We start from the raw sequence: 144,179 nt of genomic DNA, 5'->3' as shown, positions 1-144,179 counted from the left end.
CCTTCGCCTATAAGACCTGGGGGTTTGGAGCAATTTTTGAGGAAGAAAAAGGGGGTCTTATATGGCACCAAATATGGTACCTACTTCAATCTTATCTTTCATTATTTTATATATTTCCATAAGATCCCCTTATTCTTCTGAATTCCAGCGAATAGCATCCCAGATGATGCAATCTCTCCTCATAGGCTAACCCACTCATGTCTGGAATCAGCCTGGTGAACCTCCTCTCCATCATCTCCAAGGCCAATAAATCCTTCCTCAAGTAAGGAGACCAGAACTGCACACAGTGCTCCAGATAGTGCCTCATCAGTACGGTGTACAGTTGCTGCATAACCTCCCTGCTCCTAAATTCAACCCCTCTAGCAATTTGCCTTCTTGATATCCTGTTGCCCCTGTAAACCAATCTTTTGTAATTATGCACAAGCACTCCCAAGTCCTTTGCCAGCAGCATGCTGCAATCACTTACCATTCAAATAATAATCTGATCTTCCATTTTCCTTTCAAAGTGGATAATCTCACATTTACCAACATTATACTTCCATCTGCCTAATCCTGGCCCACTCATTTATATCTTTCAGAAGACTTTCTCTATCCTCTGCACAATTTGCTTTTCCATTCGATTTAGTGTCGTCAGCAAACTTAGACACTCTGTCCCCTCTTCCAAATCATTAATGTATATCGTAAACAGTTGCGGGCCCAGCACCTTGCTCACCACCCAGACAAACACCCATGTATCTCAGTTCTCTGCTTTCTATTGGTTAACTAATCCTCTATCCATGCTAATACATCAACCCCAATTCAAGGCATCCTTATCTTATGGATAAGTCTTTCATGTGGCACCTTATAAAATGTCTTCTGAAAATCTAAGTAAACAACATCCATCTGTTCCCCTCTATCAGTATCATTATATCCTTAAAGAACTCCAGTAAGTTTGTCAAACATGACCTGCTTTTGCTGAATTCATGCTGCGACTGCCTGATGGATCCAATTTGTTCCAGGTGGCTCACCATTTCTTTAATAATAGCTTCAAGCATGTTCTCAACCATAGATGTTAAACTAACTGGCCTATAGTTCCCTGCCCTTTGCTTACCTTCTTTTTTTGAACAGAGGCATGACATTCACTGTCCTCCAATCTGCCATTAGGAACAAGGTGCAACGATACAGTTTGTTTTGCAAGCAGTTCAGTTCAACATCCCACAATACCACAAGTAATATGGAGTTCAGAAACGTAGAGTTGGTGCAGAGCAAAGGCTGCATGGTTTTACCAGTGTGAGACTCAGGAGTCTGATGATGGGAGGAAAGAATCTATCCTTGAATCTGGTGGTGCATGATCTCACACACGAATTCCTGAAAGGAGGAGGGAGGTGGCCAGGATGGGAGGAGTTCTTTAATATGTTAATTGCTTTTCCAAGGCAGTGGGAAGTGTGAATGGAATCAATGGAGGTGTGGGTAAAGTTTGTACTCCAGAAGATTAAGTTACTAATCCCAGCCTTCTCTCAATCATGTTTCTGTCATCGCAATAAGAATTATTTCCAAGTGCTGATTCATGTTCTAAACTCATCTTATTTACCTCTGAAGGTCCTTGCATTAAAGTAAATCCAGTTGATCATGCCAGCCATCCTATGCTCCATAACTACCTCTCTCCACTGGTCTTCCCTGATGGAATCAGATCCTCCCACCTGTTGCACTGCTATTATGTTTTCCTCCACTTCTGCCAGATTAGTTTAAACTCTCCAGGATACCTTGAGCAAACCACCCTGCAAGTATATTGGCCCCTCTTCAGTTTAAGTACAGCCTGTCTCTCTTATATAGGTTCCACTTTCCCCACAAACTGATCTCAATGATCTGAGGAGTCAAAGGTCTCCCTTGTGCACCATCTTTTTGGCTAGACATTCATCTGTTCAGTCTCTATTTCTACTCCCACAAGCATGTGTCATAGGGTGTAATTCTACATTACAGCTCCAGAGGTGCTCAATTCTAACCTTCTCCAAGCTCCCTGAATTCACTTTGTAGGCCTTCATCCCGCTTTCTACTCAATGTTCTATTAGTGCAGAGCAGGGTTTCACTCAATATTATCTTCCTGTAATCTTCAATTCATTAATAAATACAATGATCCATGACAATTGATTAGATAGGATTGGTACATTAAAAACCATGATTATTAGATAATGGAGCACAATTGATCAGTCATAAGCTATGATAAATCTAGTTAAGCTATACTTAGCCAGAGATAAGTAACACTGAGTTTAAGCAATTAATTAATGCACATTGATTACTAATGGATAATCTTTGTGTGACCCTGTTGTTTCTTACCCCTGTTATTGATGAGAATGTTGGCTCCTAAAACAATACGGTTCCTCCAAGACAGGAAACATTGACTTTAGATTCTCCATAATCTGAGCCCAGAAGATGGCATAGTCTGCCAGAGCTCCTGCCATGTCACTGACCAGATCTGCTGATGACCCCCCATCAACACCACCTGACACTGACCGAGAACACAGGGCAGCAGGTAGAAATGTAGCCATGCACCTGATCCAGCAGGATATTGACTCCAATTTACTTCCTAATTTTCAGGTGGCTGGGCAGCAGTCATGCTTTCTGTTCATCAATCTGAAACACAAAATTTTAACCCTTTCATGGAAAGGGTTAAAAGCTGGCATCCTTTATCAGAGTGTGGAGCTCGAACTTTTGATACCAATGATGGGCAACTAGCTTTCTTCCAGGACTACCATGAATTTGATGTGGGATTGTCATACCTAGGTAAAGATTTACAGTTATAAGGCACCCACTGTGTACCAAAATACTCTGCAGCCAACAAAGTGTGTTGAAGTAAAAAAATAATACTGGAAAAATGCAGCAGGTCAAAAAGTGTACATTATATTTTCAGAATTGAGCCCTTCATCAAGGTATGAGCAAAATGTAGACAGGTGCCTATGATGTTTTGTTTATTACAATAAAGAAATGGTTTTTTTTTTAAAACAACTAGATTTATTGACTGAGTAAGCAGCACTAAAAACAGAACATGCACATGGGAAGGCATCCATCTTGAATCAACTAAAGATGCAACAACATTAGCAAGATGCAACATTTCCCCAGATGCTACACACTCCATCTCTGGCTCATCCCGGTGGTAGCACTCTATCACTACATCCCCTTTCCTTGAGATGTTTAATCAAACATGATACATGAATAGAGTATTCTTGGAGATGGGACATGGTGTTAATCCATCTCTGAAAGTACATCAAATGAATGTTTGTAACTCTGTGAAGTGCAGTTGATTCACATGGGGCCATGATTAAGGCCTCAAAAGAAAATCAGAGGATATTTACTGTAACAAAGGAGACCATTCAACCCATTGATTCAATGCTGTTCACAAATGGAGCCATTCAGGTTAGTCTCATGTTATGGCCCTCTGTCTATATACTTGCATGTTCCGAGGCTTCCTGTGACCTTTATTCATCAGCGGCCACTGGCACCGATCCTGACACTGCAGTTAAGTACCCGACCACAACAATCTTGATGGCAAGGGAGTTGGTGGGAAAGCAAAGTTGAGGTTAAAATCAGCAATTCATCTTATTAAAATGGTAGAACAGGCTCAAGCAGCCAAATGTCCTAACTCCTTCTCCTGCTGGATTTTGTTGGTATATTCACATGGACTGTTCACTAAAAGAAGGACAAATCCAGCCTGGCTAATTACCAACCAACCAATCCATTCTTAATCAGCAAGTTGACGGAAGATGTCATTGACAAGTGCGAGAAGACAATACTAATCCATGAATGGGTTTACAGATGTCTAGTTTGCATTTTTCCAAAACCAGTCAGGTTCAGATCCTGTCGAACCTTGGTCCAAGTCTGGAAGTGTTGTGTTCTTCAGATGAGGTGGGAGTGACTGCCCTTGATATGAAGGCAGCACTTGTCCAAATGTGGCTTCATAAACATTAGTAACCTCAAGTCAGTGGGAATGAAAGGAAACTCTCCAGTGGTTGGAGATGTATGTTGCCTAGAAATTATTGTAGTTGTGGAGGTTAATCCTCTGACCCACGAGGCCCAACCATCTTCAATCGCTTCACCAATGGCCTTCCTTTTTAGAAACCAAGCAAGTGTCTTCATAGATGGGATGGTGGTGGAGAGAATTAGTATCTTCGAGTTTCTGGGTGTCCACATGACAAAGGACTTCTGCCTGAGGCAACACATCAAAGCCACCGTGAAGAAGGCACACAGGTGCTTCTACTTACTGAGATGCTTGATGAGGTTTGGCATGTCATCGGATACTCTATCGAACTTCTACAGTGGAAAGTATACTGACTGAGATACTGCCTTTCCATAACCTCCTCTTTCTCTGCCAAATAACTGGGACCATCTGCTCAAGATCCCACAGGATCTATCGAGTCCTTGTCCTGAAGTGTCTGCAGGATGTTCTGTGCCAAACACCTCCTGATGGACTGATGGCCCAAGGTGTGTCCCTGGAAGAAATCTTCCATGAAGTGACAATGTCAAGCTGACTGGGACACTGCATGGCAGCAGGTCCATCTATCACAACACCAGGGGCAGGTAGAACTTCAACACTTAGCAGCACATGGTGCTCACATACTTTGGTGACAAACATAGTGTGGTACAGTCACACATGAGGGTAGCACTCAGGATGAGAATAATGTTGGGCACTCTTTTGCCCTGTTGATGAGGGTTTGAGCAGTGCGGCTCAAGATTCAAAATTATTTTGTCATCTAATAAAGCAGAAAATATGATATTACACAAAATTTCCTTTAATCTACCGTAAGGCAGGCAAAGATTTGCCATCAGCAGAAATTGCCCAGCTCCCCTTACAGCCATAGAAAGAGAAGCAAAAGAGAGACCCCCAGAGTCACTGTACATCCTTGGCTTTGAATCACTGAACGTCCGTGGCTTTGCCTCCAGTGCTCCCGCAGCCTCTGCAGTCCACACAGCCTTCAGTCCAAACCATCAGCAACCTGAACTTCAGAGGTGAACCTCTGACATGAACAGGAAGCCACCAGCACCTTTGGCACTTTCTCGCATCTCGGTTCCGATACCTGGTACCCCTTTCAGCCAATCTCATGCTGGTCTCCAGCAGTTTGTGGCCTGGTGTGAATCCTTTGACCCCAGTTTCCCCCAGCCTCTCCTTCAGTCGCAGAGAGCCCCTCACCATCCTGTGGGTTGTCTCCTTTGCTTCTCCTTCTCAAGCAGTGGGTGGGGATTGGAGCCCATATTTGGATTATTCCAATTTGAAAATTTGAGACTGGTCATGGATGCAGCTGGACCTCCGCATCGTAGAGTGAACAAATGATTTAAATTATTCTCCTTATCTCTTCCTTTCTTTCTTATTTTCTTTTTCTTATGGGAGTGGGGGGGGGGGTAGGATTTGGTTTAGGGGAGGGGTAGATAGAGGGGTGGGATGATTAGATTTTTTTTAGGATTCTTTGTAGTTCTTGTTAGATTTTTTTCTATGTAACCATGAAATTGTCTTTGATAATTTGTTAATTTTTAAATTTTTTAAATTCTGTAATTGTGGTTATTATTTTGTTTTCTAATAAATAAAATATTTAAAAAAAAACAGCAGGTGGGGGTGGTCTCCCCATTATCTCCATCATGTTCGTGTGTGATATTTCACATCAAAGGCCTTTTCCTGGTCCAAGGTGACCAGGCAAACTTCCACCAGTCTGTCGTGCTCATCAACAACAGTATCCCTCAACAGCACAAGGGGCTGTCAGAGATCTTCCTGGCAGGCGCTACTGAGCATAGATTTGGCCCCGTTAACAATAGGTCTGGACACAATCTTATAATCCACAACTAGAGATAAATAGTGATGCAACAAACTGCAAATGCTGGATGTTGGAGGCAAAAGAAAAATCTGCAGCAGATGCTCAGCAGGTCATTGAGGGAAATGGAAAGTCAAAGCCTTGCTTCAGGTCTTATCTGATAATAGTGGAGGCCATGCTGCCCACTGGTTCCATCATAGCCCTCAGGGTACAATCTCATATATCCCATTCTCCCTCTTCTCATTTCCCTATATCCTAGTAAGATATTCTCTCTCACTCATGGCCATCAACATCTGATTCCTTTGGTCATCAACTCATCCCAAGGGGTCATTAACCTACATCGTGGGAAGAAACTGGAGCACCCAGCAGAAACCCACCTGGTCACAGGGAGAACACTTAATCTCCGCCCAATACTGGAGCCCAGGATTGAACTCAACCCACTAAATAGAAGTAGCCGAAGACTATGAACCCAACTAAGTGATTGCATGCCAGTAGATTGGATTAAAGTTTGCAATCCTGCCAATTCCTGGTGCAACATTTCATAATTTTACACCTCGCCCCCTTGTGTTCTCTTCCATGTCCTAATGGAACAAGGGTGACTTGTGGGTGAGGTTACACTGAGGGTTACACTGGGCTGAAGCATCTTCGATCAAATCCCCTTGCTCTTGCTTTCTCCCACCAGATGATGTAATTTAGCCATCTCTCCCTTCCTTTTCATGCTTTGATTAACAGCAGATGGTCTCCCATATTTTCAAAACTCACAAACGTAAACCAACTTCCTGCAGCCACCAACCCTACAAGTGATGTTGTACCTCCTTCGGGATCCTGACCTAGGTTGACCAAATTCCGAATGGGCTCCGGAGAAGGTTCTGCACAATGAAAGCATCCCCTGTTCCTCTTACTACCTGGCTTAACGATTCCTCTCTGATTGCCCCTTGCATCCTGTTGATCAGCTTTGGGCCTCTCTTTTCTTCCACAACCCCTGTCTTCTCTACCTTTAACAGATGCTTGCGTTTATCTTTCTTACGTCCAAAGCAGGAATCTATTTATTCTTATGTGCACAAAATATACAAAAAAGTTCCTCTTTGTTTTCCCTGTAAACACATTCACACCTGCCACATATTTACACACTCATTCACTGAAAACTGTTAACAAGAGAGACTCACATTTCTGAGGCCCATACTTCATTCAGTGTGCCTGATTGAAGAGGCATCCTGAGGAAACTATATGTTGCTGAACAGGAAACGTCGACACCAGAAAGCAGATGCAAGGGATCTGATTAGCAAAGCAACTGGTAATCACTCATAAGATTTCATTAGCAAAGTGCAAGCAAATAATGCTGCAGGTGACAACTGAGCTGCAAGAGGTTCATGACATCTCCATCTGTGACTGGAAACTGGTTCCAAAAATAGAAATCTGGGGGTAATCCTTTCATAGCCATTGAAGATTTTCTGGACAGAAAGGCCAGCAGAAATTCTTGTTATGACATTTGCATCAGGAGGATTGCTATGAATTATGATGTGGAATGGGAGGCAGGATCTTTTGTGCACAACTCAGTGAGATGGAACTGAATGAACTGCAGATCATTCGGGAGGCAGAGACAGTGATGGACATGAGCTTCAGGGAGGCAGTCAGCCCCCAGAAGTCAGGAGGCAGGGAACTGCGTGATGGTTAGGTGAGGGAAGCACAATAGGCGAAGAGTGGAGAGCAAACACGGTGGCAATACGAACATCATTTTGGATACTACTGAGGGAGACGATCTATAAGGGACGAATTGTAGTGGTCACATCTCTAGCTCAGAGTCTGGCCCTTTGTCTCAGTAGAGAACGGGGAAGAAGAGGAAAGATATGGTGATTGGGGATTCTTTAGTTAGGCGAACAGATAGCGGGCTCTATGAACAAGAGCAGGACTCCTGCATAGAATGCTGCCTCCCAGGTGCCAGGGTTAGGGACATCCCTGATCGAATTCACAGCATTCTGAAGGGGGGGAGGTGAGCACCCAGATGTCGTGGTTTACGTGGGGACCAATGACATAGATAGGAATAGGGTTGAGGTCCTGAAGAGGGAATATAGGGAGTTTGGAAAGAGGTTGGAAAGCAGGACCTCAAGGGTGGTAATCTCGGGATTGCTGCCTGTGCCACATGCCAGAGAGGGTGGGAATAGGAAGGTGTGGCAGATGAATGCATGGCTGAAGAGTTGGTGTAAGGGGCAGGGGTTCAGATTTCTGGATCATTGGGATCTCTTCTGAGGAAAGTCTGACCTGTACAAAAAGGATGGGCTGCACCTAAACTGGAAAGGGACCAATATCCTGGTAGGAAGGTTTGCTAGAGCTGTTGGGGAGGGTTTAAACTAATATGCCAGAGAGGTGGTAACCAGAATGTGAATGCAGAAAATAGGATCAAAAACTTGATGCAATGTGTTCAGAGTTCATGAGAAAGGACAGGCGGAGGACGAAACATAAATGTAGTCAGTTAGAGGGCTTGAAATGTGTCCATTTCAACACTAGGAGAATTAGGAGATGAACTTAGAGCATGGATCAGTACGTGGAGCTATGATGTTGCAGCCATTACAGATTTGGCTGGAGGAAGGACAGGATTGGCTGATGCAAGTACCGGGGTTTAGATGTTTTAAAAGGAATAGGATGGGACACAATAGAGGGGGTGTGCAGCATTACTGGTCAGGGAAAGTATCACAGCTATGGAAAGGGAGGATGCTGCCGAGGGAGTCACTGTGAGTGGAAGTCAGAAATAGAAAGGGAGCAATCACTGTTCTGGGAGTTATCTATAGACCCCCAAATAGCCCTTGTGAGCTTAAGAAAGGATTTAGGAGAGCTTGAAGGGGGCATGAGAAAACCTTGGCATGTAGGATTAAGGAGAAGCCCAAGGCATTCTATGCATATATGAAAAACAGAAGGATGACTAGAATGAAGGTGGGGCCACTAAAGGATAAAGAAGCCAACATGTGCCTGGAGGTGGAGGAGGTCAGGGAGGTCCTAAATTAATACTTTGCTTCAGTATTCACAAGGGAAAAGGACCTTGATCAGAGTGAGGTCAGAATAGACTGGGCCAGCATGGTTGCCGTAGCGGTTAGTGTAACACCTTTACAGTGCCAGCAATCGGGACCTGAGTTTGAATCCCATGCTGTCTATAAGGAGTTTGTACATCCTCCCCTTGTCAGCATTGGATTTCCCTGGGGGCTTCAGTTTCCTTCCACCATTCAAAACGTACTGGGGGTGTAGGTTAAGAGGGTGTAAACTGGGCAGCAGGGACTCATGGGCCGAAATGGCCTGTTGCTATGCTGTATGTCAAGATTTAAAAATTAAAAAAAAAAATTGTGATGTTGGACAATGTTGAGATTGAGGAAGAAGAAGTGTTGAATTTTCTTAAAAACATTAAGATTGATAAGTCTCCAGGGCTGGATGAGATAGATCCCAAATTGCTGTGGGGAGTGAGGGAAGAGATAGCTGGTCTTATGATCTTTGAGTCCTCTTCGGCCACAGGAGAGAAGCCAGATTGGAGAATGTGGTACCCTTGTTTCTACCCTCACAAGCTTGCACCATAGGGTGTAACTCAAATAGACTTTTCAACTGAGGAAAGATGTAATATACCAGCCTGGTCAACGTGAAAATCCTCTTGCAGTGCAGCTGGTATTACAGAGCCCTTCCACTAGAGGGCAAGATGGACAAATGGCCACTACACATCGGAAATGGTTTGCACTCCAAAGTCCTGGAAGGTCCTAAAACATTTCAGTGCCAATGAACTTTGCATCTGAATCTTTCCAATGACACAAGGTCAGTAAATTTGTGCTTGGGAAGGTCCAATATATAGCAAGTGTCCTCGCTATCTGGAGTGTCAATTTAGATTATGCTCTCAAAGTTTCAGGTGATGTGTGGATAGGGATCTCCAGTGCCATGGTCCATAACTCTGGATGAAATGTAAGTGTGGGATTAATTTGATCGGATGAAATGCTACCACATTCCGGGTTCAGGACTTAACCCTTTCAGTCTGTTATTTTCTTTCTTTATGCCTATCTTTTAATGTTTTTCTTCATTCTGATTGAATAATATCCATCTGATGGTTAAAAAGAAATGAGACAGGTATTTTATGAATTATGTACGGCAATTCTTCAACAGAACTGGTGATAGTTCCCAGAGGCAGAAAATTAGCTTGTGGATCGAGAAAACTGCAAGCCCTTCCACTTGGCATCCATTATTGGGAAGATTCCACAACAAATCTTGCAGAGGAAGAGAATGGCCATTAGAAATTCACAAGAGCTGCTAAAATATACCATATATGTCAATGTCTAAGACGACTAAAATAACCCCTGATTTTCCTCCTAAAATGTAGGTTTTGAGCTATACACCCCACAGACTACCCCAAGTCTTACTGCCCCAATAGTCCTTTACCAACCATCCCATATTTAAATATTTAAATTCTATAAGCATATTTTAAAATAAACCGCCATCAGCTCCTTTAACAGGCCGTTTAACAGAGCCAACAGCAATCGGCTCTCCTCGCAGGCGAGCACTGAGACTTTGCTGTTAAGTCTTCAGATTTTATACATGACATATGAGACAATCCCTGGTTTTGGGGTGACACTTTTAAAGTTTAAGACCCATCTTATATGCTAGAATATATGGTAACTCAAGCAGAGATTTTTTAGGAATTTTTACAATGGCCCAGAAGCTTGGAACATCAACAACAATAATCCCAAGCTCGTGAACCACCCAAAAGACAGTACCTATTAAACTTATAGAAAACTTTTGGGAACATTCCTTCTGTTAGGTAATGTCAGGAAATTGAAACACAGGTAACAATAGAAATTTGGAACACAAATCAGTAATACTTTGCGGTTCCACTGTCAAGATGTTGCAGTTATAATTTTCCTAAGTATTCTGCATTTCAAACATTTCTTTCCAATGGATAGTGCACTGTTTAAGAAAACCGAGAGAGGAACTGGGAATAATGGACAACTCACATTAATACCTCCAGCTGAGAAATAGCTGGCTTTTAATTAATAATGGAGAGACTGAGTGTGGGAGGAGCTCGTCCCCATGGGGTAATCTCTGACCTGCAGAGAGGTGTGCTGCCAAGGAAAGTAAGGAATGGACAGTGTATTCCATCACATCCAAAAGGAGGCAATGAGAGAATCCATCAGATCCAGGCATTATCAATGCATGGAGCTTGCCAGTCTCCTCAAATAGACCTATACCCACCAGCATGAAGTTCAAGCTCCACATTTCAATGCTGAGTAGCCTCACCGCCTGTCACTGTTCGCCCAACACCAGTCCTCATAGGAGCTGCCACGTGGAATACAAGGACAGGAGCGGGAGTCGATCATCAGGCCTGCTCCCCTATTTAATAAGATCATGACTGATCCAGCTGTTCCTGAGTTCCATTTACCTACCCACTCCCCATAAAGCCTAATTCTCCCACTATTCAAAAATCTATCTGTCTGTGTCTTAAATGCAATTAACGAGGTAGCATCCACTGCTTCAAATTAACAATTTGGTTTTCTGGGATCACATCCTGAGCACAAAGGGGAAGCTAGACTTCAAAGTAGCAGTCCATTCAGCCCAACACATTCATGCCTACTAAACTGGAATGGTGCACTAAGGCAGTAAATCGGGAAAAGCCTCCACAGGGTCCAAAGAGCCTTTCTGGACCTGCATCCAATTATTGTCAGTGAATAAACCAATATTCTGTTGGATGATAACAAGAAAAAGAAGATTAGCCACAGTTACAGAGTCTTAGAGATATATTGTCTTAAGCCTCTTTCAGGTGGCCAGAATACCCGATTGTTAAGCCGCCTAGTCTACCCAATGCAGCTGTTGGGTGGCCAACTGAAAGTGGAGAACTCGGCCAGGAGGAGCACTTACCTAACCCTCCTCCTGTAGGTATATTCTCCGGCGTGGAAAATCCCCCGTTATACCTGAAAGCAGCAGTGGGACTACTGCCACAGTCCACGGGAGCGGCTCTCCTTCAGCCAGCATGTTCAGGTGACAGAAAGGTGTCTTTTTTGCGGCCACCTGAACGTCCCAGCTGCACTCCCCCAGCCGTGTCTGCCGGTGCATTATCTGCGTCCGAGCACCTGAAAGCGGCTATAGAGATATACAGTCATAGAGGTGTACAGAGTCATAGAGATATACAGCACGGAAGCAGGTCCTTCGACCCAGAGATTAAACGGTGTAACGTTCCCCTGGAGAAAATATATGACACATTTGTTAAAGTGTGGCAACCATGCCTGAGGCACATAGGTGTGGAGATATAATTCACACTCACATCCCTCCCCACCTCTGAATAAGAGAACAGAAACAATCTGTCCCAGCAAGTAAAGGATTAAGAGTATGAAATGAGGAATGTTGCGCAGACGAGGTACTTTTGCTCCTACCTGTTTTTATTTAATATTCGAGGTCCTCTAGCTTCGAGGAGGATCGTGTCTTTCTCGGTATTTAGATGGGTTTTGTAGGTCTGTATTTTTATACTTTTTTGATTTGGTATTTGTATAATTTAAGGGATAGGGAAGGAAGGGTGTAAGGAGAGGGAAATCATATTATGTGGAAAGAGAGTGTAAAATTCTGTTTATTAGATTTGCATGAGTTTTTGGAAAATCAAGCATAAAATATTCAAAAAGAGTTTATAGAAATGGAAAAAAGATTTGGGAAGATATTTTCATGCAGGTGTTAATTATGAAAACAGTGGGTGGAGGATGGAGAGAGTGAATGGAAGAAAATTTGATCATTAATTTAAAAAGGGCATTAAATAATTAATTGATTTGGAAATAATTTTCAGGGATATGGGTAAAGAATTGGAGAAAGGGTCTAGTTGGATATACTCGCCACGATTGTCTGGATGAGTTTTGATGCCAGGTGATTCTGGGATTCACCCTCGACTTGAAACTAGTTGCCAAATCTGTGCCATTATCCCAAGAGCTTTCTTTTATGTAAAGTCAACTTTTAAAAAATTCTGTGAAGAACAAGGGATGACTGCAATTTTTTAAATGCTTGGTAGCAATATTCTTCTTGAGAACTGAGCTTTACAGCTGACCACACAGGTTTCAGCGTTCTTTATTTTCTGCAAAAACACATGCTCAATGGATATGTCGATATTTCAGACAGGGAACAAGTAACTTCAGTTCATTCAAGGCGGTTGGGAGTGTCCTTTTGCTGGGAGCCTGGTTTAAAGGAAAAGAGAAGCTTCAGCTTGATTTTAATTCATTAGGCGCAAAAGATGCTTTCTTGTCTTTATAAAATCAGTGTAATTATCCCTTTTCATCCTCCTCTGCAGGCAAATGGGACTAGCCCAGAATACCAATTTGGTCAGTATTGATGAGTTAGACCAAAGGGCCTGCACAGCATCTTAAGATTTTATTTCTCCCTCTCCCTCTCTCTCACTCTGTTTCTCTCTCGTGCTCAGTTGGTCTCTTCCTTTCCTGTGACTTTTATCCCCCCTTCTCTGCTTAGGTTTCTATTACACATCCTATTTCTCTCCTGGACCTTGATTACTCTTCTTTGATAAATAAATTAAAGCTTAAGAAATAGAAGCAGGAGTTAGACATTCAGCCCATCTAGTCTGCTCTACCATTCAATAACACCATGGCTGATCTGGCAGTAGACTCAGCTTCACCTACTTGGCTTTTCCCCCATAACCCTCAATACCCCTACTCTGTTAAAATCTTTCTATCTGCCTTTTAAATAATTTTAAAGAGGTGCCCTCCACTGCTTCCAGGGGCAGAGAATTCCACAGATTGACTACTCTTTGGGCAAAGTAGTTCCTTCACACCTCCATCCTAAATCTTCTCCCCCTGAATCTTGCAGTTATTTCCCCCAGTTCTAGTCTCACCTCCCAGTGGAAACAACTTTCCAGTACACCTTACTAGCCATCCCATAATTTATGTGACAAGGTCCTCTCTCATTCTTCTGAATTCCAATGTGTACAGTCCCAGGCGGCTCGATCTCTCACCATAGGTTAACTCCTCATCTCTGTAGTTAATTATATTCCTCTGTGATTCTTCAGGTATCACTTTGTTCATTCCCCCTTCTTCCTTTATAATAATGATAATGTGTTTATTGTCGCACACATTACACAATCTACCTACGCACCAAAATTCTTCCTTGTAATGTGCAAGTGACCTGGGTTCGAATCCGATGCTGTCTGTCAGGTGTTTGCATGTTGTCTCAATGTCTGCTTGGGTTTTCCCTGGCTGCTCTGGTTTCCTTGCACCCTACAAAATGTACCGAGGTGTTATTGAACAGCATGGGTTTCCATGGCCGGAATCAGGTTCTACCATGCTGTAAATAAAATTTAAAATTTAAATTTAAAAAGGAATTTCCCTCAGTCTCAGCCCCTCAATCCTGGTAACGAAAGGGCTCCTAGTCTTACCCCACAGTGCCCCCGCAGTGACTGTGCCAAGCCCCAGCGGGTCCTTCAGCACCTATTCCTGTAGCCTGGAATGCACCAGTTGGCAGCATTACTACACTGTCATCTCCAGGTGCTGAAAGGTTTTGGGCAGACCAAAGGGCGTCTTTGACCGAGTTGATGGTCTTCCAGCATTTCTGAATGTCAGACTCTGTGTACGTGCTGGGAATAACCTGTAAATAACACTGCTGCTGGGGATGTGCCATAACAAGGACCATTCTCCACATACACTTATTTAATCTGCATTCTGCAAAGAGGTGGGCGCCTGTCTCCACTCCACTGCAAACATCTCAGGGAAATGTGCGCTGTGTGTGTGATATTTCAATGGTGCAGGAAGTATCTGAGGAGGACTCCTCTCACAGCCAGCCAGGTCAAATACTAGTGCTCATTTGGGAACAGTGGCGATGAGGTTTTCTCCGAGAAGACATGGATGGTTTCCTCAGGGAGCCACCCCATGGTGTCCATCTGTTGTGAGTGAGGAAACAGGTTTGGTAGATCTCAAAGGCAAGGACTCTGAACACAGTTTTGATGTAGAGAAGGATTTTATTTACAGAAGGCAACTGATGCAGAGCACACACACACACACACACACACACACACACACACACACACACACACACACACACACACACACACACACCATGAACTAGTACATGCAATGATCAGTGCTGGAGGGACAAGCCCACATCATTTACTGGAGGCCAATAGCTCAGAGGCAGGAGGGTTAATCTAATTACACCAGCCAATGGCCCAAGGCCAAGTCCAGGCAGGCTGTAGAGTGCAGTCCAGGTAATTTACATGTGACCAACAGCAAGGTGTGCACTAATGGGTGTGGTGGAACTAAACCTTAATTGGCAGCTAGTGTGTCTTCCGACTAGGCAGGGGGCAGTGCTATCACATGACAGCCACAACCCTTCCCAATACACCATTGAGTCCTCATCTCTCAGCATCTGCAGGATTTCCATGCTGACCACTGCCTGATGGACTTGTGGTCAAAGGTGTTTGTCTGGTAAACTGTCTAGAATTTAGACAGTTTACCAGAAGAACACAATGTATAGCTTTGTGGCTTAGTGGTAGTAACTGGGTCAGTGGTTGGATATCACAAGAAACTCCGCTAATGCTTTGATCCATTTACATTAATGGAAAGACTCCATGTGGTTTATAGCCTCTCAGAAAAATTGAATGAATAGAGGACAAATAGCCATGTGAAACAAACAGCCCCACACATGTCAGAATGGCAGCCAGCCATTCTCAATGGGGGCTATATGCCCCACTTCCCCCCAACTCCAGGGGCCTCAGAACAGTTAAGGGGAGCCATGGACTAAAATCATAAATTTTTTGTAGATTTTTTGTGTCATTGGTATAAGAGAAGTATGGAAGAAACCAACTTCACCCGACTGCTTCATAGGGAAAGGAGCCCATAATTTTGAGCAGAATCCTAAGGGGGCCTCAGCTCCTGCCCACCAAAAAAAAGAGTTGAGAATGGCTGATCTGAAATTTGTAAGACTGTACTTGGTTCAAGTTGTTTACAGTGTGAATCATGAACACTAGAAGCTAAGGAATGGGAGCAGGAGTCAGCCTTGTGTCCTGTTGAGCCACTTCTGCCATTCAATAAGATCATGGCTGATCTGGCTGTGGACTCAGCTCTGCCTTTTCCCCATGCCCCTTAATTTCCATACGATGCAAAACTCTATTTCACTGTGACTTAAATATCTTTAGTGAGACAGATCCACTGCTTTGTTGGGCGGAGAATTTCACAGATTTGCTACCCTCTGTGAAAAGCAGTTCTTCTTTACCTCCATTGTAAATCTACTCCTACGTATCTTGAGGCTGTGTCCCCTAGTTCTAATCACACCTTCCAGTGGAAGCAACTTTCCTACCTCTATCTTATGAGCTTTCACCCTATGATCACTTGGACTATTTGGATAAAGCTCTTCCTTAGGTGATCATCTTATCGAGCCGTTTGATCAGTGAATGTTTTTACTAAATAATACAGAACAGTTATTTCTGTCTAGGAGACCCCCCAGTGGGATAACTAATTGCTGCTGTGTCCATCTGTTCCCATAATATAGCAAGCAGAAAATATGTAACAAAATCTCTTAAAGAACCTGAAAAATAAAGAAGCAGACAAGTAAAAGAGTTCAGGTGAACCAGCTTGAGTTCATCCTTTAATGAAATGTATTTAATGTATTTAATTTTGCGCTGTTCATTCTACAACCACCAGAGTGTGCCTCACATATACGTGATTCCAACAACGCAATGCCGGCCACATTTAAAGAGGTCTTGGTTGCCTGCAAAATTCTTTGAGTGAGCTGCTTTTAGCATGCAAGTCTTCCCTTCTCACCCCATCCCTTCTCTCCCATTCCCTTCCCTACCCTTCCCATCCTTTCACTCCTCTCCCCTCTGGTTCCCCTCCCCTCCCCACCTCTCCCCTTCCCTTCCCTATTCTTCCCATTCTTTCACTCCCATCCCTTCCACTTCCCCTCCCCTTCCCATCCATATCCTTCCCATTCTTTCATTCCCTTCCCCTCCCTTCCCCTTCCCAATCGTTACCATCCTTTTGCTCCCTTCCATTTCCTTCCCATCTTTTTCTTTCCCATCATTTCTTTTCCTTCCCTAGTCACATCCCTTTCCATCCCATCCTTTGGCTTCCCTTCCCTTCCATTCCTATCCCTTCCTACTCATTCCCTTCCCTATCCTTCACATTCCTTTCCATCTCTTCCCTTCCCATCACTTTCTCTTCCCCTTCCACAGTAGTCCATTTCATCCTGTTCCTTACCTCTGCCTACAATTGATGTCTTTCCATCATTCCACTGTCCTTTCTTGCATTCAGGGAACTGTAGGAGATATATGAATTAATCCACAGGTGATGTTCTGATACTCTCCACAGCTCATCACTGACCTGTTTTTTTTTAATTTAAAGATTTATGCTTTCTAACACCATCTGTTCTTTTCATTTTACAAAGCATGGACAGGGCTACCATATTTAAAATTGTGCAAACATGACTCACATGAGTGCTTAACGTTTGCAAATAAAAATTAAATATTTTAAGTTAAATTGTGTGTTATAGTGAAGCAAAGGTTAAATGTTTCTCCATCAGTGCTGTCTAAGTACATTGTTTTGTGGCTGAAAACTCAATTTTAAGTGAAATGCCAAGGTGCCCTAGTACTGACCAGTGTTAGTGAAATAAAATACACAGATCAGATCTGCTTTACTGGTTATTTGAGCTGATAGCACAGAGCTTCTGAAGTGGATCTCCCTCTCTATTACTTAGTCTCAGTCGCATATGCCACGTGCCAATGTGTTCATACAGATAGATATGAAATTGTGAACAAAACAGATCATGCTGGAAAAGCTCAGCTGGTCAGGACGCATTTATGGAAAGAGGAACACTCAGCATTTTGGGTCTGAACCGGGAAAGAAAAAACTCCAAGTTAATTTGAGGGATGAGTGACGGGATGAGTGGTGGGATTGTCGAGGAGGTTAGCACAATGCCTTTAAAATGCCAGCGATCGGGACCAGACCGGGGTTCAAGTCACACGCTGTCTGTAAGGAGTTGTGTGTACTCCCTATGATAGAGTTGATATGGATAGCCTTTCTCCATTGAGAGCAGGAGAAATTGAAACAAGAGGTTAAGAGTTAAGGGGCAAAAGTTTAGAAGTAACATGAGGGGGAATTCTTCACTCAGGGAGTGGTGGCCATGGGAGAAGTTGTGGCGGCAGGGTCAATTTTGCCATTTAAGGAAAAATTCGATAGGTATATAGACGGGAGGGGAATGAAGGGTTGTGGGCAGGGTGCAAGTAGGTGGGACTAGAGGAGGGTTCTTAGTTTGGTGTGGACTAGAATGAACAAAATGGCCTGTTTCTGTGCTGTAATTGTTATATGGTTCTATAGTCTGCCTGGGCTCCGGTTTCCTCCCACCATTCAAAAATGTACCGGGGGTGTAGGTTAATGGGGTATAAATTGGGTGGCACGGACTTGTAGGCCAAAATGGCCTGTTTTTTAAAAAAAAATTAAATATAAATTTAATAAAAGTCAATAATTCCCAATGTATTAAGCTTGGTCCAAGCAATGAATTGTTAGATGGTGAGACGTGCCTGGCCAGATAGACTGAGAAAAGTAAAAGGGGAAAGCAAAACCAAAATGATATAAAAACAGGAAAAATAAAATGCCGGAAAATGAAATATGTCGCTCAGTACCTGTGGAAAGGGGAATAGTTGGCATTTCACCTGAGGGAAATGGCTCTGACAGAGGAAGATATCGAAGGTTGGATAAGGTTTAGATATGTAAGTTGTTGCTGATGAGGTTCTGACATTCTGGGACATGTTTAGCAGGCCAAACAGAAAGAGAAAGGAGAAAGGTTGGCTGTAAGAAATTATTCCTGTACTAAGAGCAAGAAGGAAGCTGGTATCTGTAGTGAGAGAATTTGATCTTAATCTCTATCCAGGCAGAAGACGAGGAGAATTGTGACATTGGATGGAAACAGGAGGGCAGGCTCTGGGTATGAAATGCATGTACACACAAATACACATGTGCTGATGTACACATTCGGACAGAGACTTGCATACATGCATACACTCTCACAAGCATCCTGACTTTGAAATATATCGTGTTCCACCACCGTCGTTCGGTTAGAATCCTGAAATTCCCTGCCAAGCATCCGATGGGAGCGCCTTCACCAAACAGATTTCAATGGTTCAAGAAGGCAGCTCACCATCAAGCAATCAGGACTGGCAGCTGGATTTGTTTAATGTCATGAGAGAAAATGAATGCTTTGTTGTCCATGCACACTGGTGAGTTAAACAAGTAAATCTGCAGATGTTGTGATTATAGTTTACACAGAAATGCTGGAGAAACTCAGCAAGACACAGTGTTTTTTTATGTAGCAAAAATAAGGATCTATAAGCAGCGTCTTGGGCCTGAGCCCTCCGTTAATGTATGAGCAGGCAAGCACCTAAATAAAATGGTAACTGGGAGGGAGAGTGCGAGGAGCCCAGCATCACAGGTAAGAAGCTAAACTTGCTTAACATAAGAGCCACTTACGATAAACTTCAGACGTTTGAGAGCCATAAGACATGGAAGGAATATTTCATGCACATTTTTACTCTTCCATGCACATTTTGTGTCAAAAATTGTAATTAATATCAATAAATACATGTACGTAATAATATTTATTCATGTATGTAGTTTGTAAACTGCTCATTTGTATTAGTGCCAATAATCAAAACGTACGCATGTACATACCAAATATTTTCAAAATCCTGACTGATTTCCTGTGGATACCTCTGCCCCAGGAAGCAGTAGAAGCAGCCTCATTAAATATATTTAAGATAGAGTAAGGTAGATTTTTGCATTTTAGGGGAATTAAGGGTTAATGGAAAAAGGAGAAGCTGGGAACACGGTCAGATCAGCTGTGATCTCACTGAATGTGGGAGAAGGCTCTGTAGGCTGGATGGACAACTCCTGCTCCTGTTTCTGATGTGTTTTCTTTGGAAACACTGTGGCCACTGGTCTCTGCCGATAACTTGCACCATTGCAGTATCCACAGCTGAGTGCATGATGCAGGAAACGACCCGATGTAAAGCTGCCTCCTGCCATAGGGTGAGGCTGGGACCACAGCACAGAACCAGAATCAGAATTTATTGTCATGAACAAGTCATGAAACTCGGTGTTTTGTGGCAGCGTCACAGTCCAAACATACATATTATAACCATCTTATGACATTACTATAATAAAATAAAATAATAATGCATGAAAAGTAAAGCAGTGTCTGGTTCAATGATTTTTCAGGAATCTGATGGCAGCAGGGAAGAAGCTGTCCTTGTGCCACTGAGTGCTTTTCTTTAGGCTCCTGTACCTTTTCCCCAATGGTAGCAGAGTGAAGAGGGCATGGCAGGGGTGGTGGGGGTCTTCGAGGACAGGGGCTGCTTTTTTAAGACGCCACCTCATGTAGATGTCCTCGATGGAGTGAAATCTGGTACCTGTGATGTCGCAGGCTCAGTTAACAACCCTCTGGAGTTTTATTGTCCTGAGAGTTAATGCTTCAATACTAGACAGTGATGTAACCAGCCAGAATGCTCTCCACGGTACATCTGTAGAAGTTTACGAGATTCTTCTGTGACATACCAAACTGCCTCAGGCATCTGACAAAGTATAGCTGCTGGTGAGCCTTCTTTGTCATTGCATCAACATGGACAGATCCTCAGAGATGTTGACACCCAGGGATTTGAAGTTCTTGACCCTCTCAATTACTGAGCCCTCGACGAGGACAGGGTGGTGTTCCCCTGATTTCCTTCTGAAGTCCACATCATCTCCTTGGTTTTGCTGATGTTGAGTGCAAGGTTGTTATTTTTTTAATTAAACCATTCAATGAGCCGATCTATCTCCCTCCTGTTCGCTTCCTCATCGCCATTTACAATTCTCTGGACAACTGTGATGTCATCAGCAAACTTGTAGATGGCATTGGAATTGTGTCTGGCCGCACAGTCATGGGTGTAAAACGAGTAGAGCAGTGGGTTAAGCACTCATCCTTGGGGCGCGCCTGTGTTGATGAACAGTGAGGAGGAGACATTGTTTCCAATTCATACTGACAGTGGTCTTCCGATGAGAAAGTCAAAGATCCAGTTATTGGGCGGGGGGGCGGGGGCACAGAGGCCTAGAGTTTGTAGTTTCTTGACCAGCACTGAGGGAATAATGGTATTGAAGGCCAAGCTGTAGTCTATAAGAGCAGCTGTATGTATGATTTGCTGTTTTCAAGGTGATCCAGAGCTGATATTGCTGTGGAGCAATTGTGACGATAGGCAAATTACATTGGGTCCAGATCTTAGCTTAGGTATGTGTTAATTCTAGCCATGACCAGCCTCTCAAATCACAGTAGACGTTAATCCTACTGGGCAGTAGTCGTTGAGGCAGCCGACACTACTCTTCTTGGGTACCAGGATGATTGATGCCCTTTTGAACATCTGACTGCCACAATGAGAGGTTAAAAGTATCTGTGAACACTCCGGCTAGTCGGTTGGTGCAGATTTTCAGTGCCCTGCCAGGTACGCTGTCTGGGCTCCATTCCTCCTTGTCCCACCCTCCACTCCTTTCTTCCTGGTTGCCAGCATGATGGGGAAAGTGGCTGCTGGGATTGAGGCTGGGGTATAGAGCAGTCTAATCTCTGGACTGCCTGGCAATGTCTCTCGATATTGTGGGCCCAGGCTTGCTCATGGCCACTGACAGGACCTTTGCTGCTGCTAGCTCTCACTCTGTCCTGACCTGGTATCAGGATGTTACTCACCCTCTCCTCACCATCTCCATCATCTTGCTTCCACTCCCTGTCAGACTGTCTGTGCAGACACCCTGCATCTGGGGCTGGCCATGCCTCATTGGAGCTCTCCTGGCCCGGCTCCAGCTTCCTGATCTCTGTGACTGTTCTCTGCAGAGGACACTCAGCTTTGCCCGACCTTCCTACTGCACACCTCACATTGGAGGTCTCTGCTATGGCCTGCCCTGGTCCAAGCGAGGAGAACTCAACTCTGCCATGCGCTGCTCCTCTGCAAGGTCCAAGGATCCCGTGGTCTGGCAGCAGGAATTCAGAGTGTCCTGGGGCAGCTTCAGGAGCTCTGGTATCTCCTCCACCCAACACATTTCCTTGAGCCACATGACATAGAGCTGCATGTGGCTCATGAGTTGTGGTTTGGCTACCCCCGTCATAGGTGGATACGAGTGGGAGGGCTCAAGAAAAAAAGCTGAGAAGTGATAGGGGGAACGAGATAGCATCTCTGAATGGAGAGGAAAGGGGGTGGAGATCTGGAGTAGACAGGGGAGTGACCTAATGGAAACTGGAGAACACAATGTTATATATTGACTATGACTCTGAAGGCCCATCACGTCTGTGTTGGCCTGTGCTATACCTTCCGTCCTCTTCCTTCTCATTTCATTCCAGTCCTTCTACTTTTCCCTCTCATTTCCCTACTAACTCCATTTTATTCCTGGGTACAGTAAGGAGTTAATTTACATTGAGCAGCCAACCTCTGCTTATCTCTGGGATGTTGGTGGAAAGCAGAGCACCTAGCGGAAACCTAGGTCATCACAGGGAGAATGAACAGAGTCTGCACTGGCACACAAACAGAGCTTAGTTTCTAAATTAAAGGAAACATTGGACACGGGATAGTAGAATTTCATGATTTTACTCCTTAACTCCACAAAATCCGGAAGAAATTATGCAGGTCTCCATCACCCACTGAGCTGAGCTGGCCATGGATCTTCCAGGAGACACTATCCTAAAGATTGTGTTCCTTTAATTCAAGCGCTGCATCTCTTCCCCTAAGGTCAAGAGGTTGTACAATTGGTTATCACAGCTGGAGTCTACGTGTGCAAACTTAGCCAATACTCCAAGGTCATTGAACAAAGTGTACATGATGAACCAAAGCTGTCTGCCTCCATGGGTGGTGTGGGGTGGATGTGGGCCTTCTTCAAAGAAGAACAAGGAGTTCTCCTAATATTCTGTCCAACATTCTTTAAATAAAGCAGCAAGCCCAGATCATTTCAACCCTCATCCTACTACATCCTGTCAGATTTGCACATGCGGAATGCATGGCACATTTCATATTTTTCATTTCCCAGCTGTGAGGATAGGTATCAGCCCAGTCTCCAGAGATGATGCTGAGCTGCTTTAGACTGGGGTAACTGTTTCATACAGTGAATACATGCCTCACTAAACCACGTTAACTGAAGGTTTAAGCGGGCTTGCTTGGGGAAGGTTGAGAGGTTTCTTTGCCAAACGATTTTACTGAACGTTTGGATTCAAGGACAATCCTGCAGCAGGTGTAGTTACTTCCACTATTTACCAACTGAATGTGCAGGTTTCATTTTTAAATTGGATTTAAATTGTCAAAGTTAGTTCAGTCTGCTGACCTGCACTCGTTCCTAAGTAACAGCAGTTACTATTCTTTGAAATCAATCAGAGTGACGTGAATATGTGGATTGTGTGGAAACTTATTTTTACTATATTCATTTAGTCATGTGTACTGAGATACAGTGCAAAGCTTTGTTTTGCGTGGTATCGAACCAAGTGAACCCATCCTTGAGGACAGCAGGTAGTGCGATAATAAAACAAAAAAGAAATGGTGTAGTGTTACAGTAAATCATAGAGTTCTCAGAGTACAGTAGAAGTCCAAAAATCTGGGCAACGCGATAATCTGGACTTTTCGAAAACTCTCCAAACTTTTACCACGCTTAAGACAGGTAACCTTATCACATAGAAATTTATTTATTTTTCTTTAGCAGTGTTCATTTTTAAACATCATTTCAAGCATTACACACTTTTTTTTGTAGTGAAAACATTTTATGTTTACATTCTTTTCAAATGTTGACTTTATTTTTCTTTAAAACTGCTTTTAAAAAAAAATGTATTTGCTAATGAATAAACTATCAAAATTTACCAGCTTAACCCTTCTTTATTCCTCCTTAAACCTGAATTTTAAAAGTACTGCCTGACTCAATCCCCGAGCAGTCCAGATTTAGGGTTTTTACTGCCGCAAAGACCAAAGGGCGAGAGAAGTATGGTTAAACAGCGCAGGGGTGTAATCCTTTATCTTTTGCAGAATGGAGTTGTAAAAATCACCATTTTCTGATCACAAAATGCCTAGAGCTACTGTGCCTATTACTTGCCACAGGATTAAATATTTGAGTTAATAAAGTTAACTTGGAACTGAAAAGGCAGGGAACATTTGGCCAATTATTTGGTAATTAATTTGCCAAAATGCTCAGGTACAATAATCTGAATCGTATATTTAAATATACTCCAACCAGTGGCAGTTGTTCACCGAAGAAAAGAGGTGTGAACATGGTGGTAAGAATAACGTCGGGATATCAGCAAGTGCAGCAGGAATAGGATATCTGGCCCGTATACCTGCTCCGTCAAGAAAATCACTGGGCTCTCTGCACTGCCTCCACCCTTTAACCTCGGTTTTTTTGAATATTTTACTTTGTTTCCTTCCATAAATATACATATCAAAATTTCCATTTTCAAGAAATCTTTTTCCTTCAAAATGAAAGAAAAAGTCACGTGATGGAGTAGTGGCCGGTCGGGGAATTCCAGCCCTCTCCAGAAAAGTTTAAAAAAAATACACAAAACACAAAGGCACAAACATAAAAATTAAAATAAAGTGAAAGTAAAGGTGGGAAGAAAATGGCAGAAAAGAAAGAAAAGTTGAAAGCAACAGGAAGAAGAGAAGAAGAAAGGACGTCGGAAGAAGAAGGTGAAGGCCTTACCTGTCCGAGGAGGCCCGCCGCGGAGAGAGAAGCCCGCTCCCTAAGGTCAGTTGAAGTCCCGAGCTCGGGACTACAAAAATGGCTCGCGGAGCCAAGTAAAAGTGCTCAACTGCGCATGCGCGAGGAGTCGTGCATGCGCGATGCGCATGACAAAAAAAACACTGACGGGAGGGGGGACCAGCTGAGGAGTCGATCTCCACAGCTGAGAATGACAGCTACAACACAACAACAGGAAGAGAACATAGAAAACAACGAGAACAAGAAAGAAGAGAGTAAAAAGAAAACAAGGAAACAACAGATGACCAACCCAGAGGAAGAAGAAGAAGAAGAAGACAGAGAAATGGAAGAAGAAGGGAAAGGCAAGACAATGGATATATTTTTTTTTAAAGAATATATGGAATCAGTAAAAGAATGGCAATCACAAGAATTTAGTGAAATAAAAAGAAGAATTAAAAGTACAGAAGAAAAAATGAATAGATTAGAGATGGTCATGTCAGATATAGGAAAAAGAGTGGACAAGGTGGAAGAACGAGAAACAGCCGTAGAAATGGAAGTAGAGGACTTAAAAAATGAAAGAAAACACAACAACCCCTTCCCTCCTTCCCCATGCTCCCCCAACACTGTATAAATCTGTACGCCATCAGGGCTTACAGTTGAGTTTAAAAAAAAGGTCTTCATTGGGGAGATGACATTTTTATAATAGTAGCTCCTGTTTTAAAATTTATATTTGGGCCCCTATATAATCCAAATATAGTTGGCATATTTTTATGAATATGTTATATTTGTTCTTTAGATTATATGTGGTTTTTTTCCCCCCATAGGTATATACCTATTCATCTCTGTTTTCCATCGTGCTATCTGTAGAGGAGATTTCTAAGCAATCACAATACATTTCTTAGCCACAGTTAAAGCTATTTTAACAAATTAAATTTGGAATTTCATTAGCCTGTTACTTATTTCAATAAAATTGCCTAGAAGATAAAGCTCCAGGATGTCCGTGAAGGCCACCTCTGTTATCCTTGTTAGTATTTCAGTTTTGTCCTGCCAGAAAGGTCTCACCTTCACATACGACCATGCAGCCAGCACACACTTCAATCTCTTGTGTCCTTGTGCTTTTGGAAAGGGCTATAACCACAATATGCCTTGAGAGAGGCAAAGGTGTTCCAGACCAGCTCAGAGACTTGAGCTGAAGGCTGTCCTACCAAGTTAAGGCAGGCAGCCTGGTCATACACACATTGGTTATTTACCCTTCAACCAACTATTCTAAATCAACTCACAAGTCATTGCTAATCAGTCAAACAGAGCAAAATTAGTTATCGTGGGGCTGGGACTGATGTATTCCAAAGGATTTTTCTCCAGTGGATCCTCTATGAATGTTGTTCATTTTGGTGCTGAGGCCCCATTTGACAGCACCGCCATCAAGTGAGTTTTGCATTGTTAAAAGTGCCACTATGCGTTTGATAAGCGCACATATAATGGTCAAAGAACTGCTCTCAAAAATCCACATTGTGATATGGCCTCATCAAACTGGAAGCAATCCAATTTTAAAATTCAAAATTCAGACATACACCACAGTAATAGGCCCTTTTGACCCATGAGGACGTGCCACCCAATCACACCCGATTGACCTACACCAGCGGTACGTTTTAAATGGTGGGAGGAAACCAGAGCACCTGGAGGAAACACACGCAGACACAGGGAGAACGTTCAAACTCCAAACCGACAACGCTGGATTCAAACCCTGGTTGCAGGCACTGTAACAGCGTTGACAGCGTTGCGTTAACCACTACGCTAAACGTGCCACCCCTCAGCAGCAAATTAAGTATCCACAGTGGCAAAAACAACCTGAGCTTTGTAGCCAAAGGGTCTCCTTAATCTTATGATAGGGAGTAATTCATTTCTAAAGTATTCATTCTTGGGATCTGGGCATCAGGGCAGATGTGTTGTCTATCCCTAAACGTTCTTGAGGATGTCACTGACGTTTCTTTACAGCTACCCATGGTCTGCTAATGAGGGAGTTCCCTTGCACATGATTTGCTTGATCTCTGAGAGAGACTCTATGGGCTGAAGGGCTGCGCTGAATGCCTCTCTATGAATTTTGAGGCTTAGGGTAAATAGAGGTTGGAGGGCCACCTGAAACCAGGTGTGCAGTCCCAACTGGAAAAGCATTTTTTTGAATATCAGTGGCCAGAGGCTCCTGCAGATTCACAAATGAATGCAATAGGTACAGGGTTGGGAAGGGCGCGGAGGACTATGACCAGCTGCAGGTTGATGGGACGAGGCGGAATAATAAGTGCGGCATGGTCCGGAGGGATGAAAGGTCTGTTTCTGTGTTGTGGTGTCCTACAGTTCTCACAATAAGTGCACTGAAGACAGATTTTACTAAAAGCTGACACTTACACTGAGTCAGGAAAGTCAAAGAGCAGGCAAATGCTGAATAAAGGATGCTATTGTAAAATGCAGTGAGTCACCACACTTTCCGGGCTGACAGTGGGTTGAAAATAAACTAAGATCAATGAGTTTCAACCCTTTTGCTGATTGCAGAGAGGATTCATTTGGCCTGTCCCCAGACAATTCTGAGTGTCATAATGCTTCTGATTTAACACAAGTGTAAAGATTAATTATCACAGGAGCCTGAAGACATACACTCAACTTCACAAAAACAGCTTCTTCCCCTCCACCATCAGGTTTCTGAACAGACAATGAACCTATGGACACTACCTCACCTTTTCTCTTTTTCGTCCTCATTATTTTCTTTAAAATCTTGTATTTACAGAATTGCAATTTATAATAAAAGCAATTATTGTAATTTTGTACCTTGTACTGCAAATTAGTGTTGCTGCTAAACCACAAATTTCGTGATCAATGTTCATGACAATAAACATGATTCTGATACTGATCCATATTTGCACAATTATCACCTGAAGTGAATCACTGGGGCCCAACGTACTTTGAACTTGTGGAATAGAAAGCAGCGATTTCAAAGGACAAATTAGAGCGGCCAGTAATTTCTGCCTTAAGCTCTCTGCTGTGTGATTAATGCTCTCCATATGAAGTGCCCACCATTACAACAGACCGCAGGTTGTGATTCAAGCTCAGCAATCACTCTCGATGCACTCTGGTCATATATCAGGAATTCAAACCGGCGACCTCCAACCAAAGTAACAACACAATGCTGGAGAAACTCGGCAGGTCAAACAGTGTCTTTTAGATAGCAGAGATAAAAATACATAACCAATGTACCTGAGGAAGAAGTAAAGTGTGACCAAAGCCTTGGACCTGGGCCCTTCGTCAGGAATATGATCAAAAACGCCCACATCTTAAAAAACAATGGCAGCCTTCACAGTGATAAAATATATTTGAATGGGGAATCTGGAGCTATTTGCCAAAATACATGGCCTGCTGCTCTCGGGAATAGAACTAGATGAGACTGTGGCTCAATTTACTTGTAACACATAATATAAGGTAATTTGAGTGGGCAAAGATCTGGAAAGTGTTGTGTGGTAAAATATGATATGGTTCAAAATGGCTGGAAAAAAATGTTATCTAAATGGTGAAAGGTGCAGAGCTCTGAGGTGTAAAGGAATGGAGTTTCCTATGCATATTTTGCAAAAGGTTAGTATATAAGTATTGAAACTAATTAGAAAAGCTAAGAAAAGGTTATCATTTATTGCTGGGGAGACACCATATCTGATGTACAATGTTGGTTGTATTTAATGGAAGAGTCTAAAAGTATCAGAAGCAGTTCCAGAAAAAAGACTTTGCTGGACTAACACTTGGAATTTGGTTATCTCATGAGGAAAATAGAGACATGCTAGACTTGAATCTGCTGGAGATCGGAGTGAGGTAACTTAACTGAAACAAGATCCCACAGGGTGTGGAAAGATTTATTCCCATAGAACAACCTATAACCAGGATTAACTTTATATTTAAAAAATATAATTCAAAGACGAGGCGGGTTTTTCTTTCCTCTGTCGTGGTTGACTCTTTAAAATCTCTTCATCTAAAGGCAACAGAATCTGAGTCGTTAACATTTTTTAAAATTAATATTTTACTTATGATTTTTCAAATCTCAGACAGCTCCAATAATTTGCAGTACAATCATGTCCATCATTGATATCTCAATTTCTTCTACTGAGTCTGGTTGTATCCCCCACTCCCTCCCCACCACAACACAAAATAACAAAAAAAACACATTAACCATTTAAATAAAGAAACTTAACTTACATGAAAAGGCAAAAATGCTTATTTAACATTAAAAAAAAACAAGGTGCCACTGACCGATGACAAATCAAACATTTTCTTTAGAAGAGACACATAAGTAGTTGATGAGAAGCAAGGAGGTGAGAGGAATGCAACCTAATGATAGAGCAGACTCAAAAGGCCTTTTAAAAGGAAAGGTTGTTTCTCAAACAAAGCTACTTGCTCTTTTTCTCCACCTGTTCCCTTTTCAGGCATGAGACTACTTCCATTTCGAAAACTATTTTTGAACATACTTCCCCCATCCTTCACAACCCCATGCACCAACAGAACAGTGAGCGAAACAGTTAGAGCAACGCTATCACAGTGCCAGCAACCAATGTTCGAACCCTGCGCTGTCTGTAAGGAATGTACACGTTCTCCCTGTGTCTACATGGGTTTCCTCTGGGTGTGTAATGATAGTGATCATGTTTGCAATGCAACTAGCAATGCCTTAAGGATTATAGCTCCTGTTTGATTAGAGCTGGCTGCCAGCAGGGGGCTGGCACAGAACAAGAGACAGAGTATGCAAAATCTGTAATGGAGGCTCACAGCCTCATTGCATGCCTCATAGTGCTGTTTATATCAATTTTAAAGTAAAGAACCTTTTCATAACATAACAATTACAGCACGGAAACAGGCCATTAGGCCCTTCTAGTTCGCACCGAACCAAACACCCCTTTCTAATCCCACCTCCCTGCACAATGCCCATAACCCTCCATCTTCTTCTCATCCATATACCTGTCCAACCTTTTCTTAAATAATACAATTGACTCTGCCGCCACTATTTCTCCCGGAAGATCATTCCACACAGCTACCACTCTCTGAGTAAAGAAGTTCCCCCTCATGTTACCTCTAAACCTCTGCCCCTTAATTCTTAACTCATGTCCTCTTGTTTTAAACTTTCCTCCTCTTAACGGAAATAGTCTATCCACATCCATTCTGTCTATCCCTTTCATAATCTTAAATACTTCTATCAAATCCCCTCTCAACTTTCTACGCTCCAAAGAATAAAGACCCAATCTGTCCAATCTCTCCCCATACTCCAGATGCTTAAACCCAGGCAACATTCTGGTAAACCTTCTCTGCACTCTCTCCACTCTGTTTATATCCTTCCTATAATTAGGCGACCAGAACTGCACACAGAACTCCAAATTAGGCCGCACCAATGTCTTATACAATCTCAACATCACCTCCCAACTCCTATATTCCATGCAATGATTGATAAAGGCCAGCATACTAAAAGCCTTCTTCACCACCCTATTCACGTGAGTTTCTACCTTCAGGGATCGATGTACCGTCACTCCTAAATCTTTCTGCTCTTCTGTATTCCTCAATGCTCTCCCATTTACCACATATGTCCTATTCTGATTCTTCTTACCAAAATGAAGCACCTCACACTTATCAGCATTAAATTCCATCTGCCATTTTTCAGCCCACTTTTCTAAGCAGCCCAAATCCCTCTGCAATCCTTGAAAACCTTCTTCATTATCCACTATTCCACCTATCTTAGTATCGTCTGCATATTTACTAATCCAATTCACCACCCCATCATCTAGATCATTAATGTATATAACGAACAACAATGGGCCCAATACAGATCCTTGAGGCACACCACTGGTCACCGGCCTCCAACCTGACAGACAATTATCCACTACCACTCTCTGGCCTCTCCCTTTCAGCCAATATTCAATCCATTTGACTATCTCAAAATTTATACCTAAAGACTGCACCTTCCTAACTAACCTTCCATGTGGTACCTTATCGAAGGCCTTACTGAAGTCCATATAGACAACATCCACTGCGCTACCCTCATCCACATTCCTAGTCACCTCTTCAAAAAATTCAATCAGATTGGTCAAACATGACCTTCCTCCCACAAATCCATGTTGAGTGCTCCTGATCAGACCCTGTCTATCCAGATGTTTATAAGTACTATCTCTAATACAAGAATACAAGATGAAACATGGTGTCAGAAGTGGGATGAAGGAAATTAAAAGAAAATACTTTAAAAGGTAAAATCTAAAGTCAGCAACTGATCAGTGAAGAGAGGCTAACAAAGAGAAAAATGGAAGGATTACACCCACCAGCGAAACTTCAGCTGACAGGTAATGTAGCTGACAAGTGGAACAGATTTAAACAGCATTTTGGATTGTATTTAGTGGCAGTTGGAGCTGATGAGAAAAGTGATAAAGTGATAGCGTCAGTTTTCTTACATGTCGTGGGTGATGAAGCCCTGGAGGTGTATAATAACTTCACATTTGCTGCTGAAGGAGACAAAATGAAACTGGAAAAAAAATAATGGAACAGCTTGAGGCATACTGCATACCTAAACGTAATGTGATGTTTGAAAGACAGAGATTTTACACGTGTACAGAAAATGGAAGAACGTATTGATCAGTATGTGACTGAATTGAAAAACAGAAGCAAAATGTCTGAATTTGGTGGATGGATCGACTCGCTGATAAAAGACAGATTTGTGTGTGGTATTCCAGATAATAGTCTAAGGGAAAGACTGATAAGAGAGCAAAATCTAGACCTGGAAAAAGCCATAGTACTCTGTTGGGCTACAGAAACTGTAAAAGCTCAGGCAAAAGAGCTGTTCAGTGAAACTAGCTGCAACGAGGATACAGTGAGCAAGAACAGACATAAAGCATTTAACAAAAAGCGCGCCAAAGTGGAAAGAGAGGCGTGGCCAGTGAACAAAATGAAAGGGACAATTGAAAGCCATGTCGTCGATGCGGTACAAAACACCTATCAAAAAGGTGTCCAGCATATGGTAAAACATGCTATATGTGCAACAAAAGCAATCATTATGCCTATTGCTGTAGGATCTAAGTGCAACAAAGCAAGGTTCATGCAGTAGATGAAAGGGAGATAAAGGAATTCTATGTAGATGTTGTGACTGAAAACAAGAAAGAAAACAGAGACTGGATATTGTGATTAAAAGTGAATGACATACATTTCAGTTAAAATGGATATTGGAGCACAGATTAATGTAATATCAGAGGCTGATTTTAAAAAGATTACACCGAGACCAAAGATGTATGGATCATAAGTGAAGGTGACAGGATATTCACATACTGAGATACCAGTGCAAGGAGAATGCATGGCCAAAGTGAAACACAAGGACAAATAGCACATACTAGCATTCATCGTGGTACCAAAGGATGTACAGGCCATACTAGATTTAACAGCCTGTGAGAAACTGAACCTGGTAAAAAGAGTCCTCGTTGTTGAAAGCGAAGGAGAGACAGTCTATGATGAACTCATGAAAGAGTACAATGACCTATTTCAGGGTCTAGGCTGCCTTCAAGGAGAACACCCGATCAGAGTGGATAAAAGTGTGCCACCAGTAATATATCCATGTAGAAAAGTTCCATTTGCACTTCAAAAGCAACTAAAAGCAGAGATGGACAGGATGGAAAGCCTGAACATGATTCAGAAGATAGATGAGCCAATGGAGTGAGTGAGTTCACTTGTTGTTCTGGACAGAAAGAATGGAAAGCTTAGAATTTGCTTGGATCCAAGAGATCTAAACAGAGCAATAAAGAGAGAACACTTTAAACTTCCGACGCGTGAAGAAATCATATCACAGTTTGCAAATGTAAAGTTATTCAGCAAGTTAGATGCATCATCAGGATTTTGGCAATTAAAATAGAACGAAGCAGGTTCAAGACTGTGCATGTTCAATAGTCCAATTGGCAGGTACAGATTCCTAAGGTTACCATTTGGAATTGCCTCCGCTCCTGAAGTGCATCACAAAACTATCCATACGATCTATGAGCACCTGGACAGAGTTGATTCCTCAGTGGATGACATCATAGTCTGGGGAACCATGAGAATAGAACATGATAGGAGACTAAGGAAAGTCCTGGAAGCAACAAGGAAAGCAAACCTGAAGCTGAATAAAGAGAAATGCTAGCTCGGGGGGTGACAGGAGATATTATTGGCAGTGAGAGCATCAGACCAGATCCCAGAAAGGTGTTCACCATTGGGAACATGCCAAGGTCACAATGCAAAAAGGATGTACAGAGGTTTAAGGGAATGGTCAACTATAAGGGTAAATTCATATCCAACTTCTCAGCAAAGATGGCTCCATTGAGAAGACTAACAGAAAAGAACATTGAATGGGAGTGGAATCAGGAGCACGAAAAATCATGGAACGAACTAAAGAAACTGCTCACAGAGCAACCAGTTCTGAGGTTTAATGACCCAGTGAGACCCATCAAGATATCATGAGACGCATCACATAGTGGGCTTGGTGCAGTTCTTCTGCAAAAATATGATGACTGGCAACCCATTGCATATGCATTACGCTGAATGACAGACACGGAGACACGATACGCTCAAATTGAAAAGGAGCTGCTCAGCATCACATGCTTGTGAAAGATTTCATCGGTTTGTGTCAGGACAAACAATCAGTGTAGAGACTGACCATAAGCCCTTGATTGCATTGTTCCAAAAGCCATTAAATGAACATCTACTTAGAATACAAAGAATGATGATTAGGCTGCAACATTGTCACTAAATGTGGGGTAGGATCGGGTAAGCTAATGTACACAGTGGACATTTGTCTAGATCTGTTGACACAAGCGAGCCCCCAAACACTAAAATAGATGAAGACGTGAATGCCTTCGTGGACATGATCACAAGTGCACTGCCCATATCAGATGCAAAATTAGAGCTCATAAAGTCAGAGACATACAAAGATGAAACACTGAGACAACTGAGAAAAACATCCTGGATGGATGGCCCAACATGAATCAGGACTGCTCATTTGATGTTTCAGAATACTGGAACTCCAGGGCGGGACTATCAGTGGTTGAAGACATCATCTACAAAGGAAGTAAAATCCTTATCCCAAAGAGTCTGAGAAAAAAGATGCTAAAAAGGATCCATGGAGGACATCTTGGAATCAAAAAGTGTAAGAAAAGAGCACGAAAGGTGATGTACTGGCCAAGAATCAACAATGAAATAATGAACGAAGCATCAAACTGTTCAATATGCCAGAAATATTGAGCAAGCAATCCTGAAGAACCACTAAAGCCTCACCCAGCACCATACAGACCTTACCAGAAGGTAGGCACTGACCTATTCAAATGTCAAGGGAAGGACTATCTTATAGTCACAGCCTATTACTCCCTGATTCCAGAGGTGTGTAAACTGAACACCATCACTGTAGATGCTGTAATAACAGGTATGAAAGCCATATTCTCCAGACATGGCATGGCAAGCGAAGACTTCACAGGCAATGGACCCCAGTTTTGCAATTTAAAGTTCCAACAGTTTGCCAAAGAGTGGGACTTTGTACACACCACGTCAAGTCCTCATTTTCCACAGTCCAATGGTCTTGTGGAATAATCGGTACAGATGGTGAAAAGACTGATGAACAAGGCAAAAGACAGTGGAACGGACCTACCAGAGCTGACAAGGTAACTGACAATTTCCTTCAGGCTTGAGCTGGAGATGGCAATCCACAATGGAGTTTGCATCAGGATGTGACTTCTGCTCTGTTCAGAGACCTGACCATTATTAAGTAGGTAAGTGAGTTGCACATACAAATGACACAATGTCATTAAAGGTGATGTGAGTTTGTGTGCTTATTTGAAAAGGAGAAGCAAGGGAGGCAACCCTACAGAGAATGTGACCACGGTAGCAGACCAGCGAGGGTTCTGCAGTTGACAACCCATACATGCTGCGGGTGGATGGCCACTTGCAGTTGAAGGATTCGTGCAGGCTGTGGGGGCGGTTGGCAACTTGCAGTCGAAAGGCCCAGACAGTCTGCAGGCCTTCGTGGGAACCAGGTATCGGCACTGGGATTCAAGCGAGTGCTGTGGGAAAGAAAGGCTCCCGAGGGGCCTTGGACGCTGAAAGCTTCCTGATCACATCATGTTCGGAGCTGGACCCAAGGCTGATTCAGGTTTGAACAGGAGTCTGTGCAGCTGCAGGAGGACTGGAAGCGAATCCACGGACTCTCAGTGACTCTGAAGGGACTCTTAGTTGCTTCTCTTTCTCCCAGGGTTATGGGTCCCAGACATGACGACTCTTTGTTTGCCTTCCAGTAGATAAGAGTTTAAGTAATATTATCTATATTACATTTTTATCTATTATTAGTTGACCCTTGAACCTTATTTGCTGATGACTGTTGTCGACCACCAACAATGTTTTGAAGCTCTTTGGGTCTCCTCGCAATAATATAGATCATACTTAGCAACATTAAAAGGCTGGCCTGAAAACTCCAAGTAGTCCACAAAAGTTTTGTTTAAGTTTCACACAACTTTGACAAAGAGCAGCTTAGCAACCACTTGTTTTCCCATGACACCAAGTCCCGTATCTGTGTGGTGCTGAGATCTTCAGCACCCTGTGAGCATTAAATAAAAATCTGCTTTTTTAAACCACCAAGTGGTTAGCGCAACACAGACCCAGCGACCCGGCTTCGAATCTGGCACTATCTGTAAGAAGTTTGCACATTCTTCTGTGACTAATGTGACAGAGTATATAGATATGTACTTCCCTGGTTTAATCATTCAGATCCTCAGCTGAGTTCTTGAACACAGCCCAATCCACTGATTAAAGATAGACAGAAAGAAAGAAATAAAAGGAAATTGCTGTCAGGGAATGGCATGTGAAATATTATTATGTGAATTATATTAAAATGTGAATTAGGGGTGCAGGGACAGAATTGGGTGATGGGTTTGATGAGATCTCTCAGAGGCCCAGTGGTGGGATGGCCTTCTGCCACATGAGAAATGAAACCTGTCATACTAACCCAGTCTTTACATGCTTAGACAGAGTACAGTGAAGAGTCTACAGCTTTGAATGGCACCTCTGATGTGAGACTACATTCTGTGCAAGGCGCATTCCATAAAACCTTCTCTGGTATGGGAGAAGTCTGGTAATCACTGTGGTCAGGTATCCTCATCTAATGTCCTGCTAATGAAACCAATCTCCTCTCAGTCATGATATTTTAAACATTAACAACCAATATTCCTCAGCCCTCCTTTAGCCCAAATGCTCCTGGGCTGGAAGTTGTATCAGCAGTCTGTTTTTAAAGCATTCAGAGATGTTGGCGAGACCACACCTGGAGTATTGTGTGCAGTTCTAGCCACCCAGAAATAGGAAATAAATCACTCAACAGCAAAAGGCGCAGAAAAGATTCACATGCTTGTTATCATAACCTGTGGACTTGAATTGTAAAGAGAGGCTGGAGAGGGTACTGTTTTCACGCTGGAAGTGTGCAAGGCAGATTGGGGACCTAATAGAGGTATAAAAATTATGAAGGTCATAGATAAGGTAAATAGTTATCATCTTTTTCCCAAGGTAGGGGAGCCTAAAACTTGAGAGCATAGATTTAAGGTGAGAGGGGAAAGATTTAAAAGGGACCTGAGGGGCACCTGTTTGCACACAGAGGGCAATGGGTGTACGGAACGAGCAAAAGTGAGAGAGGCAGGCATAAATGTAATGTTTGAAAGACATGTTGGCAGACACAAGGAAAGGAAAGGTTTAGTGGGGTGGTTCTGAACGCAGGAAAATAGGACTCTAGACCCAATTGTTTCTGAAATATTTTGCTTGAGAAAAGTTATTATTGGCCCATTTCCTTTGGAGTTAGGAAACCGTGCACATAACGAGTCAATTAGGGATAATTAAAACAGTGGTTTTCAAACATTTTCTTTCCCTTCACAACCACCTTAAGCAATCCCTTACTAATCACAGAGCACTGATGGCTTAAGGCATAATGTGAGTTTGTGGGGGTGGGGCAAGTTTGAAAACCACTGATGTAGATCTACACAAGATCATTATAATTAAAAGAACACAGTGCTTCCAATGAAGACAATTGTCATTGCTGTCTTTGTAGGTCCAGATTGAGTTTTGAGGGTCAGTATGTCATCTTTCTGATTATATTTTAAAAGTTCAAACAACACTGAGATTCTTTTTCCTGCAGGCCAGGCGGAACGTCTACTTAAATTTCTGTAAATTTCACCAAGAAATTCTTAAACTATTCAGAACAATTGAATTTGGATTTCAGATTTAAAGGGGTTAATTAGATTTTGGGCAGACGGGTGGAGGGGAATGAATGGATGCCTTTGCTGAGGACTGATTTGTTTGGGATCAGAGGGGAAGGTCAGAAGGGCATGTCGAGGCAAGGAGCCGGACTGGGGATCAGGGAGAGCCAAGGACAGAGGAAAGCAAAGGGGGAGGAAGTTCAGGAGGGGCATTAGAATCCAAGAGGTGTTGTCATTTACCCTGACATCTGAGAGAAAAAATATGTTGCTGCAGCAGAGATCAGAGTCGATCTGTGGATCACAGCAGCTTTGAGATGGAGTGAATCTGCGTTGCTGCATAGAGATATCACGAGCTGATGAATGGTCTAGAGCAGCCACTCTCAAACTTTTGTTTGGCTGTGGCCCCCTTAGGGTTCTGCTTAAAGTTTATGGGCCCCCTTCCCTATGAAGCCGTCAAGTTTTGGTTTCTTCCGTACTTTTCTCTTACAAATTATATGAAAAAAAGCCTAAGACATATTTATGCCACATGAGGTGAAAAGAAGACAAGGCATTTTAAAAAAAAAAGGTGCATATGGCCCTTGTTGAGAATGCTTGGTCTAAAGCATGGATCGTGGGATGTTTTTCAGGGTTCCGATAAAGGTTCTCAGTAAATATGAATTCATTTAAAAAAATCTATCTACAAATGCCTCCCAATTTGCTGCAAGTTTCCAACATTTTCTGTTTTTATTTCATATTCCCAATATTGGGATTGTTTTTATTAATTTTAATAGAACACTTGTTTGATGTTGCCAGAAACAGTGATGATTAACTGCCTGTTAAACTTCCTGTAAGGCTGCTTGGAATGTATTGTTACATTAAAGGCATTATATTAATGTTATTTTCTTCAGTTTGCCAACTCTCTCTCTTCCCCTCACCCAGCCCCCCCCAAGTAGATCTCAATTCTGGGTGGTTCCCAGGGAGGTGTACTGAGGCAAACATGGACCCCTTCTTGAAGATCATCAGCTCTTTGAAAGGTGCACTTTGGTTTTCCTGAAACAGCGAACTGTCCACCAGTCATGTCCAAGGTAGTAGGAGTACATGCTGAGGAATTTACTGAAGCTTGGTGCAGCCACTACGGAGGTTCTGTGGAGAGGGACCACATTCAAGAGGCCTACTGCCACTGGACACAGAGGGACTGATTGCTGATTTAATAAGCTGCCAAGTTAGATCTTATTGAATTATTGTGGTTGCACCCTCATTGGCCAGCAGCCAAACCATAGCCAGTTAAAAACTAAGATAATAGGTTCTTCTATTTTCCCCCAGTCCATTCTGCAATCAAAACAGAGGTAACCACAGCACATATAGGGAAATGATTTGATGGAAATATGTTGCAATAATACTTGCTACAGTTTTCAGTACAAAACAATCTTTTTATTAAGAAACCTACACAGTACTTAGCATGCATTATAAACGGAAGTTCCTCAGACATTTTACCACACAGCTCCTCCTTGGATCTCCAAACAGTGGGGAAAACTTTTTACAAGTACAGTCGAAAGGGGCACAGTGAAAATTGGCGCAGCCACGGCTAAAGCTCTGTGGTGAAAACCATAGTCTAAGCTCCTGCCATTACAGGACACTGAGGTAATGGGTCCCTCAGGGAAGGAGATGAATACAAAACTGCGAGAAAGATTAGGATCACGATGAAGCAATTCATCAGTTGATTAAGAAGTTTTTTTTGTGAAGACTGACCTTCTATCATGGAATGAGCGATACAAGGAAAAGACTGTTCACCTGAATAAGAAGTTTGTTGCTTTACTCTGGGCAAGCTCAACGTGAGACTGAATTCTTGGCAAGGCTTTTGCAGGAAGCTACACCATTAACTACAGAATGTCATGACATGCTTGTTTGACCACTCAGATGGACTAATATCAAAAGCCAGGATACGGATTAGAACATTTATTTGTGCTCAATTCTGGAATGCTCAGAATTAGGAAAAATATTTTCACTCAGGATGATAAAGATCTACCATAGCTTCCTGGGGAGATGGCGAATAACATGGTACTTGTAGAGACCTCCAGCTTTAAAATCATTTTGTTCCTCCTTGTTGGCAGAAAGTAGATCCTTGTGCTTGTGAAATAGTCACTGTCCTGTGGCGTGTTGCTGGGATGCAATTTGTGGTCTGCTTGGATGCCAAGTGTTCCATTCATCAGACCCACACATTTCCCCTCACACAGCTTCTCTTGGCTTTTTCTCTTCAGGCGAATCCTCATCCATTTCCTTCAGTACAACACTCTCTTTCTCCCTGGGAGATTTGCCATTTCGTCCCTACAAAACGAACAAAGGGTCAGAAGAAGTTAAGGAGATTTTTTTTTAAATCAGGCAGATTCTTGACTAACATGTCTGTCCATGGCCTTGTGTACCACCAAAATTAAACCACCAGCAAATTGAAGGAACATCATCTCATATTTCATCTTGGCTGTCTCCAACTAGACTGGTATCAATATCAAATTCTCCAATTTCTATTTACACCCCTCTCCCAAACTCTCGCCTTCCCTCACCCCTCTGTCTTTCTTTCTTCAGCTCCCCACCCCTTCTCCTATCAGAGACCTATCCTTCTTTAGCCCTTTCTCCCTATCACTTGTCCACTTCTTTCTCTTCCACCTTCCCACCTGTATCCACCTATTATTTGTTGGTCTGTGCTCCTTCCCCTTCCCCCTCCCCCTGGCCCCCCGCCCCCTTTCTTCCACCCGGATCTTTTTAATTCAGTCATCTACCTGATTTTTGACACTCCTGAAGAAGGGCTTAGGCCCGAAACATTGGTTACTCTTTACTTCCTATAGAGATTGTGTGACCCGTTGAGTTTCTCCTGCACTTTTGTGTACTGCACTAGACCTCAGCATGTTCAAGTTTTCTTGTTGATCTCAGCACCTGTCCGCAAACACCGACAGGGAGTAAACGTTATTTATAATTGGTCAGTTCGTTTTGAAAGAAACTTGGTATTCTCACATAAAAGTAATTACCTAATGTTAGTTGACACACTGTTTTGTACATGATCAATGTGCATCTTGAATGGAATAGTGGCCAGGGGGAAAATTTATGCCTGCATTTTGCAGATATGGGGCCAGGTTAGAGGAGAAATCAAAAGTTCAATGTGCAAGTTCTTAGGGAGAAGAAAGAGGATAGGTACACTCCTTGGAATGGGCTGAAATGACGAAGGTTGATGGGAGTAGGAAAGCTATGCGGATGGTGTAGAGGCTGGATACATGTATCCTAGGGGGAATGTTTGAAATAAAATAATCAGATAACAATAATAGCTAACAATGAGAAGCTGGTGGGACTCAACAGGTCAGACAGCACCCATGGAGAGAAATGCTCAGTTAATGTCTTGGGGCAGGATGAGTTTTTGAGGCCATAGAACAGTACAGCACAGAAACGAGCCCTTGGACCCTTTTAGTCTGTGACGAACTATTTTTCTGCCTCATCCCATGACCCGCACCATATTCCACCATACCCTTCCCATCCATGTAGCTAACAAATTTCTTAAATGTCAAAAATTGAGCCTGCAGTTTCCAATTCAGTTGCCAATTTGTTCCACACTCCCACCATTCTCTGTGTGAAGACATTTCCCCTAATGTTCCCTTTGAATTTCTCCCCTTTCACCCATAACCCATGCCCTCTAGTTTTTATCTCTCCTAACCTCAGTGGAAAAACCCTGCATGCATTTACTTTATCAATACCCATCATTATTTTGTATACCTCTATCAAATCTCCCTTCATTCTTCTGTGCTCCAGGGAATAAAGTTCTAACATTTAAACTTTCCCTGTAACTCAGTTCTTCAAGTCGTGGAAACATTCTCATAAATCTCCTCTGCAATTTTTCAATCTTATTGCCATCCTTCCTATAGTTAGGTGACCAAAACTGCACACAATACTCCAAATTTGGCCTCACTGATGTCTTATATAATCTTTCACCATTCTTCCTCCCCTTGTTTGCTGCTGTCCCCTCCCTCCCTTCTCCACCTATCACCTCCTGTCTTTATGACAATATCTCCCCTGCCCTTACTCTTTTGCTTGGATGCCTGTTGATGTTTTTCCATACCTTGATGAAGGGCTCAACCTGAAATGTCGGCTATGTATTTTTACCTTTGCTATATAAAATACACTGTTTTATCTGCTGTTTCTCCAGCATTTTGTGTTTTTACTTCAACGTTACATCCCAACTCCTATTGATTAATGAAGCTCAATGTGCCAAAACCTCTCTTTACAACCCTATTGACCAGTGATTGCCACTTTCAAGGAATTATGTATTTGTATATCCAGATACCCCTGTCCTACCACACTTCTCAATGCTCCACCATTTACAGTTTGTTCTTCCAAAGTGCACACCTCACACTTGCATAAATTTCCATCTGCCATTTTGCAACCCATTTTTCCAGCTGGTCCAGATCCCTCTACCAGCTTTGAAAACCTTCCTCACTGTCCACTGCTCCTTCAATCTGTGTGTCATCTACAAACCTGCTGATCCTATTTAATCATATGATCATGATTCTAGATCATTGATATAGATGATAAACAACAATGGACCCAGCATTGATCCTTGAGGCCCACCACTAGTCACAGGCCTCCAGCCAGAGAGGCAATCATCCACAAACACTCTCTGGCTTCTCCTGTAAAACTAATGTCTAATCCAATTTACAACCTCACCATGAACACCAAGCAATGGAACCTTCCTGACTTAACCTTCCATTGCAGGACCTTGTCAAAGGTCTAATTAAGGTCCATGTAGACAACGTTCTCGGTCTTCCCTTCATTAACTTTTTTGGCAATGTCCACAAAAATCTCCAAGCTTGATGAAGACTAAATTGAAAATTGGAGGCTGTAAGCATCAAAATTTTGCGGGGGAGAGGGGGGTGGGTGGGTGGAGGAGCAAGGGAGAGGTCCAGACATGATCATCTACTGGATAAATTAAGATATGTGGTGGAGAGACAGGGGTGGAGACCTGGTTATGGGGAGGGGTGGTTGTGGGTGAAGGATTGAGAGGAAACTGAAAGCGGAAGCAGATAAAGGACAGATGAAAACAGTCATTCCATCTCTCTCATCTTCATTTATCTAGTCTCCTGTCATCTCTTGTCCCTCCCTCACCCTGCAAACTCCTGTCCATTTATGGATGCAATACACCCTCACCTTGAAAAAGGGTCCCAACCTAAAATTTGAAACAACCATTTCTCCTTGTGGATGCTGCCTCGCCCATCGAGTCCTACCTCATTGTTTACTCAGTATTCCAGCCTCTGCAGATTTGTGTTCATCAGAACTCTCAAACCCTGCAGCATAGAAGGAGGTAAGTCAGCCCTCTGTCTCTCTTCCCTGCTGCTTGCTTCACATATTTACCTATTCTTCCTTTTGAACCATGGGATGATCTCCATCTCAATCACTTAACATTTATCCCCAAGAGAAAAAAAATCTTGCATTTCTACAGTTGGGTTTAAGTCCTCAGGATATCCCACAATATTTCACAACTGATGAAGTACTGTTTGGGCACTGTGTAGTATCAGGAATAAGATTGAGGCAGATGCTCGGTTTTTGTGGCATTAATTGAAGTAGAATTGTAGACTCATCTTCAAGTATTATTGTAGGTCCTTAATGAAGGAAAATAGAGGAATATTCAAATACATCCTCCCTCAGTGCTCCATTGAAGTATTTTCCAGATTGCATGTTCAAATCTCCAGCGCTAGGACATAATCTGGCAGTACGGTCATGCAGCAGTTAGTCCTGCTGCCTCACAACTCCTGCGGCCAGATTCAAACCTGACCTTCAGAGCCTTCAGTGTAGTTTCCTTCCTGTCTCTGCATGGATTTCCCAGGAAGCTCCGGCTTTCTCCTAATCATACAACTCTGCTGAAGAAGTCTCCGCCCAGAAAGTAGTTACCGCAAATTTCTCAAGGTTTGGATAGGCAGAAGGAGAATAAAAGGAGATTTGATAGGCATGTGGGAGAGGATAGGTTGCAAGTAGAATACATGGAAACACCCCACAAAAGATGTAAGGGTCTACCAGCTTTTTCTAAGCAGTCACCAAGCCTTGACCTTTGAGAAAATAAAGTCACCATCACAATTGGACACATTCATAATAATGAAGACATGGGAGACTTCAGACGCTGGATACTAGAGCAGCTAACAATTTGCTGGAGAAACTCAGTGGGTTGAGCAGCATCAATGGGAGAAAAAGAATGGTCATCATTTTGGACTCAGTGATGAAAAGTTCCAACCCAAAACCTTGGCCTTTCTCTTTTCTCCCATTGATGCTGTTCAACCCTCTGAGTTCCTCCAGCATCTGTGGTTCAAATGGTGTCAACAATAGCAAGGTAATCAACACTGCATTAACCCCACATTTACAGGAAGGATGACAAGAATCCAAAAATCCAGCCCACTTGAGACTCCAGACTTTTTGCAAACCCTCAAACATTTTAAATTTAGTGGCTGTTTGTGTCTGGGCATGCGTGCTGCACAGCAGTGACAAGCGACCCAGTGTAAATACAAGTAATCTTAACACAAAGAAATTCATTTACCGGGGGATATACTGCATTTTTTTTTTAAATACAATTTTCATTTTTAAACAGAATTTCAAGCTTTACATGCTTTTTTTTGTAGCGAAGAAAATTCTGTTTGACATTTTTGTCAAGTGTTGACTATTTTTTTTTAAAAACTGCTAGCTTCAATAAATGAAGCATGCTGTACTTGCTATTAAATAGATGATCAAAATGTATCTGCTCACCTCTTCTTTATTCCTTCTTAAATTTGAATTTTTAAAAGTACTGCCCGAGAATCGGGATAATCCAAAAATCCGGACCGACGAGCAGTCCGGATGTTAGGACTTCTACTTTAATAGACTGTAAACTGCTCTGAGAAGTTATGAAGAATAACTCCATGTCTTTCTTCCTTTGTCCCCATTTCACACACCTTTAAGTCCCTGTCTGCAAACTTTTGGAACATATTTGCATAGATTTTCTTGTTCCTCTCATGGTGCTCCTTCATCCTCTTCTCGCACAGGACCATCTGAGTCTTTGCAGCCTTGTTTTCAGGGTTGACCTGAAGTACCTTCTGGAAGTCCGTCTTCGCCAGATCAAACTCATTAATGCAGAGTCTTGCCTCTCCACGTCTGTACAGTGCTTTCTCATTCATGCCGTCAAACTCTAATGCCTACACGTACATAGAAATGATGGTACAGTTTTAAACCCTGCTGTATACTTGTAGTGCTTTATTATCACTGAGGTTATGAGCTGATTGCATCTCAGGGAGATCAGACACTCGCCATCTAGGATTGTGGGGAATGTTGAAATAGGCTTGTGGGGCTGAATGATCTGCACCAATCTTACGTCCTATACAAAGCAGCCCCAACGCATTTTTGTTTTTCTTCATTAGCACAGAACTAAACTGGTGGAACTTCCCATCCATTAGGTACCAATGAAGTATTCAAGAAGAGAAACCATTGCAACTTTCTGAAGGCTAATTAGGAGTACACAATCACTACCAGTCATGTTAATTTTGAGATACAGCATAATAACAGGCCTTTCGGCCCTCAAGCCCACACCACCCCAATACACACACGTGACCCAGTAACCCACCAACCCCATATGTCTTTAGAAGGTGAGAGAAAATGAAACCACCTGCAGGAAACCCACGCAGACATGACGGGAATCTGCAACTCTTTACAGAGATCGGAGGATGAGAACCTAGGTCGATGTAATAACATTTTGCTAACAATGCTATCCAAAGTTCTGAAACAAAGGGTTTTTTTCTTGTACTTTGGCTATCAATGTGACACAGTGGATAGGAGAGAGTCTCCAGACTTTGGAGCAGATTTTAAGCCCTGGATGGAATTCAATGGAATAGCATCCTAGGAATTTTTGAAAGACAGCATGTTAGGAATGTACCTTTGGACATTTTCTTCAATTTTCTTTTGGTTTCAGATTAAAATTATTCATGGTTTCTCCCTTGACCTGTCTCTTCATAATTCACACCTTCCATCCTCTAACCACGGGGTCCCCCCAATAAAAACCCTGACTCACAACTTCTATCCACGGAGGCTGTCTGACCTGCTGAGTTCCTCCAGCAATTCTTTGCCCAGGATTCTAACAGCTGACACTTTTGTTTCTTCGACTCTTCTCTCTCATTCTATATTCCTATAACCACCAGGATAAAATTCTTGCTACTGACAAGTCTAAATCCAAAACCAAAAATAGAAGGGGGTTGAACTCGCCTTGTGAAATAAGAGGCAGGGATGAAAAATCTTCACACATCAAAAAAAAAGTTGTTTGCAATCGGACAGACTGGATAAAATCCTACAGCATTTGGAGTGGATTTGAGCTATGATAGCAGATAAGTGGCATCGTGAAGAAAGCACGTCAGTGCCTCTACTTTCTCAGGAGTTTGCAGAGGTTTGGTGTGAGATCAGAAACCCTTGCAAATTTCTACAGATGTGTGGTGGAAAGTGTGCTGACCGGCTGCATCACGGTCTGATATGGGAACACCAATGCCCCCGAGTGTAAAGCCCTGCAAAAGGTAGTGGACACAGCCCAGAACAACACAGGCAAAACCCTCCCCACCATTGAGGACATCTATAGGGAATTCCGCTGTTCGAGAGCAGCAGCCACTATCAAGGATCCACACCACCCAGCACCCACTCTGTTCTCGCTGCTACAATTAGGTAAGAAGTGTAGACTCGTACCACCAGGTTCAGGAACAGCTGTTCCCCCTCCACCATCAGACTCCTCAACAACAAACTCAATCAGGGACTCATTTAAGGGGTCTTACCATCACATTTTATTGATTTTTTTCTCTCTGTATTGCACAGACAGTTTGTTTACATTTCTTTTTTTTTGCATGTGTACCTTGAGTACAGTTTTTTTGGCACTACTAATAAGTGGTAATTCTGCCTTGCCGGCGGGAGAAACAATCTCAGGGTTGTATGTAATGTCATGAATGCACACTGACATTAAATCTGAAATGTGAAATCTGATCGAAAGTAGCACTGCAAGTTGTGCAGCTAAAGAGTGCAAGACAGGAGTGCACAGCTTCCTTTTTATCAACTATGCACTGCACACAAGGGGATCTGATGTGGGAGCTCACAGAGTTATTTCAGAACCAATAGAAGTAAATTGCACTTTTTCGGAAAACACTTCTGGTACAGAATACTGTACCAAAAATCTGCCCCATCAAACCCTCCCAGCATAGGTTAGCAATCACTCTACTATCTCATCCATGGGTCATTCAGCATTGGATAGATGAAGAAAGATTCACTGTTCCATTCTTAATGGTATTAGGATCAAACATGGTTGATAAATGGACATTGTGGACTTGCAAGACACATGATTTTAAAAAAACTGGGCAAAAGCTGGGATATTTTTGACTCACTTAGGGTGAATCATCTCCAATAATTAGAAAAGATGGAACAACAGAAGGGTAACCTGTTAACAAACTGCCTATCATCATCTATCCATGGAAAATCATTACCTAGGTCCAAGGAACTCCCACGTCACACGAGCTCACCATAGGTTTAGAACATATGAAGGTGCTTCAGATGGCAACTGGATGAGTGGGATGAACATTTGACCACACAACCAATCTGCCTAAAGTCTAACCAACACACTTCGCTTATTTAAAAAAAAACACTCAATATTGGCTGTTATTTTTTTCTGGTGATGTGCCACATTCTGCAGAAATTTTTCATCAAAACTGCCCTTTTCATTCCACCTTGCAAGGATTAATAATTCGAGAATATGGTTACATTTTGAGAATTTTGCTGCTTGAACTCTGCCCATGCCAGTGTTTGTCAGCAGATAATGGGTCACCTCTTTGAAAATGCTGCAGTTTAGTGGTGGGTGAACATCATTGCAAACCAATATGGCTCATTAGGCCACCCTGCTGCATTTAGCTTATACATACATTCTCCATCTGTCAGCTTTTAAAATTATCATAATTAAAATAATAGGATGGAAAAAAGGTTTTATTTAGTTCAAATGGAGTCATAGATAGTGTGGAAATAGGCCTTCAGCCCATCAAATCCAAGCTGACTATCAACCACCCATTTACAGGAATCCAATTGAGTTGTCTGGGATTGTACTCAAGAATGAGAGGGGATCCTATAGAAACATATAAAATTATGAAAGGCATAGATAAGATAGAGGTAGGTAAGTTGTTTCCATTGGTGGTAGAACTAGGGGATGGAGCCTCAAGGCTCAGGGTAATAGATTTAGAACAGAGATGAGGAGGAACTGCTTTTCCCAGAGGGTGGTGAATCTGTGGAATTCACTGCCCATTGAAATTGCGGAGGTGACCTCAGTAAATATACTTAAGACAAGGTTAGATTTAATTTTACAAAGTAGAGGAATTAAGGGATAAGGGGAAAAGGCAGGTAGGTGGAAATGAGCCTATCATCAGATCAGCCATGATCTCATTGAATGGTGGAGCAGGCTCGATGGGCCGGATGGCCGACTCCTGCACCTATTTCTTATGTTCCACATATTTTAATTCTCCCCACAATCTGATCAACTTCCCACTTAACTATCCTTTGGGGATTATTACGTTAACCCATCAATCCCCATTTCTTTAGAATGTGGAAGGAAACTGGAGCATTCCAGGGACACCCCCAAGGTCCCAGGCAGAAGGTGCAAAGTCCATGTGAACAGCAGTCGAGGTCAGGATCAGTCCTGGGTCACTGAAACTATGAGGCAGTGGCTCCACAGGCTGAAGCACGGTGCTGCCGTAGCTTCAAGCGAAGTGGTCTGTTTCAGTCATGTAAGCCCCAGAACCTGCCTCCTGCCGTAAAAAGGCACCACCTTACCGAACATTGATTTGAGTTGCCAAATCATGTGCAGGAGCTTCCCAACACTCCTTATGCACTCCTTACCTTGTCACAGCTCTCCACTGCCTTCAGGTACTCTTCCAACTTCAGGTGGCACATTGCCACATTGAGGTGCGCTGCAAGAACAAGGGCCTTGGCACTCTGACTCTCCTCTTGAGTCATACAGTACTTTTGACTTAGCCACACCACAATCTTCTTGTACTGGATCTGAGCGGCCTTATATTTGCCATGCTGAGAGAAAGAAAAAATAATAATTTGGGAATGGGGCACAATGTAGAATTATACACAGCTGCAGGGAAACTTAAATCACTGCATGATGTCACGACCTAGAACCAATATCAACAGCAGAAGAGAATTCCAGGGGAATGTTTGCGGATTTTAGTAATTTTCAAAGTAGTTTGAATTTTTTTTTGCTTATTTCAGGAAATGACAAGGTTTTAGTTGATAGAAGTACAGCACCCTGTGTCCAAAATGCTTGGGACCAGATGATTTTTGGGTTTTTCCCAGTTTTCAGAAGAGTGGAACTAAGCAACACAGTAGCGTCCGCAGAATACCTGTATTAGAGGTTAAGCACCAACAAGCAACGCCAGACTTTTCGCATGCCGACATGACACCAGAAGTGGAAAATTCACGTGAAATAATAATGTTTCGTGATTACCAAAAGAAAAAAACTTGACCTCTGCTTACAGAAGAAGATAAATGCCTCATCAAACGCTAGAAGCTCTCCTGGGTGGCTTTTTCGAATGTTTCCTCTGGTGCCATCTCCCTCATTAACACTAGCTTTTGTCTAGGAAGTCTCGCTTTAATTTTATAAACTGACATGATTTCTTCTTCTGCTCCTAGCACTTCAATCCATCACACATTTTCACCATGTCATCCATCAACACTTTTTTCTGCAGTGTTAACTAAGTCATCTTCATCGCAATCACCTTAGTGCAGAACAATTTCAGCTATTTCACCATCGGTCAGTGAATGAACGACTGGAGCTTCATCACTGATGTTAAAAACTTCTTCATTATCCACTTCTTCCAGCTTACTGACAGACTCTGAACATATACATTTTGCATATGTAAGGAGGTCACACAACATTCTTTTTCTCACCTGACATACAGAATCCTCCAAAATCACACCATCCTCATTATCATCACTGAACATAGTTCCAAGCCACAGGTTGTGCCAGGCACGTACAACTGTGTCTTTAGACACTTTGCTCCAAGTGTTGGCAACAGCCATATACGGCATCCTTTCTGCTGAACTCCTTTTAAAACACACCACACCCAAGCCTCTGTTCACCTTCGACAGCATGTTGTTCAAGAAAGTGTTTTTATATTCGCTCTTCATTATCTATGGCTACCTATGGATATCTATGGTCACATGGCTGAATTAATGAAGTCACATTTGGGGGAAAGAACATGACATGAACATTATCTTTTCAGCTGGTGGATGAGCAGAACAGTTGTCGAGGAATAACAAAATCTTGGCAGTCGTCATCCAGTCCAACCTCCCTGCAGTGAGCAGGTACAAAATGTTTGTTAAACCAATTGGAAAACATATCCCTGGTGATCCATGCCTTTTTGTTTGCATAATAATGGACTGGTAAGAAATTCACTCCTTTAAAACAACGAGGATGCAAGTTTTTGCCTATCACAGCAAGTTTACGCTTGTGCGTGCCTGCTGCATTTACACATCCCAGCACAGTTATTCTATCCTTGACATCCTTAATTCCTGTATTTCTATTTTTCATGAACTTCTGTTCATTACTTTCAGTATAGAATTTCAACAGTTTATTCTTCTGTTTCTTCAGGTCATAGACTGTGGTCATTGCAACACCATACTCTTCTGTAAGACGTTGTGCACACACCACTGTCCAGTTCACCAACAGCTTGAATTTCTGTTCTATAGATAAACATAAACACTTCCTCTTTTTCTTCTCGCTGTCATCCATAGTAGTATCTGCAGGCCTTTTTGCCTTTTTCAACTAATCTTTGTACACCAGAGCTCTGTTGTTATCAAATTCCCACCATCAGAGCCGCACATGGGCAAGTCAGGTGCTGGATTTTTTGTCACCTTGTGACGACATAAAAAAAAAGGTTTTTGGATCTTTACGGTTTTTGGGTCTTTGGATACGGGGTACTTGACCTGTATATTTTTAACGTGACGTGGGCTTTGCTGTTATATGGGATGGACAAACTGGATGGGAGTGTCTCCCTCGCAGTGCCTACATTAACAGAATCATGAGGTTCACCAGGACATATCCTTATTTTGCACTGGCTGCTTCAGATACATGCAATTAATGAAATGTTTAATCCAATTTAAACATGATCACCCCTGCTTATTTGATTTTTCGTTATTTTCATTTGTTGAAATTTAATATTCTGTTCAATGTTTAATTGTCAGGATATCAAGAAATGTTCCCTTGGTTCATGTCCATCATCTCAACTGAAATGTTATAATTCATGCACAGCAACATCCGGTTATCCTGAATTCAAGTAACTGGCAGCCTCAAGTAATCAGCCAAAAAAAAAATTGTGGAAAATAAATACCGTAGGTAAAAAAAAAGGAAAGTTTAAAATTGGTTCCCCCCTCGCCATTAGTTTGCCAATCACACCACACAAAATTTCAATCGACCAGAAAATTCACCCTAACAATCCCCATAGGTGCTGGATACTGGCATTTTACTGTACTAATTTGTCAACATCTGTTAAAAAAAACAGCTTAGAAATTGGATTGGTTCGCCCCTGCTTTTCATTTACCAGTCAAGCAATAATGAATTTAAGCTGGAGTAGATCATATGGCTCCTTGGAAAATTAGATTGGGCTCGCTCAAAAGGGTTCACACCAGCATTTTAGCTGCATCAATTGCAATACTAAAAAGTAATAACCCAGGTTCATCTTTGCACCTTTCACCCGTCTGTTGACCAAAATTGGACTTTCCCCATCGAGAGAGCAGCTGTTGCATGACGTTGACTGCAACATCAGAGCAAGAGTGAGTACGGCAGCTACCTTGCAGTTTCTGTAACCTCCGGTGTTATCTGTGTGGAGTTTGCAAGTTTTGTGACTGTAGGTTTCCTCTGGGAGCTCCAGTTTCCTTTCAAAGCTCAACAACATGCAGGTTGGCAGGTTAATTGGTCACCCTGAGTGTTGAGGTGAAGGGTGGGAGTTGATGGGAAATGGGAGGGAGAATAAAATGGGGTTGAGGGCATGATTAGTGTAAATGGGGCTTGTTCTCAGTGGGCTGAGGTTCTGTTTCTGTGCTGTAACCCTCTATGACTAGGAATAAATCAGGAGCAAGGCCAGTGAAACTTGGCAATGTTACATGAATTGGAACTTCCTTCTGACTTTGATATATTGCCATGGTTGAGATGCCAATAAAGACATGTGGTCCGTTGGTGATGACAGCATTTACATGTTACTCGCCTTGGTGTAGAATGCTGCCAATTCTGCTTCAACCGATTAATATGGAGGATAACCTTTAGGATACGAGGAGGAGCTTCAGCCCTGTGGGATCTGGCAATGCTATCCCAGTTAGATGCTAGAAATTGAGAGTACACTGAGGAAGCTGGACATCTGCATTTTTCCTTCAATTCAACCATCACTCAGATTTCCTTAGAGATGGACCTATAGACCATGTTTCATAAATACCTTAAAGTAGGATGTTCCCTTCTCCTTGGCAATAGCTGCTTTCTCCAGCTTCTCGTGGTTATCCATTTCCCAGGATTCTTTAGCCTGTTTGATACAATTGAGCAGTCTAGTATCCACATGGTCAAAACAACTTAAATACAACAGCTACTGGACTCTTGAACATACCTCTATCGCCTACATGTGCACATTGGTTTGACAATGATAATGAGGAGGTACATCATAATTCTACCACCCATTTACCTCCCACCATTTACAGAAGCATCAGAGACCTCCAAGAAAGATGCTATAGATCAGAGTCTGTGGTAGGATGAGGTTTTCCTGAGGGGCCGAGCCTGCCATTCTAGAGAAACAATCAAACCTGTGTAGCTCAAGTGATACACCAAAGAATGTCCCAGGCAATACCAGTGGACTGTAGTACAGGATTATGTCGATACAGTCGTGGTTAAACATTTTTTTAATTTTCATTTTTGGGATCTCAGCATTTATACTATGTTTGTCAGTTGAGCAACCCTTGATCCCACAAGAAGGTGGTGGTGAACTCCACCCTGTTGTTGTTCATCTTCGCTCGCGAAGGGATGGGCCATGATGATTATTTTAAATGTTGGGGTACTGGTACAACTGAATGCAATAAGGAAGGAGGTACCCACCACCGAAAACATCTACATCGGAGACCAGCAGCATTCATCAAGGATCCACATCACCCAGCACTGTTCTCGTTACTTCCATTAAGAAAGAGGTATAGGTACCACAAGTCTCGCACCACTAGGTTCAGGAACAGCTGCTCCCCCTCCACCATCAGACTCCTCAACAACAAACTCAATCAGGGACTCATTTAAGGACTCGTACTTTTGCGCTTTATGGATATTTTTTTCTCTCTGTTTGGCACAGTCAGTTTCTTTACATTTCTTTATTTGTTTACATATCCTGTGCACAGTTTTTTTTTGCACTACAAATAAGTGGCAATTCTCCCTGGCCTGTAGGAAAAAGAATCTCAGGGTGTATGTGATGACTTGGACAACAAATCTGAACTTTGAACTTTGAGGTGTCATAGGACGCATATCTCCAGGTTCAGGGAGAGTTCCAACTCTGCAACAATCAAACACCTGAACATCAGACTCATTCAGAGACTCATATAACTCACACTTTCCTCATTATTTATGACTGAATATTTTCTGTATTTAAATAAGTTAGTTATACTTTATATAGCAAGGATTTATGACTGAATATTTTCTGTATTACAGTCAGTCAGTTATACTTTATATAGCAAGGATTTATGACTGAATATTTTCTATATGACAGTCAGTTAGTCAGTTATACTTTATATAGCAAAAATAAAGATACATAACCAACATTTCAGGCTTGAGCTTGAGTCCAAAACGTTGATTGTGTATCTTTATATTTGCTATATAAAATACATTGTTTGACCTACTGAGTTTCTCCACCATTGTGGGTTTTTTTTTTAACCATAACTAGTTAAAGATGACAATTTCCTTCCGTGAAGCAGGCAGCTTTTATTACAATGATCTGAGACTGTTACATGGTCATCACTACTGAGATTTGTTGGAGCTTTCTCCCTCACTTCCAGATTCTAAATGGTGGGGCTCGAACTCTGGATTGTTAGTCCAGATCTGAATTACCAGTACTCTATCTTAGTCAACCACCCTGTTCAGAACATCCATTGTCCTTTTTGTACTGATCGTAGACAAACTACAACCAAAAGGGCTCATGGAACATTGGCCTCCTCTTGGGATCAGAATGGCAAAAGAATGTGTTTATTGTCAACGGTTCATTGTTCTTTGAAGGTGGATTCTCATGTAGATAGGGTGGTGAAGAAGACTTTTGGTATGCTGGCCTTTATAAATCATAGCATAGCATATAGGAGCTGGGAGGTGATGTTGAGACTCTTCAAGGCATTGGTGAGGCCAAGTTTGGAATATTGTGTGCAGTTCTGGTCTCCAAATTTTAGGAAGCATATCAATAAGGTAAAGAGGGTGCAGAGGAGATTTACTAAAATGTTGCCTGGATTGCAGTATCTAGAATACAGAGAAAGATTGAGTAGACTGGGTCTTTATTCATTGGAGCGTAGAAGGTTGAGGGGGGATTTGATAAAGGTGTATAAAATTATGAGGGAACAGTTAGAGTAGATGTGAATAGACTCTTTCCCTTGAGGGTAGGTGAGATTGGAACAAGGGGTCATAAGTTAAAGGTTAGGGGGCAAAACTTTAGAAGTAACATGAGAGGAAGGTTCTTCGCTTAAAGAGGGGTGGCTGAGTGGAATGACCTTCCGAAGAGGTGGTTGCAGCAGGGTCAATTTTCTCATTTAAGAGGTGGTTGGATGAGTATGTGGATGTGAGGGGGTTGGAGGGTTATGGGCAGGGAGCTAGTGGAGTTCACTTAAATCGGTGCAGACTAGAAGGGTCAATATGGCTTGTTTCCGTACTGTAATTGTTATATGGTTATAGGAGTGTGCAGGTGCAATGAAAGTCTTGCTTGCTGCAGCTTCCTGTTACTGTACATAAAACACTACCATAATTTATAATTCAGATGCTAAGAAAAAAGATAATAAATATTTAAACAAATTTTAAAAATCAGTAAGACTTGATTGACCAATCGAGCAATATAATGTGTCATTTGGACAAACAGATCTTTGGTGGTCTTGCAGTAAAGTTAAGGTTTAGGTAATAAAGGAGGTTCAAGGGTGATAGCTATGGGAAAGAAACGGTTCGAGAATTTAGGTGCTGGGACCTTGAGGGAAGTAAGTGATTGAGAGTTGCACAAGACCTTTTTGCTCAGATCCCAGCTGGTGTATTACATTCAACTTTGAGGAAGAGGAACAAAGCAGAATGATACTTGGTTTTTAACATTAAATGTGGCAGACCAGTTCCACAGACTTGTCTGGTATTTCCCGGAACTGTGTCTTCTGGATGATCTAACTGACACAGTTAAAGTAGTAAGGGATTGGGCCATAACTGGAAAAATCAAGCTCCATAATGTTTTTGTCTGATAATGTTCCTGTGAAGCACCTTGTGATGTTCCTGCTGCAGGCTTTATGCATAAATAAATCCAGTAATAATCAGCAATAATGGATGTCCTCTCAAGCAGAACACCCCATTGATTCAGCATTCAGTGAAACCCCAAATTTACTTGCCCCAATTTAATGTGAATTCAGATATAATGCGATGAGTCATTGGACTTGGCATCGGGATGCCGGCGGGAGCGGGACCTCAGTCTGCCGGCGGGAGCGGGACCTCAGTCTGCCGGCGGGAGCGGGGACCTCAGTCTGCCGGCGGGAGCGGGGACCTCAGTCTGCCGGCGGGAGCGGGGACCTCAGTCTGCCGGCGGGAGCGGGGACCTCAGTCTGCCGGCGGGAGCGGGGACCTCAGTCTGCCGGCGGGAGCGGGGACCTCAGTCTGCCGGCGGGAGCGGGGACCTCAGTCTGCCGGCGGGAGCGGGGACCTCAGTCTGCCGGCGGGAGCGGGGACCTCAGTCTGCCGGCGGGAGCGGGGACCTCAGTCTGCCGGCGGGAGCGGGGACCTCAGTCTGCCGGCGGGAGCGGGGACCTCAGTCTGCCGGCGGGAGCGGGGACCTCAGTCTGCCGGCGGGAGCGGGGACCTCAGTCTGCCGGCGGGAGCGGGGACCTCAGTCTGCCGGCGGGAGCGGGGACCTCAGTCTGCCGGCGGGAGCGGGGACCTCAGTCTGCCGGCGGGAGCGGGGACCTCAGTCTGCCGGCGGGAGCGGGGACCTCAGTCTGCCGGCGGGAGCGGGGACCTCAGTCTGCCGGCGGGAGCGGGGACCTCAGTCTGCCGGCGGGAGCGGGGACCTCAGTCTGCCGGCGGGAGCGGGGACCTCAGTCTGCCGGCGGGAGCGGGGACCTCAGTCTGCCGGCGGGAGCGGGGACCTCAGTCTGCCGGCGGGAGCGGGGACCTCAGTCTGCCGGCGGGAGCGGGGACCTCAGTCTGCCGGCGGGAGCGGGGACCTCAGTCTGCCGGCGGGAGCGGGGACCTCAGTCTGCCGGCGGGAGCGGGGACCTCAGTCTGCCGGCGGGAGCGGGGACCTCAGTCTGCCGGCGGGAGCGGGGACCTCAGTCTGCCGGCGGGAGCGGGGACCTCAGTCTGCCGGCGGGAGCGGGGACCTCAGTCTGCCGGCGGGAGCGGGGACCTCAGTCTGCCGGCGGGAGCGGGGACCTCAGTCTGCCGGCGGGAGCGGGGACCTCAGTCTGCCGGCGGGAGCGGGGACCTCAGTCTGCCGGCGGGAGCGGGGACCTCAGTCTGCCGGCGGGAGCGGGGACCTCAGTCTGCCGGCGGGAGCGGGGACCTCAGTCTGCCGGCGGGAGCGGGGACCTCAGTCTGCCGGCGGGAGCGGGGACCTCAGTCTGCCGGCGGGAGCGGGGACCTCAGTCTGCCGGCGGGAGCGGGGACCTCAGTCTGCCGGCGGGAGCGGGGACCTCAGTCTGCCGGCGGGAGCGGGGACCTCAGTCTGCCGGCGGGAGCGGGGACCTCAGTCTGCCGGCGGGAGCGGGGACCTCAGTCTGCCGGCGGGAGCGGGGACCTCAGTCTGCCGGCGGGAGCGGGGACCTCGGGCTCCTGGATTGATTTAAAATGCACACAGAATAACTGGGACGTTCCAAGTAAAGGAGAAATGGAAATGACGTAGGCATGAAAATTAAACAGGGAAACTCCGATTTAGCACGGCCCCGCTTTTCTCACGATGAGATTTTATGCACCCCAACAATCGCGTTATAACAGGGTTTCACTGTACCACCAGGCTAGGAGTAAATCACTCGAGTCTCTTGCTCTCAGCTCACAATGATCAGATTGCTTGACTCACCTTTTTGAAGTTCTTCAGCAAGACTTCGTAGTCTAGTTCTGTGTTTGGTGGAATGTTTAAGCTTGGTTTTCCAAGGTCTCCAAATCCATAACTAGAACAAAAGATTTGAGCCATTTTTAAAGTCTAATAAATAATGCAATAATATTAATTCCTTCCCATCTCTTGCCTTGATGCTAAGAGTCTCACATTTGAGCATTCCTCCAATTTTGGTGGATGTTATGCAGACTGTTTTCACACTATTGCAGCATTTGGATGTGCATGTAAGTAGCTGGGTTAGAGATTAAGCTCTTGCAGGGTCCAGTATGTTGAGCGCTCACCCTCATTTTTCTAAACAAATATTGCTCCAAACGTAATAAATAATTGCCTGCAGCTGGTGAAGTTTAGACTCTGATCAGTTACCTGATAAGAAATGATGAAAGAAATAACAAAAACCACATACACAAGTGAGGTTAAGCAGTTAAACCTGCTGGTAATTAACTCCCTTGTGCAGAATGATCAAGGGGGAGTCTCGGGAACCAAACCTTCTCCTGGGACCATTTGCAAGTCGGAGACGTGAACAAATTTAAGTTCTTGGGTGTTGCCATTTCGAAGGGTCTTTCCTAGACCCAATACACTAATGCCAACGTGAATAAAGCACGTCAGCACCTCTACTTCCTCAGGAGTTTGCAGAGGTTTGTTATGACATTGAAAACCCTGGCAAATTTCTATAGATGTGTGCTGACCAGCTGTATCACGGTCTGTTATGGGGACACCAATACCCCTGAGTGGAAAGTCCTGCAAAAGATAGTGGACACAGCCCAGGACATCACAGGCAAAACCCTCCCCACCATCGAGAACATCTACAGGAAACTCCACTGTTGGAGAGCAGCAGCAATCATCAAGGATCCACACCACCCAGCACACACTCTGTTCTCGCTGCTGGCATCAGGAAAGTGGTCTAGGTGCCACAAGACCCGCACCACCAGTTCAGGGACAGCTGCTACCCCTCCACCATCAGACTCCTCAACAAAAAAAAACTCAATCAGGGACTTATTTAAGGACTCTTGCTTATGCACTTTTCATCGATTTTTTTCTCTCTCTGTATTGCACAGTCAGTTTGTTTACATTTCTTTATTTATTTACATGTACATTGTGTACACTTTTTTGCACCACCAATAAGTGGTGATTCTGCCTCACCTGCAGGAAAGAGAATCTCAGGGTTGTATGTGATGTCATGCATGGACTCTGACAATTAATCTTAAATCTGAAATTTGGTCAAGGATTGGGGTGCTTGCTGAATAGTACTGTGGGTGAGGATAGTTGGAGGGAAGGCACAAAATTAAGTGATCATGAAAAAAGGTAAAGGTTCCATTATTGCCACATACTACTACAATTTGAATGTAATGCACATACCGTAAGGAAAATAGAGAGTCGCCACTTTGTCCCTCACAGAAATGAGGCCTCAGCAAGGAACAAACTCGCAACCCCTGATTTACAAGGCCAATGCTCTAACCATTGAGCTATCGAAGCTTCTATGATATCATATTTTGGATGGATAATCGTGGTTTGGAATTATCTATAGGCGCTAAACAGCTCTCATTTATAGAGCAGCTTCCATTGGATTCGAGAGGGTGCTGAGGCCAAGAAGGGGACATAAAGGTATTGGAGGTTTGGATCTGGAGCTCAAGTTGCCGATGTTTGAACTGAAGTTTGTGTAGGTGCAGAGACTGTGGGAGCACTGGAGGAAAATCCATAGTATCTATGAAGGGACTCTCTCTCTTGCTTCTCTTTCTCTTATTATTAGGAGTGCTGGGCAATCCTCATGATAATCTTTTGCCTTATAGCAGGCAATAGTTAATGTATATCATGTATATTGCATTTTTTGTATTAATATGTGACAATAAAAGGAATCTTGAACCCTGAACATCCCAAGGTGCTACCACAAAGCCAGATGCTGTAAGGTATTATTAGGACAGAGGTGAGTCATTGAAGTATGACAAGGAGAGTATTAAAAAGAAGTGGAGAAATAGGAGGATTTGGGAAGGGGATTCAAATCTTCAGTCATGATTGTCAGCATGAGTACCATATATACATGTGTACAGTCAACCCTATATAAAAGTTGACACCCCACAAATTTTCCATTTATCCCATATAAAAATAGACACCCCCGACCGCCCCCCATCGGAACCCCTGCCCACAAACCCTCGCCTCGGTCGCCTGTCCGTCAGAGCTCCCGACACCCCGACTGCGGATCCTCACCCCACCCATCCGCCCACCAATGCTCCAATTGCCCCAGTACTTACCGCGGTCAAAAGTAGTATCCAGATAAAAGTTGACCCCTTCTCAAATTTAACCCAAATATTGGTCCCCAAAACTCAACTATTACATGATCCTGATGGGATAACCATGAACCAATGAAAATAAAGTCAATTTGAAGTTTGGGCCACTGCCTAACAGGAAGCCAATGTTGGTCAATAAGTAAAGGGGAGATGGACAAGTAGTTTTAGATGAACAGCTACTTTTTAACGCTGTTTCTTCAGGTTGTACTTGTACAATCAGATGACAATAAACTTGACTTGAGAGGCATGACAGGATGAAGGGCCTTGAATGGTTTCTACATTACGAGCAATAGAAAATATGGGACCATAGAGTCAAGATAGTCATGACTTAAATTTGGCCAGTGCATGAATGAGGATTTCAGCAGTAGTTTGGCTGAGGTTGGGGCAAAGGCTATATTGTGGAAGGAAATAGGTTCTCCCATTGATGTCATAGGTATGTGGTGTAAATCTCAATTCAGAACATTGAATTGTTTCTCTCTGCTCTGGTTTTGTGTGTCTTTTAAATCACTCGTTAAAACCCAAGCTTTTAGTGCTAGAATCTCTATTGATAGTTGACAATTGGAGAGCGTTCAGGGACATTGTGCTCTGTTCAAAGTATTGTGTGGTTGCTATTGTGGACATTATCACTATGTTCCATTCAATATTGCTCCCTCTCTCTGAACCAGCCCTTCAGAAACTTGACTGATGCAGTCCTGGCTTTGGCATGAGATTGTGATCTTTGATTCACATATTTATTCAGATGCATGTTTGGTGCAGACAATTCTGATTCGTCAGTCAAATCCACCTGAACTAAAGTGTCATTCAACTCATGGCTTTTTGTGGGATCTTGCTGGTAATTACTATTCACTGCATTAACAACCATGGTGCTTTCCCAAGGTGCAGATTTCCAGATATTTCGAAGGTTTTAAAGCCACTAGATACATGCCAATCTGCCCTTCTGCTAGGAGCTCAACACCCAGACATCTCAAGGAAGGGAAACCCCTGCTTTTCAAAAGAAATAGACACTGAGAGACTGAGCTACCATCCAGTGCCTCCTTCCAATGGTAGCACAGTTAATAGAGTCAGTGGCTCTGAACTCCAGAGACTTAGGTTCAATTCTGGCCTCGAACACTGTCTGTATAGAATTTGCTCCTTCCGCCTGTGACTGCGCTGCTTTCCTCCCACAACCCGATGAGATTGAGCTTGATAAGTTAAAATTGGCCACTGTGTAGAGATGATGAGAATTTGGGGGAGAATGAGGGAAATGGATAGTTGATGGTCAGCACAGACCAGGTGGGTAGAAGTGACTATGACATTGCTCCGGGTTCCAAAGAGTTAATCTCATGTTTACTTGGGTTTCAGATGGATAATGCAATGCTCTCCTTTCTGCATCTTCTCCACAGCTTTATCGACCCCAATGGGAACATTTTGATCGTCCCCTTCTCCGACCACAAATGTAACTTCACGCTGGTCAAACAATGCACCATTGCACTGTCCTTCCAAGTAAACTGCAGGTTGCAAAAAGAAAAGTTTAGAAAAATAACTTTGTGTATGTTCCTTCTCCTGAATGAAAAATAAAACTTTGTTTTTACAACCATCCAGATTGTTAGGTAATATATTTTAAACCCACAGAGAGGTTATGAATTAGTCAGTATGCCACCATTTAAGATCAAAACAGACTGGAAGGATAAAGGAAAATACTTAAGCCCCAGTGAATGGTTATTAACACAAAACATTAAAACACTTTCTCTTTCTCTATTCTTGCATTACTGAGTGTTTCCAGCATTTTTCACATTGGGCAATCGAGTTCAACAGTTGAAGGCAGAGTTACAGTTGATTGGCCAATTGAGTTCAAGTTCAAAACAAAAGGGTTGAAAAAGGAGAGACTCAGCAGATAGCAGTTGATTGGGCAATCGAGTTCAACAGTTGAAGGGCAATCGAGGTCACAAGACCCAAACATCACTATAAAAGTGAGGGACTGTGTTGCAGAGCAGTCATCGTTGAAGTGGACTGAGTCAGAGAGGAAAGGCTTTGGCAAATACGGGTTGAGGTGGTGGTGCAGGAGTTGAAGTAAGAAAGGGCCACCCTATTTGAGGAACAAAAAGGATTCAGTAGGTAGATACAGGTCCTAACTTTCTGAACCAACCTCTCATGTGGAACCTTGTCAAAGGCCATATAGACAACATTCACAGCCTTTCTCTCATCAACCTTCTTGGTAACTTCCTCAAAAAACTTTACAAGATTTGCTAAATATGACCCACCATGCATAAATCCATGCTGTCTGTCCTTAATCAGCTGATGACAGTCCAATTTTCTATATATCCTATCTCTCAGAAATCCTTCAGATAATTTATATACTACTGACATTAGCCTCACTGGTCTATAATTGCCTGGCTTACTTTTGGAGCCCTTCTGAACCAGCAGGACAACATGAGCTACTCTCCAATCCTCCAGCACCTCCCCATGACTAAGGACATTTTGAATATATCTGCCAGGGGCCTTGCAATTTCAGCACTCGTCTCCCTCAAGGTGCGGGGGAATATCATATCCGGGCCGAGGATTTGTCTATCAGGTGCTGGGTAATATCATATCCAGTCCAGAAGTATGCATAGGGGAACATTTTGGGTCCAGTGATCATAATGCCATTAATTTCAAGTTAATTATGGAGAAGGAGAAGTCTGATCTTCAGGTTGAGATTCTAAATTGGAGAAAGGCCAATTTTGAGGAAATGAGAGAATCTAGAATGCATGGATTGGGATAGGTTGTTTTCGGGCAAGGATGTGCGAGGCAAGTGAAGTTTTGAGAGTATAGAGTTTGTTTGTTCCTGTCAGGATTAAAGGCAAGGATAGCAGGCATAGGAAACCTTAGTTTTTGATGGATATTGGGGATCTGGTTTGGAAAAAGAGAGAGATGTATAACAGGTATAGGCAATGAAACAAATGAGGTACTTGAGGAGTATAAAAAATGTAAGAAAAACCTCACGAAAGAAATCAGGAGGCTAAAAGAAGACAGTGGCAGACGATGTGAAGGAAAATTAAGAGCACTAAGGTATATTAAGAGCAAAAGGACAAAATTGGTCCCCTTGAAGATAAGAGTGGTTGGTTATGTGTGGAGCCAAAAGAGATGGGGGAGATCATTCTTTTTCAATCTTTTTATTGATTATAATTATAAAATATATTAACATGGTGTATATAGAATACATAATAAGTGCAGAAAGTATCACATCACTTTAAACAAAGCTATTATAATCAGTACCCCATATCACTAATCACTTCTAAACACTAAAGCATGATATGAAATATTTTACTATCATATATAATATCTATCCCCACTACCTAGACCAGAGTTGTAGGCGAAAAGATTAGTACTCTGCTTCAGGAAAATAAAACAAGAGCCTAAAATTGTTATTGATCTAGAAATTCTGAAAATAGTTCTCAAATGGTCCCCACATATTTTGAAAATTCATATTCATTATCAGTAACAGAGCATCGGATTTTTTCTAAATTAGGCCAAGACGTAATTTCACTTAACCATTGAGTAGGAGTGGACAGAGCAACATCCGTCCAGCTAAATAGTATTGCATGACTTGCCAAAGGGAAGTAAAAGATGTTATTTAATGTTTTGTTGGCATTAAAGTCATGCTATTCTCTCCAGTGTTGCTGAAAAGAGCAACTAAAGGATTAGGCACTAAGTTTAAGTCAAGAATTATTGATAAAGTCTGAAAAACCTCCGTCCAGTATCTTCTAAGGTTTGAACAAGTCCAAAACATATAGATTAATGTAGCATCCCCATTGTTACATCTGTCCCAACAAGGACCCATATTTGGACAAATATAAAAAAGTTTATCTTTAGACATGTGAGCTCTATGGATTACTTTCAATTGTAAGAAAGAATGACAAGCACATAATAATGAGGTGTTAACCAGTTTAAAGATCAAATCCCAACTCTCTTCAGCTATTTAAAAATGTAAGTCCTCTTCCCATGGGGAGATCTAAAATGTTTATTTTTCATCAGTATTCTCTCACGAAATGGGCACAGAGGCGTGGGAAGAAAGAAAAAACGAACAGTGAGGTCATGGAACCAATAGAGATTAAAAAGGAGGACATGTTTGCTGTCTTAAAGCATATAAGAGTTGATAATTCCCACGGCCTGACAAGAAATTCCCTCGGACCTTGAGGGAAGCTAGCGTAGAAATTGCAGGGGCTCTGGCAGAAATATTTAAAATGTCCTTTGCCACTGCTGTGGTGCCAGAGAATTGCTTAAAAAAGGCTCCAAACATAGCCCTGGAAATTATAGGATAATGAGCCTGACATCAGTAGTAGGTAAATAATTGGAAGGTGTTCTAAGAGATTGGATAGACCTGTACACTTGTTTGGATAGCAGAAACTGATTACTGATATTCAACATGGCTTTGTGCATGGTAGGTTGTGTTTAACCAAACTTATAGAGTTTTTTGAGGAGGTTAACAGGAAAGTTGACATAGAAAAGATTGTGAATGTTGTCTACATGGACTTTGACAAGGTCCCACATGAGAGGTTAGTCAGGAAGGTTCAGATGCTAGCAATATTCCCTCTAATTTTAGTAGTCAGTGTGTGCAAAAATCTTACGTTGTGCAAATGTTTTTCCCGTAACAAAAGTACGTTCACTGAAGTCTTCTTCTTTGACCTCCATCGGTCATGGTCGACCATGGGTACTGTGACTCTAATAGTCACTGTGGAGTGGCCTCTCCAGGGCGCAAGCCAGGGCAGAGTTGAATTGGAAATCCGACTGTGGCCCATGCAGTGGGACCCGCCTCTCCATGCTAAGGAACGACGTGGGTCGACACAGTTTGGTGCTAGCACCATTGCAAGGGTTGCCAAGCCAGTGCTGAGTACAGTAGTCAGCCACCTTCGGGACTCCCACTCTGGATTGATCCCTCAGGGTTTACTCCCAAAGCTTTTCCCATGAGTGCGTACAGCCACAAGGCAGCGGAGGTTTGAAATAGGATTTTTCCCTCTCCTTGATGAGTTACCATCCGTGGTTAATGAGCCGCACCTGCCTGGAGTAACTGGTTTCAAGGTGCCAGTGACCCACCTTTGCCCCTTCTCCTGTCAGTAAAAACAGCCCTGCTGGGCATTAGAACTCTGCCACACATGAAGGCCAGGAGTTGGACTTGGTTGTCAGAGCCTGTTTGAGTCACATGCAAAGAAGAGCATTTGTGCAGCAGTGGGAACTCATCCCCACTACTAGCCTTCTGCTATGACTACCTTTAGAGCTACTAAATGCTTATAAGTATAATTATTAATTGCAGTACAAATCCAATTATCTGAAATTGGAATCTTTGAAATCTTCATTTATCTGAAATTATTTTGGAACTGAACTGACTGGTGATGTCCGGGCTCCGGTGGCGGCAGCAGTGGTCCTTGGGCCCCCAGAGCCTGCAGCAGCGGACCCCGGGCCCCCAACAGCAGCACCAGTGGACCTCAGGCCCCCGGCGGCAGAAGCAGCGAATCTCGGGCTCCTGGCACCGGCAGCAGTGGACTTCGCGCTCCCGCGGCAGTGGGGACCTTATGCTCCCAGGCAGGAGCGGGACCCTCGGGCTCCCTGCACAAGCAGGGCCTCGGTGGGGAAGTGCTAGTGATGAGCAGTGGCCAGCATTTTTTTGGTGAAAATTAAACTTTATTTTAATGTTTAAAAAGCCTTCCCTTGTTGTTTAAACACTGTTACAAGTGATTTGCTGTTGCTACTGGGCTGTTTTTAAAAAATGGCCAGTTCTCCGAAAAAAAATTTTTTTTATCCTAAATGGGCATGGTTCCGACCATTTGGATAATTGGAGTTGTACATCATTTTAGGTAACTAACCTTTTGTGTACACATTCATTTCCTTTGTACGCTGGTTGCAAAACGTGTGTGTGTGCGCGTGCATGCACACACACGCACACACCTTAGAGGGAAGAGTGGATCCAGGTAGTCATGGTGTAGAGTGAACTGGATTCTACAATGGCTGGACAGGAGAAGCCAGAGAGTAATGGTGGATGACTATTTCTCAGACTGGAGGCCTGTGACATCTATATCAATGATCTGGATGATAATGTGGTAAATTGGATCAGCAAGTTTGCAGATGACACAAAGACTGGAGGTGCTGTGGACAGCGAAGAAGGTTTTCAAAGCTTGCAGAGAGATCTGGACCAGCTAGAAAAAATGGGCTGAAATATAGTGGATGGAATTTAAGACAGACAAGTGTGAGGTGTTGCATTGTAGAAGGACAATCCAAGAAAGGACATACATCATAAATGGTAGGGCACTGAGGAGTATGGTAAATCAGAGGGATCTGGGAATACAGATTCATAATTCCCTGGATAGGGTTGTAAAGAGAGCGTTTGGCATAATGGCTTTCATAAATTAAAGTATTGAGTATAGGAGTTAGGATGTTATGTTTAAAATTGTATTAGACATTAGTGAGGCCAAATTTGGAGCATTATGTGCAGGTTTGGTTACCTACCTACAGGAAAGATATCAATAAGATAGAAAGAGTACAGAGAATATTTACTATGATGTTGCCTGGACCTCTGGAACTGAGTTGCAGGAAAAGGTTAAACAGGTTCGGACTTTATTCCCTGAAGCGTAAAAGAATGAGGGGAGATTTCGAGAGAAGTATTTAAAATTATGAGGGGACAGACAGAGTAAATGTAGGTAGGCTTTTTCCACTGAGGGTAGATGAGATACAAACCAGAGGACATGGGTTAAAAGTAAAAGAGGAAAAGTTTAGGGGAACCTTCGCAGAGAGTGGTGGGAGTGTGGGATGACCTGTCAGCTGAAGTGGTGAACATGGATTCAATTTTAATATTTAAGAAGAATTTGGACAGGATGGAAGAGGTATGGTGGGCTATGGACAGGGTGCAGGTCAGTGGGACTAGGTTAAAGAAAAAGGTTTGGCACAGAATAGAAGGGCTGAAGGGTCTGTTTCTGTGCTGTAATGTTCTATTGTTCTACATTCCCTGTATTTTGCCTATGCTTTGGAAGGGTATCTTGACAATTTTTAAAAACATGTTTTGTGGAACTTCTCTGGTCTCTACATAGGGGAATATGTGAGCTGTAATTTATTTAAAACAACTAGCTAGAGATGCAATCAAAAGAAGTGTTTGAGAGCGATTTGAAAGCAACAAGTAGATTGCCCTCCAAGTCACACACCATGCTGATTTTGGAAAAACATTGGCGTTCCCACATCATTGTCTGGTTTCAATCCAGGATCTCTTTCCCCAATAGCAGCAGTTCCAGAGGTTGGCTCATACCTACCTTCTCAAGAGTAATTCGGGATGGATTGCTAGCACATCCTCCAAAAGCTAAACAGACCATTGTAAATCAACCATGAGTATAAATACCAATTGCATTAAATGTCAATCAATAAAGTCACATATAAGCTAATTCAGGTATTAGTACAAAGCCACACAAGCTCCGTTACGTGCAGCAACAAGAGTGCATAGACACACACAACAGATGCATGAAGAAACCCTCATGCACTGAGGTCCAAACTGATCCATCCAGAGATACAAATCCTTCTTGTGCTCTCCTTCAAGATCAATGATTTTATCAGTTCTAAGTTAGCTAATGAAATAAATATGGGAACCTCTGTAGGTTTGCAGGCTACTTTGGTAATGCTCAATTAGAATTTGTCATGTTGCTTCTGCCCAGGTCAATTTCTGCAGAGATTCCCAGCCAGAATTTGCCAGTTTTATGAAATGCATTAATTTTGCTGCCTGCCTTCAGATGTCCCTCGATAGAAGGGCTCGTCTGTCTAGGTCTCTGAGATGAGATGAGAGAGGAGCTGGCGATGGTGCGTGCAATTGGGTGGTTTCCAAAGTGACATGTTCCTTGTAGTACCTCTGGCCTTCCTGTGTAGTCCCAGTGCATAGACTTCATGTTTTTAATACCAGGCCTAATGTTGCTTCTGTACGTTGACTGGCCATGAACCAGAGATCCCTGGGAGTGTTTGAGCATGTATGTACAACTTTGGATACTCCTGAAATCAGACTCACTCACAGCTATGCACTCAAAATAGCGCCCACTTCCAGCTCCTGTATTTTAATCCCCGAGCTGAACGTGCTAACTCAGACTGGTGGAGCTTTTCTTCTGATAGTATAGGTGCAGGTATTAACTGGAAACACAAGTTAAATTTAACGATGTTAACACTACAGAGAATTTAAGCATAACCTCCACTAATCATGGTAACTAGATCCCATGCTACCTAATTTAAAATGTATTGACTGGAAACATTCAAGGTCTTAAAGTCACAGCCCATAGTCTTTGAGATGTACTGAATAAAGTCTTTAAGTCACTGTACATAGTCTTTTAAATGTACTGAAGGGTGTGCTTTTCTCTTGGATCTTCTTGAGGGATGAAGAACACCGAACCGGAGTATGACTTTTCAACTTTTTTGGACATTTGTTGAGGAGGTTTAATTGCCAAAGATTCATCCTATTCACCTCGATCCTCTATCGATCCTTCTCGTCTGTGTGGTGAATTACAAATGGTTATCTCCAACTTGTGTTCTTGAAGCTCTCCTTCCTCCAGTGAGTCTCATTAGATCCCCTGTCATCCAGGTTTTTCAAGTATTTCCCATCAGCCTTTTCCTCCTGTTCTCACTGTTTCTGCCTTTCCCGTTCTCTACGTGCCTCATCTTGATCTTCTTGCTGACATTTCCTTCACTCATGTACCCTCTCTTTTTCCTTATCTTTATCTTTCCCTCTCATGGATGTTTTCCATTTCTTCTTGCTCATTTCCCTGAAGATTTTAAAGTTCATCTCACCATGCACAAAATGATTTTTTTCTTCATTTCTACAAACTCAGCCCTTCTGCGCTCCTTTTCTTCATTAAGTGAACCAATGAGCTGACGAAATGCATCCAGCTGTTCAACACTGGGGACAGCATCATAATCAATGAAATAGCCTGTTGTACATAATAAATTACAAAGCTCTTCATCTTCCTTCTTGAGTCACTTTAATTTTGTCATCCTCTCTTTCTTCTCCTTCAAAAGAACCTCAAAACGTGTCTGCAAATCTTTTTTCCATCTGCAACATTGTGGAATCTTCTTCTGGCAGACGTGCATCCAAACCAAGTTGCTGACACACACTGCATGGAGCTCTGGGACACAGGAATGCTTTGTTTCAGCCACTGCCTTAAATCTTCCTCTGCAATCATCATATCCAAACGGCCCTTAATATGCCTTTTAGTAACTTCTGTTCTTTGTAGTCTTTGATCTTTTGGAATTCCAATCTCTTCCCAGATATTCCAGAGATAGGAAAGTGCAGCACTGAAACAGGTGACTGACTTGTTGACTGGTGCATCACTTTTCCGCACCATCCTCCGGGCTGGCAGCGTTCAGCCTCGGCTGTCCTGGAGGTCCCCAGTCCCGGCTGCCTGGCCCCTCTCTGGGTGTCCTGTCCTGGCTGCCCAGCCTCTCTGTGGGCATCCTTGCTATTCAGCTCCTCTCTTGGTATCTGGCCCTCGGCTGTCCTGACCCCGGCTGTTCGGCCCCTCTCTTGCATCTGGCCCCTTGCTGTCCACCAACTTGTGACATTTTCCCTAGCAACACACAAAGGACTGCACACTGCACTTCAGGTCTTTCCTGGCCAGGTCGAGACCCAAGGACAGTCAATCATAAGGTGTGGCCTGACCAGAACTGGACGCTGTCTTCACCTCAGTCCTTCAAGTGTTGTAATAGTAGCTGTGTGTTAGTGCAAATACAGATCAGGGGACTGTGCAATAGAAACTCCCCTCCATCATTTCTGACTATCCCCAGTCTCAGGAAAGCTGGACCCATCCTCTTTCCCCTTCTACCAAGCAGAAGACACATGAGCTTGAAAACACAAACCTCTAGATTCAAGGACAGTTTCTTTCCTTCTATTTTTGGACTCTTAAAATGGACCTCATTCATTAAAAAAAATGGCCTTTGCACTATTCTTAGCTACTTCTATCTAGTCCTGTCACTATATCTTTGTAACACTCTATCTGCATTCTTTAACTCGTAATTGCAGGAGACCCTGCACTTTTGTTTTATCATTACACCACCTGCTGTATTTAGTTACGGCTTGATTTGCCTAGAAAGCACACTAAACAAAGCTTTTCACTGTATCTCACTGTATGTGACAGTCAACAAATCAATTTTCCTGAAATTTGGTCCCCTCCTTCATGGGCTGGACGTGAGTACCTGAGATTGTCAATCCATGGCATCAATCCTCATTTTGTGTGGTGTTGCGCTTGTTCTTTCTTCATCGTTTAAAGTGGTGTTCTGCACGCTTGTTGCAGAAGCCCTCAAGCAGATGAACAGGCACCAATCCAGGGGGAGCTATTGCAGCGACATGACCTTGCAAAGGGATTGGATCCCCTTAATGGCCCATTGGCCTGGAATGGTGAACGCCCAGAGGCGAGAGCAATCTGATGAGGGAATTCCCATAAATAACTGCCCCTGCAGCAGGTGGCCAAAGATCAGGTGCATGCCACCAATACACTGAACGGCAGGGCTTACTACAAGTAGTGCACGGGCCACCTGTGCTTTGTCTAATTACCTGCGCTAGGATCTCCTACAGACTGAATCCAGAGATTCAACATTTCAGATAGCTGCGGATTCAAACGTAACACATTCCCCAAATTCCTGAGCCTCCAGAGTAGCAGCCACACCATCAACACCCTCTCACTTGTCCCACTCTGCCTGACACACTTAGTCACTCTTTGTGCCATTTCCATTAACATTAATTTTGATGTATTTTTACAGGGAGGCCAAGTTTAATCGACACTAGCTGAGAATAATTGCACTAAAAGCCTTTGCTTAAGCACGAACAAAAAACAGGTTGAAAAAACCTGGGGGAAAAAAGACATGTTTTTACATTTTTACCAATAGGACCATCTCTGGTACTCTTCCATGGAGGTTGAGGGAATATCTGCCCCATAATTGGACTCACAACTATGGACAGTAGTTTATGGGATCAAAAAATCATGAATGGTGATTGTGATTGTGGTTGCAAGGCAACTAGAAATGCCTTACTGTTTGATTGTACATGGCTGACATCAGGGGCTGACTCAGAGCAGGAGACAGACAGTATGTTATCTGTAATGGAGACTTGCAGCCTAATGGGATGCCTCATGTGCTGTTAACAACTTCAAAGTAAAAAACATTTTCCTTTATCCATGTGTTGTCTAAGAACTCACACATACGAATATAAGATGAAACATGGTGTCACAAATGGGATGAAGGAAATTAAAAGAAAATACTTTAAAAGGTAAAATCTAAAGTCAGCAACTGATCAGTGAAGAGAAGCTATCACAGTGGCAAAATGGAATGATTACATCCACCAGCAAAACTTCAGCTGACTGGTAATGTATTGTATTAGTGGCAGTTGGAGCTGATGAGAAAAGTGATAAAGTGAAAGTGTCAGTTTTCTTACATGTGTGAAGCCCTGGAGGTGTATCATAACTTCACATTTGCTGCTGAAGGAGACAAAATGAAATTGGGAAAATAATGGAACAGTTCAAGGAATACTGCATACCTAAACATGATGTGTCATTTAAGAGGCACAGATTTTTCACATGTGTACAGAAATCAGAAGAAAGTATTGATCAGTATGTGACTGAATTGAGAAACAGAAGCAAAACGTGTGAATTTGGTGGATTGACCGACTCACTGATAAAAGGCAGACTTGTGTGTGGTATTCCAGATAATAGTCTAAGGGAAAGACTGATAAGAGAGGAAAATCTAGACCTGGAAAAAGCCATAGCACTCTGTTGGGCTACAGAAACTGTAAAAGCTCAGGCAAAAGAGCTGTTCAATGAAACTAGCTGCAACGAGGATGCAGTGAGCAAGAACAGACATAAACCATTTAACAAAAAGCGCGCCAAAGTGGAAAGAGAGGCGTGGCCAGTGAACAAAATGAAAGGGACAATTGAAAGCCATGTCGTCGATGCGGTACAAAACACCTATCAAAAAAGTGTCCAGCATATGGTAAAACAAGCTATATGTGCAACAAAAGCAACCATTATGCTCATTGCTGTAGGAACCAAGTGCAGCAAAGCAAGGTTCATGCAGTAGATGAAAGGGAGATAGAGGAATTCTATGTAGATTTTTTCAAAATTTATTTTATTGGCACATGTAAAAAGTACATACATCACCAAATTACTATAGATCAAAATCAATACATGCTATTTTATAATTTTTTCTCCCTCCCACACAGAAAACACCCCAGAAAAAGCAAGAAAAGAGAGAACAAAAAGAGAAAGAAAATGAAATAGATTAATTGCATAGACAATACTGGATGTTACCTTATAACTAAAATATGACCTAATTATGTTAACCTCTACAACTATAAATATATCCATGAAATATAAAATACATAATGAACTAAAACACTACCATATAATGCTTGGTCAAAATCTATTTATATACACGCGCACACACACGCGCGCACACGCACACGCACACGCACACGCACACGCACACGCACACGCACACGCACACGCACACGCACACGCACACGCACACGCACACGCACACAAATAATACATATAGAGCATCTAACAATAATAAAATAAGAAATTAAGGTGAGGTGAGTCCGGGGAGTGACAAAGCTCGAAGCATAGTCTACCAATTAACAATATAATTATTTATAAAGATATAAAACCAATTTCTTGCATATATGGAAACCAAATTCTAACAAAATTATCATATTTATTCTTTAAATTATATGTAATCTTTTCCAAGGGTATACAACTTCACATTTTACCATGACATCTATCTAATACTAAATCCGTGTCCAATTTCCATGAAACAGCTGTACATTTTCTGGCAAATGCCAGTGCAATTTTTAAAAATTCCCTTTGAAACTAAACCAATTTTAAATCTGGATTAATCCGTGAGATAGCCCCCAAAGAAATACCATAGGATTTCTCGGGAGTCTAACATCCATTACCTGTTGAAGAAAATCTATTAAATTATTCCAAAAAGCGTTCAATTTGGGACATGTCCATGTGGAATGTAAAAAAAGTACCTATATCCTGCTTACTGAGTGTAGGAATTGAATAATAAAGGCATAGGTCTATCGACAAAAAGCAGGTCAATTGGACAAATAAAGAGAAGAATAATGGCCAGTATGGGCATATTGGGGTGAAGGGCCTGTTTCTGAAATTTCATTGTATGAAATTGTAATTTCATGAAGATACACTACTTTAAGTTCAGGTTTATTTGTCATATTTTACCTGATGAGGGTCCTTCTGTGAGCAGTCTAACACATTAACCCTAGCATTCATACAAATGTATAACGTTGAAGTACAAGAGCACGATTACAGAGGGACTGTGCCTGAGAGGTCAGCGGAAGTGAGGGCCAATGCTCAAGAGATCTAGTTAGGACTGAGTGGAAGGAATGCCCATGGATTGGGTCCTTTTGGGGATCTGCTGGAGATCAGGACATATTGGTGTGGTGTGTGATCAGGCCCAGGGTCGTTAGATTCTGGTGGATAGAATGCTAGGGTGGGGGTTGGAGGGCTAATGGGGCAGGGGCACAGGGAGAACTGGTAAAGTAATCAAGTCAAAGGGAGCCTCTCTCCGTCAACTCCCAGTGCTGGGATAGGACTTGGTACAAGAGCAGCCCCTTTAAGTTGTACCACTGTAGAGAGACCAAAGCATCATGGAAGTGTGGTTGTTCTAAAAGTGCCAAAATACAAGTTAATTTCCAGGGCAGAGGGAAATGAAGCCACCTCATGCAAGGCAGGCACACAAACCATATATGGCGCACAAGGCCAAGTTGAGACTAATTTCCAAAGAGCTATTTCCATTTTCAAAATAACTGCGAGGAAATGTCACCACTAAATCCAAGTTTTAGCAGGAATATGGTAATCTTAACGTTGATGAAACTTACTGCGGCTATGGCAAGTATTCTTTCTGTTTTTGTCTCCTGCCTTACCTCTCTCAGAGATGATTCAGTGAGTGCTTTTCACTTCAATGAATGCCATTTACACTAGGGGCTGATCAGCACTGGAAGACCAAGCCTGTAAGGAGTTTTATATGAGCAGAGGCGGGGACCTCAGATAATGGGGTGGGGGTTGGAGCTGGGGATGGAAGGCCGGGGAGGCAATGGAACATTGGGAGAGGAGTTGCTACTTGGTCACACGGGATAATGAGGTTGTAAATTTGAATAGTGGGACGATAAGACAACAGAGTAATTCACAGTGAGTAATTGAATCTCACTGCTCTACAAAAGACGATACAGAGCTGAATTTAATTGAGAAGAAATTAGAACACAGCTTTTATTTTTGTGTGTTTTCTTATCACCATCTTTGCAAGTTTGTTTAAGATTTGCCTGGAGGCACTTGTCCTCGCCAGAACATACTGTACTGAGGGAGATTGGCAGGGAGTCTGGAATAAAGTGCCAAAACAGAACATTCTGTACATTCAGTCTTGAATCACCCACTCCTGTGGACTAAGCAAAATAATATCCTTCAGAGAAACAACAGAAGTCCTATCCGAGCTTCCATTGTTTATACCCCTTAATCTCAATTCAAAAATAAACCATCAATCATTCAATGGGCATAGATTTATGATCCCAAAATGTAATTAAAGACAGGGTCTGTTTCTATCCTGGTAGTTGAAAGGGGAGTAATTTTCAGCATGAGCTTTGGTTATGTAATCATGAAAGATTGCTGCAAGGTTGGAATTTTGTAATTGTATGCCATGTTAATCCTATATTGTACTGGGAATTTCTCACCGGCAGGCAGTATTGACATGATCTTCCTGTAAAACAACATTGAGTAAGAGAATCTTACAATTGTACAGCACAGAGACAGGCCCTTCAGCCCACGTTGTTGATGCTGAACATCATGGTGTTCTACTTATCCCACATTCTTACTTTAATTCCATTTCCTTCCATACGCTGTTCATTCAAGTACGTGTCCAAATACCTCTTCGATGTTATTAATGTTCGTGCCTCCACCACCTCCATGCATTAACTTCTCTTCATGAAAAGTTTACCCTTCAGATCCACTTTAAACATCCTCCCTCTCACTTTAAAGTGACCTCCTGGATTTAGACACCCCTCTCTTTGGAGATGATGGGCATTGATAAGGTGGAAAGCCACCACCTTTCTTCCCCAGGGCAGTGGCAGGAAATCAAAAAAAAAAGGAAGGAAAATTTAGGGGAGACCCTAAGGTTTTTTTACGGACTGTTGTAGGTGCCTGGAATGCATTGCCAGGGGTGGTGGTGGAGGATGGAACAATAGGGTCATTTAAGAAACTCTTAGATAGGCACAGAGATGAAAGAAAAATAGAGGGTTATGAGGAAGGGAGGGTTTAGTTTTTTTAAAGATTGAACTATATATAGGTTTCTGGGGTCAGTGCCTGTACAAATGCTCAGCAAAAGGTGTAAGGGGCTCCTTCTATCCGATAGCCGACAGGTCCCCCTTGGACAGGGTCACGTGAAGCCATGGATTGCAGATGGTGGATGATTTTTACAAGCAGATTGTACAAATTGGTATTTATGGTTGTCAAACTAAAAACACTGGGCAGATGAACCTGCAGGGTTACCTGTCCAGTATGGACACTGCAACTGAAGAAGGCAACGGGAAACCACTTCAGTATTTTTCCTTTGTAGAATCATGAACTCAACAACAGCCATCTCAGCTTAAAGATGGAGCCTTCACTGACGGAGAATAAGGGAGGCAACAACTAGAATTCAGAGGGCCAGAGATCATGATAGATGGAGAGACATGATCGGCCACACCAAACAGCAAGGCTCCTGAATGAATGATGTATATAGGTTGGCACAACATTGTGGGTCGAAGGGCCTGTACTCTGCTGTAATGTTATACGTTCTACCATGGGAAGCAGATACCTGCTATACCCAATCTATGTTCCTCATAATTTTATATATCTCACTTCTCAGCCTCCTTTGTTCTAGAGAGAAAAGATTTAGCCTATCCAATCACTCCCGATAACTCAAGCTCCCTAGTATAGGCAACAGCCTTGTGAATCTTTTCAGACCCTCTCCAGCTTAATGTCATCCTTTTTATCGTGTGGTAACCAGAACTGCATCCAATATTCCAAGTGTGGCTGAGCCAACACTTCGTATATTTGTGACACATTGGTGTAACTCTTATCGTCAATGCCTTGGCAGATAAAAGAAGCATTCCATATACCTTTCTCACCACCCTGTCTACTTCTGTTCCAGTTTTAGGTAACACATGCTGGGGCCCTACCATTCACTATGGGACAACTTCCCAAAATGCATCACTTTGCACTTGTCCACCTTCAATGTTATCGGTCTTTCCCTTGTCCATTTTCCCGGTTGATGATAATGAGAATGTTTGTATCAGATGCACCAAATGTACACATGCACTAAAATTCTTACTTGCTGCAAATGAACAGGTACTTGGTTTTAAAAACTATAAAACTAAAAAAAAACTACAATAATATACTTAATTGAATTAAAAAGAGACAATAAATAAAAAAAAAGATGGATGATAAATATTCACAGTTAACCTTTGGCAATAAAAGCCTCTTATAGTTATGGAGCAGTGTCTGATTAGTGTAACGTGGGGAGTTTCAAGAGACTGATAACTGTTGGAAAGATCCTGTTGCGAGTCATATTGGATGACTCTTTTCTATTCTCATCCTGCTACTACCACTATTAGAATCAACAACTGAGTCACCACCTCACGTCAAAAATTAAAATATTTTTGTGGGGTAAAGGTTGGATGTGTAGGTGACAGGGATGGGAAGAGTTTTACATATGGGAACTACTAGCCAGGGGTGCAGACATAATTTATTTTAGGTGACAGAGCACACCAAAAACAGCAACAAGGGGGTGCCGTAGCTGCCCCCTAGGGTGCCGGAGCGGAGCTCCAGTGAGCTCCGGCAGCACTGCACCCCTGCTGCTAGCCAGAAATATCTTCTTCATTTGTGACACCACAAATTGGCTTTGTATTTATCACCCTGATTTATAACCTGACAGAAATCTTCTAAAGTGAAAAAAACGTCCCTGATTCATCAATCCACAACCCCTGTCCAACCCCTCCTACCCTGTCCTTGTTATACTGGCAATCTCTCCTCTGCTCTCTCAGTCTTGACAAACAGTTCCAACCTGAAATGTTGACCATACATCTCCAACATACTGCATGACCCTCTGAGTTCCTCCAGCAGATTTTTTTCCCCCAGCATCTGAAGTCTCTAGTGTGCCCCCTCAGATCACCTCTGAATTTATTACACCAGACCCTAAATCACTTCTGATAAGGGCAAAGGTTCCTGCAGATTACTTAATCAATACCTCTAATAATCTCATGTTCTTTCAACATGTCCCCTCTCAACATCCTCTGATTTCATGATAATAACCTGGTGATTCTCCTCTGCACTCTCTCCAGCCTTATCTCATCTTTCCCATGATGACCAGAGCTGCATACAATCCTCCAGCTTAGATCTGAGCAATGTCTGATGAAGATGGAGATAACCTCCCTGCTCTTGATTCATTACCCAGACTGATGAAGGCCAGTGTCCATGTCCTAACCACATCATCTATCTGAGCTACTACTTTCAAGGACCTTTGGACTTGTTCACCAGGTTCATTATGTTCTTCAATGCTCCCTAGGGCTCCTACATTCATGGGGTAGGTCCTAGCCTCATTGGCGCACCCAAAATGTATCATTTTACACTTGTCTGGATTAAATTCCATCTGCCATTTCTTAACCCATTTCACCAACCCATCACCCTGTCACCCTGTAGCAAAAGGCTACCCTCTACACTGTCAACAGCTCCATCAATCTCTGTGATCATGTCTCCAACATCCATGATCAAATCATTCACATATATCACACACACCAAAGGTCCCAGCACCTTTCTATTCTGTCCTGTCCCTTTGCTAATTCTGCAGCAAAACTCCAATAATCTGGCACGCTGCTGATCTTGGTGGTAGAGCAGTGTGTTTTTCCAGACGATTGGATGTTATTTCTATTACTAACCCAACAACAATTTTTCACAACATGACAGTAAGTTTTCCAAGGAACCTGGTAACTTTAAATTGAGAGAGAGAACCAGGGCTCCAGAGGATGGAAACGGTGTGCAGTAAACATCACCTGATAACCAAATCTCCATCATCAGAACTTCTGCTGAGTGGTCGAATATCAAATGATCAGTTTTACAACACAGTGTTGGATGGGGATCAGAAATGGCAATGAGAACAGGTCACTAAACCAGAATCGGTACAGGAAGCAATGGTCAAAAGCCTCCATGGCTTTAATCAGTGCTGTGGTGAGTAATCCTCCAAGCAACAGATAGGACCTTGAACACAAAACCGCATAACGGTTGGACTCCTGTCATTCCGTCAGTCACGATAGGAAAAGGAAACCAAAGCATGATTAATGATTTGGAGTGATCAATGATGAGAGAATGTGTTTCCATTTTGTCAGCATCATCAAGGAGCAGAAGGTCAGTGAGAAGATGGAGTCCATGGTCCCTTCATTGCACGACCACTTCTTCTAATTTCCTTCCTACTCTTCCTTCATGTTCCTTATTCCATCTGGGTGTTGGAATAACTCTCCACTGTGAAGAGCGTTTGCTCTCCCAGCATCCAGACAAGGAGCTTTTGCTATAAATAGGTGATATAAATAATGGTGCATTGGCGTTTCAGATATGTCAGAGGGTTGGTTTTTTTTATATATACAGTAATGGGTGCCTGGAATGTGTTGCCGGGGGTGGTGGTGGAGGCTGATACAATAGGTACATTCAAAAGACTCTTCAATAGGCAGACAGATGGGTGGCACTGTGCTTAGTGCAATGCTGTTACAGTACCAGCGACACTGCCTGTATAGTAAGGAGTTTGTATGTTCTTCCTGTGTCAGTTGGGGTTTCTTCTAGGTGCTCCAGTTTCAAAATAAAATGTCCGGGGGTGTAGGTTAATTGGGTGTAATTGGGCGGCATGGGCTTGTGGGCCAAAAGTCCGTGTTACAGTGCTGTATCTCTAAATTTAAATTTAAAATTTAAATAAAAATAGAGGGTTATGGGTGTGAGGTTGGAAGGATTAGATTGTTGTGGATTAGGTTTACAGAGAGGTCAGCACAACATCATGGGCCGAAGGGCCTGTATTGTGCTGTAATAATCTATGTTCTACCTAATGCTCGCTCCTTAATGCTGTAAATAATTTTGTCCTCCACTGAAGAAAGCTATATTATTTTTCTCTTTTTCAAATATTAACATTCATTAAGGGAGACACAGTTAGTGTAGAGATTAGTGCAATGTTGTAACGGCGCCAGCAATCGGGACTGGGATTCGAATCCTGCTTGAAAGAAGTTTGTACATTTTCCCCATGCGTGTGTGTATGGGGGTGGGGGGGGGAGAGCTCTGGTTTCCTCCCACCATTGAAAACGTATCAGGGGCTGTAGGTCAATTGGGTGTATTTGGGCGGTAAAGGATCATGGGTTGAAATGCCCTGTTTACTGTGCTGAATGTCTAAATTTAAAATTTAAAATATTTAAATTGAGAAACAGCAAATAAGTTTTTAAAAATATTTACACTCATCTGAAACCATCTTTTCTTAGTATTGTCATTTGCCATGTATTAGTATGATTCTTTAGCACTTAAAGATTACTGCCCAACACACAATCACGTCTTCATTGTTTGCCCTTAAAGTCTCTATTACCCTCCATTTACTTAAAAACTGTTCTCCAATATCTTGCAATCCTGACAAATGATTTTACTCCTAAAACATTAACTCTGCCTTTTTCATCCTGAATCTTTACAACATCTATTTTAGATTTCCACCTTGTTGTTTCCCCTGCTCCTCTCCAGTTGATTATCCATCTGAAATGTAATCCTTGTTGACAGAGAGAATTACACAATGTGAGTATCTTTAGAATAGAGTGAAACATGAAAATCTGCAAATGATGTGATTGTCATAAAAACACAAAAATGCCAGAGGAACTCAGCAGGTCTCGCAGTATCCATAGGAGGTAAATATATATAATCAACGTTTCGGACCTAAGCCCTTCTTCAAGGTATAAGTATAAACCAGGCAAGCATCTGAATTAAAAGTCGGCAGGAGAAGGTAAGAAAGTGCAGGGGTGGGGGAGGGGGGGGGCGGGGGGAGTGCACAAGCAAACAGACAAAGGAGGTGATAATTGGACATGGATAGGAGGAGGGGAGGGGAAAGGTGAAAACTGATTGGGTGATGGGGGTCACTCTGTGAATGCAGAGATGGAGGAAAGGAGACAGAGGGATAGAAAAACAGAAATCTAGAGGAAAGGAGAAATAGGGGCAGGGGAAGTGGAGAGCCGAAGGAGTGGGTGGGCTAATGGAAACCGGAGAAGCTGATGTTAACGCCACCCAGTTGGAGGGTGCCCAGACAGAAAAGGTGGCGTCGTTTCTCCAATTTGTGAGTGGTCCCAGTCTGGCAGTGCTTGACACCATGGACAGACACACTAGCATGGGAATGGGTTGGGGAATTAAAATGGACTGGCACTGGGAGTATAGTTCTAATTTCTTTCCCATAAGTTTATCTAGTTTTCATTATTTGATATGCATGTGTAAACTGTTCGCTACCAGAGAGAAAGGAAGGAAGTGCAACAAACCTTGCAAAAATGTTACCACTGAACACAGGTTGCCAGAGGTAGGAATAGAGACAGGAACAATTGTAATGTTTAGAAGATCTTTGGACAGGTACGTGAATAGGAAAGGTCTAAACGGATATGGGTCAAATGAAGACAAGTGGGACCAATTTAGATCAGCATGTTGTAAAACTCCATGACAATGAAACTATGGTAGACCTTACCTTCCACTGACGCCCCTTCATTGGGGGTGAAGTAACCTTGCCCTTTCTTTCTAATTCTACGGATAATGCCACCATCTTCAGCATCCGTTAAATCCTCCCCTTTGAAGTCTATTAGTTCAATCTGGAATAAAAATAGATCTCCATTAAAATGGAAACAGGACAGCTGTGACCGTCTTCCTGTCATCTTAATTTCTGAGTCTAAAGACAAGAAAGAAGAAATGATACAGAAAAATGTACAGGATTCCAAAGCACTTGTTTTTCTAACAACATGGAAATATAAAAGTCATTTGGTACATTGAACCCATCCTCCAAACATTCTATCACTTTTACCCTCCAGACCTTCTACCAAGTCCCAGAATCTCCTTAAAGAAGAAAAATAAAATGGAGCCATGGGCAAATTTCGGAAAGAACATGAAAACAAAAGAAATGGGTGCAGGGCCTTTTGAGCTGCTCTGTTGTTCATCAGAATCGAGTCATATGGGATACAGCATTGAAATAGAACAGTTGGACAACTGAGTCTGCACTGACCATCAAACAGCCATGTACACGACTCCTACCCAAACCCAATTTATTCTCCTCACATCTCCCTCCTTGATTCTCTGCTCATTCACAACTTACTGGGGATAATTTGCAGTGGCCAATGAACCTGCCAAACTTGTACATTCTTGAAACATGGGAAGAAAATGGAGCACCCATGGCAAATCCACATGGCAACAGAGAGAATGTGTCAAATGCCACATAGCCAGCCCCAGAGGTCAGAATTGAACCTGTGGTTGCAGGAGCTGCGAGACAGTAACTCTACTAGCTGCACCACTGTGCCCTCAAGATCCCGAGTGTTCAATGCCATTGCATGATCTCTATATCCCTTGATTAACCTCCACCTGGTCCCTGATGATGACCAATCTTGCTCCAAATCATGATCACAACTGAGGGAAGTGTCCAATGCCACATTCTCAGGTAGGGTACAGAAAGTGGAGGGAGGTGCGCCATTAAGCCAAGTCAATGGGCCTGTGATTTCCTGCTTTTGATTCACTCCCTCTTAAAATCTTGGCACTACTCGGGCTTCACTCCAATCCAATCCTGCCAGCTGCTGCACAGGAACAAACAACATAAGCCACTGCACAATAATCGCATCTTCTGCATGCTTACGCCATCAACTCTACAACCCAAGATCCTTTAAGTAAAGCTTTCGTGGTTTCATTAATTCCAAAGTAATAAATACAAGAATTTGAAAAAGCAACAGATGCAAGAAAGATGAAATTAAAACAGAACCTTGCAGGTCAGGTACCATCTGTGGCGAGAGTCCAATGAACATATCGGGTTTGATCAAAACGAAGGGAGAACTTGTGGACAGTGAGAATTATGCAATGTGAGCACCTTCAGAATAAAGTGAAACATGAAATTCTGCAGATGCTGTGATTGCAATGAAAACACAGAAATGCTGGAGAGATGCTATCATGCAGCATCCATAGGAGGTATATATTACTGACATTTCAAGGTATGAGTGAAAAGCAGGCAGGCACCTGAATTAAAAAGCTGGGGAGAAGGAAAGAATGGGCAGATGGAGGAGTACAGACCAACAGAAAAAAACTGTTAATTGGATATGGATGGGTCACAATTTCTGTGAGGGGCGCTGAACAAAGTGGCGACTCTCTGTCTTCCTTATGGTGGACCAAAGTTAAAGAATTTCATGTATGCTACATTCTAAATGTAGTATTACATGACAATAATGGAACCTTTACCTTTACAAGACAAAGGAAAGCTGAGAATTGACGGCAGGAGTTTTTGGGTCTATGGAAGCAGGGCTGGGGAAAAGGAGACAGAGGGAAGAGGGAGGGAGAGAGAGAGAGAGCAAGAAGAAAGGAGACACTGTGAAAGATGAGAGGGTGGGGGCTAATGGAAACCAGAGAAGAACCAGTTAACTTTTCTGGTTTGATTGACTCAATAAAAGCAGCGCTGTCGCCTGCTAAATCAGACAGACGGAGGATGTTAGCACACATCAGCAGGCAGGACCAGCATCCACCCCCCCTCTCCCCACTGAGTTTATGCACATTGCACTGTGGACCCCCCAAAACATTCATTCTGGCACAGATGGGAATAGAGGGGGAATGAATTTGAGGCCTCTGTTCAATTCAATGGGGACACATGGGATCAAAATTATCTGTGAAATGTTAAGTGTTCCTTTGTTCACCAATGCTGTCTGAACCTGTGAGTTTTTCTAGCATTTTCTCTTTCTTTATTTAATCCAAGGCAGGCTTCGGTAATTAGGAGTTTGAGGATGGGGTAGGGGTAAAAATTGTCTCCTGTTTCACACGGCGGGTTATTTTAATTGTGAGAAGATCTTTGGGTTTCAAGAGAGATGGAGTTTTTTTTTCAATTTTAATTTAGAGAGACACCAAGTTGACCAGCCCTTCTGCCCCATGAGCCGCGCCTCCCAGGTAAACAATTAACCGAATAACCCGGTATGTCTTGTAGGGTGGGAGGAAACCCACACAGTCATGAGGAGAACGTGCAAATTCATTACGGAGAGCACCGGGTTCAAATCCAACACATTGGCACCGTTATAACATTGTGTTAACCGCTACACTAACTGTGCACACAGGAAGGAAAAGGAGTGATGAAGGAGGGAGGAAGTGGGCTTGGAAGCTGTCTAAAATTGGGTAGCAGTGTCTTGGAGGCAGAAAACACCAAGAGTTCTGCAAAGCAGCCAGCCGTTATTGTGTAACGTGCCTGAACCCTGACGTTCACCAACCCTGTTTCGTAAATGTAGCAAATTGGATGAGCTATTTTATGGATTTATTTTTCCTGATAATTCGAGGGATGGATATCACTGTTGGAGAACATAATGTTTTCTGACACTGCCTGTTGAAAACATTGGGCTAAATGTCAGATGTCAAAATAGGCCCTGCAGTCTCTGCCCCTGGAGAGCACATATGCCAAATTTCCAAAAGCTGATGGAACAGTTTCCAAGCTCAGATACACCAATCTTCAGGGGAAAAAAAAGCTGACCAAACCAAATAATATTTAAATATTGGCACAAGACATGGAAAGAAAATCAATTTCAAAGAAATTGTTGACTTTGGTCCCAGATATCAGTTAGCCAATTAGCGTAATAATATACATTAGAAGTTCGCAGATCATTTAAATCAGGAGATAAGAAATAAGATTTAGAACAAGATGAATCTGATCCATCTTCTTGGATGAAAAGGCCGAATTCCTCCATAAATTACATCCGTGTACTACAGATTTTTTTGATCCAGTTCATTTGGCAGTTTAGATAAGATTTTTCACAAGACTGACTCAACCTTTCTACCATTGCTCAAAACATTAGCTCAACATTAAATGAGCTGATGGAAATAATGAAATAACCACAGAAGGGTCGCTCGGTTGGCGCAGCGGTTAGCGCAGCATTGGCGAGGCGGTTAGCGCAACGCTGTTACAGCGTCAGCGATTGGGACCGGGTTTGAATCCCGTGCAATCGGTAAGGTGTTTGTACGTTCTCTCCGTGTCTGTGTGGGTTTCCTACAGATGCTCTGGTTTCCTCCCACCCTCCAAAATGTACAAGGGCTGTAGGTTAATTGGGTGGCACAGACCCATCGGTCAAAAGGACCTGTTACCGCGCTGTATGTCTAAATTAAAAATTAAACACAGAGGCAGCATCTCACAGAGGTGAGAGAAACTGAGATATCATTTCAGATCCAATATTTTTGGGTTCTCTGTCTTGGCTCCTTGCATCTGTCATGTCCCTGTACCGTTCCACTTCTTTCTCCCGCTTCCACTCCCCTTTCCCACTGCTGTCTTTCATTTTCCCTTTCTGCTACTTATTTCTTTTGCCTTTTTATTTCAGGAACAGCTTCAACCACAGTGCACAGAAGTGCCAATGTAACTCAGCAGGTCACGCAGCATCTATAGAAAGTAAAAGGTAACCAAAGTTTTGGGCTTGTGCCCTTCGTCAGGAATAATGAAAATGCCAGAATAAACATTCTGGAGGAAGGGGGAGAGTGCAGGCCAACAGGTAAGAGGTAATAGATAGATTCAAATGGGAGGGTAGAAGTGATGGTGGTGGGGGGGGGGGGGGTGAAGGGTCAAGGGCTAAGAATGGTAACTCTCTGATAGGAAAAGGAAAGGAAGGAGGTGGGGACCTGAAGGAAAGGAGACAAGGGTAGAGAAAGAGAGAGATTGGGTTGGGGGGTAATGGAAATTGGAGGTCAATAATAATGCCATCTGTTTGGCAAGTGATGAGACGGAATACAAGATGGGATTCCCACTTATAAATTGGAGGAACAAAGAGGTCTTGATCCTTAGAAAGTTATGGGGAGGTAGACCGGTCAGATGAGATGCAGACAGAAATATTATGGTCGGTCCAGGGATGTGGCCGTTAGTGCTGCTGCCCCAGACTTCCAGCAATCCAGGTTCACTCCTGACCTCCGGAGCTGTCTGCATTAAGGCTTTCCCTCAGGTGCTCCAGTTTCCTCCCAAATCCTAAAAATATCCACAAGTTAATTGGCTGCGTGTGTGCAGATGACAGGCAGTATCCGGGGGAGGGGCGATTGATGTAAGGAGAATAAAATGCAAGGTAGTGTAATGAGGCACTTGTGGTTTGGCACTGTTCCGGAGGGATGTAGGAGGTGTTTCCGTGCTGTACGCTGAGACTTTAGTGGGAGGCTTTTCTAATGATAAGGTTCTGTCACCAATGAATGTCAAGGCTGAGGTATAAGAGCCAGCAAAACAAGGCTCACCTACCTCAAAGATTAACGTGGAGTTTGAGGGGACTTCTGGTGGGCTGCCAGTGCTCCCGTAGGCATAGTTTGGTTTACAGATCAATTGACAGATCTCCCCCTTCTTCATCGAAGCCACTCCCAGGTCCCATGCTCTTAACACTTGGCCTATAAAAAGAAATATATATTTCTACATGCATTGTGTTTAAAATATAGAAATATTCACAGGCCCATTTCTCCAGCAAAGAGAAAGGTAAATAATTTAGAGGAAGCTAAAAGTATCTGCCAGGAGGCATCAAATTAATCCTCTCCCTGAGGAGGTGGTGATTCTTTCGAGTTTTCTACTTCAGAGGGCTGAGGAGTCCAAATCAATGCAAGACTTAAAGAGGAAGCAGATAACTTATTGAACGACAAGGAAACAGTGAACAGTCTCTTCCCTTTATATTTTTTTCTTCTTTTCTGTTAATTTATTTATATTGTTGTTAGTGTGGTGGCTCACCACAAGACAGGCGAACTGCCCCAACTTGTAAGCCATGTGGCGGGGCAGCTGGCCAAAATGGCGCCGTCAGGGATTTCCCTTCCTTCCAGCACGGGGCTCAGAAGCCTGCGCTGGGGGACCACATGATGCCCAGGTGACGTCAGTGCCCTCCAATGCGGTTCGCAGCCAGGTCGGGCTGGGAGTATAAGTACAGCCCAGCAGCCTGCAATAAACTAGTCTGCTCACTGAGCTCAACCCATCTGGTTGTGTGTGTTATTGTAGGAAAAGTGTAGCCACCGCTACAATTGGTGACCCCTACTGGTTCAAACATCTTTGAACCCATCATGAGCGAGCCTGGGATCAGCGCTATAGCCGTAAAACTGCCTGAATTCTGGGTTCAGGACCCAGAGACCTGGTTCAGCCATGCGAAGGCCCAGTTTCTCCTCCTCCAGATTTCGTCCGACATGACCAAATTCTACCATGTGGTCGCTGCCCTGGACCAGGCCACCGCCAGACGCGTGCTGCAACTTGTTCAGCACTCACCCGCCGAGGACAAGTAGGAGACCATCAAGTGAGTGCTTACTGGGTCCCTCGGACTATCCAGACACCAGCATGCCGCTCGGGTGCTGTACCCTCGATGCCCTGGGGGACAGGTCCCCGATGGAACTGATGGACAAGATGCTCGTGCTCATGGGTGAGCACACCAACTGCCCACTCTTCGAGCGCATCTTCCTCAAACATATGCCCGGGGACATCCGGTCACTGCTGGTTCAGGAAAGCTTCACTGACCCGAGGAAGGTCACCCAGAAGGCCCAAGAGCTATGGCTCGCATGATTCTCAGAAGGCTCAGTGGTCCAGTAGGTTACGAGACACAGGCACGACCACGCCAAGCCCGCACCTAGCACTGCGGTAGAGCACCCGGCCCCTGCAGGGGCCCCCAAGAGCATCCGATTCAGGCCTCTGCTTCTACCACCAGCACTGGGGAGCCAAGGCTCAAAAGTGTCGTCATCCCTGCTCATTCCAGGGAAACGACCAGGCTGGCCGCTGTTAATGGCTGCGGTGACTGGCAAGGACACAGCCTTCTCTACGTGCGGGGCTCAGTCAGCGGCCAGCGGTTCCTCATTGACACTGGAGCCCAGATTAGCGTCATCCCGTCTACAGCCACTGAATCCAGGAACCGACCTCATGGACCTCCCCTCCGTGAGGCCAACACAATGGCAATCCAGACGTATGGAGACAAGACAGTCCAGTTCCAGTTCGGCCAACAGAATTTCACGTGAAGGTTCACCGTCTCATCCCTCCCAACTGCCATCCTGGATGTAGACTTCCTCCTCACACACGGGCTTCTGGTGGACATTTGAGGTAGGTGCCTGGTGGATGCCCGTACCTTCCAGCCGTTCACCTTGACGGCTCCCGCTCGGAGCAACCACAGATGGCACGATCAGCAAGCCCAGAGACGAGTTCCAGCAGATCCTGGATGAGTTCCCAACACTCCTCAAGCCACAGTTTTCCACTGCCTTGCCGTGCCACGGGACATTCCACCACATCCCCACCCAGGGCCCGCCGTTCACACCAAGGCACGCCGGCTCCCATCTGACAAGCTCCAGGTAGTGAAGGAGGAGTTTTTTCACCTGTTGGAACTGGGGATCATTCAGCAGTCTGACAGCCTGTGGGCCTCGCCACTCCACCTGGTCCTGAAAGCCTCCGGCGGCTGACGTCCCTGCGGAGACCATCAATGGCTCAATGAGGCAACTGTGCCTGACTGTTACCCCATTCCTCACATCCAGGACTTTACGGCCAACCTGCATGGCGTGAGGGTCTTCTCCAAGGTTGTCCTGGTGCGCGGATATCACCAGATCCCGATGCACCCAGAGGACAAACCCAAAATGGCCATCATCACCCCCTTTGGCTTGTTCGAATTCCTGCGCATGCCGTTCGGGCTCAAGAACACCGCTCAGACCTTCCAGTGCCTCATGGACTCTGTGGGCAGGGACTTGGATTTCGTCTTTATTTATTTGGACAACATCCTCATAGCCAGCAAGGACCGGGCACAACACAAGGCCCACCTACGTGCCCTTTTCTCCTGGCTGGCCGACAGGCCTTACCATCAACCCGGCCAAGTGCCAGTTCGGGAAAGAGTCCATGCAGTTCCTGGGCCATACCATCACGGCCAAAGGAGCCACGCCCGCCACTGCGAAGGTTGACGCTATCACAGAGTTCCCATGCCCGGACAGCCTCAAGGGGCTGCAGGAATCCGCGGGTAGGATCAACTTTTACAACACTTCATCCCTGGAGCTGCACGCATCATGCAGCCGCTGTTCGCCCACATCATAGCCAAGCACAAGGTGCTGGCTTGGAACACAGAAGCCTGCAACGCATTCGAGGCCACCATGCTCGTCCACCCGCACACCGACCTGCAGATGGCACTTTCTGTTGATGCCTCTGCCACAGCCGTCGGTGCCATCCTGGAGCAGCAGGTGAATGGTCATTGGAAGCCGCTAGCATTCTTCAGCCGCCTGCTTCACCGGCTGGAACGCAAGTATAGTGCCTTCAACTGCAAGTTACTGGGCATGTACCTGGCAGTGCGGCATTTCCGCTATTTTTTGGAGGGGAAGACTTTTATAATTTTCACAGACCAAAAACCCCTCACCCAGGTGCTCATGATGGCAAAGGATCCCTGGTAGGCCTGCCAGCAGCGTCACCTTTCCTTTGTGTCAGAGTTTACCACCAACATTCGGCATAAGGTAGAGAAGGACAATGTGGTTGCCGATGCACTCTCGCACACTGACGCCCGGCCTCGACTTCAGCCAGCTCACCCGGACCAGGAAGCTGATGAGGAGACAAGGGCCTTCAAAACTGCCATCACCAGCCTGCGGTTCAGAGACCTCCCAACTCTGAACGGCGAAGACACTATCCTGTGCGATATCACCTTGGGCAACTTGAGGCCAGTGGTTCCCCAGCAGTGGCGCAGGCAGGTCTTCCGTCACATCCACGACCTTTCACATCCATCCATCAGGTCCACGATCTGGATGGTGGCAGAACGGTTCGTATGGCATGGGCTGCAGAAGCAGATCATGGGCTGGGCCAGAACATGCACCCATTGCCAGACGTCCAAGGTGCACAGGCATACCAGGGCGCCCGTACAAGAGTTTGAGCACGTCGGGAATGGTTCAGCCACAATCACGTGGACATCATCGGGCCCTTACACATTTCCTGTAGCAACCGTTACCTGTTTACAGTGGTGGACCGCACCACTCGCTGGCCCAAGGCAATCCAGATGCTAGATGCCTCCACCGGCTCCTGCTCCTGAGCACTGTTGCATGGTTGGGTTGCCCGGTTCGGCGTCCTGGCTCACCTCACCAGCGATCGGGGTGCCCAGTTCACATCTGTGCTCTGGGCACAACTCGCCAACAGGTTGGGGATCCAGTTACACCGCACCACCGCCTACCACCCGCAGGCCAATGGACTGGTCGAACATCTGCACCACCACCTTAAGTCGGCGCTCATGGCCTGCCTCACCGGTACCGACTGGATGGATGAACTGCCTTGGGTGCTCCTGGGCATCCGCTCCACTCCCAAGGAAGATCTGCAGGCGTCCTCAGCTGAGCTAGTGTATGGTGCACCACTGGCACTACCTGGTGAATTCGTCAACACATGTCACAATCCCCAGTGGTCACTGCACGAACTCCTTCCTCACCTCAGGGCACGCTTGGACTCCTTCAAACCCCCACCGCCATCCAGGCATGGCACCTGCCCATCTCTCAATCCCGGCGAACTGCTTTCCGCGGAGTACGTTTTGATTCAACAGGGCCCGACCGTGGCACCTCTGCAGCGACCATACAAGGGGCCGTACAGGGTTGTACAGCATTTGGCTTGACGTTCTCGCTGGACATGGGCGGCAGGCGGGAGCTGTTTACCATGCTGAAGCCAGCACACCTCAATCCCACTGAGCCCATGGTCATTGCCCAGCCCAAGAAGCAAGGCCGCCCGGGAAAAAAGGACATTGGCGCTGGTTCTGGGGGGGGGGGGGGTGTGGCGGCTCACCACAAGGCAGGCAAACTGGCCCTGCTTGTCAGCCACGCGACGGGGCAGCCGGCCAAAATAGCACCATCGGGGGTTTCCCTTCCTTCCAGCATGGGGCTCAGAAGCCCGCACTGGGGGATCACATGACGCCCAGGTGACGTCAACGCCCTCCGGCGTGGTTCCCAGCCAGGTCCGGGCTGGGAGTATAAGTACAGCCCAGCAGCCTGCAATAAAGTAGTCTGCTCACTGAGCTCAACCCATCTGGTTGTGTGTGCTATTGCAGGAGCAGAGTAGCCACCGCTACATTAGTGTGTTTTATCTACCTTGGTCAAATTTGGCGATTTTTTTGGAACTGGTTATAGGAATAAAATTTCCACAAAATCCAAGTTTATTTTTATTAGGTAATATTGAAGGGATAAGATCCAAATTGAAAGTCTCTATATAGCAAAAAGAGAGTTTTTAAAGATTGGTTTAACAGTAGCAAGAAAATATATACAGCAGTAACATGGAAATCGGACACCCACCTGGGTATGGAGCATTAGAACACAGAGATGCACAGTTGCTTTCCTTTGGAGAAGGTTACTTACAATTTGAGAAAAGTACAATGTATTCTTGAAAATTTGAGGGAATTAACTTAAGACCCCTTCCTTAATCTTCGACCCTCGTTAATCTCCCTTAGATAATACAAATGATTGATGCCGTGTGGTGAAGGGGTGGGGTCCTCTGGCAGCCAAGTTTCTATTCTTATTTCCTTACTTTTCTCTTTATTCTTTTTCTATACTTTTTATTTTTTTCTTCTTCTTTTGGGGTTTATTTAGGGGGAGGGGGTTGGGGTTTATATCATCATGTAATGGATTTGATATTAATTTGTCAACATTATATTTTGTGTCTGGCTACGATTACATGAAAGGAAAACTTTTAAATAAAATTTTCAAAAAAAAAAGCAGACTACAATGTACTTAATGTCTTTAAAAATAAACTTTGTAAACATAAATAATCGAGGGTTACTGACATAAGAGAGGAGGCTTGGGGAAGATCAGCCATGATCATCTGGGGAGATAGGTTTGGATGGGCTGAGTGGTCTATTCCTATTTCTTTGGAGGTGTCTCGTTGGTTGAGATTTTAAAATTATGAAAGGCCTGGATGGGAGTTTACAAGTGTCTTAACTGAGAGATGGTCACCGGTAAAACCAATAAGGAATTCAGGGGTGAAAATTCATTCTCACTGGATGTCTTGAATGTGAACTGGCAATCACAAGCTGTGGTTTAAGAAGAGGAGCATATATGCTGGAAGATGTGGTTTTAAGGTTAGATTTCATGCAGTGGGAGTAGACTTGTGCAGGCACTGATATCAGTCTCTGAAGCCATCTGTCTCCCAGCAGAAAGAAAAAAAATCAAATAAACTGCAGATGCTGGGACTCTAAAACTAAAACAGGAAACACTCAGCAGGACAGGTGGCATAGGAACTGTCAAGGGATCTCCTTGGCCTGAAATGCTAACCCTGTCCACAGATGCTGCCTGCTTCTCTGAGTGTTTTCATATCTGTCCTCAGAAAATACTTAAAGGGGAGCATTGGCCAGAATCTGTGCAATGAATGAGAATATTCCCAATTCTCTATCCCTCACCAGGAGCACCGCTCACAGCTGAGAGTAAAACATCAGGAGGCCTATTCCTGATTTTCTTTTTTTGCAATCCTTTCTACCTTTCTCAATGCCATCAATATTTTTTTCTGAGATCATTCAACCACATTTCCCAGAGTTATAACCTATTCTGGACCATTTTTTGAGCAAAATATCAAACTGCTGGAGGAACTGTGAATCGAGCAGCATTTGTGGGGCAAATGGAATTGTAATGGTCAGATCAGGTCTGCATCTACTGTCTCTAGTGTTTCTAAAAAAAAATTTGAGTCTCTTAATGATTATTTGTTATGCAAGTAACCTTTAAATCAGCTAGATCTCAAAGGATCTTGCCTGAGATAAAATGTTGCAGGTACTCATCCAGTGCAGTGAACACAGCTTTGTCATCAAGGGATGAAGGAGGGAAGGTTATTGAGGGAAGCTTCTGAGCCTGAACTTCTACCAATATCCTAGATTTGGGATCAATGACCCCCCAGTGAACACAATCACCTTCCTTTGTGCAAGTAATGGCCCCAACAAGGTAAGCGTCTTGATTCCTGTTGACTTCAATGTTACCAGGGTTGTTTACTCACTTCATATTGTTGACAATTTTAACTAGGTACTTGAGAAGGTAAGACATAGGCGGATACAGTCCTAATGCGGGGAAATGTAGATGGGAAAAAGGCTCCATCATGGAAACGGTGGTCCGAACAAAGGGTTGGTTTCTCTCTTCGACTCTGTCAATCCCTCTCATCTCATCAACCTCAGAGTTCAGTCTCTGCTTCGTGTTTTGACTAGGTTATAATGATGCTTGGAGCTGAATGGTCCCAATGTAGCTCAAAATAGACACCAGTGAGCTGACAACTTGCAATTACCATCACTTCTTTCACAGCACTATTGATGACATGATCAACTGGGGGAGGAGTGTTGTTGACGGTTGTCCAGAGTGGAATTTTCAGCATCTTCATGCATTTTCATGCATTGTGTGGTCAGGACATTTATGGAGACTTTTTCACATTTCATAGGATAATTGTGCGAGGATAGCCTGATTACAGGTGCAGCAAGTTCTAGTCTGCAGTCTTCCTGCTCTACAACATTGTACTTGGACATTGACAAGCTCCATAGCTTACACTTTTCTCAGTTATACAGACATTTTTATGTACGTTTTCAGAGCTGCAGCAGGATAACAGACCCACCTGGCCCATGGGCCCGTGCCACCCAAATACATCCATGTGACCAATGGAGCAAAGTAAATGTACTGAAAAAAGGCTTTTGTGCCGTTGGGAAGTTCAGGAGGTGACATGATTGCAGTATTTGGAGTTAATTATATTCAAACAGTGAGCATTTGTTTTCTACTCAACAGCAGTGAATGGTTAGCATATGGTCTGAATTTAACCTATGTTAAATACCATGACGTTGTTAATTGTTCAAAAATTTGAACTTCCACACATTCTAATCTATTTCCCAACAAAGTGGTTTCCTTCTCAAACACTGTTGCATATTTGAGGAGGTGAGTTTGCCATCCATGGGGAGAAAATGTTGATGAATTCATGTTCATAAAATGTTGGAATTTGAAAGTCGAGCCCATCACGTGGCTCCTTACTGAGAGTGTGGGCCTCCTGCATCTCCCATTTGTTGCCCATTCCTCATTCCACCAGCATTAATCTTTCAATGCTTATATTTCCAGATAGCAATGGGTTTTAATGAAGTTTGTGCTTTATTTTCCAATCATGTCCTTTATTGGACAATGTGAATAAGCCACTCTCCATTTGGTCGCTATTTTCCTTCTGAATTGCTGTACAAGACAGCACTTACTTAAACCATATTGGCTAACCAATGTAGCAAAAATTGAGTTGCTGGAGGAACTCAGGTGGCAACTGTGGAGGGAAATGCAGAGGTTCTGGGCTGAGACTGAAAGCGGAGAGGGAAGATATCCAGTATCAAGAGAAGGGGTGTCAGCTCTCCCTTCCCCCCACTTATCTTGATGCTGGCTATCTTCCCTTTCCACGTTCTAGTCTGCAGTCTTCCTGCTCTACAACATTGTACTTGGACATTGACAAGCTCCATAGCTTATAGTTTTCTCAGTTATACAGACATTTTTATGTACGTTTTTAGAGCTGCAGCAGGATAACAGGCCCACCTGGCCCATGGGCCCGTGCCTGACCTGAAGCGTCGTCTCACTGTTTCCTCTGCAGATGCTGCCTGACCCACTGAACTTCTCCAGCACCTGTTCCTTTTCGCCCCAGATTCCTGCATATGCGGCCTCTTGAGTCTCCCCATGTGCATCAAAGAGACACCCAAGAGGAGCTCGATCCCCGTAACATGCAGAAGTCAGAGTACACGGCCACACTGATTTGCGGCAGTTAGCACTGCAGCTCCAAGGGCCCCGGTTCGATCCTGTCCTTGCGGGCTTTCTGTGCAAAGTTTATAGGTTTTCCTGATGACAACTTGCCATGGGGTCTCTGGTTTCCTCAAGCACCCAAAGAATTCTGGCAAAGTGCTTAGCTACTCATTAAACAGGAAAGTCTGCCAACACTGTGATTGTAGTGCAACACACAAAAGTGCTAGAGAAACTCAGCAGGGGTCACTCAGCATCTATAAGTAAAGTGTAATCAAACTTTCAAGCCTGAGGTCTTCATCAAGGCAGGCAGGTGTCTGAGGAGGAGGAGTGGAGAGGAAGGAGGAAGGGGATAGGTACAGGCTAACAGGTAAAAGGTCATAGATGGATAAATAAGGCAATTTTTAAGTAAATGTAAAGAATCAAAGGGGAGTTGATGGATGTGTGAAAGAAAATCTGTTGCTGGGTGACAGCAAAATAAGGATGACAGCAGGAGAAAGTGAGTCAAGGAATTGAAGATGGATTTTGACTTGGACAAGTACATTTTGGTATGTAAAGTGGGGGCAGGACTTACACAGGGAATGGTGGGACCATGGAGAGTGTTGACAAGCAAATAGACTTAGGGGTACAGGTTTAATGAGAATGACAATGCAGATAGACAGGGTGGCGAAGAGGGCATTTGGCATGCTTGCCTTCATTGGTTGGGGCATTGAGTACAGGAGCAAGGACCAGGTTGGTGAGATTACACAGAGTATTGTGTTGTGGTGGCCCTCTGGGTGGTGAGTGCAACCAAAGGCCAGCAGCCCGCGCAGTGGCACTAACCCCGACAAGTGAACTGACAGGTGAACGGCAAGGGAAGCTTAAAGGCCAGCGACCCCAAAATGACGCTGGCCTTGCTGCACAGCCAACAGACAGCGCGTGCGGAAGAAGGGCACTGTTATGCAGGAAAGTACCCGGGCACGGGAAAACCCGCTTTTGTTATGCATGTTGTGATGTCAGCCAAGGGGGGGGGGGGGGGGGGGTCACGGCGTGAACAATGCAAGTATAAAAGTCAGGCCTGAGCCCGAATAAACTCAGAGCTTAACCTGACTACACTACATGTGTGTGTTCTCTTTCGAGTAGCGCGTGGCTACAGGGTGCCATTTTTTCCATTCAGCTGTAGGAAGGACATCATTAAGCTGGAAAATGGGCAGAAGTGATTCATGGAGATATTACTGGGACTAGTGGGAGCTTGAAATATAACAAAGGGTTGGATAGGCTCAGGCTTTTCTAGGAGGCTAAATAGGGACATTATAGAGGTTTATAAAGTTATGAGGGGCATAGATAAGGTAAATAGTCAAAGCCATTTTCTCACAGTAGTGAAATCTAAAACTAAAGATGAGAGGAGAAAGATTCCAAAGGAACATGAGGGCCACCTTCTTTACACAGAGACTGGTGGGTATATAGAACATGATGGAAGCAGTAGAAGGGCCAATTGTTATATTCAAACAAACATTTAGAAAGGTATGTGGATAGAAGTGTTTAAAGGAAATGCCCAAAAAATTGACTAGATTGGTTGGAATGAAATACATAAGTCTGAATACGCAATGACTGAAGTAAAAACCCAATGCTGGAGAAATTCAGCAGGTCAAACAGTGTACTTTATGTTGCAAAGATAAAGATACATCACCAATGTTTCAGGCTTCAGCCCTTCATCAAGGGATCAGTAAAATGCTGCACGTCCCCACCATTTTGTTCAAGTGTCTGCCAACATTTTGCTCATCCCTTGATGAAAGGCTCAAGCCCAAAATGTTGATTATGTATCTTTACCTTTTCTATATAAAGTATGCTGTTTTACCTGCTGAATTTCTCCAGCATTGAGCTTGTACCAGCTTGGTCAGCATGAACAAATTGGGCTGAAGGGCCCATTTCTCTTCTGTAGCACTCTATGACGCTATTATTATCCTATAGCATTATTCTACGAGGTTTTAGCATGGACGTAAAAGGTTTTGACATAGACCTAAAATGCCTTCTGAATCACAGTAAGTAGGTGACAGGATGTTCTCTCCATCTGGTAACCAATAACATTGTTAAGGATGCATGCATTCTGAGTACCTGAAGTCATAAGACATGGAAGTCATAAGACATGTCTCATCTTTCCGCCATTTCATCTAAGTCATTTATAAACACGGTACAGGCCTTTCGCCCCTTGATATTTGTCAACCCATATATTCCTTTTTAAAAAAAGTACTAAACCCTCCCTACCTTGTAACCCTCCATTTTTCTTCCATCCATGTGCCTGTCTAAGAGTCTCTTAAATGCTCCCAATGTTTCAGCCTCTATCAACATCTTTGGCAAGCCATTTCAGGCACCCACAACTCTCTGTATTAAAAGTCCATCCCTGATGTCTCCCCTAAACTTGCCTCCCTTAACTTTGTACATATGTCCTCTGGTGTTGGCTGTTCATGCCTCTCCTATCTATGGCTCTCCTAATCTTGTGGACCTCTATTAAGTTTCTTTTCATCCTTCTGCACTCCAAAGAAAAATGTCCCAGCTCTACTTTCCAATCTAGACCACATCCTGGTAAATCTCCTCTGCACCCTCTCCATAGCTTCCACATCCTTCCTAAAATGAGGTAACCAGAACAGAAAGCAATGCTCTATGTGTGGTCTCACCAGAGATTTGTAAATGACCTCTTGACTCTTGAATTCAATCCCTTATTAATGAAGCCCAACATCCTATAGGCCTTCTTAACTATCCTATCAACATGTGTGGTGACCTTGAGAGATGTATCGATTTGGACCGCAATGTCCCTCTGTTCATCCACTCCCTGTACTCAGTCTTCTGGTTTGTCCTTCCAAAATGTATCAACCCCCCATTTTTCCAGATTGAACACCATCTATCACTTTTCCATCCAACTCTGCATCCTGTCTATAGCCTTTTATAACCTTCGACAACCTTCAGCATCATCCATAACTCCTCCAACTTTTGTATCATCCACAAACTTACTGACTCATCTTTCCACCATTTCATCTAAGTCATTTATAAAACTCACAAAGAGCAGAGGTCCCAGAACAGATCCCTGTGGAACTCCTCTAGTCACTGACATCCAGGCAGAATACTTTCCTTCCACTACTACTCTCTGTTTTCTACCTCCAAGCCAATCTTTTATCCACACATCCAAGGTTCGATAGATCCCATCCCTCATGACTTTGTGAATGAGTCTCACATGAGGCACCTTGTCAAATGTCTTACTAAAATCCATATAGACCATATCTACCACATCAATATCTTTTGTTACCTCCTCAAAAGACTCAATTAGGCTAGTGACCTTCCCTTCACAAAGCCATTCTGACTATCCTTGAGTAGACTATTCTTCTCCAAATGCTCATAGATCCTATCCTTAAGAATCCTCTCCAAAAATTTACACACCACTGTTGGAAGCTCACCAGTTCTATAATTCCCAGTATTCTCCCTACTACCTTTTTTTTTAAACAAGGGGACCACATTTGCCATTCTCCAATCGTCCAGCATCTCCCCTGTGACCAAAGAGAACTCAAAGATCATAGCCACTGCCCCAGCTATCTTTTCCCTCACTTCCCACAGAAAACTGGGATATATCACATCTGGCCTGGGGGATTTATCAATCTCAATGTTTTTAAGAAGATCCAACACTTCTTCTTCCTTAATCTCAACATCATCCAGCACACAAGCCTATTCTGACCTCACCCTGACCAAGTTCTTTTTCTCATGAATACTGAAACAAAGTATTCATTTAGGACCTCCCCGACCTCCTCCATCTCTAGGCACGTGTTACCTTCTTTATCCTTCATTCTCGTCATCCTTTTATTCTTCACATATGCATAGAAAACATTGGGGTTCTCCTTAATCCTACATGCTAAGGACTTCTCATGCCCCCTTCGAGCTCTTCGAAGACCTTTCTTAAGCTTCTTCCTGGTTACAATGTATTTTCCATGAGCTCTTCCTGCTTCAGTGTCTGCTTTCTTCTTTTGACCAGCTGCCTCACCTGTTTTATCAACCATGGTTCCCTTTTCCGACCTTCTTTTCCCTGTCCCAGTGGGACGAATCTATCCTGAACTCAGCACGTGATCCCTAAACTTCCTCCACATTAGTTCTTTTGAGTATCTGTTTCCTATTTACTCACTAGTTCACACCTCATCCCATCATAATTAGCCCTTCCCCAATTAAATACTTTCCCATCATGTTGCAGACCCGCTGATGTAAAACAGTCCTAAATCCTGTTTCTAAAGGATCACTTATATTTTTCCTTATTTCCTAGTTCACTGCTAGACTGATTGATGCTAGATAGATGTGCTGTAAATTTCATAGACTATGCTCTTGTACACCTTGGTCTCTCTGTTCCACAGGACTCTCCAGGGACCTACCATTTAATGTGCACATCCTGTCTTGGTTTAGCTTACTACTTTGTTCTTGTTTGAGTTAAATTCCAACCAATTTGGAAAGCCCACCCAGCCCCTGCTCTTATAGGGGACTTCCCGCCATTCCACATTCCACAGACTACAGGAGCAGTAGCAGAGGTTAAGGATTTTCTAACACGTCTCTAATAGAGTAGCAGCAAGCATAGGGGTTTGTTCAAAATTTCTGACACAGCGGTGTTGTCATTAACACATATTTCTTAAATATACCATCAATATACATATGTAAATAGATAATCCAATACTATAACCATTTCTTTCGCACTAAGCAAGGTAGCTGTGATGTTAAATCTAACGGAATGGAAGGGGGTTTCACCAGCAGATAACGCAGGCAGAGACAAAGATTGGTAAGGTTTCAAGAGTTTGTTTCAGTGCTGGAGGATGCTTGGAAAAGGGAGGTGATTGGTAGGTAGGGATAAAGACTGTAATATAACAAGAGAACTTTGACTTTACACCCCAATGTTCAGTTAAAGTGATTTGCATTCCATTCTGGATCTAAGACTGTATCAGAGGTAGATATTGGCAGGAAGAGATGGCGAGGAGAGATGTGTGCAGTCAGTGTCCATGGGACACACTAGTGTGGAGGTGAAGGATTGATTCTTGAAAGTACCAGAGGAAATTGTGCATCAGGAAGAGAAAATATGATAACTGTTTTGACAATGGTGATTCGATTGCACAGTGTTTCCAATGTTTAGAGGATGGAGATGGGTGGACAGAAGTTTCGTTTCCACCAGACTACAAGTTACATGATGCGTTCACTCTTACATCTACACTCAGGAACTAACTGGCCAGAAATTACTTGCCTTTTCCGAGATCAAACACAAATTGCTCATTTCTGTCTCTGCTTGAATCAAATTTTCTTCCATCCAGCAGATTCCCAGTGTAATGGACAAAGACTTTATCTCCAATCATAGGAGTCTCACCGTCAGTTCCTGCCTTCTTGACAATCTGGGAAGACAACAAAAAACATGAGCAAAAGACAGTGGTGGGGTGGGGGTGGGGGGGGGGGGGAAACAGATTAAAAGATGTTTCTGCAGTAGCTAAAATTTAGAAAAAATAATTGCTGCTATTGGGGAATTTGGGTCACAGCTAATTGAAATTAAATAAATATGTTGATCCAGAAATGGTGAAGTTCATGGACCCCAAAAGCAAAAATGAGGCTACGCATGATTCTGTATTAGTTTCTTCAGGAAACTTGGAGAGTTGAGGGGCTTCTTCACACATTCAGTGAAGACAAGCATCGAATCCCAAATCTTCAGTGCAGTTGTGCAACAAAGTGTCTGTGAAGCCATCCAACAAAGCAAACCATTTTGTAGCAGTTCTCACTTGGGACCCTCTGCTGCAAAAAAGGGGAATAATCTACCTCTGGTGGGACAGGCACTTTAGTTCTCAAATTGATTTTGGGACAATATGAAATTAGAGGCATTGCTTCATTGGGGGGTAGACATCTGACGGAAGCCTTGCCCAGAGAAAACAGAAGCCTAAATGAGAACAAGTGGAGATATTCAACCAATTTTACAGTTGTCTTAAGAGTCGTTAACAAAGTCTCAGATGCGGGGAAGTCACGTGATGGAGTAGTGGCCGGACGGTGAACTCCAGCCCTCTCCAGAAAAGTTGAAAAAAATAAAGGAAAGCACAAAGGCACAAAAATAAAAATTAAAGTAAAGTGAATATAAAGGTGGAAAGAAGATGGCGACGAAAAAAGAAAAGTCGAAACCAACGGTAAGAAGAGAGGAAGAGAAGACAACGGAAGAAGAAGGAGAAGGCCTTACCTGTTCGAAGAGGCCCGCGGTGGAGAGAGAAACCCGCTCCCTCAGGTCGGTAGAAAGTGGACTACAAAAATGGCTCGCTGAGCCGAGTAAAAGTGCGCAACCGCGCATGCGTGACTCCTCGCGCATGCGCGATGCGCATGCAAAAAAACACACCGACGGGAGGGGCGACCAGCTGGGGAGTCGATCTCCACACCCGGCAATGACAGCTACAGAACAGCAGCAGCAAGAGGAGAACATAGAAGACAACGAAAACAAGAAAGAAGAGAAGAAAAAGAAAACAAAGAAACAACAGATGGCCAACCCAGAGGAAGAAGAAGAGGAAGAGGAAGAGTACAGTGAAATGGAAGAAGAAGGGAAAGGCAAGACAATGGATATACTTTCTCTTATTAAAGAATACATGGATTCATTTAAAGAATGGCAAGCACAAGAATTTAGTGATTTAAGAAGAAGAATAAACAATAGAGAAGAGAAAGTGAATAAAATAGATATGACCATATCAGAAATAGGAAAAAGAATGGACAAGGTGGAAGAACGAGAAGCAGCAGTAGAAATGGAGGTAGAGGACTTAAAAAAGAAATTAGAAGAATCTAATAAAAAAGTTAAAGAGACACAAGAGCTGTTAGCTCAGAAAATAGATATAATGGAAAATTATAACAGAAGAAATAATATAAAGATAGTGGGCCTTAAGGAAGATGAAGAAGGCAAGAATATGAGAGAGTTTATAAAAGATTGGATCCCCAGGATCTTAGGATGTCCAGAACTACAGCAAGAAATGGAAATAGAAAGGGCACATAGAGCATTAGCCTTTAAACCACAACCACAACAAAAGCCAAGATCCATTTTAGTAAAATTCCTAAGATATACTACAAGAGAAAAGGTACTGGAGAAAACAATGGAGAAAGTAAGAGAGGACAACAAGCCACTCACTGGAGTACAAAGGGCAAAAAATCTTCATTTATCCAGATATAAGTTTTGAACTCCTGAAGAAGAGAAAGGAGTTCAATACAGCAAAGGCGATTTTATGGAAGAAAGGGTATAAATTTATACTAAAGCATCCAGCGGTATTGAAAATATTTATTCCAGGACAACAAAACAGACTATTCTCAGATCCAGAAGAAGCACGAAAATTTGCAGAACAATTACAAAATAGACTGAGAGATGAAGACGTGTAATGAGAGTACAAAAGACTGTGTATGTGCATTTAAAAGAAAATATATAGTGTATAGAGAAGAATTAATGAGGGGAAGAGAGGAGTAAAGAGGGAATTTAGAGAGTGACCTTTGTTGTATATAAAAATTGAAATCTTTTCTGGGGGGGGCTGGGTAGGGAGAAATTACGGTCACTGCAAAATCAGTTGACGCTTGCGCGTGAATTCGCAAATCCAAATGGAGAGGGGAGATGTGGTTGCCCGACAAGGGATAATGGGAAACTCAGGAAGGGGAGGGGACAATGGGGTTAAAGAAATATTAGGTAGGAGAATAAGGGGAATGTTTGATGTGTTAAAAATGTTGTCTTATAAACTGTTAAAAGAAAGAAAGCAGAAATGGATGAGAAGGAAAGGTGATGATGAGGAAATGGAAGGGAAAGATAAACAAAGTATAAAATGGCTACATTATACTATATGACTTTAAATATTAATGAAATACATAACCAAATCAAAAGGAAGAAACTGCTAAATTTACTGAAAAAAGAAAAAATTGATATTGCATTTGTACAAGAAACACATTTAACTGAAGTGGAGCACAAGAAATTAAAGAGAGATTGGATAGGACATGTAACGGCAGCGTCATATAACTCAAAAGCTAGAGGAGTGGCTATATTAATCAGTAAAAATGTACCAATTAAAATAGAAGAGGAAATAATAGATCCAGCAGGAAGATATGTAATGATAAAATATCAGATATATTCGGAGTTTTGGAATTTACTTAATATATATTCGCCTAATGAAGAAGATCAAAAATTTATGCAGGATATTTTTCTGAAGATAGCAGATACGCAAGGGAATATATTAATAGGAGGGGATTTCAATCTCAATTTGGATTCAAACATAGATAAAACCGGGAAAAAAATTAACAGAAAGAATAAAGTAACCAAATTTATAATTAAATCGATGCAAGAAATGCAACTTTTGGATATATGGAGGAAACAACACCCAAAGGAAAAGGAATATTCATATTATTCGGATAGACATAAAACATATTCAAGAATAGATTTATTCCTGTTATCACCTTGTATACAAGATAGAGTTAGGAAAACAGAATATAAAGCTAGAATATTATCGGACCATTCACCCTTGATATTGACAATAGAGTTAGAGGATATCCCTCCAAAAATGTATAGATGGAGATTAAACCCCATCCTACTTAAAAGACAGGATTTTAGAGAATTCATAGAAAGACAAATTAAAATGTATTTTGAAATAAATACGGAATCAGTGAAGGATAAGTTTATATTATGGGACGCAATGAAAGCGTTCATCAGAGGGCAAATAATAAGTTACGTAACTAAGATAAAGAAGGATTACAATCAGGAAACAGAACAGTTGGAAAAGGAAATAGCAGATATAGAGAAAGAATTAGCAAGGAAGGAAGATACTACAAAAAGAAGGGAATTGGTAGATAAAAAAATAAAATATGAAACATTACAAACATATAAGGTGGAGAAAAATATAATGAAGACAAAGCAGAAATATTACGAACTAGGAGAAAAAACGCACAAAATTCTAGCGTGGCAGCTTAAGACAGAACAAACTAAAAGAATGGTATTGGCATCAAGGAAAAAAGGCAAACAGATCACATATAATCCAACGGAAATTAATGAAAATTTCAGAGAATTCTACGAACAATTATACCAAACTGAAAACGAAGGGAAAGAAGGCAAAATAGATGAATTCTTAACTAAAATTGAACTACCGAAATTACAAACAGAGGAACAAAATAAATTAATAGAACCATTTGAAATAGTAGAAATACAAGAGACAATAAAAAATCTGCCAAATAATAAAACACCAGGAGAGGATGGTCTCCCAATAGAATTCTATAAAACATTTAAAGATTTATTAATTCCTCCCCTCCTGGAAGTAATCAACCAGATTGATAAAACACAAAGCTTACCAGATTCGTGCAAAACAGCAATAATTACAGTAATACCAAAGGCAGGGAAAGATCCACTTGCACCAGCATCATATCGACCAATATCTCTACTTAACACAGATTACAAGATAATAGCTAAATTATTAGCAAACAGATTAGCTGATTATGTACCAAAAATAGTAAGTCTAGACCAAACTGGATTCATAAAAAAAAGACGAACAACAGATAATATTTGTAAGTTTATTAACTTAATTCATGCAGTAGAAGGAAATAAAACTCCAACAGTAGCGGTTGCTTTAGACGCAGAGAAGGCCTTCGACAGAGTAGAATGGAATTATTTATTCAAGGTACTACAAAAATTTAGTTTACCAGAGAAATATATTAATTGGATTAAAGCATTATATAAGGGGCCATTGGCAAGAGTGACAGTAAATGGATATGTATCAGAACATTTTAACTTAAGCAGATCAACAAGACAGGGATGCCCACTATCGCCCTTATTGTTCGCGTTAGCCATAGAACCACTTGCAGAACTGATAAGAACAGAAAATAAAATAAAAGGGATAAAAATAAAAGGCAAGGAATACAAAATCAGTTTATTTGCAGATGATGTTATAGTATACCTAACGGAACCAGAAACATCAATAAAAGAATTACATAAGAAATCGAAGGAGTATGGAGAAGTGTCGGGATACAAGATTAATGCAAATAAAAGTGAAGCAATGAATAATGCGGATTTCTCAAAATTCAAGAAAGAATCACCATTTAGATGGCAAATGCAAACAATACGATACCTACGTATACAAATAAATAAAAACCTCAGCCATCTATATAAACTTAATTATTATCCACTAATGAAAAAAATACAGGGAGATTTAAAGCATTGGAAAGACACTAATAGTAAGGATAAACTGTATTAAAATGAACATTTTTCCAAGTATACAATACCTATTTCAGGCACTGCCAATACACTTGACAGAAAAATTCTTTAAGGAGTTAAAGAAAATAATAAGGAAATTTTTATGGAAAGGAGGGAAACCGAGGATAGCACTAGATAAATTAACAGAATGGTATAGACAAGGAGGCTTACAACTGCCAAATTTTAAAAATTATTATAGAGCCGCACAATTAAGATATCTATCAGATTTTTACCAAACAAAAGAAAAGCCAGATTGGACTAGATTAGAGCTAGACAAAATAGGGGAGCAGATACCTGAACATATATTATATAAATGGGATGAAAAATTGGTAAAACATAGGAATTCTCCAGTATTGCACCATTTGCTTAATATTTGGAAGAAGATTCATGTAGAAAGAAATAAAACAAACTACCAATTATCAAAACTAATATTGACGCAAAATCAGCTAATCCCTTTTACGGTAGATAACCTGTCTTTTAAAGAATGGGAGAAAAAAGGGATTAAAAGAATAGAAAATTGTTTTTTTCGGGGAATAAATTATTATCCTTTGAACAAATGAAGGATAAATATAATATAACTCAAGATAGAGTGCTGGCATATTACCAATTGAAATCCTATTTAAAGGATAAATTGGGAAGTAGTCTGAAGTTACCAGAAGGAAGCAATTTTGAATATCTGATTACAGACACAATGATAATTAAAAAATTTATAACAAACATGTATATCAAATTACAAGAAAAGGAGAATGAGGAAATAAATGATAAAACTAAACAAAAGTGGGAACAAGATCTAAACATAAAGATAAAAAAGGAAACATGGGAGAGGTTATGTTTAGGAACTATGAGAAATACAATATATACGAGATTACGTATGATACAATATAATTGGATACATAGGTTATATATCACTCCTCAAAAGTTAAATAAATGGGATCCAACAGTATCTGACAGATGTTTTCATTGTAAAAAAGAAATAGGAACAACAATTCATGCAATCTGGACTTGTGAAAGGGTGAAAAAATTTTGGGAAGATCTAAACCAGATATTTTGGTATAAAGCAATATACCAAAAAACCCAGAGATCTTCCTCCTAAGTAACATAAAAAATAAAGAATTTGGACTTGATTTGGAGAGTGTACAAAAAAGATTTGTTAAGATAGCCCTTGCTGTAGCAAAAAAAATGTATTATGTCAAACTGGAAATTAGAAGATAATTTGAAAATATAGCAATGGTTTATTGAAATGAATAAATGTATTCCATTAGAAAAAATAACATATAGTTTAAGAAATAATATAACATTATTTGAACAAATATGGGAGCCGTACATGGAATATAATAGAGAAAACCTACCGGGACATCTATCACCTAAAATGACAAAAGGAAAAGAGAATGGAAAGAATTGACCCAGTGGAAGTTTTTGTTCGTTAATGTTGAGTGACAACATTGTTTGATGGGTTTGATGTATCTTGGACTCAGAGTTTTGAATGGATGGAGGGGGAGGTGGGGGGGGGGGAGGGGAGGAGGGAATGGGGGAGAAAACGACACTGTATATACTTGAAAGGAGAAATGTGTATATCTTGAATAATGTGATCTATAGTGTGAAAAATAAAAAATTAATAAGGGTGAAAAAAAAACAAAGTCTCAGATAGGTACCAAAAATATAAAGGGACCATGAAATAAAAACAGAAAATGCTGGAAATACTCAACAGATCGGGGAGCATCTTTAGAAGGAGAAACAATGACCAGATATTTCAGTGTACAAGTCAACACCCCTTTTTCAGCCTCATTTTTTAAAGGATTTTATGGTATATCAGGCGATTAAGTCAATCCCCATTTTCTAGCTGCCTGAGCTACCCTATTGACCATCATATAAGTCGACCCCCAAAATTCACAATACCTGAGATGAGCCGTTGACCGGCATATATGTCAACCCCCATTGATCAAGCAAATTAAACAGAAAATGAAATTCCCTGCAGGTATTTTTATACTTTCATGAAAAAGGATAGATGGATGAAAATGCTGTGAAACTATGGGTAGACGATGTGTGGAAGAGGCGGCCAGGCAGTTTACGCAAAGAATAGAGTTTGCTGGTCTGGGACAGGTTTTGTAGCTACTTAACTGAGAACACTAAAAGTAGATTAGCACTACATAATACTTACATGGCAGTTATCCCGGGTAGTTTGATGTCTGTATTGCAATCTCTCGAAGTCTGCTTGAACAAGCCATTCAAAGACCATGTACATGAGGAATGGAATACATGGATGTCAAATGCAGAAAAGTCATTTACCAAAGGCGGGGCAATGTGTGCTGCTTCAGTTGATGTGCTGTGTAACTTCGTGCTCAAGGCATGGGGCAACGTTAAAATAGAGACTGTGATTTAAAAAGTGCAGTATCTCTTGTGGAAGATAATTTTTTGAGGGACACTGATGACGAAACTGAAACTGCCTCATCAGATACTGACTGGGACGCATATGATGACTGTTTAAGCAGTGAAAGTATGGATGTGCTTGACACCGTCTTTGCTTCAGATGATAATAATGAGAGTGATTTTGCAGGGTTGTTGTTTTCAGACAATGAAAGCGATTTTGAAGGGTAACAATTGTGTTGTTGTTTTCAATAAAAAATCTATCGCAGTCGGGTTTATTTTGGTTTTTCAAGGGTCGACATACTTTCATTCAGTTTTTCAAAGCTCGACCTTGTCGCCGGAGCAGTATGGATTGGATTTTAAGCTGAATTTAAGGCCTGAAAAGTATATCCAGCGTACAGGTCGACCTCCAGTTTTTGAGAATTGTTTTGGGTTTCATGACTCAACTTATTCGCTGAAATATACGGTAACATTTCAGGTGAGAGATTGTTCCTTAGAAATAGCCTGCAGACCTGAAGAAAGGTGTTCAACCTGGTCTGTTAGCCCTGCTACTCTCTCCACGATTCAGCTGGACCAACTGAGTGTTCAGGTAAGCATTGCCCCACTCTCGGAGGTCTGTGTTGTTCAGTCAAGACTCACAACTCTTGTGCCAGTGACCACTAAGGCACTAAACCGCCTAAGGCATGCTCTGCATACCAACTGAAGTCTGTCTGCCCACCAGCCAGTGAGCCAATTCCATGTCATGAGATGTGCACACTTGAAACTGTTGATCTTGTTTTGATTTTCCACTTCAATCATGTAATGCTCGAATTTCTAGAACATAATGTGAAATGGGCAAGAACATTTTACCACATCATGGGGACTATTTACATCTCGATATCCCTTTTTCTAATTGTGAATCAACGGCCTTATCAAAGGCTGTGAATGTTGTTTATCTTATTTTGTTCCAAAATTCAAACACAAACCAACTAGCCTTAGTGTTCCAGACATTTTCAATCTCTCATTGCCACAGTCAGAGGTTCCCACCCTCTTCAAAAGGACATCAGTCATCTCGGTTCCCATGAAGAGCAGAATGAGCTGCCTCAACAACTATTGCCCAGAAGCATTTACATCTAATGTGATTAAATGCTTTAAGATGTTGGTCATGGCCGGGATTAACAACTACCTAGGGAAAGGTCTGCCTACAATATGCCTACAGTCACAATCGATCCACAGCAAACGCAATATCACTGGTTCTCCACTCAGTTCTGGATCACCTCGGCAACAAACTCTCATGCAACTGGCTATTTTTCCATTGACTACAGCTCAGCCTTCCACACCATTATTTCTTCAGTGCTGGTTAACAAGCTCAAAACCCAAGGCCTCTACACACCCCCTCTACACTGGATCTTTGACTTTCTCATCGGAAGACCACAGATAGTATGAATTGGAAACATGTTCTCCTCACTAACAATCAACACAGGTGCACCTCAAGGATGCATTCTTAACCGTCTGCTCTACTCACTCTACACCCATGAATGTGTGACAAAGCACAATTCAAATGCTATCTACATATCTACCACAGTTGTCAGCAAAATCACAGTCGGCAATAAGGAAGTGGACAGGAGGGAGATAGATCAGCTAGTTGAGGTAGTGTCACAACAACAACTTTGCACTCAATGTTAGCAAATCCAAGGAGATGACTGTAGACTTCAGGAGGAAATAAGGAGAACACGAACCAGTCCTCATCAGGTTGGTGGGGGGGGGGGGGGGGAGGGGGTCGGCAATGGAAAGGTTCAAGACCTTCAAATTCTTTGGTGTCAACATCTCTAAGGATCTGTCCTGGAGCCTCCATATTGATGATATCACGAAGAAGGCTCAACAGTAGCTATACTTTGTGAGAAGTTTGAGGAGATTTGGTACGTCATCAAAGACTCTTGAAAAGTTCTACAGGTGGACCGTGGAGAATATTCTGTCTGGTTGCATCATTGTCTGGGTAGGGTGGTGCCAATGCTCAGGGCAGGAAAAAACTCCAGAGGTTTGTTAACTCACCCTGCGACACAATGGGCACCAGTCTTCACTCTATCAAGGACATCTATAAGAAGTGGTGTCTTAAAAAAGCAGCCTCTATACTCAAGGACCCCCCCCCACCACCACCCAGGCTACACCCTCTTCACTCTACTATCATTGGGAAAAAGGTACAGAAGCCTAAAGATGAGCACTCAGTGGCACAGGGCAGCTTCTTCCCTGCCCCCATCAGATTTCTAAATGAACAATGAACCACAGACTTTTCCTTGCACTATTTTTAATTATTTTGAAATGTGGCTTATAGAAATGTGATCTTGCTGCAAAACAACAAATTTTGTGGCATGTTCATGACAATAAATTTTAATTCTGATTCTGATACAGCATCCATTCTCCTAGTTAGAGAAGATCCTTTCTAAACACAAACCACTGTGCCTCCAGATGGATGAAATCCAGACAGTGATTCATGGAGAAGCTCTTCAAGCCCTTTGGAGGAGAGGATTCCAGCAATTCTTTTCCCTGTGCAGGCAGCAAGGAGATTCTCCTGCTGCTATTGGACTCAAACTGATCTCCATTCTTTTTTTTTCATTTGAATATTTTATTTAAAAATTTTCCATGGATGTAATTAATAAACAAGTACATAAAACAATAAGAACTTAAATTTAAGAGTTTCAGTCATTACATGATGGTTAAAACCCCTCCCATACCCTCCCTCCCTAAAACCCCCACCCCAAAGAAATATATATATATACATACAAGGTAAAGAAAAGAATAAAAATAACTTCATGGATTGCTCAGAGGATCCCTCTCCAACACACAGGACTCCAGCAAGGTTTATATGATCAATTTAGGGAAAAAGATTATCACAGGTCTGCTCAATGATGAGCATTCCATTATGGAATGGAATAAAAGGTACTTATTGGAATGCTGATAAGATTATCTGTATTCTTGACTTTCAGTGGTTGGGCCCCAGCAGAATCGGGCCTTAAGTGCTCTGAAAAATGGAGACGAGATATGACTTTCAGCAAGTTACTGGATCTCCTGAAGTCTTTCCACCTGCCATCATGGGTCTTAGGTCTTCTGTTAAACCTTGGCCTTTGGGTATCTGTAAAGCTGTTTCTTTTCCTTCACAGTCCAGTGGGATTTCCATTCCAAGAACATATGACATTTGCAGTTGGTTAGCTCCTGGATCTCCTAGTCATAGCCACCAAAGCAGTCCTAGTTCTTTCTTGTCAGGAAGCCAAGATATATATATATTTTTTTTTTTAAACAGGTGCCAACATGGTGGGCTTCATGGCTGCCCAGACACTAGACATTCTGTGGTTCCTATTGCTTGGAGGGAGTCAGTGATCACCTGGGAAGAGTTTCTTCTGTGGTGTCCTAGAGACCTTCACTATTGATTTTCTTCAGTAAGTGACAAGTCAAAGAGAAATGCAGGAAGCATCAACCACCATTTTTGACCTCACACTGGCATTCAACTGTCAGTCAAGAGGGAAGGTGAGGATTTGTGATCAATCTAATGGCCTGGATCTTTTATCTATTACATGCAAGCCATGATCTTGACTGTCAGTCAAGAGGGAAGGTGAGGATTTGTGTTCAATCTAATGGCCTGGATCTTTTATCTATTACATGCAAGCCATGATCTTAACCAACAGGTCCACAACACACTTGATCTCTGTGGAGTCAGGTGTCAATCAGGGCTGTATCATTGCCACTTTGAGTTTCTCCCTGCATCATTGCTTCTCATCTTCATCGAGTTTCCGATGAAATGGGCCAATGACAATTTTTCTCAAGCAAAATATTTCAGTAACAATTGGGTCTGGAGCAGTGATTCTCAACCTTCCCTTCCCACTCACATACCACCTTAAGCAATCCCTTACTAATCACAGAGCACCAGAGCATTGGGATTACTTAAAGTGGTATGTGAGTGGAAAGAAAAAGGTTGAGAACCACTGCTTTAAAGCTTCAAAGGAAGAATTTTACTTGCCAGTGAATTTTATACTTGCCAGTGAATTTCTACTCTCAATACATTTTCACAATATCTATCATCAACCAAGCTACCAAAATCTGTGCACGTTACATTTAAATTAATCATTTGCAAACTTAATGGTTTCAAGTGAGGTGCTAACAGGTTTGAATATTCAGGACAAGTTTCCCAATTCTAATTTTGCTCTCTGTAAGGCTGAGTGTAGTTTTCAAATTAAACATGGTAAACAGACCACCACTCATGCACCTTAAGTCCGAGCCTTCCTCTCATTTGTACATTTTGTCCTTATTTTTACGGGTGTGGCATATGGGCAAATACTTGTGTCCACTAGAACTTGAATTTGATAAACGTATCTGCCCCATAACAGCATCTCCTTATGATGACGTGAGAACAAAGCCTCATTGACTAAAGGGTTTACTAAAACTTAACCAAGTGTTCCTCTTAGATATGTAGGGATTAATATTTATGTTGGAAGGTTGACATGAATTTATAAATTTAAAGTTAGACATACAGCATGGTAACAGGCCCTTTCGGCCCATGCTGCCCAATTATACCCAATCGACCTACATCCCCGTTATGTTTAGAACTGCGGGAGGAAACCAGAGCACCTGGGGAAAACCCTTACAGAAATGAGGAGAACGTACAAACTCCTTAATGGCAGCACGGGATTTGAACCCCAGTCCCGGCCCCAATTGCTGGCACTGTAACAGCATATGGAAACCATGCCACCCGCAAAGTCCACAAGATCTTTATGGATATGCAGATCTTTGTAGGAGAAGCACCAATCTGCAAGGTTGTGTCTCAAGGAAACAGCATAGCATCAAGAATCCTTGTCCAGGCTCAGATCTTCTTCCCTCACCTGACTGCTTTTAACCCAGTAAATTAAGATATAGAACTCTTAATTGCACAAGGGGCTGTGACTGGCCAAAGCATTTCTTGCTGAAGAGAAACTTCCCCTTGATTCTAGAGAACTTACATGACCTTTCAAGCTATGTGATAATGGAAAGGCAAATGAAGACTCTGTTCCTATCCTTCAACAGCTGACAGGGCTCAGTGATAAGAACAGCAATGATGTGAGGAACTCAAAATAAAACCTCTCAGTGCAAGGAAAATACAGTGTGTCACAGAACTGTTCAGATAACAAAGGCACAAGGAATTCTGCTCTCGTTTGAGATAAACCTGGGAGCCAAACTTGGAGTTTTGTGCCTGGTCCAGCTTTTCCCTGCATCAGGTAAATTAATGGAGCAGTAATCCAAAGGTGTGCACTAATGCCCTGAAGCTGTAGGCAGGTTGCTGGAAAACTTACAGTTGACTAAATATGTCAATTAAAGAGATAGTAACAGTAATAGCAACAATGAAACAATTGGATGGCCATAAAAACTCGAGGAAAGAGATCTCGGAGGGCACAGTTTGTGTAGCGGTTCGCTCAAAAAGAATGGTCAATGTTTTGGCCCTGATGAAGGATTCTCGCCTGAGACGGTGACAGAGAAAAATCCCACCGAGGTGGCTTGTCCTTGGGTGTTCCTCCAGCAGATTGTGTATTGGTCCAGATTCCAGCATCTGCAATCACTTGTGTCTTCCCATTATCATGAAGGGTCTTAATATATCGGATTGCAAGTATTCAGATGAGAAGGGAGAAGACACTAAGCCAGACTGAAGACTGGCTTATACCAGGATTCTGGATGAGATAACTGCTTATACCAGGATTCTGGATGAGATAACTGTGTTCAGGCAGAAGTGCCGAGTGGAGGATCTATTCCAGATTTCTCCTCAGACCCCCAGCATCACGGAGGCCAGTCTTCATTCGATTTAGCAAACACTGGATATAGGAAAGGATATAGGACCAGGCCATATTCTTTCTTTTTCAATCTTTTTATTGGTTTTTGAAAAAAAGTCAAGTCAAGCTGTGTTGATTTGTCATTCATACCCATAACCATTGCAGTGTACAGTGAAAACAGATAACGTTTCTCTGGTCCATGGAGCTAGTTATTTACATGGAAAAATTATATCAAAAAACATCAGATATTAGATACATATGAATAATGTTTAGGTAACAATAAATTAAAATTACAGATAGCAACAGTAAACAAGATCCATGTTATTGATAAAAAAATCTATAACTAATCTAATTAATTTCTACCCCCAACTTATTATATGAACAATTACCATCAAAGTCAGGTGCTAATTTCATAACTAATAGGTTCAGAAAAAAAATAAGGATCAAATTGATCTATAAATTTTGAAAATAATTTAAAAAAGAACCCCAAAGAGAAAAAAATGCAATACTCATTTTAGTAGTCGAACACCTAATTTTCTCTAGAGAAATGGATGCCATGTAATCCAATAACCATTGGCAGTTATCATACTCAAGACCTGTGCTGCAAAACTCTCCATGCCTCTAGCCAAGTTGGTCCAGTGCAACGGAGTTAAACAAGAAAGTCTGCAGATGCTGGGGTCAAGTGCAATACACAGCGTGCTGGAGAAACTCAGCAGGTCACACAGCATCGATAGGAAGTAAAGGGTAGTCAAAATTTTGGGAATGGACCTGACGAAGGGCTCAATTGCGAATCGCTGGTTACCCAGTACTTCCTGAGGATGCGCTTGACCAGCTGTGCTTCTCCAGCTCTTCTGCGTATTGTTCCAGTCCAATTACAATGCTGGCATTTACTTGACATTGTAGAAAATCACTCACTAAAAACAGGGTGTGGTGAAACACCACTAGCCTACTGCAGGGGGCGACCACTATACCTGCAGTAAGATCACTGGAGGATAGACAACACCTGGCTGGCTGTCAATCAGTCGGCCTGAATAGACCAAACCCCACCCAGCCGGCTGCCAATCATCCGCCCGGGATATAAGCCACATACGGCCCCTCTCAAGGTCAGTCACTCGAGAGCAGAGCACAGCTAGCCACAGCAGAGACTTTAAGCTGAATAAAGCCTGTTGTTCAGTCTTTGAATCTTGTGTCTGCTTATTGAAATGACAGTGCATCACACTGGGCAAATTCAATCCAGTGCATGTAAAAGTAAAAACAGGCATGCAATATTTTTTTTCATGTCCTGCGACTCTCGAGCATCTGAAGTTTATTGTATGTGGCTCTTTTGTTAAGCAGGTTTGGCCACCCCTGGTGTAAAATTATTGTCAGAGAGGAGAGATTTCAAAAGGAACTGAGGGGAACCTTCTTCACGCACGAGTGGTGGGAATATAAAACAAGCTACCAGAGGAAGGTCTAGAAGGGTGGTCAGACGTAATATTCAAACAGCATTTAGACACATACAAGAAAAGGTTTGGATGGATTTGGGCCAAATGTAGGCAAATGGATCTACCTTAGCCAGCATGGATAAATTGGACTGAAGGGTCTGCTTCCATGCTGTAGAGCTCTATGTAACTCGATGAATTGGAGAGCAGGATCAAAGGGTTTTTTTGACAGATTCTTATGAAGGGCTTCTCACCGTATTGCCAGCATAAGTTAATCCCATGACAACATGTCACTGAGGTCACATTCTTGGCCATATTGCACCCATGAGTTGGATAGAAGCTGCCAGTTAATTTTGTGAAAGGTCCTCTACAGCCAATAAAGATGAATCCATTTGGTCAAAATTCCAGCTCGGTGTGTGAGTTCAATGGAAGTCCAGCAATTCTGCAATTTCATTCCATTTGCCTTTGTAATCTTCAATACTTCCATGCACTTTGCAGTGAGTCATATTGGTGACATAAAGTGATTTGGATTTCTGTTACGCAAAATCATCAGTTAACCTGTTATCATACTTCTATGAAATTCCTCTGCCAACTAAACTCAAGAAAGTCTGAAATGTTCAGCATGGTGGTTCATTGGCAACGGGTAAAGGTGTCATTGGAGCACGTAAAAATAGACCCAGTCCTGACATGTCGAGAGTTCTCTGTCACAAATGCAATCACTTCAGAAGAACTTGCCTCAACCATCCTTCAAAAATGTTGATTCATTATTTTCTGTTTAGCGGAAGAGAATTCAAGAGCCGGTTTCTTTGCTGCTGTTATCAGTTTCTTGGATGGTCCTCTCATCAGTAAAGGAGGAAGCTCCCAGTTATACAATCCCTGCACTTTTTGAATGACTGTGGCATTTTACCCTGCACTTTTATAACTGCACTACTTGTTATAGTTAAATATGGCTGACTTGCCTGTACATCACATATGACAAAACTTTTCATTCTACTAAAGTACTGGAGAAACTCAGCAGGTCATGCAATACAAGACTGTTTGGGTGATTCTCAACCTTTTTCTTTCCACTCACCTACCACTTTAAGTAATCCCTTTGCCATAGGTGCTCTGTGATTAGAAAGGGATTGATTATGGTGGTAGGTGAGTGGAAAGAAAAAGGTTAAAAACCACTGTTTTAATCATACCTAATTGACTCGTTATGTGCATGGTTTCATAACTCCAAAGGAAATGGGCCAATGACAATTTTCCCTCAAGCAAAATATTTCAGTAACTATTGGGTCTAGAGGAGTGGTTCTCAACCTTCCCTTCCCACTCACACACCACCTTAAGTAATCCCTAAACCATCGGTGCTCTGTGATTAGTAAAGGAATGCATAAGGTGGGATGTGGATGGGAAGGGAAGGTTGAGAACCACTGCTCTAGGCCCAATTATTACTGAAATATATTTTTTTGAGAAAAATTGTCATTGGCTCATTTACCTTGGAGTTATGAAACAGTGCACATAACGAGTCAATGAGGTACAATTAAAACAGTGGTTTTCAAACTTTTTCTTTCCACCCACATACCACCTTAAGCAATCACTTACTAATCACAGGGCACCTATGGCATAGGGAATTCTTAAAGTGGTATGTGAGTGGAAAGAAAAAGGTTGGGAACCACTGCTCTATTTGTTTTCTCATTATCTCCTTCCCGGAGGAACTCAGCAGGTCTCGCCACGCCGAGGTAAAGATATATCTCCTATTAATGCTAGGAGACCTACTGAGTTCATCCAGCATTTCTGTGTTTTTAACAGAATCATAGCGCCTGCAGGCTTTCATGCTTGACCCCCAACAGATGTCCAGCTGATTCCCTCCCTAAACTCCAATCAATGGACACCCTTCACAAGTCCTGTCTATATTGTTTTGCTATTTATTTCCCCACTTTTATTGTTCTTTCTAGAGCTCAAGGATCTGAAGGGTGTAATTTAGCTTTGCAATGCATTACATCTACTACATGAGTAAGAAAAATAGAGGGTTAGCTCAAGTTCAATTTTATTTATCATCTGATTGTATCAGTACTACAACCCAACAAAAGAGCATTCTTTCACAGTGTAAACTGTGCAAACACACATACAGACATAACACACACAGTCAAGTTTATTGTCATCTGAATGCACAAGCACAACTCAATCAGTGTTCTCCAGTCCTTGGTACAAGACACGCGAACATAACACCTATACAGACAAATATATATGCAAGTATTTATATATATAAATAAAAAGTTCTTTCATGAGTATGTGTCTCAGATGTTTAATGTGAGCAGCTCAGATAAATGATACATAATCACAGAAATAATTAATTTCATAAAAATAAACAACAAAGCATAAAATAAAATATTTTCTTCAGTGTCCACAATGCATTTCAGCCCACTGGTTGGGGAATGCCCTCAAGTGAACCTGTCCAGGGACACCCAGACTTTAGTACTTCCAGCCCTCAAACAAATAAAATGAGTTTGAGATTAAATCTGACAAATAGTTCAAGTTTACTGTCATCGGATTCCAACCCGATGAAATAACATTCTCCAGTCCTCGGTGCAAAACACGCAGACACACAACCAGATATAACACACATACAAACAAACAATACACATGCAGGATAAGTATTCATATATGCAAATAAATAATAAATATTGTTTTGGAAGTATGAGAGTCTTGGGTGGTTAGTGTGAACAGTTCCTTCAATCATATACCACTTTCACTGCCTGTGGGAAAAAGCTATTTCTCAGCCTAGTGGGGCTGGCTCTGATACTCCTGTATCTCTTTCCCGATGAATGCATCTGAAAGATGCTGTGGGCAGGGTGGAAGGGGTCCTCAGTGATTTTGCATATCCTCTTCAGACAATTCCAGTAGATCATCTCAATGAGAGGCAGGGAGCCTCTAGTGATCCTCTCCACCACTCTTCTGGTCCTGTGGATTGACCTCCGATCCATTTCTCTTGAGCATCCATACCACAGCTGGCCAGGACACTCTTGATAGACCTCCTGTAGAAGGCTGACATGATGGTGGCCAGTAGCCTTGCCTGCTTCAGTCTTCTCAGGAAGTGCAATTGCTGTCGCGCCTTCCTGACATGAGGGGATTTTGTGCATCCATGATAGGTCACCAGTTATGTGACCTTCAAGGACTTTGGTGGTCTTCACTACAGAGTTATTGATGTGTAGTGGAAGGTGGGTGTTCCTGGTCCTCTTGAAGTCCACGATCATCTCCTTGTTGAGACTCAGGTTGTTACTCTTGCATCATTTCACGAGATTTTCTGCCGCTTCTCTACAGTGCGACCCATCGTTGTTGCTGTTATGCCATCTGCAAGCTCGAATAAGATGTGTTGCTGCAGTCGTGGGTCAGTAGCATGGGTTAGGAGTGTGAGATTGTTGTGGAGTAGGTTTCCATAAGTCAGTATAATAACATGGGCTGAATGGGCTGTCCTGTAATGTTCTATCTGTGATTTATCTTTCAAAAGATTTTCTGAGATCACTACAACAGAGAATCTTTGCGTCATCACATGGAAGGAAAATTAATTCTGAAATCCCAGGATTAGTTTTACATTTCAGTCATTACATTGTATCATGATGGCTATAAAATAAATGTCTGTGTTCTGTTAGGCTGTTGGCCAAATGAAGTTCGCTATCATTTCCACAATGAATATACAGCCTTTTCTTTCATTAATTTGGCAGTAAAATATAGTGCTAATCAAATCTTTCTGTATGTCTAGCCATACAGTCTAGCATTGGCCCCTCAGCCTTGCATCCTTTCCCTGAATTTGCATTGACTGGCCACGTTTCCAAGCCCCTGAGGGGGAATTGCCAGCAGGCTCGTCCGGTTCCTGCCCTAGGCCCTGAAATATGATGAGTCACACAGCATGGAAACTGATGAGACCACACCACGCATCTCGTACCCTACCTACATTCCATTTCCTCTGTGAATACAAGTATTTGTTCAGGACCACCTGGTCCTCTGGATTGTCCCTGACGTCACTAATTGCCTTTGCTCTCTCTGTGGTTGTTCTTTTCTTTACTCACACATTTGTCTCTCTTTAGGTTTTACAGTTTAACTTTTGGAGCCTATTCCCCTTTGCTTTTAGAGCTATCATTTAAGCCTGTGATTCATCAATAATCCTGGGGGACAACTTAAGAAGATTTAAATTACAATTTTTCTACTGAACACTGGTCCCACCCTCATTTACCAGTCTAAAGTCCTTGTCATTACCCTCCTAGACTGAAGGAAACTCATCTCAAAAGTATAGTTCCTTCCTGCCTGTGTCCTATTTGTCAGTGCCCAGTACCCCACTCCTGCATACATGTGCTTATAAATCCGATGTGTACATTTATTTGCAAGTGTATGGATAATAATCCAGGCATTATTTTCCTTGATGCCCTGTTCATCAATTTATGCGCTGGCAACTTGTCATTGGAACCATGATTGTTGATATAAATATCGCACGCGTGCGCGCCTTGCCTATTTCACACAGGCAGGAATGGAAGAATAGGCCATAATTAATGAAGAAAGACACATGACCTCCCCTTTTCACAAGAGCCAATTCCAGTTCAAATGCAATTCAGCTGATAGGCTGGGAGAAGAGACTACACTTGGCCCATGGTCAAGGAATTGGGAGAAGCAGAGAAAAGTCTAGAATGAGGTGGCAGCTCTGCAGAGTGTGAACAAGCACCAAATGAGGCTGCATTTATTGACTTCTAGGGAAGGCATTGATTCACATGTTGGCTCAAGCTACAAATCAAAGGGTACTTTCAGGAGCCCCAGCTATGCCTGCCTTTTTGTTGGCTGCTTGAAGAAATCTATGCTCTAGCTTACACAGGTTTCCATAGGTCAGCCTCATGCACCCATGATGAGCTTGTCGACCATGCATTTTGCGGACAACTTCCACCTCAACCTCAAGTTCAGACGGTCCATCTCTGGCAACACTCTCCCCTTTCTCGATCTCTCTGTCTTCATCTCGGAAAACAAACTCTTGATAGAATTTTCCTACAAACCCACCAACTCCCACAGCTACCTCTTCACATCCTGTCCCCTCTAAGGAGTCCATTCCTTTCTCTCAATTCCTCTTTCTCCATCGCATCTGCTCCCAGGATGAGGTCTTCCATGCAAGATCATCGTCCTCCTTCTTCAAATAACGTGGCTTCCCCTCTATCACTACAAACACGGCCCTCACCCGCATATCCTCCATTAGCTGACCCCCTCCGCCCCCATGGGCAAAAAGGACAGGATTGCCCTTGACCTCACCTACCACCCCACTATCCGCATCCAGCATGTCATCCTCCACCATTTCCGCCACCTACCACATGATCCCACCCCAGACACACCTTCTCCTCTCTGTTTTCCACAGAGACCGCTCCCTCTCTGTCTCCCTCATCCACTCATCCTTTCCCACCAATCACCCCTTGGAACCTACCTCTGTGACTGGAGGAAGTGATACAAGCACCCACACCTCTTCTCTCCCCACCATTTGGCACCCAAACAGTCCTTCCAAGTGAAGCAACACTCATTTGAAAATATGCAAGGACATCTACTACATCCAATGCTCCCATTGTAGTCTCCTCTACAATGGAGAAATTTAACGCAGGCTGGGAGATTACTTCCTTGAGTACCTCGGCTCTGTCCACTCCAATAGCGTGAATACCTCCATTGGCCATAGTTATGAGTCCAAAAGACCACAAAACCCAGCAGCAATAGAAATTCACCAAGACAAATGGTTACTTAAACAAAAGTTGCTTTTAATTTTCTTTAAACATAAAAACAGGATCAAACTTTAACTTATTACTATTAACTTAATCGCCTTCTAATTCTAAGCACACATGTATGTAACGTGTTTATGTTCAGGAAAGTTCTTTGATTTACGGTCCATTCTCACTTCTCACTCCTCCAAGTTCACTGGTATCAGGCAACACTTATACTATGCACAGAATTTAACATTTATGAATTTTCACCAGGCTCTGGTGAAAAGGTAAATGATTACTGCTCAGGATGGTTCTAGTTGGTTTCAGAGTGAGATTTATTGCTCATTGGACACACACACATTGATTTCCCATGATCAGTATTTCAGTATCTTGCTGAAGAAACGTGCTGATCGTGGGTTTTCCAAATGATAACCTCTTCTTCCAGGTCACCTCAGAGTTCCTCTTGTTTCCCTTATTTCAGGAGAAACGCTCTAGCCAGCCATTTCCTCTTGTAAGGACCACAAGGGTTTTTCCAACAGGCTGAAGTCAGAACTCAAACCAGTCTTCAAAATGGAGTTTTTCACCAGCTTCCAAAAGCCATTGCAGAAATCATTTCTCTCTCTGTCTCTGTCTGTCTGTCTGTCTGTCTCTGTTTGGTCTTTTTCTCTCCCTCTGCTTGCAAAACCACATGACTCCTCTTAGAACGGCAAATTGCAACCAGACAGATTGCTGGCACTGGAATCAGTTTCTGCCTGGCCATCTGTTGCTTTAAAACAATAGCCCATTTACTCTACAGCATCAGTCCAATTAACACTGACTTGTGACATCTCCATAGGTATTCTTCAAAGTTTCTGTAAAGTCACTGTGGACACGAAATCTCTCTTTTAGCAAAGCATTGTATTTTAAATGAGATGTCTTTTGTGAAGTGTTACTGTCTTTTTGTGAAGTGACCTACACTCTAAACCCCCCACGATCTATAACTTTTAAAGACATTAATATATAATATAACCCATAACATAACCCATTTCAAACAATCACTCCATTTCCATGCCAACATGTCAATCCACAGTCTCATGCACCGCCAAACAGAGACCACCCGCAAATTGGAAGAACAACACCTCACACTCTGTCTGGGTACCCTCCAACTGGATGGCATTAGCATCAACCTCTCCAGTTTCTATTAGTCTCCCCCATTCTATCTCCATTTCTCTTTTCTTTGAGCTCTGTCTCCCTGCTGTCTCCTTTCCTCCAGATCTGTAATCAGGGCCACCCCTCCCTTAATCAACTCTCACGGTTCCTCTCTTGTCCTATCCATAATTCAATGATCACCTCTTGTCTGTTAGTCTGTGCTCCTCACCCTGTCCTTTCTTTCCTTCTTTGCAGCCTTTTTAATTCCAGTGCCTGCCTGCTTTTTAGTCATACCTTGAAGAAGGGTTCAGGACCAAAATGGTGACTGTAGATCTTTACTTCTTATGGACGCTGTGAGACCTGCTGAGTTCTTCCAGGATTTCTGTTTTTTTTTTAAACTAAATGAGTGTCTGCAGACTTTTGTGTTTCATCCCCGGCTACAGATAACTGATTGGTAAGCCCATGTTCTTTGTTAAGGAGCACAAGGGTGTGAGAGAGATTATTGTCGTATGCAAGAGTACAGCTGCACTGAGATTCTTACTTGTTGCAGTCAAACAGATACACCAACTAAAAAAAAAAATCAAATTTCCACAATTTGCAAAGGAAGAAAAATATATATATTTTTAAATTAAATCATAGATAAATAAATAGAAAAATTCAGGCTCTCTAGAAGTGGTGGGCAACTCCATCACAGATCAAACCATGTGCCTGTGGCTGAACTTGCCATCCCAGCACCAGCAGAGGCCATCTCATGTCAATCCTTTTCACACTGCCTCTAGCAAGCTCGTCATTACCACCACACACTGTCTTAACACTGCCTTCATAGGCACCGATTCTTTGCCTCCGATCGATGCTGAAAAGACCTGCCGAGTTCCTCCAGCATCTCGGTGTGTTTACTGCAATCACACCGTCTGCAGCCTATCGTGTTTCCCTCAGCTCAGTTGATCGATTGCAAAATCTCTTCAAGAGAATGCCTGCCCTGAAGAAGTTAAAAGCAGATTCAATTAAGAAGAACCATTAACCGTCAGCTGTTGCAGTCACAGTTGCAAAAAAGTGAGTATCTGAATTGCCTTCCTTGCAGGGATTTCTTCGCCTTAAAAATGGGGCCTGCAGGCTCCTGGCCTAGGCTTACCTCGGGCGGTCTGTTCGCCCCTGAGAATGACTGGCTTTGGTTAAGTGGAGAAGAGGTTGAACTGACTGCTGTGCCCACTTCTAAAATGTTCCGAATGTAATTGGTGATTTTGTTGAAGAAAGAATTTATGAAAATGCTCAAAAAAAAAACAGGAATTGAATTCCCAGAGCTCTCAGAATTTTAACTGTGAGCTCACACATACTGATACAATTTATCCAATAAACAAGACCCATTTCATAATAATTATCCCCAGGTGTTGCATTTGTTGCGTTTCCAACACCGAATTTTAAACATTTGTGAGAGATGTCGAACAGCCTACACGCAATCTAATTGAGTGCAGTGGACTCTTGCATGGATGGAGATTAACTGTGATCAGGCTTGAGTGATGATTGAGTCCTTTCTACTTCTGAAAATGAATGAGTTGTGAATCATTAATGTGGGTTCACTTTGTCTACTGGTTGTGTAGATTCAACATTTTCAGGACCAAGTACTGAACATTACCCAATTTTTCAAAACAATGAATTGCTTTACCTAGAAAAAGCAAAGCCTGAGAATCTTCAACTAAATTTCTTGGAAGTGACTTCAGTTAAATTTCCTGGATGTTTCAAGTTATTCCAGTTGGTGGGTGCAGGTTGGGGAATATGTGAATAGATTCTGAAATCACTTGACACAAAATGCATAGACTGGGCCCTGCTCACTGCTTGCACTATTTTTCAAGTCATTGATTGAAGACTAGAATAAATGAACAGGATTTAATCATCTGATTTTGTATTGATGGGGGAGGGGGGGGGGGGGGGAGTGTAAATGAGAGATGAGGGTTTTCCACTAAATGAGAGAAAGCAGAGAAAATGAATCATATTTATTAACAAGATTGCAGATGGCTTCAGCTCTGGGAGAAAGTGCAAGCCAGAAGATTTTGTTTGTGTGGTAGGAGACCATTAAACCCATGCTAGGTGTCCAAACTATCCCATTCACCACCAGTTTTCCATTCTCCCCACGTTCTCAGTAATTTTTTTTTTCTTGCACTTGGGTAACTGTTATACATAGCATTGGAGTTGTTTTTTTTAAATGAAGTACCTGTTTGGCTGCAGCAAGTCAAAATGTCATATGTATAGTGTATATGACAATAAACTCATTAACATGCAAATTAACCCACTGACCCTCATATCTTTGGGATGCAGGAGAAAACTAGAAGACCCAGGGAAAAGCTACATAATCATGATGAAACTCCATGCAGACAGCCCCTGGAGTCAGGACTAAACCTGCATCACAGGAGCTGTGAGCTGGCAGCCAACTAGGACACCTTCTGAAATGCTGCTTTCCTGTGAGCTGCACTGCCTCCACAGAGTTCAGCTGCGAGCTATTGAAGAACTGTCCTTTTCATTGATCATAAGGCCTGCAACTGTGAAACAGGGGCAAAGAAGGAAGCAGTCTGGATAACTCCTTTTTGGCTGGGTTGTTAGTGACTGCAATTCCAGTCAATGCAAGCTCAACTTCCCTTAAGTAATCAAAATTCTGCAGATCCTGGAAGTTGAAGTAAAAACAAAACACTTGAATCCGTCAGCAGATCGGGAGAAGGGCCTTTGACTATAAATGCTAATTCTCCTTCACTTTTTGTGGCAACCTGACTTGCTGGGCCTTACCAGCATTTTCTGCTTTTATTTCAAGTAAGCAACAGGACAATGGATTGATGGACATGTGTACTTGTATCGATAGGCTGCAGACACTGTGATTGTAGTAAACACACCAAAATGCAGGAGGAACTCATCTTTTCAGCATCTGCAGATAGACCCCAACTTACCATGTTCTGATTTATGATACTTCAAAATTACGACGATCAGATTCCGTTTTGAATAAAGGTAAGTCAGGCTCTAACTGTATCGGGCTTTGTCGGACCCAACGGCACTGACACAGCTTTGTACAACCGGAACATCAACCGCAATGCACATAGTCTCGGAAATGTCTGCAGTGGGGACGTGACAGTTGCCCAGATTCGCTAAGGGTGTGTAGAGAAGGATGCAAGGGTCCTTGAAACACCAGATCCCCTGCAGCAGCTTGGGAAAGGACTCTCTGATCTACAGGCTGTTTCCAAGGGCTCATGGAGAGTAAGAATCCAGATCTACTGGAAGATCATCAACACGGTGAAACACGCGCTCTGGTCTGCTGGAACCTGTTGGTCATTCAGCAATTGGAGGTGTCGGTGAGGGAGTGGTGACAAGTGGCACACTCCAGGCTGCAGCAGTAGTCCATGCTGAGATATGTATTGGGATTTGGTGCAACCAACACAAGGGTGCTGTGAAGGGGATCACAGTCTAGAGTCCAAGGTGAAGCCCCTCAAACAACAGAATGGGGAGTAAGGACAAGATGCCACAGTGGTGGTAATGGTATAAATAGAAATATAACAACATATAGAGATAGAAATATATGGACTAAGGGTAGGAAGAGACTCTGAAGATTATCCTTTTGTAAATAATTTATTATGAATAAAGTCTATTTTTGGTAAAAAAAAACAAGTTGTGCTGTGTGGCACAACTTCATCTTGATGCAAAAGCTGCAGTCCACTGATGTCTCCTGATATGGGACTGGTGGCCAAGGACTCTTCTTGTGGAGATATGAGAGTGAGGCAATCCTCCCCACTTGACAAGCACAGGATCACTTCGGAAAATAAATCAATATTTCAAAATTGCTTTGTTGCTTGATGAACCTCTCCCCCCGCCCCCCCCCCCCCCCCCAACTTCCCGGTGAGAGACAAATATTCTGTTTATATGCACCTGGATCCTGATGTAGGTTTGTTTGAATAAAATATCTTCGTGCTGAGTAAAGGTTCTCCCTGTTAAGAGATGCCTCTCTAAGTAAGGATGAGAGAAAAATATGGTATGTACTACAATATTCTTTCCCTTTTTCACTCTCTCCTCTCTTGCTACCCCCTCCCTCTCCTCCCTCATACCCCTCTCCCCCTACCTCTCCTCCCTCCCCTTCTCTTTCCTTCTCAGTGCCTCACACTCCCCACCTAATTCTCCTCATTTGTCTTCCTCCACTCTCCCCCCACCCTCTCTCTACAAACTGTGCCAAGAAAGTATTAATGGTAATATTGATTTGCAAAAGGTGTTTTCGTCAACAAAAGGAATATTCTTGGTCACACAAAGTAAAGCTCAAAAAATCCTTCTAATTCATTATTGATCCTGCAGTTCCTAGAATGGCAGGGAACTATTGTGAATTAATTTGATTTTCCTGTTATGTTAAAATGTTACAAATGCAGTTTTACCATTTTTGCTTTTACTGCGTGGTTTTCAAAAATGGTGTTGGAGTGTGGTGACATCTTGTGCCGCTTGGATTAGTACATCTGAAATTAAACAATAAACTCTTTCCAGAGATCGTGTGCAAAAATTATCAAGATTAAAATTAAGAAAAAAAAGCAAGAAGAACGCGTCTTTCAACGGTAAGTATAGGAATTATCTGCCATCTGTCGAGGTACTCGAGATGGCAGAGGTCGACAGCATCGAGTCCACGCTGCTGAAGATCCAGCTGCGCTGGATGGGTCACGTCTCCAGAATGGAGGACCATCGCCTTCCCAAGATCGTATTATATGGCGAGCTCTCCACTGGCCACCGTGACAGAGGTGCACCAAAGAAAAGGTACAAGGACTGCCTAAAGAAATCTCTTGGTGCCTGCCACATTGACCACCGCCAGTGGGCTGATAACGCCTCAAACCGTGCATCTTGGCGCCTCACAGTTTGGCGGGCAGCAGCCTCCTTTGAAGAAGACCGCAGAGCCCACCTCACTGACAAAAGGCAAAGGAGGAAAAACCCAACACCCAACCCCAACCAACCAATTTTCCCTTGCAACCGCTGCAATCGTGTCTGCCTGTCCCGCATCGGACTGGTCAGCCACAAACGAGCCTGCAGCTGACGTGGACTTTTTTACCCCCTCCATAAATCTTCGTCCGCGAAGCCAAGCCAAAGAAAATAGGAATTATATCTCAGTCCTCTTACTTCTCTCCTTGTGGCAATTAGTGAGAACATGTGTCACATATACTTCTTGTCAATTGAGTCTAGGAAATTGATCATTCAGCTTCATTCATTAAAGGATATTTGTTGATGTGTCATGCACTTGGACTCAAACTAGCTTTTATGCTATTTTAAATTTTTGAAAACCAAATTCCAAAATCTCAAGAATGCCTTTGGTATTACTTTCCTGCATTCCTCAGCCAAACCTTATTAGAGAAACACAGGAGATTGTCGATGCTGGAATCTGAAGCCAAACACAATCTGCTGGAGAACTCAATGGGTGGGAAGCATCTGTGGGAGGGATGTTTCCAGCTGAAACCTCTCAATAAAGGGCTTTCGCTCAAAGATGTTTTGACCATTTGTTTTCTCCCATTGACGCTGCTTGGCCCACTGAGTTTCTTAGTATTGAACCTTCGGATGATTAGGTCAGTTGCAGAAATTCTACATTATCACAAAAAGAGGCTTAGAAAAGTGGCAGCTAAATAAAGGTTCTTATTTTCATACTTAAGTTTGTATGTATTCATGAATTTGAATGGGTTCACAAAAAGATGAAGCCATCAGATTTATAACGGACGTCCTCTCTAGGCCACAATTCCGCACCCCTCACCCCCCCCCTCTTTTTCTCCCTAGATGGAAGGCATAATTGTAGAGTGACATCAAATCCTGAAGATTTGTCTCTCAGAAATAAAGCAGACTCCATTGTGGTTTATCTCCCCAAATCCTTGTCTATTTGCAAGCAAACTAGACAACAAAGACAATTGGGGAAGAATTTGTACTCCGAAATCCAGTTCAATGGGTCTAGTATTGCTCATGCTATTCCCCACAGCTACAGCCAATATACAGATTGACCCTGAGCAGGTAACAACTGAATGCAAGATGTAAAGTGAAAGGGAAATCAACAGTCCAGTGAACATACAGGAAACCACAAGTTACCTGCTTATTGCAGGAGATGGGAGTGAGATTATACTACAGGTGGGCTTTAATGCACTGTACATAAATCAGCAGGTCAGATTCTAATCTAACCAATTGGTCCATACTAGTATTTATTTGCCATTAGCAGCCCTCCAGTTCTTTCTCCCACTCGGTGCTAATATCCTTCTATTCCCAGAACCCTCCAAGTACATCATCCCTCCCATTACAAGTACTAAAGTCGCCCATTTCAACAGTTTCACACTTTCGATGTGAAAAATTCCCTCAAGTTCTTTTTACATCTACCAAGCTTTAAAAATTATTATAGAGTAGCACAATTAAGGTATCTAGCAGATTTTTATCAAACAGGGGAAAAAACAAATTGGACCAAGATAGAGCTAAATAAAATAGGGGAGAAGGTACCAGAACATAGACTATATAAGTGGGATGAAAAACTGGTGCAATATAAAAGTTCACCAGTACTGCACCATTTATTCAACATATGGAAGAAGATTCACGTAGAAAGGAAAAAAAACAAATTACCAACTACCAAAATTATTATTGACGCAAAATCAACTAATCCCTTTCACAATAGATAACCTTTCCTTTAGAGAATGGGAGAGAAAAGGAATTAAAAGAATAGAAAATTGCTTTTTGGGAAATAATTTATTAACATTTGAACAAATGAAGTACAAATATGGAATAACTCATGGTACAATGTTTGCATATCATCAACTGAAAGCCTACTTAAAGGATAAATTGGGAAACAGACTGAGATTACCAGAAGGAAGCAGATTTGAATATGTGATTACAGAAACAACGATAATAAAAAGATTTATAACAAACATGTACATCAAGCTGCAAGAGAAGGAAAATTATGAAATAAGCTATAAACCCAAACAAAAGTGGGAAAAAGATTTAAACATAAAGATAAAAATGAAATATGAAAAATAAACACGAGGTTACGCATGATACAATATAATTGGTTACACAGGCTATATATCACACCCCAAAAGTTAAATAAATGGAACCCAACAGCATCACATAGATGTTTTTGCTGTCAGAAGGAAATGGGAACAACAGTACATGCAATTTGGGCATGTGAGAACGTGAAAAAGTTTTGGGAAGATCTAAATCAGGTATTAAATAAATCACAAAAACAACATACCAAAAAAATCCAGAGATCTTTCTTCTAAGTAATATAAGAAGTAAGGAATTAGGCCTCAAACTGGATGAAGCACAAAAAAGATTTTATTATGATAGCCTTAGCTGTGGCAAAAAAATGTATAATGGCAACTTGGAAATCAGAAGAGAGCCTGAGAGTACAGCAATGGTACATGGAAATGAATAAATGTATTCCATTGGAAAAAATAACATATAATTAAAAAAATAAAGTCACATTATTTGAACAAATTAGGGAACCGTACATGGAACACAACAGAGAGGGCTTGCCTTGGACCTTCACCCCCTAAAATGACTGAATGAGAAGAAGACAAAATGACCTGATCCAGTGTGTAAAAGTAGATGACACAATTCTCTTGTTTATTTTCATTGTGTGATGACATTGTTTAATGGGTTTATTGTATTGTATATGTTGAGCATTTAATGGGTGGGAAGGAGGGAAGGAAGGTGGTGGGGGGGGGGGGGGGAGGGGAGAAAATGCCACTGTGTAGATTTAAGAGGGAAATGTTTGTATATATTTTGATTGATATGGTTCATAGTGTGAAAAATAAAAAAAATTAAAAAGTTCCTTTTACATCTATTTTCTCTCTGTTTCACACTTTCCACATGAAAACATTCTCTGCATCTTCCCTCCACATTCCCTACATATTTCTAAAGACTTCTGTCGGCGATCTTTTTAAACATACAAAAAGAGCCCGAGCTTGCCTCATCTTTCCCAACACTGGTGGAATTCTTTAAAATCCTTGCAACATTTTCTCCAGTGCCTCAATATGCTGTTGGTCATGTGTAAACCACAAAAAAACAGTTGACCAAGAGTAATCTAATACTGTATCACGATTATGTATTCATTTAACAGTACCCGCCTATTTTTGTTTTCCTTCTTTATAATTTTGTTATTGTCTGTTGCTACTGTTACCAATTTGTATCTCTTCATCCTAGTCTCATTGCTTTCAACCAATTTATGTAGTTTCTACCTTCCAAAGAAAAATTAATTTCTAGAAGAAGTCAAGTAATATGGCTCTCAAATGAGTAAGTCGATTCAAACCACAAACCAACCAGGATCGAACTTAGCAGCAGGACAGGCTTGAAGGTCTGAAAGTACTTTTGTACCCTGTGATATTGGATTTGTTTGTAATTTAAATGATCATGTGATATAAACTTTCCAAAATATTCATTATGGTGGGAAGGAACTACTTAACTTAACAACATTGCTCATGGAGGATCTCAGTGGAAGGTCTGTGCCGCATCTGTGGAGGGTAAAGGATAGTCAGTGTTTCTGGTTGAGACCTGTCTGGACTGGACCTGTCGTAGCGCTGTGCATTTGGAAGGGCCGAGGCTGCAGTGAGTGAGGGAGTGGAGAAGCTGAGGTGGTCCAGCTTAAAAATCTCAAGCCAAAACACTGACTAGTTGCTTCCCTCCACAGCTGCTGCCTCACCTGCTGAGTTCCTTTATCATCTTGTTTGGATTTTATTGCTCCAGATCCCAGCGTGTTCTGTTCTTCTGGATCCCGTGTTGCCATCTCAGCGGATGTCAGGAGCACACCCGAATTTAAACTGCAAATGAGGACAACCGGGAAAAGGCTCGTGAACAGGCAGACCTGTCAGCATTTGCAGAGATGGAGAGGATTTTGAGGCATTTAGACAAGCACTTGAATAGGGAAGATGCAGAAGAATATTGCTCCCTTTGGTGACACCAGAAAGGGACAACAACTTGACAGCAGTAGAGCAGGGTACTAAAGAGAAATAAATCAGCCAAAACATTGCTGTAGTTCAACTTTCCCTGTAGTTCACATTCCTGACGAAGGGCCCAGGCACGAAACTTTGATTGTCTTTTACTTTCAATGGATGCTGTGTGACTTGCTGAGTCTCTCCAGAACTTCTGTGTACTGCTGTAGTTGAATGATGAATATATCAAACCGTGCATCTTGGCGCCTCACAGTTTGGCGGGCAGCAACCTCCTTTGAAGAAGACCGCAGAGCCTACCTCACTGACAAAAGGCAAAGGAGGAAAAACCCAACACCCATCCCCAACCAACCAATTTTCCCCTGCAACCGCTGCAATCGTGTCTGCCTGTCCCGCATCGGACTTGTCAGCCACAAACGAGTCTGCAGCTGACGTGGACTTTTTACCCCCTCCATAAATCTTCGTCCGCGAAGCCAAGCCAAAGAAGAAAGAAAAATATTTATTTACCTATCCTTTTACATTTAATCTCTCTTTATCTGTGTCATGGCATATTTTGGTACGGGGCTACTCCCCAACTTGCAACCTATGCAACTTGCATCCATTCACACATACGACCGAAAAATGTGTTAAAAAATATAAAGAAAAAAGTATAAAATTTATCTAGTTTATGTTGTATTTGACAAATTATAACAGGGATACAGGGCATTTAAGAGCCAAAATGTGCGTATTTACTTTGTTAGTCGGCATCCCATAGTCCATAGACTAGGCGCAGCCCTCTTGATTTCTGTGTGCATGGGCAGGTCTTCAGTTGGCATCTGCGCAGTTTGTGTATTGGAGTTCAGATGGCGCATGCGCAGTTCGCTTATTGGAGTTTGGTCGGCGCATGCACGAGAGTTAAAAGTGTGAATTCAAAATTGTTAGGGCAATATTGTTGTTGGTGTATCTTCCATTCTGGTGTGGCTGCAGCAAGCAAAGAATTTCAGTGAATTTGTATACTGTACTTATGTATATTGTTACAGAATTCTGTGTTGTGTATTGACCTATGTGTTGTGTGGTTTTATGTTAAAAAGTGACAGTTTGCCTTAGAGAGCCAAGGTGAATGTGGACTGCTGAGAGAGTGGGAGATGGACTGAGCATGTGCAGAAAATGATCAAAAAATTTCTGGACTTGGACGATAAACCACCACTATGAAGTGGAAGGAGGCCCAGAGCATTAGTCATGGTCTTGAGGGCAGTTTAGAATGTTGGGATTTCCAAAGGGATGAACATTCCAAAGGCAGCCAGAAGGATCCGGACCAACCCAGTGGTTCCTCTCTCTGCAAGCAACACAAGACAACTTCAAATTTTGTGCTCTCTCTCTCTCTCTCTCTCAAAGATCTTTTGGCTTTAGTTTACCAAACAAACTGAATTTTGTTTATGATCTTTGCTTCAGTTGAGATCGAAGTTTTGTGAGTCTTGTGTGTTTTGCATTTGTTTTGTGTCTAAGTCTATAAATTAGACTTTAATTACATATGTTATATTTAGGCTGGGGAATTTATTAGTTTTACACTGTTATAGAGATTTGCATAGTAATCAGTGGGCATTGTTATAAAAGGGGGGATTTTGAATTAAAGTTTGAAGGTGAATTTTTTGTTAATAAAGTAATTGTTCATCTTTACCCCGTGTGATATGTCTTCTTTGTGGTTGTTGGTTTGATCTTGTAACAGTATGGCAATAAGCTTTCATAGGATATGGTCTTAACACAGGCATTGAGAGTAGTGTCAGTGGGCAAAAAGATGGGCATGGATGTGGTGGGCTGAAAGATCCATTTCTGTACAGTACAACCCAATGAATCTATGATAAGTGACACAAGGATCTCTTGGATAGCACTTTCACTGCAGAGGGAGAGAGAGCGAGTGAAGCCTTCAGGATGTAGTGGATTATCTCACAAAGCAGAGAGGAAGAAAATAAAGAAGAAAATCCATTAAATTTGGGCATAATGTTCGGTATAGATATCGAGGGCCAAAGGGTTTGTTCCTGTGCTGTGTTCTAAGTCTAGGCTATCTAAGTTGCTTCTCAGATCTGCGCCCCACTCCCACGCTGATATGTCTGTCCATGGCTTCAGGTATTGTCCAACCAAGACCATTTGTTAATTGGAGGTGTTTTCAACCTCGATTTCTCCAGTTTCTGCTAGCCTTGGTCAGTAGGTTAACTGGCCACTAATTTGCCCCAATTATGTAAGACAATGGCAGAATATGAGGGTAGTTGATGGGAATAAGGAGGTTTAGGATAGATAGATGTAGATAGTTGTATGGACTCAGCAGGCCAAACAGCCTATCCTCATGCTGTAGGACCTAAAATTCTATGAATTATGGAATTCTCTCTTAATATTACATAATTCCCTGAAAGTGGTGTCACAGGTGGACAGGGTTATAAAGAAAGCTTTTGGCATTTTGGCCTTCAGAAATCAAAGTCTTGAGTAAGGAGTTAGGATGCTATGGTGAGGTTGTATAAAATATTGGGGAGGCCAAATTTGGAATATAGTGTGCGGTCCTGATCACCGAACTATTGGAAGGATATCAGTAAGATTGAAAGAGTGCAGAGAAGATTTACTAGGATGTTGCTGATTCTTCAGGACTTGAGTTACAGAGAAAGATTAAACAGGCTTGGACTCTATTCCTTGGCACATAGGAGAATTAGGGGAGATTTGATAGAGGTTTACAAAATCATGAGGGGTATAGACAGAGTAAGTTCTTTCCACTTAGCTTAGGAGAAATAAATATGAGAGGTCATGGTTTTAGGGTGAAAGGTTAGGAGGAACATTAGGAGAACTTTTTCACTCAGAGAGTAGTGGGAGTGTGTAACGAGCTGCCATCTGATATGGTATATGTGGGCTCAATAGTAAGTTTTAAAAATAAATTGGATAGATACATGGATGGAAGAGGTTTGGAGGGTTATGTACTGGGTGCAGGTCAGTGGAACTAGCGGAATAATGATTTAGAACAGTGTAGAAGGATCAGATAGTCTGTTTTCAGTTCTATTAGAACCATAGAACATGACAGTACAATGTTAGCAGCTTCACAACACTGGTTCAAGAGCACTGTTTCCTCGGCCCATTTTCAAGGGCAATTTAAGAAATTACTGCATTATCCTTAGGACTATTACTGGTCCTCTGTGTTCTTTTCACATCTCAGATAAGTGCTGGGCAGTGTGATAATTGGTCACTAAATTGTCCCAAGTCCATAAGCAATAGAATCCGAATAGGAGAGGGAGAGTTGATTGGAATTTGGGGTAATAAAATGGGATGAGTGTAAATGGGTGATTGATGGACAGAAAGCTGAAGGACCTGTCAGTTCCCGGTGCTGTACGACACTGAGGCATTTTCTAAACCAGCCATTCCAAATTCCTGGGGCAACAGCACATTTCATGGGTCACAAGCTGAAATCTTACATGCTTTTTATGTTTTTTTTTTAAATAAAGTCTCACTCCTACAAACCTGGCTGAATGATGCCCCAGCAACAACCTCAATCTCACTAAAATAAAGATGATTATTGACTTCAGGAAGGGAAAACCAGAGATCTATTGGGGGAAATCAGTGGTGGAGAGGGTGAGCAAATTTAAGTCCTTGGGAGTCACGATCTCAGATCTTTCCTGGACCCAACACGCTAATGGCATTGTGAAGAAAGCCTGTCAGCACCTCGACTTCCTCAGAAGTTTGTAGAGGTTTAGTATGACATTGAAAACCCTGGAAAATTTCTTTGGATGTGTGGTGGAAAGTGTGCTGAGTGGATACATCATAGTCTGGTGTGCAACACCAATATCACTGAATTTAAAGCACTGCAAAAGGTGGTGGACAAGGCCCAGCACATCACAGGAAAAACACTCCCCACCATCAAGAACATATACATTGAACGCTGTCGTCAGAGAGTAGCAGCAATCATCAAGGATCCACACCACCCAGCACATGCTCTGTTCTAGCTGCTACCATCAGGAAAGAGGTATAGGTGCCACAAGTCTCGCACCACCAGGTTCAGGAACAGCTGCTACCCCTCCACCATCAGACTCCTCAATGACAAACTCAATCACAGACTACCAATAAGTGCCTCGCCCACAAGAAAGAGAATCTCAGGATTGTTTGTGATGTTGTTTCTGTACTTTGACAATGAATCTGAAATCAGAAGTGGGAGAGAAGTACGGAAGAAACCAACTAAACTAGACTGTTTTACAGGGAAGGGAATCCCATAAACTCCCAAAGGGGCCAGAGCCAAAAGAAGGTTGAGAATGGTGGTTCTAAACAAACTGAGCAAAGTTTAGAAACTTGCTGTTGAATTTTAAATGTACAATAGAAACAAAATGTATTCCAAAATTAAACTTCAAAAGTGACTGTGAGAGAGCCCAATACAAAATCTTTTTGTAACAGTAAAGCAAACTTCCAAAGGAACTGAGCAGATCAAGCAGCATTTGTGGTGGGAAAGAGTAGTCAATGTTTCTAGATGAGACCGTGCATTGGGACTGAGGGTCTAAAGCAGAAGTAGCCTAAAGAGGAGAAGTGGAAGGGGTGAGGATGGAACTGGCAAGTGAGAGGTAGATCCAGGTGTAGACCATTGGTGGGCAGATGGAGGCAGGTGGGGGGGGGGGGGGAAAGGGTGGAGATGGTAAACCCTTCTCTATCAGCACTGGTACACATACTCTAAGCACAGAAGCACTACACCTGCTGGGTGTGAAATGACAGAACTGTTCTGAAACATAACGGCCAAAGATTGGGCAACCCATGCACCAACTCTGGCCCGAGGCAGGAATTGGGGAAAGGGTGGCATGGGCTATAAAGATCATGAGGTTCCTCTGTTCATGTCTTTGGTTCATGAACTGCAAGGACCAGACTTAGCTCATATTGATGCATTTCCTCTAGTTCCATAAGATGCCCGGACAGATTTGGTGATAAATTCAGTCTCCCTGCTGGTAGCCGTCCTGTCTCTGAAGTAGTCTTTCATGTGCCACTCCTCCGATGCAAGTATAAATTGAAAATTCATGGGTAATATTGAATGGCTGCTGCACTGTCAGAGATTTTGGACAAGGATTGAAAAGAGGACCTAACGTTGTTTCAAAGGAGAGCAGCCCCCTTCAAACAGAAAAGGCCATAAAAAGATTATTTTGATCCTGATGACAAGTTTTGGCGTAATCCACTAATATGTTCCCCACAGTGATAGCAGCTCAATTTGGTGTGCTGCAGTTTGTAAAGGGTTTCAAGACATCCTGAATTTGGGAATGATGCAATGCAAAGGAACCTTTATTCAACAATGAACTTGCTGAGAGTCAAGAGAAAGAGGCGAACAGTTGCCATTGGAACCTGATTCAAGGACACCCCATCTCAGAAGATGGAAGCCAAAGGGCCCCATTGACTGCTACACAATTGTTGTCAGTGAACCTTCAGGGCAAACAGTAAAAACACAAAGCTGGAGAAACTCAACGTTTCCGACTTGAGCCCTTCATCAAGGTATGAGCATTTTCCACACCTTGATGAACGACTCAATCCCTAAACGTTGGCTCTGTATCTTTATCTTTGTTCCATAAAGGACACTGTTTGACCTGCCGAGTTTCTCCAGCGTTGTGTTTTTACTTCAATTGCGATGTCTGCAAATTTCATTGTTTTACTTCAGGGCAAACAATCGGAGGCAAGAAAAAAAATGTACTCCCCGTGCCAGGTACAATCTTGAACAAGTTTATCTTTTCAGCCTCGGGAAGTTTCTGAAGATCCCAATCTCTGTCAACTCCAGATGTCCCAAGACAAAGCAATAGTTGTCCAACACAACGTCTTACGCCACCAACAAACTTTAATGAGTTTCGACAACAGAATCCCAACAAAAGTTGCACAAATAGGTGTAACGGTTTGAGCAAACACACGGTGAACCCTTGCACCGAATGCAAAGCATCACGAACGAGCTCAGCCCGTTGTATTTGTCGACCTGCCCGCAGAGAAAACTGGAACTGGCTGGCTGACCTCCCCACCCGTTGCCCAGGGAATGTCAACAAACGTCGCCTTGTCGGATTAGCCTCTGAGCCCGAAGGGTCTCATGTCCAGTTCACCGTGCCAGCCTGCAACTACGTTCATGCTGTGTGATAAATCCGCGACTTTGAGTGATCGGACTCACTCGAGGAAGGAGTGACCGGCGGGGAGGGGGAGGCGAGTCTCCAGTCCGATCCAGGCAGGGGCACAGCGCTGAACAAAACCAAAACATCTGCGGAAGCTTTCAAGAAGAAAGCGGTCAGAGTGGGTTGCCAGTCCCAGGAGGTTGTCAAGCAAACCAAGGACGACCTGCACTGCCAATGGCCGGAGTGTGTCGGGGAGCGCCTTCACTGCTGGGTAACTTGGATGTGGTTTGGCCCTCCCCGAGGCTGAGCGGTTGAACGAGACCCTGCGACTGAAAGTGGCGGCACTGAGAATAAAGTGGAAGGGGTCGGGTGATCGCTCCAAGCACCAGCGGCAGGTGAAGTTACTCTCCAAGCAGTGAAACACTAGGTTTAATGAAAATGCCCTTGATTGTGGACGACCACATAGAATCACTGAAGGCGACCACCAAATGAGGTAAGGGGGGTGGGGGGAGCACATTTCCAATACGCTTGGAGAATTCCGTGTTATCCTCGGTTACAGCTTCATGTTCAACTTTGATACATTTGGCGTAAGGTTGTGGCCAATGGAAAACAGAGACGAATGAAGTTCCAATGCACCGAAACACGCGGACCACCTGAGGGGCAAAAACCTCCAAGAATCACCTCTGACAAATTCGAGACCGACTTTCAACGGGTATATTCTGTTGAAGGGGGCGCCTTTAGCACGGGTCGAGCGAAAAGGAACGCTTGGTTAAACTAAAGCAAAGCAGGGTTTTTTTGCCCAGCTGAGAACGCAGCGCGCGTTACCTTCAGCACCCCCCGGTCCAGACTGGGGGTCAGATCCTCCGCACCCCGCTCCAGCTCCGCAATGCTGCCGTCCTTCGCCTCCTGGCCAGTGGTCATCTTGCAGCGAGACGGAGTCGCAGTCGACGTGCGGCTCTCCTCCACCAGACAGCGTTGGTTCCCCCTCTCTCGGCTCTCCCGCCGCTTCTTTGATTGTTCCCTTCACGCCAGCGCGCTGAAACTTTAATCTCAGCAGCGCTCTCTCTCCCACCCCCAGCGCTTCACCCAGTCGCCCCTCCTCTTCGCTCTCTCTCTCTCTTTCCTTCTCTGCCTGGATGCTCTGTTTCTCTCACTTGTCCCCTCCTCTCTCTCTCTCCGCTGCGTCCCGAAAGATATGGAGCCAGCAGAATCCCAGTGTTCCTCGCGCGACTGAAAGCTGTCTATCCCCGTCACGGGTGCCGAGTTCAGCCCGGGAGAGCTCCCGAAGAGGGCGGAGTTTCGAACTGGTCCATGGAGAAGTAACGAGGCAGAAGTTCCCCCCGGGGGGGGAGACGGAAGGGGGACAGAGCCGAAAGAGGAGAAAGGAGGCGTTTCGGTGGGCACCCGAGGAATGGGAGATGGATGCAGGGGAAGGAGCCAGGGAGCACTCGCCCGGCACGGCCCCCAGAAGAGGAGCGACGGGGCTGCTGGGGGAGGAGGGGCGAGGGGATGAAACAGTTACACTTCAAGCCGAACGTCCCGAGAGCGGATCGGGCGGGGTGCGCACATGCACGTGTGTTTGCGCCGGGGGGGGTTAGTGTGCGTGTAAGAGTGTGTGCGTGTAAGAGTGTGTGCCCGTAAGAGTGTGTGTGCGGATGTGCGTGTGAGAGAATGTGTGTGGATCTGCGTGTAAGAGTGTGTGTGTTGGTGTGCATGTGTTAGTGTATGTGTGTGAGTACGCATTAGTGTGTGTGTGTATACGCGCGTGTTAGTGTGTGTGTTAATGTGCATTTAAGAGTGTGTGTTGATGTGCGTGTAAGAGTGTGTGTTGATGTGCGTGTGAGAGTGTGTTGATGTGCGTGAGAGTGTGTATTGATGTGCATGTGAGAGTGTGTGTGTTGGTGTGCATGTGTTAGCGTGTGTGTAAGTGTGTGAGTACGCATTAGTGTGTGTATACACGCGTGTTAGTGTGTGTGTGCGTGCGTGTGTTTTGGAGCAGGGTTTGAAGTCGAAGGATCAAATAAGAGGACCAAAACAAGCCCATGGAATAAACTGGGGTGGGAGTAGTTATTGGTGGGGGGGTTAATGCAGAGCAGGAATGCAAGTGAATCATACTGAAGAAGGACGGAAACTAGAGATAGCAAGTGGAGACAGGAAACAGTAGGGAGATAGAGGGAGGACGACGGGAATATAAAAGCCTGAGAACATTTATACATTGAATGATAATTCTGCATTGGGGAAATATTCTAGATCGTGTTTGATGAAATAGGCGTGTGGTCCAGTGGTTCTCAACCTTTTTCTTTCCACTCACATACCACTTTAGTAATCCCTGTGCCACTGGTGCTCTGTGATCAGTAAGGGATTGCTTAAGGTGGTGTGTGAGTGGAAAGGGAAAGTTGAGAATCACTGCTCTAGACCCAATTGTTACTGAAATATTTTACTTGAGAAAGATTGTCATTGGCCTATTTCCTTTAGAGTTATGAAATCAGGCACATAACGAGTCAATGAGGTACGATTAAAGCTTTTTCTTTCCACTCACGTAGCACCTTAAGCAATCCCTTACTAATCACAGAGCACCTTTGGCATAGGGATTACTTAAAGTGGTTCGTGAGTGGAAAGAAATGGGTTGAAAACCACTGGAAGAGCATGGTGGTGGGATACATTTGATTTTTATGGAGGTTAAACTGCACAACAATTGTTTGGGCGGCAGTATGAGTTGAGAAGAGAAGTTGAGCAGTGTTGTGCAGGGGTTGTGGAGATAGACTGGTGTGGTATTGGTAGTGAATGAATTGTTGATTGTCATGTACAGAAGTGCAATGTACAGATGCATTGAATGTCTTGCTTGTTACAGCTTCCCAGGTATATAAAACACATAAACAGCAAGTTAAATATAATTAACACATGAAAGAGATAAAAGGACAATAAATATAAAAAGAAGACAAAAAGTCAATAAATATTCACAGCTGGCTGCTGGAGCAGATGTGCTGCATCAGCAGTGCCGACAGATTGTTGGTAGTCATGCTTTGTTAGGGTTATTAAAGAGCTTTGATCAATTTTGAATAAAACCCATTGTTAAACTTAGATTCAAGCTTCTACACTTTTTGCCTAAAGGTAGTAGTGAGAAGAGAACAGAGCCACCTTGTTGAGGGTCTTCTATGATGTTGGCTGACGTCTTGAGACAGAGCCACATGGACATGTCTTCATTGGATGGGAGATCAATGCCCCAGATGGATTATTCTGCTGCCTTCTTTATTCCTTGGCAATTGAGGTTCCAAACCTCGGCGCAATGTCCACATACTTTCCTCAGTACACCTGCAGAAGTTTGATCAGTATTTGACGCCATGCTAAATCTCCTTAGAAAGTCGAGGTGTGGTGTGCCTTCTTCACAGTTGCCTCCATTCCTAGACCCCCCATTCTCTGATGTGGTGCACTCCCAGGAGCTACCAACACTCTGCACCTCCATCCTGTCAGTGACCATATGCAGGCAGATGGGATTAGATTAATTCAGAATTAAGTCACAACATTTATTGTTTTGTGGAAACTTCATAGTGAAAAAGTATATAAACCACATTACAACATGAAATATTTTAAAAATCATTATTACCATCAGCACAAATATGTTCTATGCTACACTTTTCTGTGTTAAAATGTATAATTTTGCTCATGTTGAATTTTAAATGCATTTTTCATTGCTGGAAATAGAATATGAAGTTACCAACTCAAAGTTAAAGGAAAAAAAAATTCTGTATAGCAATGTGTTTCCATTGATTTCATCCAGACATTCTCATATACTGTATCTTCGATATGCTAAGGGCCCAGAGGACCTCAAAACTCAGCTGCAATAGAAATTCACCAAGACAAATGGTTACTTAAACAAACGTTACTTTTAATTATCTTTAAACATGAAAACAGAATCAAACTTTAACTTATTTCTATTAATTTAATCTAACTTACCCCTCTTCCAATTCTAAGTGCACTTGTATGTAATGTGTGTGTAAGTTCAGAAAAGTTCTTTGATTCACAGTCCAATTTCATTTCTCACTCCTCTTAAGTTCACTGGTTGCAGGCAATTCTTAAACTGCACAGAATTTAACATTTATGAATTTCACCAGGCTTTGGTGCTTGAAAGGTAAATGGTTACAGCTGAGGAAGGTTCTTGTTGGTTTTTAGAGAGAGATATGTTGCTTGTTGGACACACACAAACTGATTCCTTCCAATCAGCCACTTCAGTGTCTTGCCGAAGAAACTTGCCCCATCAGGGTTTTCCAGATGATAACCTCTTTTTTTCAGGTCACCACAGAGTTCTTTTTGGTTTCATTTATTTCAAGTGAAACATTATGCAGCCAGTCCTCTCTTCTTGTATGGACCACAAGGACTTTGACCAGGCTGAGGCACAACCCATCTTCAAAATAGGGTTTTTCCACAAGCTTGCCAGCTTGTCATGTTCCAGTCCCAGCTGCTGCTACTGGACTGTAGAACTGAATTCTCTCTCTCTCTCTCTCTCTCTCTCTCTCTCTCTCTCTCTCTCTCTCTCTCTCTCTGAGAAAACCACGACCCTCTTAAAATGGCCAGCTGCACTCAGACAGACTGCAGCTCTGGACCTAATCTTCTCAGTTTGTTCATCTGTTGCTTTCCAAAGCAATAATCCATTACTCCACAGCATGTCCAATTAACACTTACATGTGAAGCCCTTATAGACATTCTTCAAAGTTTTTGCAAAGGCACCAAGAGCCTGAATTGACTGGCTTGAGCAGAGCTCTAGCACTTTAAATGAGATCTGTTTTGAAGTGTTTGTATGTAACCTGCACTAAAAAACCTGCCACAATTTATCTCCTTTAAAACATATCTATATAAAATATAACATAATCTGTCACACATCGGTCAAAGAATATGACTCGACTTGTGTTTTATATGTTAACTGTTGATCCTCTTCATGTGCTCCAGACTGTACATTCTTAATTCCTAGTACCAACTCTTTTAGATGACACATCAGAGTGGAATGAAGCAGCTAACATGGCATCAGGAAGGGACTTTCATGGGTCACAACTCACAAAAGCTGAAAACCTGACAGACAATAGCATTATCAAAGTGGTCTGGGTAGTATTCACTGAGTTGGTCATTCTGCTACAGGGAGTAGAGATACATCAGCCACCACTGAGATCATCGAAATATGAACATGACCAACAGGGTCATTGGTGAGATTGGGCCGCACAGTTAGTACCATGGTTAGCACAATGCTCTTACAGTACCAGCGACCTAGGTTCAAACTTGGCACAGTCTGTAAGGAGTTTGTACATCCTCCCCGAGTCTGTGTGGGTTTCATCCATGCGCTCCTGTTTCCTCCCACCCTCCAAAGACAGATGGGATTGTAGGTTAATCAGAGTATTTGGGGGGGGGGGGGGCACAAGATTCAGACTACCAGGTTCACGAATAGTTACACTGAAACCTCGTTAGAACACGATTCGGTAATCCGCGGAATCACTTATAGCACGGGTGTCTGTGAACCCCAAACTTTGCAAATAAGTTGATTAAAATTCAGAATCCCAATATTAAAAGAATGTGCTTGCTTTCTTTCATTGAAATTGTTAGTTATAGATAGCAGATTGTTTGAAAACTGGTAATATTTGGGTTTTATTATCCGTGGGCACTCTGACATATATGTATTCATTCCACGACACGCCTGGAGCACGGTATGAAATCTTGGACACCAACTACCACATTCTAATGAGGTTTTACTGTACCACCCCTCCCCTCCAGACATCTAAACAACAAACAAACTCAACCAGAGACTCAGTTAAGAGACTCTAACCCTCCAAAAGGGTTTTCTCGTGTTTTGTCTAAGCTTAGAAAAAATTAGATTTGATTCAATGGTGAAATTTGAAGATACGTGGTGATCTTTTATGTCTTTTTTCATATGTTGTAATGTTTCTAATGTGATTCGATGTATTTACTCTTCCTGATGAGATATAGTCTTTGCTTTTTATTGATTTACGGTTGGATCCAAAAACATCAAAATATATGTAACCCTCAGGTTAAGATGCTCAGATGTGTTTTGTTAGTTTTTTTTTCTTTTTTTTAATTAAATTAGGTTAGGTGGGTTTTTTAATATAATACTTTTGATGTTTTTTTTAAATGTTCACCATTGCAGTGGAGGGGGTAACCAAGATTATGCAGTTTGATGTTTTATCGTAATATAAATACCGTATATTTTGGTGTATAAGTCCACTAGCATATAAGTTGATGCCCCTCTTTTATATCTGGCGTAAAAGTCAACCCACATTTTCTGGCAGCCTGAGTTGCCCCATTGACTGGTGTATAAGTTGACCCACAAAGCTCACGATGCCTGGGATGAGCCCTTGACTGGTGTATACGTCGACCCCCCCACATCGATCACATGGATTAATCTGCTGAGCATTGGCTGGAGGTGATTACTATCATGGAGGGTCCATCAACACAACATAGCACACGATGAAAATATGAAGTGAGCGTTTAGTTGAAAGCGATAGAAATGGACAAGAAAACCAACAAGTGGGTTGCTGCAAGAAAATTTGATGTGGATGAGAAGTTGGTAAGAGATTGGAGGATGAAGGAAGAGACTTTTAAAGGCAATGTTCTTTGAGAAAAGGAATCACTCGTTGGCCAGAGTTGAAAAATCACGATACAGAATGGGTACGTGAACAGAGGCAAGATTGCTACATAGTCACCCGAAATAAAATAAGAACATTTGTTCTGCAGTGGGCCAAGTCACATCCAGACCTCAGTGATGATTTTGAGGCTACAGTCGGCTGGAGCAATCATTTCATGAACATGAAAAATCTGATGTTATGCCAAAAAACAAAAATTGTACAGAAACTAACAAAAGATTTTGATCATAAACTTGTAAGTTTCCACCAGTTTATTATACGGAACCAGCAGAAACACCAGTTTGCATTGGCAAATATCAGAAACATGGACGAAACTCTCATGAATTTCGACATGATAGGCAATAGAACAGTGGAATGGACCGGTGTTAAAACTGAGCAAACCAGAAGCACAAACCACGAAAGGACCAGGTTTATCGTGGGGTTATCGTGCATGGCCAATGGGACAACGTTAAGACCCATAGTAATCTTCAAATGCAAAATTAAGCTGAAAATGAAATACCCTGCAAATATTTTTGTACATTTTCATGAAAAAAATGATGGATGGATGCAAATGGTGCAAAACTATGGATAGAGAATGTGTGGAACAGGCAGCCAAGCAGTCTATGCAAATAACAAGAGTTTGCTGGTCCGGGACAGGTTTTGTCGCCACTTAACTGAGAACACTAAAAGTAGATTAGTACTACATAATACTTACATGGCCGTTATCCTGGGTGGTTTGATGTCTGTATTGCAACCTCTCGATGTCTGCTTGAACAAGCCATTCAAAGACCATGTACACGAGGAATGGAAAACATGGATGTTGAGTGCAGTAAAGTTGTTTACTAAAGGTGGGGCAGGGCACGCTGCATCACCTGATGTGCTGTGTAACTTCATGCTCCAGGTATGGGACAAAGTTAAAGTAGAGACTGTGATAAAATCATTTAAAAATTGCAGTATCCCTAGTGCAATTGATGGACAGAAGATGATTTATTGTGGGACAGTGATGATGAAGCTGAAACCACCTCATCAGATACTGACTGGGTCCCATATGATGACTGTTTAAATAGTGAGAGTATGGATGTACTTGCCGCCATCTTTGCTTCAGACGATGATAGGGAGAGTGAATTGGAAGGATTCTAAAGGTGTTGTTGTTTTTTTCAGATATGGAAAGCAATTTTGAAGGGTGCTAATGGTGTTGTTTTTAATATCAATGAAAATCTGTCGCAGTCGGGGTCTTTTTTGTTTTTCAAGGGTTGACTTGTACAGCGGATCAGCGCGGATTGGATTTGAGCTGAATTTCACATCTCAAAAGTATATCCAGCATATGTCAACCCCCATTTTTGACAGGTTTTTTGGGGTTTAATGACTCCACTTATATGCCAAAATATATGGTATATATGTGATATTGTATTTTCAGCTTCATTCCCTTTTCATTTTATTGTATTCCTTATAAAAACCAATTTTAAAAATTAAAAGAGAAAAGAAAGAGACTCATTTAAGGACTCTTACTTGGCACATTATTAATTGTTGAATATTAATTTTCTGTATTGTTCAGTTTGTTTGCACTTCCTTCTAGTTTACATTTCTCTCTTTTGTATACGTATCTATTTTTTGATTTTACAAAGACTCGTGTCAATCCAATAAACAGAATTTTACACTCTCTTTCCACGAAATATGATTTACAGAGTCCTTATTTCCTCCTCCATACACCCTCCCTTCCCTATCCCTTAAATTATACAAATACCAAAATATAAAAATACAGACCTACAAAAACCACCTAAATACCAAGAAAGGCAAAGATCCTCCTCGAAGCTAGAGGACCTCGAATATTAAATAAAAGCGGGTAGGAACAAAAACACACATCATCTGCGTTGCATTCCCCATTTCATACTCTTAATCCTTTACCTGCTAGCGCAGATTGTTTCTTTTATTCGGGGCGTGGGGGGGGGGGGATGTAAATTATATTACCGTACCTATGTGCCTTAGGCAGGGTTGCTACACTTCAACAAATGTGTCATATCTCTTCTGTACATTGTAGGTAATTTTCTCCAAGGGAATGCTACACTGCATTTCCGTATTCCATTGTGCAATATTTAGCTGAGTGTTGGACTTCCACATGACCGCTGTACACTTCCTGGCGACCTTCACAAACTGAATTTGGTGTTTGTTCTATCTAAACTGTACTTCCCCAATGCCCCCTAGAAGGTACAATTCTGGATCCTGTGGAAAATCCACCTTTGTAATTTTTTCCAGCGCGTCTCCCAGGTCTTCCCAGAAGGATCTCATCCTTGAACACATTCAGGTGGAGTGGACAAAGGTTCCTACCTCCACACTGCACCTAAAGCATATTTCTGAAATTTCTGGTATTGACGTGTAATTTTATCATTATGAGGTATAACTGATGCAAGAAATTATATTGCACCAGCATGTGTCTGACATTAACAATTCCCATCAGGCTATTCAAAAACAAATTTTTCCACTATTCTTCATCAGTTGTTATGTCCAAGTCCAACTCCCATCTTTCCCTTGATCGATGCAGGCCTGGCTGCAGGCCTTCACTTTGGATAAATTCACCCACAATCCCTTTTCGAATTAGAGTCTCCATGTCACTACAGTCAGGCAGAGTCATTGTTGGTCCCAGTTTGTCCCTTAGGATGATCTTAATTGCAGAAAGCAGAAGAATGTTCTAGCCAATAACTCATATTTAGTCCTCAATTGCTCAAATTATATTAGCAATTGATAGTAGCAATCCTTGATACCCCGATCCTCTTCCGACACCAGGTGTCCAGGATCTTATTGTCCAGAGTCATAGATATTAAATCATTCTGGGTCAAGGGCATCCGTTTGTGATGATTTCAGCCTGGTGTTTATATAACCATATAACCATTTTTGGAGCAGAAACAGGCCATGTCGGCCTTTCAAGTCTGCACCGGTTCACTAGAACAACTCCACTAGTTCAATCCAATACATCGATTTATTCTTTGTCACATTTGGAACACGTTTTATTATGGGGTTATCTGAGTGTTTTTCAAAACTGATTTGGTGTCCCATTTGGATATAAATTCTCCTGCTATCTTTTCTCCTATTGAATGTAACCGATTTCTGCCCAAGAAGGGAGACCCCCTCCTTCAAAAACTCGCGCTGCCAGTTTCTCCCACTCTCCCACCCGACTTGCGCTGCTGTCTTTCTCCCCACTTGCCAGTTTTTGGAGCTTTCCGGATTTTAGATGTCCGAATAAAGGACTGTGTATCTGTAATACAATATCCATACTCAATTGATGTTTGACCCAGTCCAAATTTCTCCAGTGTCTTAAACAAATAATCCCACTCCAATCTATCGAAGGCCTTCTCCGCATCCAGGAATACGGCCACTCCCAGGTCTTCCCCTGACTGTGCCAGATGTATTATATTGATCAATCTGGCTACGTTATTTGCTGATTGCCATTTTTTGAACAAATCCCGCCTGATATGTATCTTTTCTTGAGTACAGTTTTTTTTCTTCTCCCTACCCAATGAGTAGAAATTCTGCTTGGCTTGCAAGAAAAGAATGTCAGGGTTGTATATGATGTTGTGTATGTACTCTGACAATAAATCTGAACTTTGCTGCTGTGTGTATTTTTATAGGAGAGCATGCATTGTCTACTCAAGGTAGTAAAATTAGAGTAACAGACAGATAAACCTATATGGAAGCTGTATTATGGTCAAAGGTTAACTCGTTCATCTTCTTTCGTTCC

The 144,179-nt window shown here is 42.7% G+C and overlaps 1 protein-coding gene and 1 pseudogene across 2 annotated transcripts; both read right to left on the bottom strand.

Moving 5' to 3' along the window:
* Positions 1–38,084: 38,084 nt before the first annotated feature.
* On the bottom strand, positions 38,085–135,280 carry LOC138764959 (peptidyl-prolyl cis-trans isomerase FKBP5-like). 2 transcript variants are annotated; one of them, XM_069941470.1, is made up of 10 exons: positions 134,649–135,280; positions 97,481–97,625; positions 83,813–83,955; positions 79,070–79,190; positions 59,649–59,805; positions 56,001–56,091; positions 51,174–51,257; positions 47,578–47,763; positions 43,629–43,868; positions 38,085–39,000 (listed from the first exon to the last, which is right to left on the bottom strand). In XM_069941470.1, exons 1-10 carry the CDS (start codon positions 134,742–134,744, stop codon positions 38,902–38,904), a joined length of 1,362 nt encoding a protein of 453 aa, XP_069797571.1. In that variant the 5' UTR covers positions 134,745–135,280; the 3' UTR covers positions 38,085–38,901. The 2 variants fall into 2 exon arrangements, with proteins under 2 accessions (XP_069797571.1, XP_069797572.1); XM_069941471.1 differs by lacking the exon at positions 43,629–43,868 and having other exon boundaries at positions 134,649–135,275.
* On the bottom strand, positions 59,812–70,339 carry LOC138764960 (protein regulator of cytokinesis 1 pseudogene; annotated as a pseudogene).
* Positions 135,281–144,179: the final 8,899 nt, after the last annotated feature.

The sequence above is a fragment of the Narcine bancroftii genome, chromosome 5, assembly GCF_036971445.1.
Source record: "Narcine bancroftii isolate sNarBan1 chromosome 5, sNarBan1.hap1, whole genome shotgun sequence".
NCBI classification, from domain to species: domain Eukaryota; kingdom Metazoa; phylum Chordata; class Chondrichthyes; order Torpediniformes; family Narcinidae; genus Narcine; species Narcine bancroftii.
The sequence above is the reverse complement of the archived record's forward strand: the minus strand, read 5'-3'. Positions and strand labels throughout refer to the sequence as shown.

Bases quoted from the DNA above. Each gene is read 5' to 3' on its own strand.
- LOC138764959 (XM_069941470.1), bottom strand. From the start codon at position 134,744: ATGACCACTGGCCAGGAGGCGAAGGACGGCAGCATTGCGGAGCTGGAG. The intron at 79,191-83,812 runs GTAGGTGAGCCT...TTTTTATTCCAG, and splicing joins ACTCCACGTTAATCTTTGAG to ATTGAACTAATAGACTTCAA. The intron at 59,806-79,069 runs GTAAGGTCTACC...TGCAACCTGCAG, and splicing joins TGAAGGGGCGTCAGTGGAAG to TTTACTTGGAAGGACAGTGC.